The sequence below is a fragment of the Thermobia domestica genome, chromosome 14 (assembly GCF_964235325.1).
Source record: "Thermobia domestica chromosome 14, izTheDome1.hap1.1, whole genome shotgun sequence".
Lineage (NCBI taxonomy): Eukaryota > Metazoa > Arthropoda > Insecta > Zygentoma > Lepismatidae > Thermobia > Thermobia domestica.
Window position 1 is genome coordinate 6060893 of NC_137467.1, and position 144179 is coordinate 6205071.

Consider the following 144179-nt stretch of genomic DNA (forward strand, 5'->3'; position numbering starts at 1 on the left):
TGTATATAATGAGTCAGGGAGAAACACTGAAATGGTTAGTCACTAACTGAAATGTTCTCAGCAAAAGCAATGTTTTAAATATATATATGAGATAACGACGAAAGACTTCTTTGTCCAATTGTGTGGGAAAGAAGCAATTCCCACCAAATAAAGAACTTATATGCGTTGCAGAATAAAGTATAAATCGAAAATAATAATCACTGTCTTCACGAAATATACAGAGTGTCCACAAAAAATCCTTCTATAACCTGGTAGCGGTTATAAGTTTTTCATTAATGTAGGTCCTACAAGTAAAAAAATCTTTGGAACCCTTCATGAACTTGGCGCCCCACTTCAACCAATAACAGGGGCGTAGCTAGGGATGGGCACGGGGGGCACGGGCCCCCCAAATTTAGGTTTGGCTCCCTCAAATATTTATTTAAAATTATGTGACAAATTGTTTTTATCCGACAATAAATGAAAAAAATATCCATAGTAAACTGAAATTATTCGTACTTCCAAGAAAAGGTCATTTTAAAACCCATTTATAGGCTATTTCTTAAATATTAACTGAACGGTAATAAGAGTATAAGATCAGTAACTTTGGGGTTGGGAGTCGTATTTTTAACATTGCTAGGTTCTTCAGTCCATAGTGATTCCAGCCTTATAGTCGCCTTGAAGTACCAAGGGCTAAAAATCTATGCGAATGCACTTTTTATAACCAACTAACAAGTAAAGGGTCCAGATGGATGAGTTGAGATGCAGGATGAGATATAGTGTTTGAAAATATTTTTATGTGCAAAATTATAGCGGCTGAACGACATAAGGAACGGAGGGGGTCAAATTTGGTGGGAGAAGGGCTATATGTTATGTTATTGAAATATATCAAATAAACTTGAATCGTAAAAATAGTGAAAGATAGACAATTCAAACAGTGGTAGTTTCACATATTTACAAGAGAAAAATGGGCAAATTAGATTAGGAACCTCCGCCGGTATTTTGCTATCCGTCATTTTGAAATATGTGATATTTTTTGAAATGGAAAGGTGAACTTTAGTGATCGTTATCTCTACTTATTTGGAAAATTTAGGACCATCTTTATAGTTATTTACGAAAAGTTAGGAGAATGATGACAACATTGTGAACGAGTTTGTCAGAAAATTCTGCAAGGAAAATATATCTGTAATTGGTGGCATTCAAGCATGTCATCCTAAAACAAAACTGTTCTTGATGAAGGAGGTAATGGAAGAGTTTGCTACGCAATTCGAAATAGATTTTCCTGAATATGAATTCGTTATTGTAAAAATTACGTAGAATCTCTTATAGAGCAAGAAATTACAAATATCTCGTACCTGCGAGCTGTTCTGCCCAAGGCAATTTTCCCCCAACTTACGAATTTGTTGGAAATAGTCTTGACCCTACCTATGTTATCAGCTTCTTGTGAGTGTTCTTTCAGCGTGCATAAGACTCTCAAATCCAGCGGCGTATTTACGATTTTGTTTCGGGGACTTTGCTAACTTTAGTCCTGGAAATATGAAAATTCTGCAAGATATGTCATTCACTTTAATATAGTAAATACATTTACTACGGGGGGAAGGCCTTAAGCCTGGAGCTCCCCTAAATACGCCACTGATCAAATTATATCTTCGTTGTAAGTCTGGTCAGGACAGAACATCAGCATTAGCCGCACTTGAAATAGAACAAGAGATAGCCTCTAAGCTTGAAGAAGATAAAATTATTGACATAGGCCTATTCAGAAAGTCATCGCAGATGCGCTACAGTTTGTGTCCAGCAAGTAATTTGTAAATGTAATGTAGCAGAACCTTGTCAGATGGATGCAAGAACAGCATAAAAAGTGGTGGTATATTTTTTATGCTTACGGACGTTCAAGTATTGTAGGCTTCTTTAATATTCATATGTTTGAGACGCACGGAAGCCGTTAACGATTTTGTGAACAATAAAAATGTATATGAAGGTACTCAAGATCTTTAATAAATGCTAAAGTTTGTTAATGCTTATTAAATTTACACGATAGTCAGTTGAAATTATATTGAAGTTTATTAGTTTAGTATAGGATATAATGTTTCTTTAACTATGTAGAATATTACATTTTAACGCAAAAATATGTCTTGAGAGCTTGTGTGTTCAGTTTAGGTAACCTTTTTAGGGTAGTTAATGTATTACCTGTTACCTTTTACTTACTATATTATTTATAACTATTTCTCAAGCTACAAAGTATATAAAGAAGTATATAAAGGTACAAGGCAAAAATGTACAGTATATACAGGGTGTTTCAAAACAACACCGACAACGTTTAGGAGGTGATTCCTGACATCAAGATAAGACAAAAAGTATAAACCAATCTGGGTAGACAAATGCTTCCTTTCGGAGTTATGGGCTGCCGAAAATAAATTTTGAAGGTCCATAGCTCAAAACCTATGCGACCTACCGTAGTCGGTTCAAGACTTCACTTAGGAACTAGTATACACCCTAACCAAATATCCAAGTTTCAGAATCCTCCGATACTTCCACAACAATTTTTATAGAGGGAGTTTGGCTGCGTGCATATAATCTGAAGTACTCACGAACTACATCTATAAAAATTGTTGTGGAAGTACCACAGAGTTCTAAAACTTGGGCATATAGTAATTCCTAAGTGAAGTCTTGACCCAACTACGGTAGTTCCCATAGTATTGGAGCTATGGACCTTCAAAGTTCTTTTTTTTTTCATGTTTTCGGCAGCCTATAACTCCGAAAGAAAGCATTTGTGCACCCAGGTTGGTCTATACTCTTTCTTATCTTGGTGTCAGGAATCACCTCCCAAACGTTGTCGGTGCTATTTTGAAACACCCTGTATAAATGTATCAAAAAGTATTTATAGAATTTGATATTTCTGAATTTTCCCCCTCACCAAAAATCTTGAATAAATCCTAAAGTATGGTAGCACTAACGTTAGTGCTTAGTGCTTTTAAGTGCACTAACGATGCACTAACGATTGCCGGTAACTCCATGTTTCTACCTCTATTTGTGTAGAATTTGATATTTCTGAAGTTGGCTCCCCACTGAAAATCTTGAATAAATCCCAAAATATGGTAGCACTAACGGTAGTGCTTAGTGTGTTTAAGTGCACTAACGATACGCTAAGTTTTGTGAAAATCTGTCGGCATAAAGATGGGTGGGGGGCTAACTTCATATGAAGTTGGCCCCACCACCAAAAATCTTCAATGTCTCGTAAACGCTGATAGCACTAACGTTAGTTCTGAGTGCACTAACGTGCACTAACGATGTGCAACGTTTGGCGTAATTTGGAAGAGGTGGGGAGGCCAACTTCAGGCACGTTTTTTTAGCTTATAGTCAGTGAAGCTCTGAAAGTGCAATGCCAGGTAAAGCTTTGTAGATATCTATGCAGTATAAATCTTATTCCACTTAAATATTTCTGAAAAATTAAAGTGTTCAAAGTTCTTTTGAAAAACTATATAATTAGCAGATGAGAAAGAATTCTTGATATGACTGAACAGGCAGGAATTAATTGTGAAATAAAAAATGTCTAATCAGGAAACATAGTTCGACTCTAGCCATGAGGTTACATGTTTTATTATTTGGAAATATTTAACACGTTGTAGTGGCCGACGGCGGGATGTCAAAATTGCTTACGTCACCTATGGAACCATCCCACCGTAGTTACGCACACAACTGGCTGTTAGCGACCCGTATCTCGTTTGTAGATCACCCAAAATTAGGCTGAAGGCATAATTTGGAAAAATGATAAAGAGATTGATTGCTTGATTGCGATTTATTTAAAAGAATCGCCTGACGGTTAAAATTAATTTATAGGAAATATCTCACAGCTCGACACCCATTTCATAAGGTGGGAAGGTGGTTTACTCCGTTCTAACAACTGCCGACAACCAAGGTCCCCCAAAACTTATGTGGACCCCCGCATTTTATTTATGAATATACAATATTTGGCATAATTTGAGTGCAATTTGTCTTTAAATCCTCACATGTGCCTTCTGCATCTGAATAGGCCTCCCAAATTTACAGAGAAATCGGTGCCCTTGCCGACAATGCAAGGAGAGGCAGTGGTACACAGTAATAAACAGGTGACCTACGGGAGTCTAATTACACTAGTTAACAAATTTAAACTTTTTGTTTGTTACATGAGAAAAATCACCTGATCTTAAAGGAACTTTTTGCGCTGAATTCGAATATGCACTCGGTTTCTCTCCATCACGTACAGTTTTCCCGTAACAGAGGGATTTTCGGGAAATTCCCTCAAAAATTTCCCTTTTTCAGATATTTTATTCCCCTAGCTCCTGTCCCCTTACATATAGTAACATAGAAATTATACCTAAGTATACCTTGATTTATATTTAATAAACCCTAAAAGTTTCGTAAAAATCGCTTTGTTCTTTCTAGAGAAATAAATATATTTGTATGTATACTGTGTGCACTGTTTATTGCACCTGATAGTAATGCTTTCAGATCTCCTGAGTTGAGGTAAAAACGATTTGCTTTATTACTACAAACACAGACATAAAAATGAATATTTACAATAGTCAACAACACACTTGTATTGCTCTCTGTAAATTAGAAACGTGTATAAAAATAGAATGTACTTCCAACGTATATTTTTTTTTAAACGTACAGTATATGTATATCTTAATACATATATATACAATTCTCCAAGTTTTTTCGTTTTGTTCATGAAATGGTTATCAATATTTGTTATCAAATGTAACAGAATGCAAAAGAAAGAAAGAATGGAATACAGACTCATTGTTGACAACAATGAACTAATGCAGTCTGAATTTTCCACTACGGTATCGTTTCTCCCCTCCCCCCGCGCATTTCTTTCTTTCTTGTGTTCTTGACACCTGGTGAGGGAGTTTTGTACATTTTTATATTGACGTGTGGTTTAACACTACTTCACTTTCAAAGTTGTCTTTGCTGCTAAGAGTGCTTTCATGTTTGATCTTAACGGAATTATACCCAACTAAGACCAGAAGTTTAGTTTGTGATCAGTACAATGGCGTCAAGAGGACGGCGTTCGTGTGTTAACTCACCAAATAGTTTTTGTTATGTGTGTGGCCAGTTTGTAGTTAAAGGACAGTGTAGATCCATTACGCCATCGGTGAAACTAGCATATTATATATATTTCGGATGTCGTGTGGGAGATCAGGACAAAACTTGGGCACCCAACATAATTTGTGCGTCGTGCTACGTCACTTTACTTGCATGGGCCAAAGGGAAACGGAGGTTCATAAAATTTGCTGTACCAATGGTGTGGAGAGAACCCACCAACCATCTGGATGATTGTTATTTTTGTCTCACAGTAGTTAAGGGACATTCTAAAAAAGCAAATACACAATAAGTTATCCCAACGTTAAATCCGCAATTCGACCTATTCCGCACGGGGATGAACTTCCACTTCCCGAGCCCCCTACCAACTGGGAAGAGATATGGCCAAAAGACTCTGATGATGATCATGACCTTGATGAACCATCGACATCAACATGTACATCCAAGGATCCAACGTTCATCCCTGACTGTGTTCGCGAGCCACATTTCATCCGGCAATGTGAACTTAATGAGCTAGTCCGTGATTTGCACCTGACAAAACAAGAGGCGGAACTTCTGGGATCAAGGCTCCAGCAGTGGAACTTATTGGATGCAGAAACGAACATATCAGTGTACAGGAAAAGGCATGTTCAATTTTCAAGCTATTTCTCAATGCAAGATAATGTGTGCGTATGTACGGATATAAATGGGTTGATGGCGGAGCTAGGAATTCCTTACGTTCCAGAAGAATGGAGGTTATTTATCGACGCGTCAAAGGTCAGCCTTAAAGCTGTCCTTTTACATAATGGAAATAAAAAACCTTCTATACCACTTGCGCACTCAGTGAAGATTAAGGAATCCTATGACACCATGTCAACTTTGCTAAATCTTATAAATTACAAGGATCATTGTTGGCAAATATGTTGTGATCTCAAGGTAGTTGGTATTTTATTAGGACTGCAGTGCGGTTACACGAAGTACCAATGTTTTTTATGTTTATGGGATAGCCGAGCTGATGACAAACATTATGAAGTGAAGGAATGGGAACCTAGAGTGAATTACGTACCTGGAGAATGCAACGTCAAATACGCTCCTTTGGTAGATCCTAATAAGATATTACTACCGCCACTTCATATCAAGTTAGGACTTATGAAAAACTTTGTCAAAGCCATGGACACATGTGGTGAAGGTTTCAAGTATTTGCGAGATAAGTTCCCTAACCTGAGTGATGCTAAGATTTCAGCGGGAGTGTTTATTGGTCCCCAAATTAGGAAATTAATGCTTGATGATAGCTTTGACAGCAAGTTAAACAGTGCTGAGCTAGCTGCCTGGACAGCATTTAAGTGTGTTGTGCGCAACTTTCTGGGCAATAACAAAGCTGAGAGTTACACAGAAATCGTACAGGACATGATACAGAAATACAAAGAGTTGGGTTGTAGGATGTATTTAAAAATCCACTTTTTGCACTCCCACCTCAGCTTCTTTCCTGCTAACCTAGGTGCTCTCAGCGACGAACAGGGGGAAAGATTCCACCAAGATATAATGGCAATGGAGAAAAGGTACCAGGGACGATGGGATCCTTCAATGATGGGGGACTATTGTTGGGGTCTTGTTAGAGAATGCAACATTTCTTACAAAAGAAGGAAGTAGTGTACGTTTTTGTAACCCAATGGAAGTTTCGTATATTGTGATAGTTTTGATTGTCTTTTCATGACCTTTTGGTACATTTGTATTATTGTTTATTGTAAATTGTCACATTTGTAAATTATATTGTATTATATTTTATATATGTGTTTGTGGTAATAAAGCAAAACGTTTTACCTCAACTTAAGAGATCTGAAAGCATTACTATAAGGTGCAATAAACAGTACACACAGTATACATACAAACATATTTATTTCTCTAGAAAGAATAAAGCGATTATTACGAAACTTGGAGGGTTTGTTAAATATGAATCAAAGTATACTCAGGTATAATTTCTATGCAAGGGGACAAGATCTTGGGGTGTAAAATAAACGAAAAGGGAAATTTTTAAGGGATTTTCCAGAAAATCACTCTGTTACGGGAAAATCGTACGTGATGGAGAAAAACCGAGTGCATATTCGAATTCAGCGCAAAAAGTTCCTTTAAGAACAGGTATTTCCTTTTATGTAACAAAACTTTTGTTAACTAGTGTTATAGCAATATCAATACACAATTAATTGCTAAAACAATAGCAATAATTTAATGAGAATTCGAAATATCATTAACTTATGGGTATCCCACAAATGTACATCACTTGATAAGAATAAAGTAGTGGTTGCAGACGTTTGTCACCAGAATGAAGTGGTACGCGCGTTAGATAAGAGACTACGGAAATAAGGTTAATTTGAGCACTAAGGCGAAAGAACACTAAACTTTAGTAAAAAGTAATTATTTGTAGTGGGACGACCACCTGATTTAATATCATATGTCCAACGATCTATACACAAAATATTAATTAGACTAGATTAAGACAATGAACAGCAATTTGATTTCACAAAACAATAGGTCAGACCATAAAATATGATTGAATGAGACGGTCAGGCTATGACTATTTTTAGTCACTCATTAGCAGCATTTAACTAATCAACAACATAATAAAATGAGTTAGTTTTGTAATAAGCTTGAGTAAATCATACAAAAGAACGGACGAGATATTTGTCACTAGCAACCAGATTTAAGAGGATCACTTTACGTACAAAATCAGAGATTTAATATAGACATTGGGCGCACAAAATGGCACGTGATCCTGTAATTGAATACACAAAAATTAAGACACAATTCAAATAACAAATATATACATTACTCACCCTACAAATACTGAAAAGAGCGTGAAGTACAATATATGATGGCGTCGTAGCGTCGTCTCGAAGATGGCGCTGATGACGGTGAACGGTGAGATAATGGTAGTCTGGAATAGAGTCAAGGGCGAAGATTTCTCTGTAAATTGGAGGGGGGGACATTCAGATGCAGAAGGTATATATATGAGGATTTTTAAGACAAATTGCATTCAAATTATGCCAAATATTGTATATTCATAAATACAAGAGATGGAGCCACATGAGCACCCGCCCCCTAGGATCGGCGCAATTGAACAGAATCGTCAACTCCGTAGGCGGGGCCAACAAGTGATCCTAACGGTTGATCTCCAGTGGCGTCCCGATTTCCTTCAGAGGTAGAAATGCTCACTGTTACAGGAATCGCACGGACAAAGTCGGGACGGAACTGGACTCCCAGGACACTGGATGATGGTCCGTAGAGCTTCTCGGACAAGGAGATTTCAGCAAGTGTGAACGATATTTAAGTCCACAAGAAGTCAATAATAATAATGCAGTATTGAGGGATGATAGGCGGTCCGCAGACTTCGGAGGTAATTTAGAGAGAATTCCCTAAGGAATGAGGTAATAGCTTAAAAGGCGTTAAATGACTGCGAACGCCAAGTTAAATGTACAGGGTGTCCGAGAAGTCCTTCCCTGATTACAGAAATTGATAACTCAGGCTAGAAATAATATAGAAATATGAAACTGGTGTTGAATTGTTTACAAACTATAAAAGTTTTGGTCACATCAGTACACTTCCACATGAGCACCCTTGGTAGCACGTAGCACATCTAGGCGATATTCAATTTCCATCCACACATTAGCCAACATCACTGGAGGGATCGATGCAACGACTGTGGTTATTCGTTGCTGCAGGGTTTCAAGATCTGGTACACGTGTTCGGTAGACCTCATCCTCCCAAATGTTGTCTGGAACTGTCTCTGCACCGTGGTTGATGATCGTATCTCATGGTACCACAGGACACACTGTGCCTTCTCCTGGTTGGTTGGCATGGCTTCTTGGGCTTCTTACTTACGTACTACAAACCTAAAACAAAAAAAAATTGAGACTTGGTAAAACAGAACAAACCTAACACAGACAAAAACTTTTATAGTTTGTAAACAATTCAACGCCAGTTTCATATTTCTATCTTATTTCTAGCCTGAGTTATCAATTTCTGTAATCAGGGAAGGACTTCTCGGACACCCTGTAGAATGAGTTTTATTGAAGGTTGCCAAGGTACAGCACAGAGGAATTTCAGAGATCTAGTATTGACTACAGTAAACTCAGATATTAGCATGACGTCAAAGTTTAACAGTGGCGTATACTCGGGCCCTGAATGGTTAAGAATGTAATGAGATTTAAAAGAAAGTAAGAGCAGCTGACACTGAAGTATTAAAACTTATCTGCCTGTTAGAATAAGTTCGTGACGTTGTATCAAGATTTCAAGAAATGGTTAGCGTCCAGCACACGATCAGAGTTCGTAAATTACGCACACACTCTGAATGTCGAAAAGTTCACTAAAGGAGAACGGGGATGAGCACAGTTCTCCACTGAAGCGGTGCAGTTATACACACCGAGAAACTAATAAGTTCTTTCTCCCTATGACTATTAACAAAATCAGAGAAAGAAAACGCAGAGATCAGAAGGGCGAAGGACAGAGTCCTGGCCTAGAGAAAGAGTGGCAGGAGCCCCTCCAAGAGGGCTACGAACTTAGAATTCCCCCACGAAACAGGCCTGCATAGCTGTTTTGTATTCAGGGAGAATGAGCATTGGTGTGTATTAAAAAGTACCTTTCTTAGATAACGAACATTAGTGTGCAATTAGTTTATTCATCTATTTCGGATTGGGTGCGAATTAACTAGTATAAAACTTCGGCGTCATCTATAACGAAATATTCAAATTAGGAGTGAAGAGTCAACTTGATAATACATACAAAATTATGTCTAAGTCGAAAATTACAAGTTACACGGTAATCTCACAAGTGCAGCTGTGAGCCAGTCATATAAATATATAGCGTCTAAAATTGACAAGCATATGACTTGTAAGCATGGGCGGCCGAATAAAATTTTCTAAGGGGGGCCCATCCCATGGTTGCTATATTACGTCTGGTATTTAATATACGTGGTTTGCTATATTACGTATAAATTTCCGTGAGCCAATGGGGGGCACCCTGTTCTTTCCTTTGGGCGCCCATGCTTGTAAGTGTCATCAATGGCGACAAACTTTAGGTAATGTCTACAAAATTTGGCTAGAACATCATAGGTTTAAACAGAAAACAATAGTTGCATTCAGAAGTTATACACGTAACACATTGCTAAATAAACTGCTGGATATATTCTGCGTGTGTACCAAGGATCTTATAAAATAGAGGATTTGCACTTACAACAAAATCTTGAAGCCATACGTCACAGTTTCGCCACCCCTACTCTGCGCACTCCCCCCAATAGGATCGCAATGTTTTGAGCCAACAATCATGGGGGAAACGAAAGTAGCCAATTAGACGATGGCAGAAACGAGAGTAGCCAATCAGACGTGCCGATGCTCTGTTGCTTTTTGGCTTCACCGATTTAATAGGATGAAGATACGTATGGGCAGATCCTCTATTTATAACATACTTGATGTGTACAGTGATTCACCACAAGTCAACAGGCCAAAGATGACTTCCTCTTTCTTTCGGTTACATCGAGATGGGGAAAGAGAGAGATAATATAAGACGGCTTTTCAATGTTACAAAACAAGCAGACATTTTTGGATTTTTAGTCATCAACTGAATTCGTAGAAAAATAAAAAAGCAAAATCAAATAGTGAACAAGTACCTGAATTAATTATCTACTAATAGAATAATTAGGTGATATTAAACTCTAAGTATGATAGTGAAACCACAGAAAAAAGCAAAAAGTAACCTCAAAAAATATAATTCTGTTCGGACCACTAAAACGTGTTACCAACAAAGAGATTGAATGAAGCTTTAATATTGAGCTAACTTTGAATTCAATGAGATATCATATAAATAGTTAATTTAAAGTCTGTTTGGAAACTTTCATTTTGTTTACTTCAGAGTTTCATGACTACATAATACATACTCCCAAATATTTTCCTGCAATTATGCGATATTAAGATTGAGCTCAGCACATTCACCTTGCCTCTCATTCGCCTAGTCCCCTTGTACATCTGTAATATACGTCATAACCACTGTCGTACCAGTGACATTCATGTGGGTGTCATATAAATGTATCCTTTATTACAGATCGTATTAATCCTGGAGATGCTGAAATTTGTTAGTGCTGCAAGGCAAGAATTAGGTCTACTATTTATCCGTAGGTGACAGCACCTTACTGACACAAAAGACAAAAAATGTGTTGTCTCAGTAGATGGCAGGTCTAAGAGAGTATTCAATTACAACACACATGTGTTTGTTTTGAGGATAAACAATTAGCAACTTCAAGATTGGAAAAGGAAAACCTTTGTCTTTGATCTCCGGTCAGTGTTGCCAACCTGAAGCAGCATAAAATCCCTTCAGAACATAAAAATTATCCTTTTTGAGTCAAAATGTTCCACAATGCAAATAATTGTTTTTCTTAACAATGCGAATACTCTCCTCACGCGCCCACAATAACTGTCCCTATATAACGGTCTATACAGTCTTTTAACAGTAACTAAAAACAGTATTACATCACGCATATAGGAAAATGACACCTGGAACGCAAAGGGTTAAGAAGAACATTTTGTCTTTCGTTTATATGAAGTGATACTTCAATCAGCAATAGTTCACATCTTACTCAACAATAATATCCAAGGAAAGTACCTAACACCAATACACTCCTGGCTTTAGGCAAGTCGTGTACCGGTTTAATATTCAAGTAATATAGCAATTAATCATTATTATAATTATAAATTGTTCAAGGACATTAGTAGCACACACATTTTAGTCTAGTGACGAATTTGTTAATATTATTATGGTTACATATATTATTTTCTACTTACAGCTGGCGGGTGCGGTGACAACTTACCTAGTTATTTTAGTCCAGTTTCAACTATCTGAATTCGTGACTGAGGCAAATTGCCTCGATGCTGACGTCCCCATTCAACTCAATCAATCAATAAATCAAGTATCTGAAGTGTGAAATCAATCAGATGCCAATTCCAAATTATGGATTTTATAAATAATTAAGATGTATGGCTAATTAAATCACATCATACTTCAGGATTTCTGAAGGAATATAAATCTTTTATTTTGGTCTTTATAATATACAACAGCAAACATAATAAGTATATGTTGTGGTACTACGAAAACTTGAAGTTAATGGCGACAACGTAGAAAGAGTACATTCATTTAATTAAAAGAAAAGAATAGAATAGTTGTTCAGGATGATCGAAGATGGCGGCATTATAAGGAGAATTTTTTAAACAATTTTATTATGACATTTACAAGTAGCATCTTGGTGATATGAATATATATGTCCCTTGTTGGTGGCCCTGTGCTATAGCCTGGAAGTGAGTCCGAAGGGAATAGGTGCGTCAGCGATGGTGGGCATGCACGTTAAGAAAAGTTGTGACAATACATGTGTTTTCGCAGTGATATGAGTCCTATACCACTTGTAATGCTTTCATACTAGTAACACTACACGTGTGAACATAAAATACAGTTTTTTTTACACTGTATAGAACTATTTGGCCAGTGGAATATTATATCTAATCATCTTTCATATGCACTCACTTATTTTAACCACTGCAAAGCGCTTGTAATGATTTTATATGAGTAACCCTAAACTTGTAAACATGGAACTGTATTGCGTAGATTTTAAATATGCTGTCTGTAGTAGTTTGTTTCTTACAAACATGTCTGTCTATGCAGAGTATTGAATTTTAGCTGTAAATTTTGCAAAATGTGGTGTGACTAAACTTGACCAGCACCATTACTAATATATCTTGAGTTATAATCAGGGGTAATATTGGATCTAAAAACGGCATGATGTCATGCCGTTCCCTTTGCCTATCATTGCCTATTGTAATATTTTTAGGAAGGGGGGGACGCCATTGATATTTTATGGAAGTGGAGAAACGACCTCCCTCCGCGTTCCCCTTCACTTTTATCCCTGGTTATAATATTAAATAGTTACACAACTCTTGCTTATTGTATACAAAACTAAAAATGAACATAAATATTAAAATAGAATATGATATCTAGGTGTATCGTAAGTGACATGATGAAATATGATATAGGTCTACCAAATAAACAAAAGTACTTTGTAATTAATTATTATACAACGCAAAGATATGACACTTGCAATATAAATAAATAATGTACATTAAAGATCTGCATATATGTAGAGTATTATTAACGTCCAACAACTACTAAAAACAAATACCAGTGATAATTGTCACATGGACTTATGTTTGCACCATGTAACATAATTGTGCAAGTTCATGAATTTTGCATAGCTACATTAAATTATTTACAGTGGTACAATAATGTAATATAATATGAGATATTAAAAGATGGAAAGTGAAAGATGGCTGTCAAGAATAAATTGTGTGTGTGTGTCAACTGAGTTTTACACTACCCTGTATATACAGCGTGGTCCGGAAGTGGGAGTACCCCTAATTGGTGTTTTCTGGAGGTTTTAGGTTTTATCCACATTTGTTTGGTAACATTGCGTGGCATTGTCTGACAATATTGCTATTCATATTCATTTTTTTTTTCTGCTTGGAAACAGTTATTTGCAGTGAAGTTGGAGTATTACTAGGGATAAGAGATGGCGCTGTAAACTATAGGTATTGCTCTCAGTGTTTATTCAATTTTTATCATTTACTTTACAATATTTTGGACAATTTTGTTATTTATTACAACTTTAATAAACTGCGATTCAAGTTATATTAATTCATGCGCCACTTATTCTTCCATATTACATTTACATAGTGAAAACAATTATATTTAAAACCGGCTACTTCGACCATATTGGCACGAGCCATTTTAATACATAATTGTATTTCAAACAATTGTCATTTAAAACAAGTTTAGTAAAACTGTCCACAGGGCTCTAAGGCCGGGACTTCCTTTATATAAATCTCCCTGTAAGGGAGGTAACTGGAACCGGAGTATTACTGTATGTAACAGGCAATACGACTAGAAAGTCGACCAAATAAATGCAAATGGCGGCTTCGGCCATTTGTAAAATTATTCACGATGTCAGTACAAGTAATTCAATTTAAACACATTTTTAGCATACTTGGCTTAAAGCTGATGCTCCATTAAATAGCACCGATAACGGTGAAGAAGACAAGACAAGAAGTTGGAGTAATCAACAATGTGTGTAATTTGTGTAATCTGCGACAACTTGGCGCAGAATTCAACTGTGTTACGACATGGATGGTGATCATATCGATGTTTATGGCTCTTAAGACTTCAAGGTAACTGTGTACAGACATACTACCATAACTAAGAGTGTAGGAGAGAGGGGGGGACATAGGTACACGGGGCACATAGGTACGAGGTAGATATTTTTCCACTGTGAAGAGGTAAATGGACAACAGTTTAGTGTTGGCAACATTGGTGACAAACGAACATCGTGTGGCACGGTTGATGGATGGATGTAGTGTTATTTTCTCTGTGTAAAAAAAAAAACTTGATTTCTTAGAGCAAAAGTAAGTTTTCACTTATGTCTTTGTAAGCTTATATTTCTAATAAGGACTGGATTATGGAAAACTTATGTATGTTGCATGAAAGTGTAATTCTTTACAAATAATTTCATTTATGTTCAACTGCCCTACGTGGAGTAATTTTTCAGTTATAGGAATTAATGTTCCTGACGTTCAGTTGGGGCACATTAGTACACATGCATGTGGGGTAGATTGCTACGAATCAATGTGCCCCCACTGTTCTGTACCAATCTACCCCTTCCATTTGTAATTATAAGGGTAGACTACTCTTTGTGCATTTTCCATGTATCACAGTTTTCGTTGTGATTAACATCAAGTAGAAAAAGTTACTAATAATATAGGATATCTCATGTGTGATCGCTTAATTTCCGTAATCAAAGGATAAAAATAAATTAACCAAAATAATATGAAAAACTTTCCTATTATTATTTTTCCGACTTTCCGGAAATATAGGTATAGTCGATAAGTACACAAACTTTCGAATGGAAAATTGTTTAACCATTTAGAAGCCTTGACAGCAAAAATGTGAAGATTCTTTCCTCCACATGATAACATGCGAGAATTTTAATAGGCACATGTCTAACAAAATCAACCTCAAATATATATTTGTACATGGGCGCCGCTGTAACAAACGAAAAGATATGCCAGACCTTTGTGAAAGTGTCGTGACTACGCGGACAGTGCAACGGCGGTTTAACAAGCTTAAAAACGGTGGCGAAACACTGGAAGACGCACCACGTGCCGGATGATCAACACATGTACAAAATGAAGATCTTCAGGGAGCAATTAAGGCGAACAGTGGCCAGACATGTGAGGAATTGAGACTACAAATCAGTGTGAGTGAAGAAACCGTTCGGCAGCAACTCCATCAACTTGGGAAGCACTACAAGTTGTGTCGATGGGTTCCACTGATTGCATCCGAACCAGAATGCAACGCGAGCTGATACCTGTGTTTCTTTGCTGTCTTGTCTAAGGAAGGAGAAATTTCTGGAAGGGTGTTAAATATGATGAGAAGTAGGTCCTGTATGAAGCTCCACGGCGCCGACATCATTGGTTAGCATCTCATGAACCGGTTCAAAACAGCCAAAACCAGCACTGCAACAGAAGAAGGTCCTCCTGTGTCTTTGGTGGACTGTTCGCGGCATAGCGCATCGGAAACTGCTACCACCTTGCCAGAGCATCAATGTAACTGTGTACTGTGAACAGTTGGTTTGTATTCAAGAACAACTTAAAACTCTACCTAGGTAGAGCCAGCACATCTGAATCGCAAAGGGGTCCTGCTGTTACAGGACAACACTAAGCCCCACGTGGCTAGGATGACCCGGAGCACCATTCTATGCCTTTTATGGGAAATACTACTGCATCCGCCATGCCCCCCGGACATTGCACCTTCCAATTACCAGCTGTTCTACCGCGATGGAATCCATGGCCTTCCAGAGCATTGGCAGAAGGTCGTCAATGCTGATGGGACTATTTTTGATTTTCCAGGTACATCTTAGGTGACATATCGATGTTCGAAGGTTCTGGGTGAAAAAGCAACAGAACTTTCTTGGTTACTTTTATAATAACAAAGCTCTGCCTCCTTTGGAGACAAGGGAACGCTCGAACCAAAATTATAACATCTTTTCCAGTTAGTAGTTGAGGTATGAAAGATTTCAAAATTTTGAAAACTGTAGGTAGCTTTGCATTATTTACTTCTATTTTTCCTTATAGAGACAGAACCTAATTTATAGTACTTTTTATCTTTGGAAATAGCTTGCGGAAGTTTTAAATTTTGATGAGAACACAAGCAAGCATTGGACTTTTTATTTATTTATTTATTTATTTATTTATTTTGTAACAGGTTGAATTAGATCTATTGAATTACTAAAGATTCACAATCTTTTTATGAAACATCTTTTTATTTTGCATTTTTGCTGCTATAGGTCCTTAAAGCTATTGTTAAAATACTTGAGTTTGTGGAAGTTTAATTGAATACTATATCTCCAAATATTTCATGGAAAAATAAAACAAAACGATTACGTTATCTCTATTATAAAAAGGTCTGTATAATATTTTACCTTGCTCGTACCAATCTACCTCAAACCAGCACCAATCTGCCCCCACATGGGGAAGATTGGTACAGATTGCAGACCTTTCGTAAAATGTAATTTACTCCAGGTAGGACATTAGTAGAAACAATATTGTACATTGTAAATGTAACTAAAGAATCACAGTTTAAGTACGAAAAAAAAATCATGTTTCTCAAGCTGACGATATGTTCTAAAATCTCGGATAAGTAAAAATCGTACCAAAGTCCCTCTCTCTCCTACTGTTGAAACTAAAGGGCACACGCCCACTTCCGGACAACCTTGTATTTGTTAGACATATTAGCACGCCACTGGACTCTCCAATACTTAGATCAATAATAATTTTATGAACACTTTAAGCATTAAGGCTAATTTAAAGTGTCTGTCAAAACTAAGCCGAAGTTTCATCGAAGTTTCAAAACTAAGCCCAAGAAAAATATAGAATCAGAATATTTTGTAAAAGACATAATAACACATAATATAAGACACATTTATCTCTATTTCTGAAAACAGATAACCTTTTTTGAAACCATAAAACTATATTTAACACGAACTGTATTCTTACTCTTCAAAAATAAAGAAGGTTGTTTCATGCTTACGAAAACGAATTTCGTGCTGTTGCCAGCTTAAGAAATACTTCGATGCACCAGCGAGATTGTGCTCGATGTAGATACAATCCCTATCTCTTAACTATCACTCTGCATCTCAGGTTCCACTAAAGAAGACAGCATTCAAGCACGGTTTGATCAAGTATATTCCATTTCGTTTAATAGATTTTCTAAAAATTTTCGAGTGTGAGTATAACCGTTACTGAGTTATATAAGTAATTTTTGGGACGCTGTGTATATTTTTGAAGAAGAGAAACCATTCTTTAATTTATATTTTATTCTTGCAACGAAATTCATTTCTTTTCTTTAATGGGAATAGCGAACAACTCGACCTCTCTATCACGAGCAAGAACAATAGAAACCTTTCAGTGCTCACAACACATATGTGCGAAACGTTGTTTCACAGTGAAAAGATTTTAGTGAGAAACGAAGTCAACATTCATTTCGTGAACTACGTGCTTGAGAACTGTGCTTCGTCTATTTAGATACTTCACTGTTATTTCCTTCCTCATGAATATGCATAGACTACGTTAAATATTTATTTGGAACTGAATTAAGTGTTTTCTTCAATTATTTATGGAAATAATCTCGTCCCAGGTATATCGAGCGCTTCTCTGGCTTCAATCGATATTGTCCAACACCAGTGGCGTATTTGGGGGGGGGCTTCCGGGTTTAAGCCCCCTCGAAATCTTACTTACTATAGTAAAGTATATGAAATATCTTGCAGAATTTTCACATTTTCAGGCAAAGCCCCACCCCCCGAAAGTTAGCAAAGCCCTCCCCGAAACAAAATCGTAAATACGCCACTGTCCAACACGTTCTTATCTCAAAGTTCTCACGTTTGAACTAATCACCTCTTCTTCTACATTGTGATCAGTGAACTGTGAATTAACGCAAATTCTCTTAACGTTTGATTTACATATCCGTACAGGTTGTTTAAACCAGATTACATTTTAAAGGGAACTACCAACCTTGACAAGTTGGTCAGTCCAGATCTTACCCCGAGTATCTCAACTCAGGAAGTCTTTCTCCAGATACAACCGGAGAAACTGTTCGTCATATAATTAAGCGAAGGAGCATAAGTTATTATATAGTCGCCCAAGGACTTCATTAGCGACTAGCCTCATTTAGTTAATTCCCTGGTCCTTTGACCAAGTTCGCATAAGAGTTATCTGTTCCAGAGATGGAGTGGGTCAGTGGGTCGGTTGGTCACTGGGTCAAGTTTTCTGAGTGGGTCAGTGGGTCGTGGGTCGACAGCATGTGACCCACTGTGACCAACCACTCACCGTGACCCACCACCCACCATGACCTACTGTGACCCACCACCCACCGTGACCCACTGCGACCCACCACCCGCCATGATCCACCGTGACCCACTGCGACCCACCACCCACCATGACCCACCGCGACCCACCACCCACCGCGACCCACCGACTCAGTATGGTCTATCGACCCTCTCTGCTCACTGCATTGTAGAGAGTATCTTCTGAAGACTGGTAAATTTGTCTCCGTTTTACTTTCAAGACCTTCATTTCCCTTTCTTTTCCACTTGTTTCTGTCTACTTACCTGAGGTGAATATATCTAACCAAGTGAAAAAAGAACTTCGGACACTTTTGGATATTCATATTTTTAATAGTAATAATAGCAATAGCATTTACACTACAATTTGGATTTCGAGACCTGTGAGTTTTTAGAGGATCTAACTACTGGAAAAAATACATTTTTGAATCACTGTAATATATAAATTATTTATAAAAAAAATTGAATGTAACTATGTGTGCCTGATCATCACGGTCAAATTGCAAAGTCAAATGAAATTACTTTGGTATATAGTTAGGACTCAATCCAAACTGGGATGTTATATTGCTTTTATTATAATGCATAATATCCTAAGGAGGTAGTGAGTATCCGAATTTTTGCGGGAAAAAAATTAGTATCTCGCAAGCCGTTAAACTTACGGAGTTGAAATTCAATGTATTAACTCTTTATTTAAAATAAACAGAATCTGTCCTAGCATTTTTTTAAATTCTCCTTTATGTGGGGGGGAAGGCACTTTCTATATATGGAAAATTGGTAGGGAATTGGTTTGTAAAATTGATCGAAAACGATCAATGTTATTTCAGAAAAAAATCAGAACAAAAAATACAGTGCTTGACTTCATATAACCATTGCTTTCTGCTATAATAATTGCTGAAGCTTATTTTATTATATGGAGCGCTCACAGCACAGGGCAATCAACCCATAAAGTTGTGAGAAAAATAGGCATAAAATTTGTACTGTAAGCTTAGTTACACGGAAATTTGAAGTTTGGATTGTACGCATAATTGTATGGAAAATTTTACACTTTTTTCCCTTTACGTTGGTCTACTTACTTTGATTTGGAACTTTGAAATTTCATCCTTTTTTCCATTGAAAATATTGATAATTCAACAAGGAAATAATTATACTATGATAATTTAATTGAAATTCATCGTAATTTGGCACATGGCAAACAGCAGTGTGGTAATTGAAGTTGAAGAAGGAGGGAAATTCCCATTCACCTCTGAATACTTTCCAGAAGCCTCGTTCCCTTTCGCTTTCTAGACGGGGGAAGGAACTTGGTAATGGTATCAAACCCTCATGTGTAATTACAAAAATTAAATTTATAAACAAATAAGAAATCGTCAGTTTATCAGGCTTTAATTGATAATTTATTCACAAGATTCCCTATCAAAGGCGTGCTAGATGAAGTTTCTGTTCTACATGGGTCAACATTACCAACTGACATGGTCGATATGGAAAAGATGTTGTATGGTGATAGAGATATGATACTTCTTGCTGAGTATTTCAAAACTGACCGAGAAAAATCGTTATCAGACTTAAGTCTAACAAGTAGATTGTCGATGAGAAGTTGCAGAAATCGGGTAGAAGTATTATCAATATCCACGACAGAGTGCGAACGGGGATTTCCCCTTATGAATTTACAGATGACTGATATTAGAAATAGATTAAGTGCTCAAAAATTGTCTAACTTGTTGCTCATCAATGTTAATGGCCCACCGCTAGACAAGCTCAAAGTAGACAAGCTAGTTATTTCTTGGCTGAAGGATGGACATCATTCCACTGCGGATGATTTCCCGCCCAAAAGTTACCAACAGGAAATAAATCCGATTTCAGATTTGTTTTAAGGTGGAAAATTACGAGTTACGGAAAATGTATACTTGTATTACTAATGGCTTATTTTTGTTATTCAATTTTTTACCTACTTTTTAGTAACTCTCTTCTTTGTTTAGGTAAACTACTTTTGAATAAATATTCATAATTGCAATTTTGCATACTTGTAACTTAAATTTAACGTGGTGTTTTAGTGATTACACATTACAATTATGAGCATACTTTATGGAGATGCTCGCATATAGGGTACCCGAGCACCTTTATACCCTATGAACAACTGATTTTTCAAGTGTTTTGTGAGAAAAATACAGTGAACTGAGAAACCATAACCTTTTCCATATTGTACAGGGGTATTTTCCTGCGAATAGAAGTTTCTTGTGGAATGCGTTCAGAAATTAACACTTGCAAGAATACTCTCTTAGCACAAGTATATTTTAGACACACACTAATTTTCCCACACCTCGAACTGTTTTAATTTCCTCACTGACAAACACTTTACCATTTTATATCGTAAAGGTCAGATCCACCGTTATTGCAACAGAGTGGTGCTTGAGCGATTGACTAGAAATTCAAACTCCGATTAGTGATAATTTCACAGTCTTATTTTATTACAATAAACTCTTTAGTCAGTTCAGAAGAGGCCGTGGATCGTGTTCAGAGTTGATGACGATGGATTTTGGTGAGTCAGAGTAGATCAAAGTGGATTACAGTGGTTCATGGTGGGTCACAGTAGGTCACGGTGGGTGGTGGGTCATCATCGGTCATCGTGGGTGGTGGGTCAGAGTGGGTCACGGTGGGTGGTGGGTCACAGTGGGTCATGGTGGGTGGTGGGTCGCGGTGGGTCGTGGGTCATGGTGGGTCGTGGGACATGGTGGATGGTGGGTCAGTGGGTCGTGGGTCATTGTGGGTGGTGGGTCGTGGGTCAAGTTTTCATTGACCCACACCAACTCTGATCTGTTCCTATCAACCATTTGGATTATATATTGTGAGTGCAGGCATTTATTCCCGTCAATTGCCACTGCGAATTTTTGTTGGATTTTCATCGCAGCAGTCTGGAATCTACTTCGGGGGACTACTCTCAATGCTACCCCACAGTGTTAACCCCAATATGAATCATTTAGTGGTGTGAGAAAAGTTTTTTTAGCAATCTTCGAAATATAAAATTTTACTCATGCTTATATCTTGTAAAGGTTTACAAGGACTATTATGTGATTTTGAGAAAGGAAGTGTATTTTTTTCGTGTTTATCAAAGTATTTAATTATCGATATCCTCCATACATAATAATCTTGTTGTGATTGTTTTCATCTGCATAATTATATATAACTGCTATAATGAAAATTTAAAATGAAACAGTAAATCTCTATGCTTCGGTACTTTGTTCCCATAATGGGGTTTCGGTAGGTAATACTAAATCTTCTGCTTTCAAAGGCTCCAACCAGTCATGTTATATGTTATGTCACTGTCTTGACGCACGGTACAGCATCCATGCCGTAATTTTTCATATAAACTTATGGACTGTGAGCTGTCTCTCCATACTCCTTGCTCGATTGCTACATAAATTGATGCACCAATGATGTCTGTTTTTACTCCTAACCTCCTTCTCCGCAATTACAGAAGAAAGACTTCTTCTAGCTCTTAACTAGTGGGTAACGTTCCCATTATAGCCGACACGTTCCCACGTTGAATGGCTATGCTTATGCGTTGAATCAGGAAACGTTTTGCTCGATTATCTCTTCATTTAATTGATAGACGGTGGCCGATTTCTTTTATAAATTTGGGGCCTCCTTCTTCCCAAGAACCGCTAGACTCAATTGCTATTGCGAGAAAGCAATAGTTATCGAATAGATTGCTATATTTATTCCTTTTTTCTTTCGCTCTTCGAGCAGCTACAAGTTCAGCTTGTACGGAGGCATATTGTAGGTTGGAGGGGGGCATAGGTGTCTGAACATGTGAAGTCCCAAAACAATGCCTTTCCTTTCTTCCAAGGTACTAATGTCATACCGTCGGGTCTTTTTCCGTCAAATCGGCTGATTTCAATCGGTTCCTTCACTGCTGGGACTAATGCTCTTAATATTATGGCATTTACACTTGAATGACGTGGGTGTCTGCCTGCGCTGCTTTTGCACGACAAACCGTGTAATCCTTTTTTATCTACAAAAGTGTTACAAATGGGGCAGTGGTGTGGTTCACATATATCTGCTCTCAACCGTAGTGCAACTGATACTCGGAAGCTCTCATTGGATAGGTGTAGGCCCAGAGATGGTGATGGTAGAGCTTGAAGCCATGCTCCGTTTTCTGGGGACATGACCGCTAAAAGTCTGGCTTTATCTTCAATGTTATTTGTAGTCTGCAATAAAGAAGCTGCTTGGCAATTAACGATGGGCTCGTCCCAAGCTGACTGATTGTTACGATTTTCGAGAGCCGGAGGGTCAAACCCAACTAAATTTGTCCATTTAGCTATGCAGTCCATCACATCTGGATTGGTGATTTCGTCGTTATCCCATTGAAGAAGAGAACTAACTATTTGACTTGCACCGTAGAAACACGCTAAAAAAAGACGATATAACCATATCTGTGGCGCGACGGATTCCAAGGCCTCCATTTTTGACTGGTAAAGAAGCTTGTATCCAAGAGTTGTTATTAAGAAAACAATTGAGGGTGGATTCCAGACCAGTTTTAAGAGTATCGTCATACTTTTCCAATAGGGCATCTTCCTTCCAAGATGGAGAGCATCGGAGGAAATAAAATAATCTCGGCATTCCAAATGAAGCCCTTAACAGATAAAAAGCAGAATGGGCTGAAAGCTTGGAAAGTCGTGACAAAAAAATTCTAGTTTTGAGGTTTTATCTAGTAACATTTTGCTCCTGCCTCTGTTGAGATAGCTGAACCTAAAAGCTCTGCATTACTTTGTGTAAGGAGCTGAATACCAGGTGCCGATTTATTAAAAATATCATAGAGGTTCTTAATTTGTTCTTCTGTAGCACCGAGGAATCCTACTTCGCATTTGGAGCAATTTAGCGATAAGCCAATTGATGATGCATGTGTACGAATGCTGTCTCTTGTTTGTAGTATTACGTCTGTATTTCCAGCTATTGTTCCATCATCCAAATACCAGACATTCAGCTCTGCGTTTATATTATTAACAATTGATTGGAGAGTCATAGCAAACAGTGCTGAACCTAACGGATCACCTTGTTGAACACCTCGCTGTGATAGAATAGTGTTATCTCCTATATATAGGTTGCTTGGTTGAGAATAGCATTGAGAGATGTACGAAAAATATGATGGAAAATTCTTTTTAACAGATAGCAACATGGAATCTCGATTTAATTCATTGAACTCATTTCTGAAATCGGTTTTTAAAATGCTTTCACTTGGGTGTGCGGAGTAGAATAATATGTGCGGGCTGCATGTACTGCTGCTTTCCCCCCAAATGGTACACAGACTCCTAGTTGGTGTGGATATAGTATGTTGATTAGTGATCTATCTATATCTATATAAATTCATCTATTTCATCTAATATCTATATATATTCATGGATATAGTATAGTTCATCTAATAAACAAATATATTATTATCTTATTTAATGTGTATTCGTCTCATGTGTGAATAGTATTTCTGTGTTTTGCTGTTTGAGCGATCCTCTGGATGTCCACGAGGATTTTGAGACCAGACGTCCGAACCTCTGGGTGCTTCATGCTCATTTCATTGTTAAAATCTTAGAACGACCAGAGAAGAGTTCTGTAATTCCTTTCTGGATATATTCTTCGATGTCTTAACCAGGTAAGCTAAGCTGTTTCGAAAGTATCCCATGGTTGGACGGCTGGAGCAGATGTGGGAAGCGATTACATGAGCGGCTGTCTACGTCAGAGCAGTCGTTTCAACAACTGAAACCCACAAAAATTTATGGAAGATGCATCTAGTTAAGCGAATGACTATCAAATGCATCAACTTCCGACTCACGTGTAATCACCATTGGTTTCACTATGTGACAGGGCACCTTTTCGTGGAGAGTGACAATGTGACATTGAGATGACACTGCAGGGACGTATGCATAGGATGGGTCCTGGGGATCAGGACTCTCTCTCTGAAATCTTTAATTTTCTGTAAATTAAGTCTAATGTTAAATTTTAGTATAATTTATATTCATATTTAATTTGGACTCCTCCCGAAATAAATTCCTGCGTACGTGTATGTAGTACTGCCATCTAGGAGTTGAATATCTCAGCAATATAGTTACTCCAAAATGTTCGTTTGGTATTGTGATAAGCTGCATTAATTTTGGCCTATTTGTCCATTCTGCACAGCGTAAGTTTGGCATTACATTATTAACTAGCAACAAACATAAAGCCAGGTGGAAAACTTTCCCAGATTCACGTATCAAGTCAGAACGATCTCTGGGATCACGAACACAATGGCGCTTTTTAACGAATTCTGATGGATACACCCTTGTCTCTTCCAAACTTACTACAAGCATTCATCTGTTCCCTGTAAGATGGCGCTCGTACAACTTTCAATCTTCGCCCTTCTCTGTATGATATCTGATGAACAAAGCATCTGAATCAAGGTTTTTCTTTTTTATCAAATGTAAATGTTAGTACATTAGGGCAATTGTGGGACTTCAGATTGTCTGTTTAACGTCCCTTTCAGCAGTGAGGCTATATGAGACTTGGGCCAACGAGAATCAAACAAAGATCTCCTACGTCAAAGACGTGTACGCTATCCAAACAGTCACAAGGGAGCTAAATATTTGTTTGGAATTAGTTTATTAAAAGTGATCTACTGAAAATAATTTTAAAACAAACCAGTCATGGAAAACGAAAACAATGAAAAGTGAATGTTATTGTGATGTGATAACGTTGTTTATATTTATACAAAATGGAGACGAAATATTAGCCTAATAAGCTTGATAAGAATGACGTTGGAAGTTTTATGAATAAATCTCGTAATTAAGAATAACTTTGTTTTTATTGAAATCAATCTTGCAGATAACTATTTTATCTTTGGTCAAGCATTTAAATATTACATACAACAATGGTAAGTCTACAAGTGAAAAGCATTCTCTTTTTCCACTTAATAACCTTTCAATTGCCGGATGTATACTACCTTTGAACAGTGTAATCGAGTCTATACAAGTTCTCTTGCACTGAACTTCTGAAGTGCATTAGAACTTACTTTAATTATTTGTTTATTTTTAACACTAGTGTCAAGGACAAGCAATATGTATTGAAATATACAGTATTAGATCAATGTAATTTAAAATTAAAGTTAACCAGCCAATAATTTGATGTTGATTATCAAGCAGTTTCCAGCTAGCATTTCAAATATATATATTTTACTACTTTTGTAAAGATTACGTTGGCAAATGCTCCGCAAACCGTCCAATTGAAATGTAGGGCCAACGTGGTACTTGGACAGCCAACCATTTTACACTGTTGGGCCTACTGCATGTACTACTACACTTCTTACTAAATACGATCTCGTCCATACAAATGGGTCAGCCATCTATATATTAAAATGCTAGGTTTATAGGTTTTGTGGTCAAGAAAAATGTATATACTTGTGGATGTTTATATATTTGAACGTTTATATATTTGTAGCCAATTCTTTTGACAAAGATGTCTCGGAAACCACAAGCTCTAGAAAGATACCGTTTTCACTGATCGACTGCAAATTGTCCGTAAATTGTTCAATTCTAATTGATGTTTTTAAAACGCGTTATTTTATTAGGGGTACACTGGAAATATTCAAATTTTAAAAAGTAAAGTATCATATCGTACGAGTTATAGGCTATATTCCAACACACCTTTTTATATAGGGTTAGTATATATGTCTCTCGGATGTTTGTTCCATGGCCAATTGATAATGAAAAACGATGGATAACCATTTCTCCAATCTAAGATGAATCTTTATTGTTTGGAGTGTTTTCCCCAACGAACACCATATATCACTGACATTAAAATTGATTGCGTGTGTAATGTACTTGCTTATTATATACTGCATGCAAGAAGAAAGAAAACACTGGTCATACATGAGTTAGAAACTCCAGCCGGAAGTAGGCTCAAATCTTGGAAACGTGCGAGATATTGAAAAAAATATCGAAAAATCTCTTTACGATACCCCATGCAGATTTTTATCAAGACATATTTCACTTTTGTCTGTAGAGGGACATGTACAGATGTGAGGAATGGCAACTAGATTCAAGCCCATATGTGAATGATGTGCTGTGTAGAGAGTCAGATTCACCTACTATATTTAAATTAGTCACCAGGATCCTCATTCCTTAGTGGTTTGCCTCAAGGCGACGCAAGATTAGAGTTCTAGTTTGCGATAAATCGGCATAGCAATTATTGCTTCATTAGAGTTCAGTTAACGATATTCAAATTTTGCTCATTCCGTTACGGAATGAGTTAGAAGAAAGGAAAAAAAATAGTAACACTCGGTAAACGCATAATCTGACAGTCCACCAGCCGTAACCTTCGATTATTCACCGACAGATGTTTACCCAATATCAAAACATGAAGTTTATAACGGAACTATCTGTTCGGAAAGTATCAAATTAATTTATAAAATTTCCCAAGCAAAGACTCGACTATGTGGTTTACGAACACGTAAAAATTATATTTCATATCTACAAGACGAAAAAGGGTATTTTAGAAAAAGACGCTTTGAAATCTGTTTGCATTTTCCTTGAAACACAAGAAGACTTTCTGGAAATAGAGAGATTCTGTCAAAATCGGGACGTTTGTTCAGCCTGTGAAATTGTTATATTCTCACAAACATACATGTTGAACATTTGTTGCGTTAGGTGGAAATAAAGGACAAAGTAGCCTTCGGCTTGTGCTGTAGAGGAAAGTGAAAGATGGCTAGGCGAAAATTACAAGAGAGAAATTGCGCACATTTTTCCTGTTTTATCAGTTTTATCTGATAAGCCGTTGACAAACTGTTATAATGTACAGGATTACGCACAAACAATTAAGCAATGTAGTCGATGGAAAATACTCTGTCTTCAGTTATGTTCGTATATGTGTGTTACATTATCAAGAAATGTTTACAAGAACTAACTACTGTGATTAATTAGACAATGAATGGCCTCCTCTGATTGATGGAATGGAAAATGAACTTTTCAGGAGCCAAAAATAATTATTTTAATTAGAGCATGATTCTGATTGATTGACTGGGATGTAATGGTAAAAGAATCTCCTTATTTATAGCAAAGGTGATTAACTTTGCCTTGGTTTCAGACTTTGATACTTCACCCTATTCTCCACTGAAAAGTATCTGTAATTCAACAAGGAAATAATTATATATGATAATTAAAATGAAGTTAATCGTAATATGGGCCATGACAAATACTATACCATTTTATATCGTAAAGATCAGATCCACCGGTATTTTAACAGAGCGGTGCTTGAGTGATAAACCGTAGAAATTCAAACTCCGATTACTGATAATTTCATAGCCTTGTTTTATTACAAGTGTTAGATCTTTGTCAGTGCAGAGGAGGGTGTGAATCAAGGGTCAGAGTTCATAACGACGGGTTTTGGTGGATCGGAGTGGATCATGGTGGGTGGTGTGGTGGGTTATGATGGGTCATGGGTCACAGTGGGCCAGTAGGTCATGGGTCAAGTTTTCATTGATCCACGCCATCTCTAGTCTGAAGGACATACTTTATTTGTGCATAGATTTTAAAGCTACCATTGTGGTAACGTTGAACAAATATCTGTGTTCAAAAAGGCCAACAGAGATTTGTGTGCAATTTGGAATCTAGAGTGTGCGCAATCCAGTTGCTCCCGAGACAGTTCGAAGTTAAGTTTATCCAGTATTTAAATCGGAAATGCTTCACCATATGTCTACCCACTGTTACACCGGAAATGGTCACTGTTGCTCCGCAGGTATTTCCTAAACTGTTTCTTTGTATATTCTGTTTTTTAATTAATTGCATGGCGAGGAACTCTATAATGGCTAGTTTCACGCTACTTGCCACACTTGCAACGTCAGCATGCAAGAAATTGTGTCTTTTGAGGACGATAGTGTCCCTTTCAAAGTGTTTGACCACTTAGGCTGTATGACCTTGCTTAGCTAGATTCCTTCCTGTTGACATGCTGAAAGGAAAGGTCTATCACGATAAGCCACTGACTATGAGAGAATTGCAAGCATTTGGTGGGACATTGATGCTGTGACTCCTGGTGTAGTAACGCAATATCAACCTACTGTATCACGGAAAGTGGCGTGTGCAGATATGTATTGAATCTAATTAAGTCGAACACTTCCTGTGGCGGCATCGTACTTTTCGTACTCTACGACAGTGGTTCTGAATGTTTTCGAGCCCAGTGCTCCCTTGGGTGAATGTGATTATCCTCAGCGCCCCCGTCATTTTAACCCAGTCCACGCATGCATAAGGCTGAACAAGACTTGAGCGAAGTAGTATAAGAACCAGAGAAAGGCTTCAATTCATAAAATCAGACAAAGAATATATACAGGATGGTAAGAAATTATTTAAACAAACTTCGGGAGCCGATTTCCGACACTGAAACCAGCAAAAAAGGAACTTTGTTCAGTGAGGGATAGTTTCGGCGATATAAGGTGCCGAAAGTGTGGGAAAATGAACTTCAGAAGGCTGTAATTCAGAAACAACTCAACGTAGAGTCTGCGGTTTAAAATATGACACTCGAAGTCATACCTGCTCGATTGAAAAATGTATATTTCAAACCTCCGCAAAATGTGTGTGAGGGATTCCCCAAAAGAACATAGGGATTACTTGCCAGATTATGGGGAGTCCCTACGTCATATTTTAAACCGCACACTCTACGTGCTTTGTTTTTGAATTACAGCCTTCTGAAGTTCATTTTCCCACACTTTCGACAACTTATATCGCCGAAACTATCCTTCGCTGACCAAAGTTCTACAGGATATATATGTAAGTCACTGTGAGTTTTAAAAATTATCAAAAGTCTAGACTTTTTTTCAGAAATAATTATAATTATCGTCATTGTTATAAAAACGAAATTTCCTTTATCTATATATCTATCTAGATGCCTGTATATCATTTATATATGCCTATATAACATTATATATCAATTTCATTTCCTCAACAATTTTCAATAAAGAATAATAAGGCTGTTACATGATGGGTCAGCATAAGAGTGCAATATGTAGAGATACTGTGAATAGGTCTACGTTAGAGCTTTCTACAACCACCACCAGTAAATCAACAACAAATCAAAACATTTCAACTAACAAACTAAATATAATATTTTTACTTTTATTACTAATAAAGATAATCACGAAATATTCACATGACCTTTTATTTTAAAGTATTGTTGATATACTGTTTTTCTGGTCAATTCAAGTAAAACTGAAACTATCTAGATATTGTATTCTTTGTGTGTTTAAAAAATCAGTAAACAACTCAAGATTCTTTTATCGGTAGAACTTCTTTTCATATCAAATAATCTTTGAAATCATCTTGAACAATAAGAGGATGATTGTTTTTTAACTATAAAAGGTATGGTACTAGAAGAGATTCTTACAGTTTGCAGAACTGGGACAATCAGTTCACAAGGTAAATAGAAAATCACTTAAAAATCTTATTTAAAGCCTGTGACAAACATCTTGGCATTTCAGCTAAACGAATAAAACGCAAGCTCTGGCGCGACGTTACCAAGTGGTAAAGGGGTGTGGCTATGGTTAAGCAGACAAACTACAGCGCTATCAGGTGACAGGGGATAAACGTGGATGTGTACAAAATAAACGTGGCAATACCGCTGGCCTCGCATTTGCTAGCAGCATTTAAAGGGAACTTGGAGCGCCGCTTTCAAATGCCAAGATGTTTGTCACGCCGTTTAGTTTCCATTAAGAAACCTTAAATGTATGGGATATTTCGTGCATGTAAGAAGTGATCATATTGTGAGTAGACTTTTAGTAGGAAAGTTTTTGTGAGCAGTAAATTTTAGGTGCGCTAAGATTTAATTGATTCAAATTGAACGTTCTTTCACAGCTAGGCAGCGAAACGAGATGATAACAACTGGCTAACCCTGCTGACTGTTATAGCATTTCTCACAAGTTCTGGCTACATTGTTGCCTACTACTATCGTTCTCCACGATATATTCACAAAATGAAAGAACTAAATCAAAAGCCAAGGTGTCTCACTGGTAAAGCGCTTACTTCTGGTGGGTGGGGTTCCTAGTTCAATTCCCGGTCAAATAAGTTTGTGGTGAACAACATTGTGTCTGTTGGGTTTTTCAGGATACTTCCGTTTCCTCCTACATTCTCATTATACCAATTCTGCCTTCATCATTCACTTTCCTCAATCATCCTTCTCCCTTAGCTAGATCGATAGCTAAAAATTCCCACAAAGTGAATGATTTATATGAAGAATTGCTCCAAATGCCTACTAAATGAATGATCTAGATCTGGGACAGCTTTAAATGCCCACAAGGTGAATAAACTAAATTGGTTGTTCTAAATGGTCAGTAAGTGAATTCTCTAGATCGAAGGACAGTAGTACATAGCTGTTTTGACACCTTTATGTGGCGCCTCTAGTGGAAAAGTTAGGAACCAATGTTTTCCACAAAAATAATATAATAAATAAATAAAATAAAATAAAATAAAACGTGTAATACGTATTTGCAAGTTAATGAAGTTATGTGTAAAGATAAAGAATTGATTGTAGGATATTTAAGAAAGACTGAAAAGTAAATATTAATTTAAAAAAAGAAATCTTAAAAGCAATGCTTTTATAAAATACACTAGAAACAATGTTTTTTTTTTTATGAGGAAATGCAGAAACGTGACCAAGAGTAAAAGCATTTGGGTGGATTTAATACTTACATAAACTACTTAACTAATAATTCTATCAAACATTACCTACTAATTATAATGATAATTGTCAAGTGAAATTTTGTGGTGAAGAAACACTGTGTGTGAGGGTTTCCTCGGAGTTGTCCCGTTTCCTCCCATTTTCTTCATTCCACCATTTCAAACATTTCTCTTCATCACCGTCTCCTTTAGCCTAGCCAGCATAACTTAGAGATTTCATTTTATATATTTTCCATAAGTAGTAGCTTTGTTTTGTATATACTTAAACACAAACTATTTGCTGAGCAAAACAATATATTCACATTAAAAAACTATGATACATAAGTGTTACGGTTTCGTCAACTAACACTTGGGCTTCCTCAGACACTATGAGATACAGGAGAAATGTACAGTCTTATATACAAACAAACATTTTATATGATCGATAATAACTAATGCTTTGATGGTTTTAACCTTAATTAATTACATTTCTTCATTTCAGTTTATGTTTTGGTTTATTATTATTATTATTATTATTATTATTATTATTATTATTATTATTATTATTATTATTATTATTATTATTATTATTGCGTGATTTCAAATTAAACCTTTCTAAAAACTAAATTTTCCTATTTGTATATTGTTTAAGTCCTAATCTTAAGCTCATTTCATATTTAGAGTCTTCTGTCCCTGACTACCCAATTGTCTAGCCCGATGGAGAGTGTTGTGAAAGCAGCTCTGTGGCTACTGATCGTCAACCAAGCGTTCGGCTTCCCCAGGACAAAGGATGAAATTCCTGACGAAGAGAAAACAACGGTAAGAAATATACTAATACGGAAATTTTAATTTTGAATTTCCATTGAAAATTTTACCATTGGCTGATTGATTTGTTTTTACTCTACTTTGAAATCTTGCGATGGAGTACCATTTAAGATTTTCATTTACCGTATAACTCTGTGAATCAACCTGCACTCACCCTGCCGACTTCACCCAACAACTGGACTACAACTAATTGTCAAGCAGAACACTCTGTTAACTTAAGTTTGTTGTTATTTACAAAGTTAAGACATTTTCTCTTTTCTTACAGCCAACTATACATACGTGTATATGGTTCTTAAAGTGTGCATTGAAAGGATAAAATGAAAATTAAAATCAGAGGTATAACATATTCAAGATCTCAGTAATTATGATATCACTACATAGACATTCCTTGCATACGTTGATTTATATTCATCTAGGGATAAATTAAGCATTATTAGGCATACCACTTTTACAAAAAGTAAGTACTTATGGCTTCATTACACAGATATTCAGCTGCACAATTAATATTCTTCCAGACATTCTAACATGGATAGATTAAAAATTGGTATTAGGGATATCACGTACACAAGAACTTAGTAATTATGGCGTCATTACATAAATATTCATTTACACACGCCAACTAATATTCGGACACGGATAAATTAAAAACTAGGAATATGTATACCACATATACAAGAACTAAATAATTATGCCTTCATTACACAAATATTCAGTGCACACTTGAACAGGTATTACTTCAATAAATAGGATTTTAATTTTCCATACTATCAAGAAATCAAATTCTTGGTGGACTCTACAACAACAAAGAAATTAATGGTATGTAAAAACCGTATGAGCTCTCGAAATGTTTGTATTTGCAAATTAATGCATTCTTGTATTCTGCATTCTGCAGCCTCAGTTGATTGCGAAAGAAGGATATCCAGCTGAGATTCATCACATAACAACAGAAGATGGCTACATATTGGAAATGCATCGAATCCCCTACAGTCCCAAGTCCCCCTCAACTGAAGGAAGACCAGCTGTCTTAATAGTACATGGTTTACTGTCCAGTTCTGCAGATTGGGTAGTGGAGGGACCAGGAAAATCTTTAGGTAAGAATTTGTATTTGACCGCGTTAAAATATCTTAGGATCACATCAAAAAGTTTTTAATTGTTTTGCTTATATAGAGTGAAATGCTTATTTTTAGCACCGACTTTATTTTCGGCTTACTTTAGACTAACAGTTTTACGTAAGGTCAATAATATAAGTACACACACTGTGGAAAGAATATGAATCTTCCGCACATAGACAATGATATTAGTCTAATATGTAGACCGTAATCCTCATTATCAAACCGAAAGTTTATCGCCGCAGAAACAAAAATGTATACTTGGATCATTTTCTTTGCCAAGCTAATTCAGATCCGATTATAGTTAGTGTAAAACTTGTCTTATCTTACCACCTCCTCCTTCATGTTCCCGAAGTTAAATTTCCGACTGGACTTCCAACTGAAAATCTTCACATCCTTCGCTGATTTCTCGTGTGAGAGATGTATTTTTTCTGCCCACCTTAAGGCGTTATATTGTTGAAATTGCCCATGGCGTCGATTCACAGTACATATTTTTCATCATAATAGTGCTTTACAACGTATTGATGTTATTTATTGGTTTATATGTGGTATGGAACCCTTGTTAAACGGTTTTAGATCTATGTTTCATATAGTGCCACTGTCGAAAAAGACTAAACTGCGATCACTAAAAAGAAATAATGTAGATATACTGTAAAATACTATTGGATAATACGCTTTTCAGTCAGCAGGTAATTGTTTCCTGCTACCATTTACTATATAAAAGAAAAAGTCATCTTAGATTGTAGTTAACTAAACGCTATATGTTTATTGTCGTTATATATTTACGTGTATAATATCTTTATATATATATATATATATATATATATATATATATATATATATATATATATATATATATATATATATTCCCATGTGACATTTCTAATTGCACTTTTGTTAGGTTAGGTGGTAGAGTAGCCTACGGTTGAACCTCGCCTCATAAATAAAGGCATTTTCAATTCAATTCAATTCAATCTTTGTGTGTGATAGAATCACAGGAAAACAGCTCAACCGGTTGACCATAATTCTTCGCTGAAACCCGCTCTGCCTCGAATTGGATTTTTATCCTGTTTCTGTGATTAAAATGTGTATCCTAATGGAAGTGCAAGTCCCTTAATGGATGTAGAAAATTCTCGTCTGTAAAATTAGGAAGATGAAACTCGGTATATAAGTTTTCATTTAAAATACGAGGAAACTTGAATCAGTAGTTGGGAAACTTCCATTTTAACAGGAGCGAAGGGGGCGTTTTTCTACATAAATACAAATGAAATGTAAGAATGATTGACGACCATCTTCTAGACTCCTTTGCCAATTTTCATGATTTTTGGTGCATTAGTGCACCATGGCCTTACTTAGGTTTTTATTACATTATTGGCATGAGAGGTGAGAAGGAAGTGACGTAGAAATAATTGGAAAGGATCGATATTAGAAAAATGAAATGAAATCTTTAAGTTTTATGCCGGCTAAGTTAAAGGAGACGGTGATGATGAGAAATAAGTAAAATGGTGGAATGAAGAAAGTCTGAGAAAACGGAAGAACCTTGAGTAATCCCACACATATGGTGTGTGTCCACCACAAAGTTCATTTGGCGCGAGCTAGAATCGAACCAAGAAACCCATGCACCAAAGATAAACGAAAGATAGACGACCGATATTAGAGTGAGAGCCGTAGTTTTCGGGGTCGCTTAGATGAAGAGTGACACTCTCGATGCAATTTATGATAAATCCAAGTTTAGGCCCCTCGACATGAAAGTGAAAATGGATGGCAATGGAACATGTTACGAAATGTTATTATTACAGCTTCATTGACATCCGTATTCTAAAAGAGTCCAAATAACTTTCACAAATCTGTTCTCTCCGTGCGAAGAACAGCCATTTTAACTAATAATAAATACAGGTATTTAACCCATACGGGTAGTACGTTAGACATCACCGTCCGAGAATTTCATCTTTGTAAAATATGATGTTATCACCAGAAAGCATGTCATCCAAGAAGAATTTCCCGCAAAATTGGAATTCTTTTTGTATGCGGTGATTTATGGATATCGGAAAATTCCGCATTGTATTATTATTATTATTATTATTATTATTATTATTATTATTATTATTATTATTATTATTATAAATGTTATTATCATTACGATATACATAGCAATAGACAACATCATAATAGATAATAGTAATGGTATATACCTATGAATGAATAATAATAAGCTATGATTAACTTAGAACTATAGTTCATACAAAATAAATAAAAATATTAGAAAATATCAAGTTGAGATAGTAATTTGTATGTTATAAATTCAGCTCGAATGAACTGGATCTGAAAGACACCAGTCACCGTGTTCAGCCTAAATTTAAAATATCGTGTAAAACATAGAACTTTTTGCACTCTTAGATTCTAATGCCAATTCTTAATTTTCAGCTTATATCCTTGCCGATCATGGCTATGATGTTTGGTTAGCGAATGACAGGGGAAACTTTTATTCCAGAAACCACACAACATTGGATCCCAACAAGAGTGAATATTGGCACTTCAGGTAAAAAAAATCATTCACGTTAAAATTATCAGTAGAATTCAATGAAATTTCTAGTTTTATTACATTCACTATTATGATCTTTGTGCTAAAGGAGACGAATTGAAGAATGATTAAATAATTGGTGAAATGGGAATGTGGTAGAAAACAGAAAAGTTCCGAAGAAAGTTACGGATACGATCTTGTTTCCCATAAACTCAGAAGGTCTGAGATTGAAGCAAGGATGATTGTTCTAGCACTGAGCCTACGCACGCTGGTTATATACAGAGTATAGCCAAACAAGACCGACAACGTTTGGGAGGTGATTCCTGACACCAAGATAAGACAAAAAGTACAGACCATCCTGGGTGCACAAATGCATCCTTTCGAAGTTACAGGTTGCCGAAAACATGAAAAAATCAATTTTAAAAGTCCATAATTTCCAAAACTTTGGGACCTACCGTAGTCGGGAAAAGACTTATCTTATTAACTAACATGTGCACTATCCAGAAATACATGCTTCAGGTGCACTAAGGTACACAAGCAACAATTTTTATAGAGGCAGTTTGACTATGGGCATATAACTTGAAGTACTCACCATCTACCTCTGTAAAAATTGTCGCAGAAGTACCGCAAGATTCTGAAACATGTATTTTTGGATAGCGCACATATTAGCGCACAAGTGAAGTCTTGACCTGACTATGGTAGGTACTACAGTATTTGAGCTATGAATCTTCAAAGTTCATTTTCTCATGTTTTCGGCAGCCTATAACTCCGAAAGGAAGCATTTGTGCACTCAGGTTGGTCTATACTTCTTGTCTTATATTGATGTCAGAAATCATCTCCCAAACATTGTCTGTGTTGCTTTTAAACGCCCTGTATATCTTTAGTCGGGCATAACTGCTCCTTTCAAGTCCAAATGGCATACTTGTTCCACTTCTTTAAGCTTTCCTAAATTTGTCTGCAAAATTTAAACTGTTTCAATTTTCGATTTTTTGGGTATTAAAACTGCCAAAATCACCTAAATAAGATTGAATATGAATGGATGTAACTATAAATTGCTCCAGAAGAGTTTGAAAATCAACCTATGGTTTTGTAAATATGATATTTTACCAGATACTCATGGGTTTATGAAGTATACAGAAAACACTACTATTAGCAAACTCAAATTTGTAAAACAAAAGAAATTCTCTATCGAACATAGGGACATATTTGTCCCAGGCCATAACTAGGTAACTGTTGAAGAGATAATGCTTCCATGACCATTTTTGAAATCTACATGTTAGATAAGCCTAAATAACTCAAAAAATTTACATTTTTTATGAGCCTGAATGTGTTAACCAGGAAGTTTAGTTTAAATTAATGAAACTAATTTTGCATATGTGTAAAAAGAATGCATGAGCACGTTCATTTTATTATTTCAGTTGGCATGAAATTGGAATCTATGACCTTCCAGCCGAAATTGATTATATACTGTCGCTGACTGGACAACAGAAGTTGCACTACATTGGTCATTCCATGGGGACAACTGTGAATCTTGTTCTGTTATCTGAGAGGCCTGAATATAATGATAAAATAAAAGCATCGATATTGCTGGCACCGGTTGGCGAGTTGACGCACACTACCAGCGCTGTAAGACTTCTCATTCCATTCCTGGACGAACTCTCGGTAGGTATATATATATTTGTTTTAAAGTTTCGCTTTTGTAGTGATATTTCACAAAATAAATTAAAACTATCTAACAATCAACTGATAGTGCTTGAGACGCGCTGCTGAGGTCGCCTATTTTATTTTATTTTTATTTTTAAATTTTATGTCTTGCGATTGTGCTCCTTTTTTAGGCAAAGCAGGCCATAAGAAATCTATTTTATGGTAATGAACAGTGATACGATACTACACAATCCCCATGCCATAAATAACCACCAAAAAGTAGGTCCCGCAGTCGTCAACTTAATACCGCAGACCGCTACGGCAGCTGTCCGGCTAGTAGGTGTGAGTGGTATTTTGATATATCGATCGATCGACTTGCATTTCTCGATATTTTAATATTCGATGTTTCAATATTTTTCGATATTTGATAATTTTCTATATTTTTCAATATCGGTAATTTTGTGACTCGATATTTTTGATATTTCGACATGTCAATATTTTCCGATATTAAAGCACTTCTATATTTTTGATGTTCTGATATATTGATTAAGTTCTATATTTTATTTGTATCGATTTTTGATATTCAAATCTAAATATGTTTTAATTACGCATGGCCATCCCTGCTAGTCGCTTACACAAAATTAAACAAATTTTGCTTAAAAGCTGTTTTCTCCTGTTAACTCAGGAGTTTACCATAACTACTTTCTCATAGCTAAATCATGAACATTTCACGTTTGGCGCGTAGACCAGCTTTTGATTCCCGGTGACCAAAATTTCAGGTTAAGTTGTTCATGAGTCACATAACATAGAGATAATGAACTTCAAAAACGACAGATGAATAACAACTATATTGTAAACTTAAGTCAAATGAAATGTTCGTTATACATAAAACAAATAGTATTGCAGGTTCTTGCCCAGCTGATTGGTCTCGATGAATTTATGGACACTCCTCGACTGAGTCAATTGCTAGGGGAAACTGTGTGCAGAAATAATGCGCCAATCCAAGAACTGTGTGCAGATGTATATTTCCTTCTCAGTGGCTGGGACACGCAAGAATTAAACAGGGTAAGTTTACCTTTCATTATATACTCGGTTTATTGTTCAATGTTTATCTTTACTCATTTAGATTATAATTGCTTTTCTCATTAGCCTTAAGCGTAGTGTTAGTGTTAGTATAATTAGAGTTACCACAGGAGCAGCTTGTGGAAGTTATGATCTGAAACATGTAAATACGATACATCAAAGAGATTCATTTCTCTTGTTGGTCATAGAAAATGCTACATATTTAAAACAAGAATATTTGTCGGCTCACTAAAGAATCATAAGCAGTAGGAAAACAAAACAGAACGATATTATGTAACCCATTTCCTTTTCTTTTACCATATGTCCAATGTTTACCATATGACAATGTTAAACTTATACTTTTAATCATCATCATTAACGCCATCATCATTATCATAGGTATTCTGTAATTATTGACTGAACACTTGCTTCAACTGAGAAGCTTCCATGCTCCACGGTCTTCCGCTAACTTCTTCGTCTTCACGTACGATTTTTCTGCTTTGATATCGTCCTCCAATAATTGTAGTCTCCTTCGTCTCCTCTCCCTTTTTCCTGCTACCATACCCTCTAGCACGTCCCTCATGATATAGTTCCTTCTTAACCAATGTCCCAACCAGTTTCTTTTCATCTTCTTAATAATATCTAAAAATTATTCTTCCTTCTCCCACCATTCTAAGACCATCTCATTCGTTTTCTGCTCAACCCAGCCAACTTTCTTCGTTCTTCTTCACAGCAACATTTTGAAAGCTTCGGGTTCTTTTTTATCATTTTTGCGTAATGTAGATGTTTCTGACCCATACAGCACAATACTCCACACGAAGAATTTTATGAGTCTGTTTCTCAACTCTTTATTCAAAGGTCCCTACAAAATAGACTTTTCTCCCTCCTAAAGGCTTCTTTTCCATTCATACCCTTGCTTTTATTTCATGTTCACACTTCATATCATCATTAATAATACTACCAGGAATCGAAAACTAGTCATCTGTTCTATTTTCTCCCTTCCTACTTCTATATTTGACTGCTTCGTTCCAATCACCATGGCTTTTGTCTATCTCACGTTGATTTTCTGTGAATTATTAGAGAGCGTTCAAAATTGAACATTTTAAAACGTAATGGATGCCAATCCATAAAATATTAAATTGGTGTTTTCTAAGAGGTGGTACGTACATTAATTTAAATGTAGGCTATTTCAGAATCAATAACAACCGAAATAACAAAAGAAGTCTTTCATTTTATTGTCCGACGTTTTAGACCAAGTTAAGGGAGGCGGACACTATCACTGCAACTGAATGATAATGGAAAAATTGGTGGAATGAGAATGTTGGAGGAAACGGGAGTACCGCGAGAAAAGCGATGGACACGATGTTGTCCGCCACGAACTTACTTTTGGGGGGATCGAACTAGGGACCCCATCAGAGGTAAGCGCTTTACTACTGAGTAACCGTATTCAAAGAATACAAAAGACTTTTACCATCCCCCAATTTTTATTAAAGATAAAAAACTACATTGAATCTGAAGCAGATAAAAATGGAACTAGGTCATGAATCAAACTCGAGTCTGAGACTCTCCGTGGTCAGCCATGATGCTATGCCATAGATGATACAGCCCTACACCCTACGCTCAACTAGGGATGGCCAGAACTGGTTCCTGGTGGATCTGGTTCTCGGCTCTGATCGTATCCGGTTCCGAAACCGGTTTTCGAATCCAGGTCTGGAACCGGTTCCTAAGATCCAGTTCTGGAACCGGGTTTACGGATCCAGATCTGGAACTGGTTCCTAAGATCCGGTTCTGGAACCGGGCTTTCGGATCCAGGTTTGGAACCGGTTCTGGAAAGCGGATCTCCAAGAACCGGTTTCTGGCGGAACCGGAACTTTGTGGTCATCTCTACTCTCAACAAAGGGTGTGTGCCACTATTGGTAGCATAGTGGTATATGCACTTGTATGGTAAGCCAGAGACTTGAGTTTGATTCTTTTCCTTGTCTCACATTTTTCCATCATTCAAATAAAATGCAACAATTTCAACCCCTTATTCTAAATTAATTGACAATTCTGTACATGATAAAATTCAGCAGCACCGAATGAAAAAAATCTGCATATGAACGGAGCAATGAGGTTGAAGATTTTCATTAAATTAAATGTGTTTACCATTTTCGGTGAAGATAAGAAGTTTAGCTGTGCTTTTGAGTTTGAGGGAAAAGTTGCAGAGACGACATTAGGCCAGGAAGTTTGGAACTTCACTGATTTCGAACTCGCGTCATTGAGTTTCTTTAACCAAACGCTAGAAGCTTGTATTTTTTAAATATGTTCCTAATAACCCTGTCTGATATGAAAAGTAGAAACACTTCAGATGTAGATCCCAAGTTTTAACTAAGTTAATGTAAAAGAAACGTACTTCAGATAAAATTTTAGTTGAGACTCTTACATAATAACTCTTGTGAAAATTATTGCATAATTTTCTAATGAATCCAGCGTTATTATGCCATTTCCATATTGATGTTAAATTCTAATGTCATTCCTTTTCTAATTGCAGACTCTGCTACCAGTTCTTATTTCTCACGTCCCGGCTGGAGCATCAACAAGAGATTTAATCCATTACGGACAAGTAATCAGAGACAGTAAGTGAATAGGGAATACTAACATTTGTCAGAATCTAGCATTTTCTTAAGATTTGTAACATATGAACATGTGAAATGCATATTACTGGAAAATTTATTTTAAAATAACCAAATGGAAAGATTGGGAAAGTTAAGAAAAAATGACTGGAAATATTCAGAATGTAAATGTATAGGGACGAGTTGAAAACATTAGCTGCGCTTAGCGAAAACTCAGTCCTTATTATAAAAAATCCAGAGATATATAAAGGAGTTTGTGTTGTACACAAATAATACGAAAAAAACTTACATTAAATGAAACCATATTTAAACGAAGAAAATAGACCAACGTAGGTGCATCATTTCGGAATGGTACCACACCGAAATGTGGTCGGAATTGCATAAAAAGGGTCATAAATCTTCGGTCGAGTAAATGAACATTGTCGTTATTGTAAAAATATTTAGCATACCTTTCGTGCGTTTAATATTAGCTGGCATTTGTAGTCTACCTAAGTTACAGTTGCTTATTAAAATGTTTCATTGTTGGTAAAATCGACTGAAAGCTTCGTTTAATTGTTTTGTAGTCGTAACCACAGAAGTCTCTTTGTTGCTCAGTAAAACGTACCTATATTCCTAAGCGTTAAGATGTCATCATTTACTAATTTTGAGCCATTTGATGTGACCACAGGAAGAACTCAAATATACGTTGAGAGATTCCAGCAAGTGGGATCATCATCAGCTCTCTCAGAAGTCCAGATGATTCCAGCCTTTTATACCAGTAATGGATTTATCGGTGTGTGAAGAACTTAAGAATTTGTGTGTTTCAGAGCTGAGAGTCTTGATGTTGAGTCATTACGCACAGAAAGCCCATAAGATCGCAGCAAGGTACAAATTCCACAATATAAAACCGATTCAATACCAAACTATCACACAATTGGTGACGTTGCTAAGAAATCGGGCGTCTTACTGGAATTTTGGTTCACGTTTTGAATACTTATTTTAAGCCTATTTTCCATTAATATATCAGTGAACATGGAGTTGTATCAGTTGTAAGTTCCTGATCTATCGTTTTTCATTTCTAGACATCCAAATGAATCTCCTTGTATTCTTCGAGCTAAATCTGTTGACGTCCCTGTTCCACATATAGGCTATTGGTACATTAATCAAATTTAAGCTCGAAATAAGCATTATGTTTTCTTACGCAAACCTATACAACGTACGTCATAATCTCCTTCTCTGATAATACTAATGTATACATTTCTTAACTCTGCCTAATTCATCTTACAAACTTCTAGAAAATCTTAAATATAAGTATTTGCTACATAATAACTCACTATAAATATACCACATTGACTTGATCCCTAGTCTTCCGTTGCAAGCGCTGCTATCGGTTGAAGGAATTCCACTCGCTTTCTCTCGCTTACTAACAGCTGAACCCTTATTGGCTCAACGCGTGGGTGTGTGAGGGTGTGGATCGAATTTTTGCCACGGCTCAAGACATTTTGGCAGCACAATAGTTTCTATGTATGTGACTAAACATTAAAGCTCTTTCTTCCCTAATCCTATTTCCGACATCAATACGGAAGTATTAGGAAAAATTACGGAGAGAAGGCAATAGTGATACAGTTAGAAGATGAAACAAAATCATTTATGGCATCATTTCAGATGCTATGCTTGTGATGATGAAAATTAAATTATTTGCAACTTGAGATGAATTTAGTTTAATCAAAACTGAGGAGTAAATGACTCATAATCAGATATAAGAAATTGTTAACTTTTACAACATTGATTCGGATTACGACATATTTAAAAATTGTTCAATTCATAATGCATGTTAGTATGATTGATAAATATTACCTGATTCGTTAAAAATAGTTAATATTAGTTTCAAATAGTAAAAAATAATTAAATAAAAACGTTGTTGAATGGTAAAGTAGATAAACCTATGAATAAAATTGTTTACATTATATTTAGTTCTCAATGTTTTTACGTTGTATTATTTGAACGAAAGAAAAGACATATCAAAATTTTAATGACCAACAAAAGTTTACGATAAGGCCAGCTAACCCTAGTTACTCTTGGATGCGAGCGTGTTTTCCAATCAAATGGAGGCAGATTATTAATGTAGGCCTACAGTGAAAGTGTATATTCAAAGTTTTCAACTCGACATCACTGAAAAGGCCAAACTTTACAGCTTGGCTCCGAAATAGTTAACGAAGAAATAACCCAGCAAATCAATGTCCTAGAGCAATGAGTTGCACAACTCATTATCTCGAACTTATATTGATTATAATTCTATAAGAATTTATCTTTAAGACATTACCAAGAAATATTTTTAAAATCTAATATCACGTTTCCTTTCCAGAGAGATTCCAGAAGTATGACTTTGGTGCATTGCAGAACTTGAGAAAATATGGACAGTTGACGCCTCCAACTTATGATCTTAGCAAGATAACATCCCCAATCTCAATTCACTACAGCGACAAAGACGAATTTGCTGATCCTGAGGTATTTAGTTACCGTACTTACATACTTTAAACATGTGTTAAAAATAATCTTAATTCATAAGATAGATCAGATTAATAAACTTCCATAGGGTTAGTTTGTAAAGGAATACGCATACGATCGATGTACAACAGAATTGAACAATGGTAACTCTATTCTCTCTACCTTTGGGCTTCCAGATCAAATGTGTGTTTTCTTGTTGGAACCAGCGTAGCTTTGGTGCTTTTCTTCTTATAGCATTGTTCGTCCTTTTCGCATTGAGAACCATGTCCGGGTTGACCAGAGTTATTATGCTTTTGCCAGTGCAAAATCTCTAGCACTGAGTCGCGATGAATCAGACCGATGCATGCCGAGTCTATTATGTTGGGTCGTGATTTATGTGCTAATCAGTACCGTAAGTACTGTTGCAATGCACAGTTTAATTTTGTCAGCGTGCGATATTCAAGAATTAATTTGCTGTTGCTGCAATGGTTTGCTTTCGTGAGTGGTTTTCATTCATTATACGAATAAAATGCACAATAAAGTTGTTCGCTAAATAACAATTATATCATAGTATATCAATGGAATGATACCGAAATGAAAGCTTTAATAGGAGTTCGGAGGATGAAACCAGTTGAGAATGCTCCAAGAGCATGTAACGAAAAACACCCTTAACCCCCTTTCTTTTTCAGAATGACCATCCCGGGCCAAAATCCGTACTTGAAAAGAATAAAAAGAACAGCACACCCCTATCCTTCAAAATACAGACCCGCCCACCGGAGGAATAATCCTAAAAAAAAGCGAGGAGAGCTTTCGCCGGTACTGTATTAAAAGGCCGCGTAGCGCACCCAGAATATGTATATGTATAACTCTCACCTTTAATTTATGAAATTGCAAGCAAAATTTCTCAGTTGTTTTAAGGAAGTTACTTATCAATGACAAGCCTACTATTTCAATTTTGAAACAAGGATAAACAATTTATTATAATAAAGAAAAAAATAATAAAAAATAAAAAAACAAATAGTACACAAAATATTAACAATTGGATATTAATAGTAATAATAATAATAAACAACCTTACTGTTTCTGATGGAAAAACAGCCTAGCATACATAAAAATAAAATCGCCATTCCAACATGGCCTACACCAACCTCTAATTTTTGTCTTTCAGTTATCTAATTTTTCAATCAGCAATATTTTACACTTGCTCGTGACTAAATATGACAATCCATAAGTATTTATCATTTTTCAAATACATTTTTGCATACTCACGAAATTTCCAATGATAAATTTCTCACCATTTTTCACAAAAAAAAACAATAATTTAATTTAACAAATTATAAAGATCAAACACTACGTACCTCGAATAGTGACCAACTGACGATCTACGTCAGTTGATCCATGGCTTCCATTCCGGGTTCAAAACCAACCAATCACAATCCGGATTTTACATCACGAGGACCTCGTCATTTTACCTTACCAGCTGGTACCAGATCTTCATATATATTTTCTTACTACACACAAACCTGATTTTGAGAGCAAAAAGGTAGGATGGAAAAGGGCAAAAGGAGATTAAGGTCATATGTCTCCATAAAAATAAAAGATGGCGCCATCTATTTCTAAATAAATCCATAATAATAAGTGACCCACATATCCGTGACGATCCACGTCGTCACACATCCCCCTCCTTAGATGAAAAATTTTACCCAAAGAAATTTTTCATTACTGACCAATTTTTCAATTAAATAAAACAAATTAAACTATCTTAACCAAATTTGAGGAGTACCTTACACATTTTTCAATGAAGATGAAATGAAATGATGATGAAAAAAAAAGTGTTAGTAGATGATTGATTGATTATGAAGGTGAACAATAACAACAAAATATACACACAAAACCGGTACCCTCACTTCTCATTATGCTTTTCAATTATCACTGATGTTATTAACATTTCTTTGTTCTCTATATAATTTTGCTAAACTTGTATGGGTAACAACCATTTTACCATCTTCAGTCTTACATTGAAGTGTATTGGCAGTAGGTTTAGATACGACTGTCATTGGCCCCCACCATTGTGGCATCAATGACTTTGTTACGTTATCTTTCAAGGAAGATTTTAACTGAGACTTAACCAACACCCTGTCTCCGACAGCAAACGTGACTGGAAGCATCCGCTTATTATACAACCGACGCCTTGCTTCCCATGCTTTATCCATATTAACGAAAGCTTGCTCCCATATTTGGGCATTATTAGGACCCTCTAAATCCTCAGGTGTAATACTCCACTTTACCATCAACGTATCCACCGGTTCTCTCCCAAAAAACAGACGAAATGGACTAAACTTAAGCTCCGCATGTTCCGCAGCATTAAGACAAAATTGGAGCTCATTCAAGAAACGCACCCATTTCTCCTGCTTACCATCCAGATATGCCCGAAGGCTCATTTTAACCAGTCTCACATATTTTTCAACTGCGTTCCCTCCTGGAAAATACGGAGAACAGCGTATGTGCTTTATCCCATTACCAAACAAAAATTGTTTGAAGTAGGCCGATGAAAAACAAGGGCCCCGATCCGTGGAAATAGCTCTAATAAATCCATATTTACAGAAAATATATAACGCCTTAACTACTAACTTACTAGTAGCATTGCGTAACGGAACTAAATGTAGATAACGACTCGCATTATCTAAGCACAGAAGGACATACTGATACCCGTAACTAGAAGGCAACAGCCCCGCTAAATCTGCGTAATAGTGGGCGTTAACTTCTTTACAATATTCCGAAATTAGTTGTCCTTGCGGAAGAGTATTTCGTGCCTTTACTAATTGACACTCATGGCACGAGCGAACGAAGTCCCGCACTTCGTTGAATATATTTGGCCAAGAAAAATATCTACAAATCTTTTTGTATACCTTCAACAAACCCAAGTGCCCGCCATTAGGCAATAAAGTATGATAATAACTTAGTAGTAGAGGTCTCAAAATACGTGGGACAAGTATTTTATAAGGCGACACCTTGGCCTTGGTTTTTATGTATAAAGTATCTCTCATTAACTTATATTGTTCATGCTCTCCTCCATGGTTCTTTACCATCTCATAAATATCCTTAGTATCTGCCTCTGATTGCTGATACTGTTTAATGTCCTCATGTGCTAGCGGTAAATTCCACAGACTATACATATATCCCTCTGAGTCATTAAAAGGACAAGGATCAACATCAATATCATTCGGATTAATCTCATAAATCCTTGAAAGAAAATCTACCTGATAGTTCTTATAAGACGAGACATGCACTATTTTAAATCTGAACTCAAATAAGTTCTGCACAATATTGGCATATCTTCTTAAGTTCTTAGGGTTTCGAAGCATATTAACCAAGGCACTATTATCCGTGAAAATAGTAAACTCCGAACACAAAAACGGGCGAAATCTCATTACCGCATTATATATAGCAAGAAGTTCAAGTTGAAAAATAGTGCGATTAAAATCAGCTGGTTTCAAACTTTTACTGTAGAACCAAACAGGACGCAATAAACCATGCTCATCCTTTTGTGACAAAATAGCCGATTGGCAACGTAAAGTTGCATCGGAATGCAAGTAAAAGCGCTTACTCATGTCTGGAATTCGCAAAATAATTTTTTCAGCAAAAGCCTCTTTTATTTGTGCAAGACTAGCATCCTGTAACGGACCCCACTCAAACTTCACCTTCGGAGATCTTAATCGATTCATCGGTTCTACGATACCTGCATAATTATCGCAGAATTTAGCGTAGAAATTTAAAAATCCTAACATTTTACACAACCCCCGGCGATTCATAGGCGGACGGAGATCCTGTATGGCTTGCAACCTATCTGGCAACATAGATATCTCACCATCTTTAATAAGAAACCCCAAAAATTCAATACTACTTCTCAAAAGTAAACATTTATCTGGTGAGATGGTTAAGCCCCTTTTCGCAAAACGCGATAAGACTTCTTCTAACAACTGATTATGTTCTTGGATTGTAGAACCAAAGATCACAATGTCATCTGCATAGTATTCTACCCCGCGCCCACGTAAGTCTCCCAGGATCTCATCCAAGGCCCTCATAAGTGCTTGTACTCCGACACAGATACCCATGGGGATTCGCAAATATTCATATAATTTATCCTGTACGGCGAATGCTGTGAGCTTACGGCTATCGGGAGTCAACTGTAACTGGAAAAAAGCTTTTTTTCCATCGATCTTGCTTACATATTTAGCTTTAGCGAGCGAACTAATGCATTCCTCTATATTAGGACATGGCAAGCCGTCCCCACAAATGAGCCTATTCAGTTTAGAGTAGTTGACTACTAATCGAGGTGACCCATCTTTATTACGCACTAGGAAGCACGGAGATCTATATTCAGACTTAGAAGGTTGTATCACACCATTTTCTAATAATTGTTCAATTAAGTTCGATAACTGTTGTTGCTGACTCTTCGAAAAAGGATATTGGCGCTCCCGAACTACTTCATCAGACTTTAATTGAATAGTGTATTCAAAGTCACTGATAGTACCAATTCGGTGGGTAATGACATTCGCATATTTATCTAATAAATATTCTATATACTGAACCAAAGTAGGATCTTGTTTCACCATATCCTCATCAATACCATTCAAAATCTTAACCTTTTCATCTGTACTAATTTCCCACTTATCGCTTTTACAATTATTAAATGCTAATAGTAACGGATCCCCTTCCTGACCCAAAACATCAGAAAAATTATAATCTTCATTACTATAACAAGACGTTACATCATTATTAACACACTGTTTTTCTCCCTCTATTGGCATAGAACTAACAGAGCCACCTACATCCGCGACACTTTTTCGATTAGAATTAAAGCTGGAATTCTCTTTTAGTTCCGCAACCGAATGTTTATTGTTTCTCAGACCGTTTACTGTTTTATGTTGTTTCTTCCGGAATGAATGCTTTTTGTCAAACCTGTTATTGTCCTCTCCATTACCAAACATCCTTGGACCACCAGACGCAGTTCCAATGTCGCTCTCCCTATCAGCAGTAGTTTCAGGAAAACTCGAGCGAGCGAAGACCAATTGCCTATTTACTCCAGGTTTGTTCTTTCTTTTGCTCCAGGGCGTACCATTGGGACTAGAGAGATCTCCCAAAAATAGCCTAGCGGATGACCCTCCGTCGCCAGGACCCCTGGAATGACAAGAAGCCGCAGAAGAATTCGTTTGGAAAGATGAGGGGGAGGGGAAGTCAACAAGAAGGGTTGTAACATTTCCTTTGCTAAAAACAACCTTAGATTCATTGAAATCCACTAAAACTCCTTCCTGACGAAAACAGTCTAGTCCCATCAAAATGGGAAATTCCAAATCTTTAAACAAAAACAGTTTGCATTTAAAGGTGTAATTATTCACCGTAAACGGAACCAAAACTGAAGGTCTCAACATCATAGATTCGTTATTTATAGTCTTTCCTTTAAAACACTCTTTATAATTTACTTGCACATCACTAGAATTTTTTAATTTTATTGAAGAGCTCCAAATTCAAAAGATTAGTCACACACCCACTATCTAAACAACTATTCACTGCAATTCCACATACTTTAACTTCTATACACGCCGCATCATCTTTTTTATTTAAACGATTTAAGTTCCTATTAGTCTTATTTGAAAAAGAAGAAAATGTTTTCGAATTTTTGTTTTCTGGGCATAGCCTCACTGGATGTGGACCCTGACATTTGTAACAGCTTATAGTTTTACGAGAATTCTTAAAGTCACTCCCTACCGGAGCATCCGGCAACCCTGTTTGGGACCTCGTTTTATAACTAAACTGCTTCATATAAAGTTCATGATACCTGTATTCACTAACTAGTTTATTAAGTTCATCTATTGTCTGGGGTTTTCTTTGGTAAAACAACCGCTCCCTTATGTTCGGAAGAACGCCACTGGTAATAAAACTAATCAGCTTTTCGTCCCCACAACGCAACTTCAAAAGTTTATCAACAGTGGTTACACGCTTTACAAAAGTTTTTAAATCCTCGTTATTCTCTTGATGGCGATACATGTATTCTACTATTATTCTCTGAATAGCACATTCTGATAATAAATTATGAAAAACAAAATCACGTGCAAAATCCCAGCTTTTACATGTATGTGGCAGCTCGTTCAGAATTTCCTGCAGTGGACCCGTAACTTTCCCACGCAATGAATACAAAACCGCAGAAAAAGGAAAACGCTCAATATTACAAAATTCATCAATCTTTTGAATAAATTGATACAATTTTAAGGGATCCGTACCATCACAATTCTCTAATGATTCCATGAATGAACGTAAAACCAAAAATGCTGATGATTGTTCCATCTTATTAAAACAACTATTTTGTGTCAATTCAGATAGAGGTTCAACTCTAGCTTTATCGTTCACCGAGCTAAAAGGTAAATGACCTGGCTGACTGCCAGCTGTTTGCACACACACACTTCCACCCGGCTGTGTGGTTGTGTTATCAGTGCCTCTACCTTGACCTACTACAACACCCGAACGAACAGGTGCACTCTTGCTGTTAGCAGTTGTTATGGACAACAGCAGTTTCTTAGCGTCACTTTCATTCATAGAAAATACTTTTGATTGCTTTTCTTCTATAGTCATATTCAAAAACTCATTAACATCCACAGGAATTTCGTCTATAAACTCTTCATCAAGAAAGAAACTAGAATCACCACCTACAGCCATTGTTTTTATTTTTGGATACGATTCTATACTTATATACCAGATAGTATGGGTTCGATCCCCGGAACCAATTCCTTGAACTGCCGTACAAAGACTTCCTACAAGGTACCCAATTAATATATACGAGCAAGTAATTATATGCACAGAACTGACTTTATATGCCATTAACATGAAAGTAAATTACTGAATTTAAATTTAAATTTAATAAGTGAGAGTATTTTAACCGAGTTGGTCACTGTTCTGTAACGAAAAACACCCTTAATCCCCTTTCTTTTTCAGAATGACCATCCCGGGCCAAAATCCGTACTTGAAAAGAATGAAAAGAACAGCACACCCCTATCCTTCAAAATACAGACCCGCCCACCGGGGGAATAATCCTAAAAAAAAGCGAGGAGAGCTTTTGCCGGTACTGTATTAAAAGGCCGCGTAGCGCACCCAGAATATGTATATGTATAACTCTCACCTTTAATTTATGAAATTGCAAGCAAAATTTCTCAGTTGTTTTAAGGAAGTTACTTATCAATGACAAGCCTACTATTTCAATTTTGAAACAAGGATAAACAATTTATTATAATAAAGAAAAAAATAATAAAAAATAAAAAAACAAATAGTACACAAAATATTAACAATTGGATATTAATAGTAATAATAATAATAAACAACCTTACTGTTTCTGATGGAAAAACAGCCTAGCATACATAAAAATAAAATCGCCATTCCAACATGGCCTACACCAACCTCTAATTTTTGTCTTTCAGTTATCTAATTTTTCAATCAGCAATATTTTACACTTGCTCGTGACTAAATATGACAATCCATAAGTATTTATCATTTTTCAAATACATTTTTGCATACTCACGAAATTTCCAATGATAAATTTCTCACCATTTTTCACAAAAAAAAACAATAATTTAATTTAACAAATTATAAAGATCAAACACTACGTACCTCGAATAGTGACCAACTGACGATCTACGTCAGTTGATCCATGGCTTCCATTCCGGGTTCAAAACCAACCAATCACAATCCGGATTTTACATCACGAGGACCTCGTCATTTTACCTTACCAGCTGGTACCAGATCTTCATATATATTTTCTTACTACACACAAACCTGATTTTGAGAGCAAAAAGGTAGGATGGAAAAGGGCAAAAGGAGATTAAGGTCATATGTCTCCATAAAAATAAAAGATGGCGCCATCTATTTCTAAATAAATCCATAATAATAAGTGACCCACATATCCGTGACGATCCACGTCGTCACAAGCATTGTAAGAACGAACTTAAAAAGAATGGAGAGATGGAGTGGAAAGGATAGGTGTGATTTCCCCACATGTAAAAGTAAATATTTTTATCCGCATCTTTTCTGTTTTCCGCAAAAATTCGCAAAATATCCTGTCTCTATGACTTACGTTTCCCGAGATATGACTCCTTAAATATCCCGAAATCGGAACTACTTTTTGGCCAATTTTTCGGGAACGGTAACTCATAGAGAGATGATACTGGTATTAATCAATACCTAAGATAGTTGGTAACATTTAGATACCGATATTAATTGGTGGCCACTGGCCAATTAAACAAGGACCACTAGTTACAATTTGTTACCAAAATATTCACCATCTTCTTAAGTATTGATTAACACTACTATCATCTGTCTATGGCTTATGGTTCACGAGATATGGCTCCTTAAATCTCCGAAAATCGGCCTTTTTTGGCTAATATCTCGGGAACGAGAAGAGTGACGTAAAAAAAATCCATCACTTCCTCAGATAGTTTTTGATGCTCTATCGAATGGGGGCACAAAATTTTAAAAAAATTGCAAATAACAGACACATAAACATAATGGATTCAGTAACGAAGTTCTTAAGTTCGTTGAAAGGTCATGATATACTGAACAATTGCGTCCGAAACTAGAAAATAGTTAGTGCTATATCTGACAGATCGTGGGTACACAACATTCAACGGGTGAGGGCAATCACGGGGCAATATAATGAAGTTGAATTAGGGATGAAGAGCGGAGGGCCCCAACCGGAAATTCAGAAAAATAAATTCTTCACATTTTATTTAGAGATAGATTACATTTTGGTGGATATATCTTGAACCTGAAAAGCTCGTACAAAAGATTTTATTGTGCTGTGCTGTGATGTGCTGGACCAATGAGACTCAACCTAACCATGCTATTCAGTGCTAAAAGACCTACTAGCACGCTTTGGTTTTGATAGAAAAACGGTTCAAATACAAAATTTTGTTTGCTAATACAAATATCATTTCGAGAATTGACGGAGAGACATAAAAAGGATCTCCGAAACTCTGATAGTTTAAAACATCAGGTAGGAGCAAGCTCTTACCAACGATGTGATGGGAAATATATTGAAAACAAGAAACCGCTGTTTGAAATTACCGTAAATACGCGCGTAATTTTCGCCCTCGCATAATTTTCGCATCCCAATTTTGAAGGGCATTTTCTGTATATTTTATTTTCCTCGCGTAATTTGCGCACGCGGAAACTTTTTGTGAAACAGCATTTCTCCAGGAATCAATTAAGGTAACTAATGAACAATTGGCAACGCAGCAAAGCCATTGTTGTAAGGTAAGAAACCACACGTTGTTTGTTGTCAATTCTTGCTACAAAGAAAATGTGTACCGGTGTTTTCGTGTTATTTTGAGTGGGGAAAAAATAGATGATGTTCACTGATGTGGCTAATTTTTCCCCCCGCATAATTTACGCACTCTTGTTTCAAAACAACTTTTTTCGTCTAAAAGAGTGCGAAAATTACGCGAGTAAATACGGTATTACGTATACACTGGATACGTTCACTTCTTCCATTGCTGGTGTTTAACGAAGAATTCTATCAATTTAAGTAACTCCTTCCACCCCTTCCCTCAGAACACATACTCAAATTCCCATATAACCTTGAGTGGAAGTTAAAGCATCAGAATCACATATTGACTTGTCTTGGTTGCTTATTGGGTAACTAATTTAGCACAGAATTTCGTTCGCGTTAACGTATAACTAGATATCAAATAAAAAGTATTATAATTTAATTTCTATCGGTGTCAATTGCAATAGAACAAATACTTAGTCTTAATGCATACATGTTAAAGGAGATTCATAAGTTAAAAGTTTCAAGCTGTAACCTCCATGTTGTAAGGAAGTATCGTATCAGTGGCGAAGTCTGCTTTCAAACATAGTGCAAGCACGGTGCGTAAAGACCAATGATATATTTTCACAAATTAACTTCGAAGAATTATTTCTAATTGTAGTTAGGTAAAGTAGTTGTGGCAAATGCTTCAAACTATGATACTGTTCATGTGACATTAATTATAGTGTAGAATATATTCTGTGTTAGTTTTAAGAGTAACAAAACAATTTTCAATGGATATCGGTAGATATATTTTAATGGTGTAATTATTGAGTAGAAACAGATCTTGTGCTCAATATCCCCTCCCTCCTACAGAAGGGTTTGTAACGTAGAACTGATAAGGCATCTAATTAGACGTTGTTTACTTCGCAGTCGAAATCGCCTTTACTATAAAGTTTAAATCTAGGGCATAGCTATTACATCCTGTATTGTTACATAAGAACAATTATAGATACCACTTCTAATTAAATTATAGCACAAATGAAGTTATTTTATTATGTTATTTTAAAAATTATTTTCTAACGTTTTAGAGCCACTCCTGCAATTAGGAGAGTCAGATATTATAAATATGCTTTTAAGTACAGTAGATTTATGATTGTCCGAGGTAATTTGTATCGAGACTACGTCGGATACATAAAAACTCGCATAATACAGAGATCAATTGTGCTTACGGATAATATAGAAGTACGTCCTGTAAAAGATGTACTTTTTATACATAAATTCTTTGTTACAGTGTACATAAACTTACAACAAAAACAATATTTTTACATACATACATACATACGTACAGTACCATGTAAAACTTTAAAAAAAAAGTCTCTGATTATTTTCTGGGACATCTTTAGGTCTCTCTTTCATGCTGCGATGTTGTGCCAATGCTGTAGGTTGAGGTCACCTGGCGTGAAGTGCCTTTTTTTCTGGTTTTTAGATTGACTCGGTTAATCCAGAAGCAAGGAGGTTATCCGGGAGCTGGATAATCATTAGTCTATTGTAAGTGTATTTTGGATTTGAAACCTCAGAATTTTATTTGTATACCACGAATTACACCATAGAAATTTACTTTGTTTTAAAACGTATTTATTTTTACAATTTTTTACAAATATCTAACAACAATATGGAATATTAAAAGCGAGTGTATATCTATATCATTTTCAGGATGTTTATTGGCTAGCTAACCAACTGCCTAATCTAATAGGAAAATTTAGAGTTCCACTGGATGCCTTTACACACGTGGACTTCATTTGGGCCAAGGATGCCGATACTTTAGTCTATAACAGAGTTCTAAGTGTTATGGACCAATACTCATGAATCTTCTCTGTGATGTAATAAACACGTAAATGTTTTTATAGTAAAATATAAACTTGTGTACATTTATACTAACAATAAACTTTTTATACATATAATTTAATTTCTTTAATTTCTAAACTTCAATATGGTATACAGATTTAATCATATCGCTCGTTTTAGTCATTTCCTACCACCTATTAAATATCATTTCAAAACCTAAAATACAGAGTGTTTCAAAATGAACATATGGGCTTTAAGGCTTTGTAGTACTTATTACAATTATAAACAATACATCAAATGAAAGAGCAACTCAAACAGTTTTGTACACACGCATGCGCATGCAATGTTACCCATGTCTGCCGTTAGAAGGCGCCAATAGGAAAGATTTTCGTGTTTTACATTTTGAAAAAACCGAACCTGTAGTTTCAGTGCAACCGTCTGTGTGGAGAATTTTAAGGAGATGCTTACAACAACGTTCTTATCGTTTGCAGTGTCTATAAGCTGTAAAGCCTAGGGTTTATGCGCCAACTTTGATATGAAATATTGCTGTATGACGAAGATTTTCTGGAACGTGTCGTCTTCAGTGATACATCGACATTTCACATAAGTGGTGATGTGAACACTCAAAATGTTCGCATCTAGAGGTCAACAAATCCCCATGAGATGGTACAGTTGCAACGAGATTCCCCTAAATTGAATGTGTATTGTGACATATCCTGGCGGAAAATTTATGAGCCTTTCTCGCCTATCGACTCGCTCTGTGCTGTGTGACAAATGGTGTTCACATTGAACACTTTTAGCAAAACCTGTTTGAGCTGCTCTTTTATTTGATGTAATATTTATAATTGTACGTTAAATGTAATAAATACTTCAAAGCCTTAAACCGCGATATACATTTTGAAACACCCTGTATAGTTAATTCTTGCTATAAAAGCACAATACCTTACTCTGTCAGTCACGCTTCTAATAGTTCATAACCAGGCTAATAGTTATTCGCTAGCTAGCGTTATGCCCAGTACGTAGTGATTAGGGATGGCCACAAAGTTCCGGTTCCGGCGGAACCGGTTCCGCGAGGAACCGGTTCTCGGAGATCCGGTTTTCAGAACCGGTTCCAGACCTGGATCCGAAAACCCGGTTCCAGAACCGGATCTTAGGAACCGGTTCCAGACCTGGATCCGAAAACCCGGTTCCAGAACCGGATCTTAAGAACCGGTTCCAGATCTGGATCTGAAAACCCGGTTCCAGAACAGGATCTTAGGAACCGGTTCCACATCTGGTTCTGAAAACCCGGTTCCAGAACCGGATCTTAGGAACCGGTTCCAGACCTGGATCCGAAAGCCCCCAAAGACCCGTAAAGGAGGCATAAAGTTCACCTTCAAAAATAATGCAAAGAGGACCATGCGCTTGTGCCTTCCCCGCCCAGACCCGTTTGTGCCCCCAGAAAAACAATTTTGGTCCACCAGTGGGTGTTTAGCCAAATGAGTTGGCCAGTTTGCCTGTTTAACCAATGAGTTTGCCAGTTACCCAGTTTATTTAGCCAAATGAGACAAGCTGCCGCCGTCTGGGCGCCTGCCTGTTGCTTCCACCATTTCATCTAGTATACTGTTCACAGCTTGCCAGCAGCTCGGGTCTAGCGTAGGGATAGTCACAAAGTTTCGGTTCCAGCGGAACCGGTTCCAGACCTGGATCCGAAGAACCGGTTCCAGACCTGGATCCGAAGAACCGGTTCCAGACCTAGATCCGAAGAACCGGTTCTAGACCTGGATCCGAAGAACCGGTTCCAGACCTGGATCCGAAAAACCGGTTCCGGAACCGGATCTTCTAGAACCGGATCCGTTCAGACCCGAAAACCGGTTCCACCAGGAACCGGTTCTGGCCATCCCTAGTAGTGATATGTGGCTAGCATGTTGGCAATTTGGAGATGAACCGAAGACTTGTCAGAACAACTAGTTTTATTTAATAAAAATCCATTAATATTGACAAAATGTATAAAGCATTTTTAATAGCGCTCATTTTGTTTGTATATTTGTTTGCTGAATTGTAGCGTCACTTTTCAGCACTAAGGGGACATAAAATGTGGATCTACAGCTTAAGATGCAACTCAAACCACCGTAATGAGTCCATTTTTTTTCTTTTTTTTTAACCGGGAATCAAATCTGGCTATGTGCACCAAAAGCGCATATGCTAGCCACTAGACAAACAGGTAAAGTTAATACATTTCGTTATACTGTGTTAATTACAATGATAGTAATAATCTTGAGCAAATGTTAGTACTTTTACCTGTAATTTCCCATACTTTAGAAAATGTAATGATAAAAATGAATACAGGGTGTTTCAAAATGAATGTTGGGGTTTTAAGGCTTTTTAGCATTTATTACATTTAACGTACAATTATAAATAAAACAGCAAATGAAAGAGAAACTTTTTTTTCCCCTTCGTTACAAGTGTTCAATGTGAGTACTATTTATCACACAGAGTATCAAGTCGATTCCGACAAAGGTCCAGAAAAACTTTCCACCGGCATATGGCACAAAACATATTCAATTTAGGGGAATCTCGTTGCAACTGCACCATCTCGTGGGGATTTGCTGATTCCCAGATGTGAACATATACGATTGTTCGCATCGCCACAAATGCCCATTGATCACTGAAGACGACACGATGCAGAAAATCTTCATCGTCATGCAGTAACATTTCATATGCAAAGTTGGCACGTAAACCGTAGTCTGTAGGCTTTAGAGCTTGTGGCAACTGCAAACGATAAGAACGTGGTTGTAAGCGTCTCTTTAAAATTCTCCACACAGACAATTGCACTGTAACTGCAGATTCAGTTTTTGCAAAATGTGAAACACAAAAAGCTTTTTGCTGACTAGTGGCCATCTTTGCTACTAGCGCTACTAGCAGACAGAGGAAACAATACATGCACATGCGTGCGTACAAAACTGTTTGAGTTGCTCTTTCATTTGATGCATTATTTTATAATTGTAAGTTAATTGTAATTAATACTACAAAACCTTAAAACTTTGATGCTCATTATGAAACACCTTGTACATTTTCTTTTTATGTATTTTACTCTAGAATCAGAAGATAGTGATTCAGGTCCTGAGTCATCAATCGAAAGCCCCTAGTAAATTATCGATCACCAATCGAAGCAAGTGTCCATTTTGATTTTTCTTGCCTTCTGCTGACAACAGCATTCTTCACCTGGGTGTGATAAGGCAGTGAGTGACAACCAGAGGAAGGAAACGAACTTGAGAACATTGACTGGACTAACCGTTCATCCTACTTTATTTTACGTCACAACAACGAATTTCCAGTTGAATTTGTGAACAAAACCCCTCCTAGAACACTTTGATCCCATTCTGCTCAAAAACACAAAACGCGCTTTCTTGTGTGTTATGGTATACTAAAGGAGTAACTATTCCCAAAATTTCAGACTTTTTTTTATCCAGGCCCATTGGAGATATTGGACAGTATAATATGCCAAATTGGCATAATTCCCCAAATTTACGATTTGTTTTCAGGCCTTTGGGAGCAACTAGAGGTCTGCAAATTTTTGTGCATTAACTTATGACCTCGGACTACATGCACACACAAATTCTGGCCTCTACGTCAGTTGCTTCCTCTTTCCAAAGATGTCTACAATGTCCAAAAATATTGCTACTGTAGATCCTGGTTTCACCCCTTTCAAGTAGTTCTACGTAAAAATGTTAATAGATTAAAGTTTTAGCTCTGCACAAGTTGGGAGACCTCCAGCAATTTTCAGTTTGGTAGGATAAATACACTCTGTGATATTCAAAACAACATAAACGCCTGAAATCGAGAAAAAAAATGGCAGTAGCCGCTGTGTCACCATGTGATGTTAAAAATAATTAATTGTGGTTTTGAAGAACTCTTGTATAGACCCAACATTTCTGAACAAATTAGCTTTTTTTTAAAAAGGTTGAGCGGTAATTTTCCTTTTTTCTCGATCACTTAGCATGGATTGACCCTTCTTGAGGTACGGTGGCTCAGTGGTAGAGCGTTTACTTCTGGTGCGTGAGGTCCCTGTTTCTATCCCTGGCCAAGTAGGTTTGTGATGGACAACATCGTATTCGTAGGTTCTCTCGGGGCTCTTCCATTTCCTTCCACTTTCTCATTCCACCAATTCTTCCATTATCATTCACTTGCGTTATTATCTTCTCCCTTAGCTTAAAGGGCATAATGGTAGGAATGGTAGGACGTTAAACTGAAAGATTCAATTACAGCCTCCACACTCTCGGGTGTTCTTACACTTCTTGCAGTACTAAACGGCGTGACAAACATCTTGGCATTTGAAGGCGGCGCTCCAAGTTCCCTTTAAATGCTGCTAGCAAATGAGAGGTCAGCGATATTGCCACGTTTATTTTGTACACATCCAAGTCTATCCTTTGCCACCTGATCGCGCTGTAGTTCGTCTGCTTAGCTGTAACCACACCCCTTAGCATTTGGCTACGAGCTTGCGTTTTATTCGTTTAGCTGAAGTGCCAAGATGTTTGTCACAGGCTTTAGATCTTCAGGATGTTGTTTGACCTGTCGTTTCAAAGTAATGAACCTACCTAACCAGCAATGAGTGGGTGGGTTTCTGCAACAGAAACACGAGGTGGCAGACGAAAATGTCGAAGCAAATACGCGTTGTGCACGTACATAGCTTTCAACATTTAACAAAGAAACCGACCTGTTCACCAGTCCAACGTTGCATTCTTATTAAACTTCCAGGATGTAGAACATCAAGGTCATATTGTACTCATCCACCCCACACCTCCAGAACATAAGGGCCTTAGAAAAGAGGGAGCTTATTGCCCCACACTGCATAACAATATTTTCGTAAACGTTTGCCCAACATAACAAGTTAATTATATCACCCAATTATACAACTGTTAAAGATTACATCACATACATAAATTCATCCGATAACTTTGGTTGCATCAAGTATCCAATCACCTTACCAATAATTGCATTTTTATGAAAATGTTCATTCTCTGTTCACTTCATTTGATATGAAAACTATAAAGTGATCTGACGGCACTGACAGGATACGTCAAATATACAAGGAAGTTTTTTTATCTGTGACAAATATATCTGTTGTTTCTTTATCTGTAACATTCATTAGAAAAATAGCGCAAGTTAAGACTTCGAAACTAAATAACAATCTGATAAAAGTAACTGCATGTTATGACTAATAACTTCATACTTACGTCATTCTGGAGTTATTTCCTGATCAAATGAATGAAATTTGGAGTACCCAGTTTATCTTTATGTATTGATGTTAGATTATTTGATAATTATTATTTCTTTTATCAAATAAATATATTGAATCATAACATGTTTGTTAGTCAAACGCATTGCAATAAAAGGAACAGCTTACATCATTTTTATCCCTATTTCTGACAGTCTGCAGAACTGAGTTCATCACGTGAACAGGTAGGTAATTATAGAAAATACTTAAACAGTTTGATAATTCAATTCAATTTAGGAGAAATAGTAAGGAAGATTTTTCAAGGCGAAGGCAAAATTTCTGTAAACGTAAATAGAAGGATTAAATACATACCCTTTGCAACAGTGAAATTTAAAATGATAATTATCAGAATGTTAGACAATTTGGAACAAAGCTGTGAATAATATGAAATTAAAACAAATATTAAAACGACAGCATTTTTGCCGATCCCAAACGTTTCAGTATTCGCGAGCTACCCTAACCAGGTGTTTGAAGTTGGTCATGTAAAGTGTACAGAAAAATTTGAACAAGTCTTTAATTTGCCTATTTGATGTCCGGAACAGAACCCAACCAACCCCTGCTGGGATCCTAACCCGTTCCTACTACACTATTATTATTATTATTATTATTATTATTATTATTATTATTATTATTATTATTATTATTATTATTATTATTACTATCACTACTACTCTACTATTATTACTACTACTATTACTTTTACTATGGATCTGTATAGTAAAACTGCAAGCTTATTTAAAGGAAAAAAGTGTTATAAAAATTAATTTTAAAAAATAATCGGTAAATCACTTTTTTGAGTATTATTTTCAATCTTATTTTAATGAAAAAAGTGTTACGAAAATTTTAAAAAATAAGAACTGACTTTGGCCGGGTTTGAACCCACGCACGAAAGAACTTACCTGAGTAGCATGTTGTGCTAGGACGCTCGGCTACGACAGCCGACAGCGTCTGGTATTTACTTTCTACTATATGTATGATATGACTCTTCTTTTGCTATCTGAATCGGCCAATAAGATCAGAGGATAGCTGAAACGTTTGGGATCCGCAACTATGCCAAAAACGACAAACACAATTGATGAGTGGTTCGAAGAAAACTGTGTTAAGTACAGACATTAGAGAGGAGAAAATAAAGCAAATGTCTTGTTTTAGAAACCAAAAATTATTTTAAAGTTAGATGGGAAGTTTACATTTGACTTATTGTTTGGTTTGTCGATGGCGCAGTGAAAAATAATTGTAAAAAAGATAAAACAACGGATTGGTTGGTTGGTGGTATTTAAGTTTAGTATCCCTTTTCGGCATCGAGACTATCAGACATGAACCTCCAGCTTAACGTGGAATTCAAATGACATGGGCTTTCACCGAAAATCGAACCTGGCTCTTTCGCGGCAAAGGTGCGTAGATTTAACATATAATCGCGAGAGAGCTCTTTAGGTCAAAAGAGGAATGAGTAGTTATGAGCTGCCTATATACGTATATATAGAGAGGGAAATTCGAAGAGTTCTAGAAGCAGTGTTCCTTGGCTCTCTTGAGATGATTCCTTGACTCAGTAGTTTTATTCTTATATGTCTAGGATGAATTTAAGACAAATGCCATATAACTTTTACGTCAGCTGTAATATAAGCTATAATATATGTCTGCTGTTTAAGTGGAGAATGCTGGAAGGACACTCTCACACGCGTGACATTTTCCGGCGTGTAACGGTCCGTGGCCGGTCAGGGGAGTTGTTTCTCAGTGCAGAAGCTGTCGCTCTACAGTTTGATATCCAAACTTGAATAGCTTTTTCTATCCAGAACAGAATAATGTCGACCAAGTCCGAGTTGAGTTCAGTTGATTTTGAAAAAAAAAAAAATCAAATGAAATTTTTGAGCTTTACGCCCACGGTTATGCCGGTTAGGCTAAAGGAGACGGTGATTATGAGAAATGAATAAAATGGTGGAATGAAGAAAGTGGAAGGAAACGGGAGAACCCCGAGAAAATGCACGAGCACGGTGTTTGTCCAGCACAAAGTCCACACGGCGCGTGCTGGGATCGAACCAGGGACCCCAAACACCGGAGGTGAACGCTCTACCACTGAGCCACCGCGTCAAGTCAAGTGCAAATTGAGGTCAAGTGCAAATTTTGTCGATCGCACCAAAGGACGTAAAAACACATCAATCCATTAGTTCAGCTGTTATTCTTGCTAATTCTGATATCTAGTATCTATTTGGCAAATATTCCATATGCCATTCTTCAATGCGTATGATTTGAAATGCTCATTTCTTTCCAACAAATTTTATTCTATTTCTTTAATCTTGATTCTACTTTTATTTCAGGTGTAAACTGTTCTGTCAGTTCAATCTCCACATCAGTATGAAGAGTCGTCTAAAAACAGTTATCTGGTTACTATTAGTCAACCAAGCACTTGGGTTCGTATCCAAACTGAGAGATGAAATTCCTGACGAGGAAAAAACAACGGTGATTATAATTATTAATACAAAAATAAATTAGTACAATTTTAGTTAATTGAAAAATAATTAGAGAGTCAACTAGAATGTGTGGATTTAAAGATCTGGGAGGGAACGGAAAAAGTCCTGAAGAAACTCATGGAAACGATGTTCTCAACTACGGACTTACTTATACTGGGATCGAATCAGGGACTCCTAGGACCAGAGGTGAGCGGATGAGCCATCGTTTTACATCTCACAGTAAATCTTGTTTCATATAACTTCAGAACTAAAATGGAAGAACATTTTTAATTTACGCGCTCTAATATTACCCTAGCAGGAAAAAGTAAAAGTGAACATGCAATATTAATACTAACAAACATTTGGACGAATTTTGAAATGTATAAAGTAAATAGTTTTCACAATATTTTGGAAAGAAATGCGCCATGTTATTATATAGGGAAATCCCAACGCATTCTGAGAGCTGGACACAGCCTTAAACTCTATTAAATATAATTGAGAGGGGTGAACTAAATGTTGATATATCAATAACAAAATCAATGATATCATTTTATACGCAGCCTCAGTTGATAGCAAAGTATGGCTACCCAGCTGAGATTCATCACATAACAACAGAAGATGGCTACATATTGGAAATGCATCGAATCCCATACAGTCCTTCATCTCCCTCAACTGAAGGAAGACCAGCTGTCTTAATAGTTCATGGTTTACTATCCAGTTCTTCAGACTGGGTCGTACAAGGGCCAGGAAAGTCATTAGGTAACATCAAATTTTCATATTGTTCTATTTGTATGATATTGTGTATTTCCTTTTTTGATTGTTTAGAGTCTAACATTTATTTTTCAACAGCAAGACTCTGTCCGTCGTAGACCTGGAGTTTAATGTAGGGTTCGAATCACAAGTATTCAAATGAAAAATCTCGTCTCATTTCGGAAATAAAATGATAGTTGAGACGAGAAATACTGCTTTGAATTCGAGGAGAGACAAGAAACCGTTTTCAAGATTATAAAACAAAACAAGACGAGACATTAACAACTCTCGTGACCAATACTAGTTCACCCAACTTTTAAATTTCAAACACTGTCACAATGTTACATGATCCATAGTATAAAAACTATAAAGTGATTGTACGAACACAATTAAGAGCGTTTATCAATGTTAAAAGATACACAAGACATTACGCAATATATTTCGATAATAAATACAGTTTTCATGTTATATTACACCCTTCGTGGACTTCTCGTGACGTGGAAGGATTCCGATAAGGTGGCCAGAAGGCACATTGACTTAGAAAGCCGGACTCTATGAATTTGTAAATCTCTTCCGCACATACAGGTATGACAATTCATTAATTGCGTTTAAGCATCTTTGGCTCAAGTAAGCTGGGAAAGCTACATTTACATGTTAAAATTCTTACTTCGTTTATATTTCTCTGCTCCTCGAGCGGCTTTCAATAGAACCTTCTTTCGCAAAAAAGTCTTTAAATATGTCACTGCACGTTTCATTCTTACTTTTTCCTTAAAGTTGAAAGAAACGAAGTTCGGACTCAGTGTGGAGATATGTCGATTACGTTCTTTTGTCCAAGCAGCATTCATTAACGAAAATACCCGTTCGCACTAAGCACCACTAATTTGTATGGAAATAATAAATGAACCGACTTTCTTCAAATTCACAAAACCTTTTTCGCTTGGTGTTTTCGTACGTTCGAAAAGTGTTAAATACACTTCTTCAATAGTTGTACAGTTCTTGACCATATATGAGGCTGCTACTTCTTGAAACACCTTCAAGTCTTCCTAAAGTCCATCTTTGCCAATGGGTTTAATATTACACGCCTCAACAAAACTAACAAAATCTTCAAAAGAAAAATCGGAATTTCCAAGCGAAAGCAACGAGAGTCTCATATGTAAACTTGTTTCACTGAAATCACACTTCCGTTTTTCTACCAAATTTTGGAACTCCAAATTTTTCTTACTTCACAACTTTAAAAAAAAATGTACTGGAATAATTTGAAAATTCTGAAATGTCTGAGACTGGAGCCATCGGACAAGGGAAAGTTAAACATATATAATGAGACAACTTAAAAGCAGAACAAATGGGTTTCCTGCTCGGCCGCTAAGCCGGACACAGGATAGGACCTCCAAAAGCCGGACTGTCCGGCCAAAAGCAGGACATCTGGCCACCCTAGATTCCGAGCGACAGTGCCCAAAGTAACGACAGCCTACAAAACTCAGAGAAAAACCAAGTAATTATACGAATAGGAGCAGTGGTCGGAAGAAAACTCAGAGTGACTGGTTCTGTCGACCATTAAAGCGTGTTATTACTTAAAACTATCATATGACTGTGAAGCAAGTGATGCAGGAACTCAAGCCGCACCTCCAACAAGGTGTGGCGACAATCACAGTCAGCACATGGTTTGGATACACAGGGTTGGGCTGCATGGGCCAAACAGCTGATAAGGGACTTTAACGCTTAAGAACGATTGGAATAATGCTGTGAACATGCAATATGGACCGCTGAGGACTACAAACATGCGGTACAGTTGGACGAGTCTTCGTTCACTATATTTGAAACCACGGAACCCTTTACGTATATCGGATGCCCGAAGTTGCTTATGATCTGCAGTGTCACCACCCAACTGTAAAACATGGAGGCCTCTCTGTGATGCTGTGGCCAAAAATATTCTCATTTTCAGTGAGTTCTGTGCTGACACCGGTCATGTCACGTTTTCCCCTCGTCATATCGCCATGCATCGTACGGTACAGATATTATTTTACAATCAATGACGCCTATTTCGAGGATCAGAATGTACTCATTCATCCAGTTCTAGCGTCTGAGATTTTAAGAGGCCTTATCACTGCGAAATTAAAATACCGCTAATTTTACAGTAATTATGTGATATCTACAAATAGATAAAAATAATCTAAAAGTGGAACAAGAGCTAACTAGACAATATTATTTTACATGAGATACCGTTATCACGAGTCATCGAGTAGCTTTCCGTTTGGAGCCACTTAAAAACGCGTAAATAAATGCCGATTTTCAAAATGGCTGGAAATCGAAAGCAGATAAGTGAGTCGTGATAATAGTATCTCATGTAAAATAATATTGTCTAAGAGCTCTTGTTCCACTTTTCGATTATCTTTTATCTATTTGAAGATATCACATAATTACTGTAAAATTAGCGGTATTTTAATTTTGCAATGATTAGACCTCTTAAGGAACATAGGTACGAAGCTGATTACCTCATTTGATCCGCCCAATCCCATTTGAAAACACGAATTAGGGGCAGATTTTTGCTCTCATTTTCTCTCTAACGGAACTGAGTGGCACTATACGCGGAAGGATAGTGATATTCCATCTGATATCATTCCATGCTACGTAGCAGCTGTTTTGAGGGCGAAAAATTGTCCTAAGTCATATTATCTGGTAAGTTGTATTTATCTGGTGTTTCTATCTTTCTGATAACCATCTTTTTAATTATAATAACATTTAGCTAAACTCAAAAATATCCGTTATCCAGACAGCGAAATATTGTACAAATATATGGAACCCTTATGTTTACTCTGGAAGTCAGTACGGAGCATATGTTATGCATATGCAACATACTTTCCCCGCTTAGATCATGCATCATTCCGTTTCAGGATGTCTGACATCTAACAGTCTTCCGCATATTACATACTGTACGTATACATACAGTTACATACTTCAGCTATATGTTACATACGTCCATCTGTATGTGAGATCCTGACCGCCTATATACAGTTATTTCGTTCGTACGGAAAGTACATTTATTTGGAACACTTATGCGGAAAGTACGTATAAAATATACGTTTTCAGTTATACATTTGCTGTGCGTAAAGTTCAAAAACTACAGGATTTACACATGTAACCTACGGAGCTCCTCCGTAGCTAAGCGGTAAGCGTACGCGCCTTTGGCGTGGGAGGTTCGGGTTCGATTCCCGGCGGGAGCTCATGTGGTTTGGATTCCACGTTAATCAGTAGGTCCACGTCTCATATATCGTCGCTGCTGAATGGGAAGTTTAACTCAAAATCAAGTCAACATGTAACCTACGGTTTTACGTACGCCACAACCGTTTTTTTTTTCAGTGTGGAAAGATACTTCGCTGGCTCTTAGAGTGCACAGTTTCGAATTGCAAATCTGCTTTCAAATATAAAACATAAAATACTTTTCATGTGTTAAAAAAATCACTTGTTATTTCACTAATATTATTTTCCTACTTTGCAGTCTTTATTCTCGCCGATCACGGTTATGATGTCTGGCTAGCTAACGACAGGGGAAATACTTACTCAAAAAATCATACAACACTTGATCCCAAGGATAGCGAGTTTTGGAGCTTCAGGTGAGATCAAGCATTAAATTATAAAATTCTACAACTCGCAAGTGAAATAATTGTAAAAAGTTTTTAGGATTACTAATAGTATATAACAAGCAAATTATGAATTATTAATAATTTCGTAAATAAACTAATGAAATAATAATAATATTAATAATAATAATAATAATAATAATAATAATAATAATAATAATAATAATAATAATAATAATAATAATAATAATAATAATAATAGAATTTAAAAGTTATAACATTGTCAAGTAAGAGCAACGTTTAAAAATGACCAATAGTGAAGTAAGAGTGTCCTTTTATAAATGAATAAACTGTAAAGTATTAGCAACTTCTACAAATGAACAAACTGTGAAGTATTAGCAACTCCTACAAGTGAACAAACTGTGAAGTATTAGCAACTCCTACAAATGAACAAACTGTGAAGTATTAGCAGCTTCTACAAATGAACAAACTGTGAAGTATTAGCAACTCCTACAAATGAACAAACTGTGAAGTATTAGCAACTTCTACAAATGAACAAACTGTGAAGTATTAGCAACTTCTACAAATGAACAAACTGTGAAGTATTAGTGAACAAACTGTGATATTTATTGTATAATAAAATGTGACTTTTATTCAATAAAACAAAAAACTTCTTTGAACTCTAGCTTAATATTTATTGATCAATGTGTTTTTTGCCAATAATACAAATTTAAGAAACATGCTATTTTTTATGAATATAATATTGTTAGAATGATATTATTAAATGTATTATATACAATGTCAGTTTATTATATAGTAATGGTAAATATCATTCTAATTCCTAGATAGTTATTATTCTTAGATAGTTTGTTCAAGCGCATGACCTAACTGAACTACACTAACCTAATCTACACACATCTAAACTTGCAGTCTTACACAGAACAAAGTTCAGTCACTCATCTACAAGGAGAAGGGTCATACAAAAACATTGTTCACAAATAAAAGTGTGACGTATTATACAAAAAAATATTTTACTAATATGATTGTAATACGCATCTATGCATTTCTATAACTTTCCTCTCCCTATTTAAAATTTGTGGAAACCCATAATCTGACATAACCTAAAATAGCATACAAAGTCGTACAGTTGCAGTAGTTCAAACCAGATAAAGTCTGTATGCAGTGATTGTTTTCTAAACAAGATATGATAGGTTCTAATCATGAAAGCTCTGACATAAAAAAGAATGGTAAACTACCTATTCTTTCGAACAACTCCTTTAGAGTTTCTACTTCTTTAGTTGAAATATAATTTATCCAAACATACGAGAAAGTAAGTTGTCTCCCATTTAGACCTCTAAACTTTTTGCTTTCAGTAGCTTTGAAATTTCTGGTTACGCCACAGGTTAGTAGTCTAAGAATTATTGGCAGCGCCGGAAATCGAACTCGGGATCCCTCATTCCGTAGGCAGTCACGTTCACCACTAGACCAGCGGGTCGGGCATATAGTGGCGATTACAGTGAGAGCTTCGGCTTTTCTCTCCCAACCCGTCTGGTCATCGTGGGAGCAGTAGACCAAGTCCTCTGTCCGGGGAGAGTCCTCATTCAATAGTGGATCGAATATGGCTGTGGTTTATTTATTATTATTTATTTGTGCTATAAACGTCTTCTCACGAAACATTTCAACATACTGATATCAACAAAAAAGAAAACACACACACACACACACACTAGCTATATATTTTCACAATAGCATGCAAATTGTTTGCAATTTTTTGTTAAAATGATTGAAATTATTATGAATATTTTGTTACGATGTATGACATATAATTTGTGTTTAATAATAATAATAATAATAATAATAATAATAATAATAATAATAATAATAATAATAATAATAATAATAATAATAACAATGCTGTTACCTATTGTACTACGCTTATTTTCAGAAATATGGTTTTCGGTGCTTATCTCTTTCTCTTCCGATATTTCATTTGAATCATCATGTTGCTCGGCAGGTACTCTTCATCTGAAGAAATATCAACGCATTCAGCGTCAGACTCGGCCTCACTTATGTCATTTCATTTTGCAAGTATTTCATCCGGTGTCATCCGTTTCTTGGTCATAATGAGTGTTTGAAGTAGCACATCAGTCCGAAAATAATGAGATTCTCCTAATCAACAGACTCTCTAAAGTATTACAAACTCCAACTAAACTGACAAAATTGCAGAGAAGTTGGTCTTGAACACCAGATGGAATGGGAGAGTATTATGAGAAAGAACGGTCGCAAGATAAAGACGCTAGCCAGTAGTGTTATTACAATGCAACAAAATATCACTAACAAAAGAGTTGGGTCAAAATTGACCCAAGCCGCCGTTCTAGTATAATTGTTTGGTATTTCAAAAGGCAAAGTGTGGATAAGAGTGATACTTCGTACAAATATTCCTTCAAGAGAACTAGTAAAAGTCACAATAATTCGATCCGATTCGTAAGAAAATAGAAAAGTTTTTAAAACGTAAAGTTCGAAATGGGTCAAAAATGACCCAGCCGCCGTTCTAGTGTTAAGTAATCAAAGTGCCGAAGCTGGGAAGATTATGTTTCGTACCTGAGTAGTCGATCACCTGTGATTAGTGTGTGATTTCTGGTTTACTCAATCATTAGCTACAGTACTACTCCTAGTGTATCAGCTTTAAAATTAAATGAAGTTTTCAAGACAACCCTCACAGAGATAGCCCATATTTTGAACGGCATTTTCTTCTACTTTTAAATCCAGTGGCGGTTTTAGCGGGTAGGCCGGGTAGATACGAGCCTATCCAAAAATTTTTGAAAAATATGGAAATGCTAAAAGATACAATAAAGACTAAACATATTTTTAACTATTTATATTAATGGTAGGTACTTATTTATATTAATGGTAGGTATCAACAACTACTCTAAAAGTAATTTCCTCTTGTCATTAATAAAAAAATCTGTATAGGTATCCATAAGCTAGGGAGAAGGCCTACCCAAAATTATAATCCAGTGTAAATCTGCATTTTAGAACTCATTAAATTTCCTTACCTCTAATACTTAGTATTATAATGTTCCATTCATAGCTACCAAATGGAAATTATATCATTACTATTCTTACAATCTTTTAAGTCTTTGGAACACATTATAAATGGGCGGGCCGTAGTCTTATGCCGTATCTAAAGTTGCTTGATGTTAGAATTAAATTTCTGAAGAAAACAAATCAATTCTTTAAATTTTCAGTTGGCATGAAATTGGAATCTACGATCTTCCAGCCGAAATCGATTATATATTGTCGCTGACTGGACAACAGAAGATACATTACATCGGTCACTCCATGGGAACAACTGTGAATCTAGTGTTGTTATCTGAGAGGCCCGAATATAATGATAAGATAAAAGCATCGATATTGTTGGCACCTGTTGGCGAATTGACCCACACTACCAGCGCTGTAAGACTTCTTATTCCATTCTTGGATGATTTCACGGTGAGCATAAATTTTATTATATATCAAATGATAGTATCACGTGTACATCATCTGAAGGAGTTTGGTTATTATAGTGTAATAATTTCTCAATTAATATTGAAATCGGAAGTTGTCCGGAATTTTCTACCACTTCCACTTTAATGAGAGACTAGTACACAGTGGCGTATTTACGATTTTGTTTCGGGAGGGGCTTTGCTAACTTTTGGGGGAGGCTTTGCCTGGAAATGTGAAAATTCTGCAATATTTCATTTACTTTACTATACTAAGTAAGATTTCGGGGGGGGGATTAAGCCCGGAAGCCACCCCCCTAAATACGCCACTGCTAGTACATATGAAGTATACTCCTGGGACGTTTGATCGATTCCAGAAAACCGTTTCTCGGGGTCTGTTATAGTTTTTACTCGCTACGGTTCAACTGGTAGTAGTTGATTTCTGTCACTTCCGATATAATAGAAGGTTAGGAGAGAATAGGTGTATACACTTAGAACTTTAAATGGATTTCAGGAATTCCCTTTTAAATTTCAATAGAATATGTCTGTCATAGTAGAAATTTTAAGCATAATGAAAATATAAAATGTGATGTGACTGTGAAATATATGGTAATGGAACTTTATGATAATGAAAATATGCTCCAGATTGTCGATGCATTTGAATGGAACGTATCTGTTCCTGTAATTATCCAGCAGAAATTGTTTCCGAACCATAAATGAACATAAGAATTTCCTCTGGATGTTCACTGGGAAAACATGAGACTTGCTGTTGACATTCTAGTTTCCCAAGACTAACGTGCTTTGGGTGTAGCTGTGTTATATAGAAGATTACGCACAGATACTTTTCGATATACGTGCATATCAAATGGAAGCAAAAATCATATTTAAAAAACAATTGTGTATTGTAAGACCAGAACTCTCATCCTTAAACCGTATTGTAAATAGCATGTTCAAAGACAATATTTATTGTTTATAGCAAGTATAATCTCTTTGCAGCTTCTCTTCGAATTAATTGGCATCGACGAGTTTCTACCGAACAGCCGTCTCAGCGAGTTATTAGGTGAGACAGTGTGCAGGAATAACGCAACATTTCAAAATCTGTGTGCAAATATTTACTTCCTCATGCATGGCTGGGACACGCAAGAACTAAACAGAGTAAGTAGATTCAGTAACTCAGGATGGACCATAACTCTCTTGACACCAGCGGTTATTCAGTTCTCAATTGACTAGAGTAGTAATAGCTGATTGATGAAAACTATAGTTACGGTATGGTTCGTGGATCATATTTTGTAAGAAGTGATTTTACAAAGGATTTAAACCTTGTTACGTTTGTAGCTAAGTAAGGTTACACTAAATAGAAAGTTATTGAAGGATCAACGTGAATTTGTACTTCAAATTTGGTGATTACATGACCACAAAGTGATTACAAAAAAGTGACAGGATTATTTTTGTGAATACTATACCTCCATCTTGACCAAGCAATCCACAATGTGAATTTAACAGACCAGATCTTCACCGCATATTCCGAGAACAGATAGGCATCCAACAACATTAGTAATGTAATATATTCTTCTGTGCTTAAATGATGTAGTTTGTATATTGAAAATTATGAAAGACACTTTGAGCACTTGATTTAGATAACGTAATATCCTAATTTAACTTGACGTTGTGACACAATTTCAGTTTTGTCGTTGATAAATAGTTCATTTCAAATGCATTTTTGTCAAGCGACTCATGCCTACTCTAAACATTCAAATTTGTTCTAAGCTTTAAAGTTATAAAGATTTCCTAGTTTAGAAACATTAATTTTATAGCATTTCATATTTATTACTTCCATTACACTGAAAAAATGAAAAAAGAAGAAATTTATTTTCACTTTTATTACTTCAGACTGAGAAAATCCTAAATAGAATAAATTCATTTACATTTTTGTTACTTTAGTCAGACTGAAACGAGCCAAAACGGAATAAATTCATTTACATTTTATGACCAGCTTGACTGAGAAAATTCAAACTATGATAAATTCATTTACAATTTTATTACTTCAGTCAGACTGAGGCAATCCAAAATAGAATAAATTCATTTACATTTTTATTACTTCAGTCAGACTGAGACAATCCAAAATAGAATAAATTGATTTACATTTTATGACCAGTTAGAGTGAGAAAATTCAAACTATAATAAATTCATTTACATTTTTATTACTTCAGTCAGACTGAGACAATCCAATATAGAATAAATTCATTTACTTTTTAATTACTTCAGTTAGACTGAGGCAATTCAAAATAGAATAAATTCATTTACATTTTTATTACTTCATTGGGAAAGTCCAAAATACAACTAGAACTATACGGGTCATTGAGATTATGAGGTTAGCTCAAACCGCCTTTGTGCTTGGTTAGTTCAATGTACAAAACCAACTTGGGCTTCACAACCAAGACAGGTCCAAAGTTGTATGCGTATTGTAAATTTGTATCTTTTCCTACGGATGGGGGGAGGTCGACGTTATGAAATGAGACATTGTTTACCTTGTCTCACTTTCGAGAGAAAAAAAATCTTATAGCTGTGAAAAAGTTTAAACTTCAGATTTCAATAGATTTGCATTCCTCAAGAACCTTATCTTCCTGTTTCGGCAAACGCCTTGAAATAACCCATTATCAGACACTTGGGTAATCGGTCATTTTCATCAAAATGGTATTTACTGTTCCATTTGCATTCCAGACCCTTTTGCCAGCGATTATTTCCCATGTTCCTGCTGGAGCATCCACAAGGGATCTCATACACTATGGACAGCTCATAAGAGACAGTAAGTAAATTTGAATTTATTATTATTATATTCATAGTTTAAGATTTTTGTTACTTTAAGTGAGAATTTTCTACTGAGAAATACACCATTCTGAAATATACGACATCACCCTCATTTTACTACATAAGATGTAAAGATTCCTTCCGTTAAGACTACAATTCTGGGAATCTTCCTCGCTAGCCCAGTGGTTACTTTCCAAGCAAATTATTTTTAAAACAATTCTATTTATACGTAATAATTGAATAATTTATAAATTTATTGTACATGATGTCACTCTCTACTGTAATATACGGGGTGTTTCAAAACAACACCGACAACGTTTGGGAGGTGATTCCTGACATCAAGATAAAACAAAAAGTATAGACCAACTTGGGTGCACAAATGCTTTCTTTCAGAGTTATTGGCTGCCGAAAACTTGAAAAATATTAAAGGTCCATAGGTCCAAAACAATGGAACCATTCATAATCGGGTCAAAATTTCATTTAGGAACTAATATGTGTCCTACTCAAATATCCAAGTTTCACAGTTCTGTGGTAGTTCCGCAACAATTTTTATAGAGGTACTGAGTGAGTACTTCAAATTATATGACCGTAGCCACACTACCTCTATAAAGATTGTTGCGTGAGTACCTTAGGATTCTGAAACATGTATTTTTGGATAGCGCACATATTAATTCCTAAGTGAAGTCTTGACCCGACTACGGTAGCTCCCACAACTTTGGAGCTATGGACATTTAAATTTCAATTTTTCATGTTTTCGGCAGCCTATAACTCCGAAAGAAAGCATTTGTGCACTCAGGTTGGTCTGTACTTTTTGTCTTATCTTAATGTCAGGAATCACCTCCCAAACGTTGTCGGTGTTATTTTGAAACACCCTGTATATCTTGCACGTGGTCTGCATTTGTAAACACAAACAACTTCTTTTATTTTGTAAACAACACCAGGTGTTCTTGTACTATAGTTACTGCAAAAAACAGACGACAGGCATTATCGTCATCGTGAGGTCACGTGACAGAGGAGGAACACCAACGCCACTACTGTTTAGAGGAAGGTATAAAACTCCATGTAACGTATCAATCGACGTCAGTTTTGGCTAGTCAAACCATCTCTCTTAACTTGCCTGGACTCTGAGAGATCGAACCTGACCAAACCTCCTAGTTTCCCTGGAATTCTGAGCATCCTGCCCATCGAACTTGCCTGAAGCTCTGTGATTTTCTTGCCCGCGTAGCTTGCGTGAAGCTCTTCGGGAAGCCAACGTCTCTTTGCTTGCCTGGAGCTTTATGGAAATCCTTCCTTTGGGTACCTGGGCCTAGGAACACCTATCTTATCCAAACTGCTTATAGAAATTTGTATCGGTCTTAGGACCACACTTGTAGTCATTTTGTTTTATATTGTATACTAGCTGAAATACCCATTTTTCGCATGGGTCAGATAAGGTATCTATGTAAACGAACTGAAGAAACAAAAAAGAAATCAGTAATTTTGTACTACCTTTACATATCCTGGTAAATGCCCCTGAGACGCCTTGGTTCGAATTTTAGAAAAACGCCTCTGGCCAAAAGCCGATGGGGGTTGTATTTGGAAGTCATCGCTATTGGAAGTATGTCCATTGTTCTCAGTGACAGCGAAAACTATGAATTCGACACTAATATTGGTGATTTTCTACTACTTTTACATGTCCCGGTAAACGCCCCTCTTGAGAACCCTCTGGTTCGAATTTAAAAAAAAAAAAGCTTCATCTTGGTCTGTGGCCTGGAACAAGGTATTCGTGACCAAAATTTGGTAACTCTTGGTCCACTCGTCTGGTTTCCAGGCTGCACACAGACACACAGGCAGACAGACGAACAAACTCTTTACTTTATTTATATTAGATAGGAATTTTAAAATAAAAAGATTGTGGGAGGAAACCGAATCCCGTGTGTTAAATTGCTCTATCTACTACCTTATAAAAGTAATATTACACTATGCTTCTTTTCAATCATGCATTAATAGATTTTTTAAAAAAGTAATTTTCTTGAAAACAGAATTATTTATTTACTTTACAATTTGTTTTATTTTGATTGTTGATTTTTAACTTTTTTTTAAAAAAAAAAATAATGTTGTTTCGTTCGATCACCCTATCGTGCCTCTAGGGTCAGATACAAGCATGAGAGATAACTCGAAAAATTAGAAGAGTTTCGAAGCAAGGACAAAGTTTCTTGTGGGTAACACCGCTTGTGAGAAAGAGGCGGAGTGTGATAGAGAGTTTTGGTATGATGTGATGACGGTAGTTTTCATGTGAACTTTATGAGTAAAGCGAGTGGAGAAATGATTACTTGTGATGTACATAGGTAAATACATAGAAATAGGCCTACCACTTTGATGACAATACCTGACCAAAAATCAGACGCTAATCACATTCAAGGATTGTATTAGGGTCGTTCCGAAAGTAGTGCCTCCTATTTTGTTCATGGAGATACATAAATAACAAAACACAGCTAAACAGAGCAATATTTCAGCTACAGACTGTCATTTTTCCACATAGTTCCCACCATTAGTTATGCACTTTTGCCAACGATGAACCAAAGCCTTGTAAAAATCGGAACCAGCTGAGGCTAACCACTTCCTTACAGCTTTGACAACAGCTTCCGTGTCTTGAAAATATTCGCCACGTAGTCCCTTTCAGAGGCACGTGGTCCAGCACGTCACAACAAATTTCCATTCGCCGAGTTTTGTGATTTTCTGTAAGCATCCGCTACACACACCCTTGCACAAACTTTGTGATAACCAAGATGTTCCAGCATTTTTTCCAAGGCATTACAGCGGAACAACGGGACCAACTGCAAATAAAAGAAGGTGGTTCAAACATCAGCACCACACCAGCGACATCTGGCATGGACATACAAAGTCAACACAAAAAATAGGGGGCATTAATTTCGGAACAACCCTCCGAAGAGTCTAAAAGAGTTAAAGCATTATCTTGTTCTGTTCTGTCGCCTAGTCTCAGTACTTTTAGTACATATTACATATCTCGAACAAAGTTAGGGAACAGAGCAGCAATAGGAACATTGCAAAAAATGTTTTTCAGTTGTAAAATGAAATATATCATCTTTTATTCTAGAGAGGTTCCAGCAGTATGACTTTGGTGCTTTGCAAAATTTGCGAAGATATGGACAATTAACTCCTCCAACTTACGACCTAAGTAAAATAACATCACCAGTCTCAATTCATTACAGCGACAAAGATAGCTTCGCTGATCCTGAGGTAAGTGTAGCTACTTTGTTGTATTTCTTTACCACTACTGTACCAAATATTTGGCTTCTATACAAATATAAAATATGTGTGTGTGGTTCAGGTAATCTTTTAAGCTTGCATATATCTAAACATAAATATTACAGTTGAGATTTTAAAGTAGGGTTGTGTGACAGCTGAATTTGGATATTGGAAATTGCTATAAATAAAATATCGAAACTTGATCGAAATTTGAAAATGTCAAATACGAATGTCAAAATAAATCGTAATATCAACGAAATTAAATTTCAAATTATTGAGTAAAAAACTTGGAAAAATCTTATGGAATACAAAAACATAAAAAAGGAACTGCAAATATTCAACATAATTTTGCGAAAAAAATATCAGAATATTGAAATATCGAAATACTAATTTATATCAAAGAATCAAAATATAGAAAATCGAAAAATATTGGGATATCAAAATATTGAAATATCTAAAATATTGAAAAAGTAAAACTAGAAATGTCAAATATCAAAATGTTAAAACTATTGAAATATCGAATATCAAAATATCGCAATACCGACATATCAAAATTTTGATATATCGATCAGTAATTCTTAAACACAAACTAAATACAACTTTCTTACAAGGCTGTTTATAATCTTTATTATAAATTAACTAGAAATGTTACAGTTTCGGAAGTATATCACTTCCTTTTTCAGACTACTAATCCAACTGAAATCATAAATAACATTACATCATTTGTTATCTCTACCAATCAGAAATCACTTTTCTTCACCTTGTAGTACGGTGCATGAGTACGTTGTATGCACGAGGGGTAGAAAGAGACAGAATCGTATCCTGGAAACATCAAGGAGAATGTTTGCAACGTGTAACGCAATGAGAAATAGTTCCACTGGATGAATGCTGGCGTGGCACTTTGCACAAAGACACCTGTCCCATTAAGTTTTCTGATATATTAATTACCTTCTCCAACAAAACGTGCCAGTTGTAACACTGGTGATTCTTCTCAGAACCAAGTTACATACAATTGGCAGTTAGAACACTGTTCACATTACACCTATTCAGTGGAGCTCTACATGCATTCTTCATATCCAACATTTGACTTCAATCACTCTACTCTTTTCAAAATTAACATGGCATTTGTAGATGTTCTCCACGTTCTATCTTCGTACTTTACCCTCATTTATCTCTCATCCTGTATACGGTCTGCCACTAAACACCCTCTGTTTCTTTTGGTGCTGAAACCAGTGCTAGCAATCATTTTCAACAATTGAATTGAACAAATCGGAATGGTCCCTTGTGAGAATTTTAAGGTGGATTTAAAGGCTCGACTTGTCTTCAATAGATGGTAGCGCGTTTCCCCTATCTTTCCAATGTATTTTGTATGGAGCAATAATGTATTAAATAACACTGGTATACAAATTTTGATCAAGGTCGTGCTTATGTTAGTTTTTCGTCGTTTTCTTAATGATTTGCACCCGCTGAACACGAGTATGGCAGTTATTTTCCCGTAATGTCAAAATTTGTGATGATATAAGCATATCTGATTTTATTGAAACAGTAACATATGGTATCTTGTATCTTATGAGTACATTGAACTACAAGCGTAACACAAACACTATAGTCGTGCTTCTGTTGATTTTTCATTGGTTTCTTAATGATTTGCACCCGCTGAACACGAATATAGCAGTTATTTTCCCGTAATGTCAAAATTTGTAATAATATAAGCATATTAGATTTTACTGAAACAGTAACATATTATACAATTGTATCTAATAGGAACATTGAACTACACACATAACACACACATTTTGGACATTAATTTTCTGGGTAACAAAAATCTACATAACAATACATAAATACCAAAATATGTGAATATTACATTTCTTATTAAAAATATACAAAAGTACTTGAGATTGGACTAGAGTGTTCATCAAGTACTGGAATTCCGTAATTAAAAGTCAAGGTTAGTGGTTCTTTTTCTTTTGTGGAAAACGTTTACTTCATCACGAAATAGCCTCCAAATATAATCACCCATCATTGCACAGTCCCACATTCCTTGGTATCTGCTTTCCATTACCTCAGTGTCCTTATGGAAACGTTCCCCGTGCTCTTCGCTAACATTTTCTAAATTCTTCCTAAAGAAATCCGAGTGTGAATGAAGCATATGTAATTTTAAAAACAATCTACATCCGAGTACTCGATATTGATCAATGAGTGTCTTAACGTGGTGATCTAACGCTTGACTTCGGTTATGCACAAGAAATCCCGCCAACAACTTATGAAAAGCCTCCCAAGTGTCTCTATCCAACTCTGTCATTTTTTGTTTAAGTGTAGCACTATTAAGCACAACACGAATCTGAGGCCTTGTAAAAATGCCTCTTTGCCTCTGATAAAGCTGGCAACATTTGTTTGATACATTGTGGGGCAGATGAATTGTGATCCAGAGCTTTCACAAATTCTTTTGCCAATCCCAGCTTAATATGTAATGTTGACAAGAGAATCTTCTCCATGGGCACTAATGCTTCATTTATCACATTATGTGTTCCTGGAATAAGCTCCGTTCTTTCAGGCCACACGGTTTGATCATAATGCTGGTTAGTTGCCCGATTGTCCCACAGACATAGAAAGCAGGAATATTTAATATAACCACTTTGCAACCCAAGAAGAAAACCAATAATTTTGAAATCCCCACACACGTCGCATTGATGTTCGTCATATTTAATTTTCTCCGGCATCAGCTTCACATTTGAATAACTTTCCTTCATGTGGATGGACTGTGCAACAGGGATTGAAGGGTACTGGTTTCCGTTGTGCAAAACAATAGCCTTCAGACTAGTACTCGAACTGTCTATGAACAGTCGCCATTCCTTTGGTTCATATTGAAAGCCAATAAACTTAAAAAGACCACCGATATCTGTACAGTAGCACAATGAATCCTCAACAGCAAAATAAACGGGAAAACGTTGGTGTCTGCTTCTGTACTTAAATATTTTGCAGGAAGGAAGTAGGAAATTCCACTCTGAGTCATGATACTAGCAATTCGGACTTATTTTTCGGTAATTGTAGATCTCTAATCAGATCATTTAGTTCTTTTTGGTTCAGTAAATTAGGTTTCCCACTATCTTCCAAAACGAACGAACTGTCTGAACTGTCGGAATGAGCTGCTTCTTCACTGAAAACCGTTTGGGACGGAGGTGAGAGAATAGGGAGTTCTACACTATGCGGAACAGGTGCTCGGGGGATGGTATGTTTGGGTATTGTAGACGACGTCTGTTCTTGCCTTTCTTCTAGTGTGTCAAGTCGATCATGCAAAAATAACAATCATCATGATGGTTGGTAGATTCTCTCCACACTCGCGGAATGGCAAACGGTATGCTTTTCCTATTCCCACGCAACCAATGTTCCAACGTCGACCTGCAATTACCACAAGACACATGTGGGGTCCATGGCTTGTCAAGATCCCCAACCGCCATTCCGAAGTAAGCTTTATATTCTGCACAAAATTTTGTTCTAGGCACTATCCCATGCTTCACCTGCTTCGAACCAATATAGTATCCAGATACATAACGAAAGGAATCCGCACGTAGCTTGCACTTCCGACCCGACAACATGTTGCTCAAATACATTAACTACACACTGACACTTACCCACTGACATTTAACTACACGCACATACAATCAGATAGACTTATACGATCATATAAAATAACTGTGGAAAATGTGCAAGCAGCACTTTTCGACCATTTCATTACTACCAGAATTGGCTACAGCTTAATTATTGCTTAGACTCTATTTAATTAATTTACAATTCTGCTATGAATCTTTAGAATCTATATTCTCTGTTTGCTACTCCAAACAATTTATCTTTAATAACAAATTCACTACCACCTAGCGAGCATCGAAATAAATGCACGAAAATTGCTCTGCATAAACCAGTATAGGTAGAAAAATAAAACATGCTTATATCACTGAAAATATTGACACTACATAAAAATAAGTGCCGGATTCGTGTTTAGGGGGTCAAAGTACATAAAGATTCATCAAGAAATAATAATAAGCAAAATTTTGTTTACCAGTGTAATTTAATCAAATTCGAAAATTAATATTCAAAATTTTCTCATAAAATTGAATCATTAATCAAGGAAGAATCTCTACAGTTTTAATTGTTGTGTTTAATTCACAGTTGAGAGCTTTTAATTTTACTTCCCAAAGACATGCTTCCAATAATAAAAATCTCTGAAGAAGGAAAAGGACAAGTTTCTGAGACGAAACAACCTCAACTCTTGTTCAACCGTAACAACCCTGGACGGAATATTACTGAAAGCTTTTTGGATAAGTTAATGTCAATGAATTATGTTTACACAAAGTACTGAAGTTTACTTTTAGAATGACTAGCGAAAATCAACGAGAAAATCATGTACTATTTTCCTGAGAGTTTTTTTTTTTTTTTCAAATAAATCGTTTTATCTATTCCAGGATGTGTACTGGTTATCTCAACAACTCCCGAACCTGGTTGGAAAATTCAGAGTTCCTCTGGATGCTTTTACTCACGCCGACTTTCTTTACGCCAAAGACGCCGACACTTTAGTCTACAGCAGAGTCCTAAGTATTTTGCACCAATACTCTTGAAACATTAATGTAATATACATGTTAATAACTGTATAGTGTAAACAAAATGTACTTTAATAATAATGATAATAATAATAAATAATTCTTAAATAAATATACACACTCGTATTCTTACTCTATTGGCTTGTGCTAAGACTGTTCTGATGAAATGCAGAAGTGGATATATAGGTGGATCTAGGATATGATCAAGGGAGGGGCTAAACCATACTTTGCAGCTTTATCTATTGTAAAGCAGGATTGAAACCAATTTAATCCAGTGTATACCTCAGCATCAAGGGGGGCTATAGCCCCTATAGCCCCCTTTGGATCCGCATCTACAGAGTACAATTTTGTGATCTCCACACACTAAAAAGTGGCTATTAATTCAGCACAATGGCCCTGTACTACTCGAGTTGTAAGTGTCTAGTGCTACTTCAACTGCATCGTATTTTGGAATAAATTATTATTAAAGAGGTAGCAGATAAATCAATTTTTTGATATGTTGATGGGACTCATACTCATGTACTCATACCCCTAAGTGCTTGAGCGGAATCCTCTTAAATACCCGAAATACCTACCTATTCCATCTTGCCCGTCCTAGGTTGGCAATTATACAGAGATCTCTTTTTTACAGAATACCAAACTGTTATAGTCAAGTAACAACTGACGCAGACATTTTTTTCGAGCTACCCGGTGTTTGAAAGATCAATTAAATGAGTTTTGATGGAATAATATTACTTTCACACTCTTTTTTGATACTATTTATGCTGTTTTTGTTATTGTTGCCTATTTTTTTCTTTCTCTTGTTATTTCCCTGTGAAAAATGGCAAAGTTATGCTGTATCTGGGAATTTGTTCAATAAATAAAATAAATTTGCCACTCTTCTAACTCCCAAAATAGAAGACAGAAGTTGCTTGTGATAAAAGAAAGATAACTTGCTTTGGAAACTGGATTTTATTCAATTTTGTAACTTCTTTCCATTATTAAAAGCACCAGTTTCATATAATTCATAGAATCGTCATTACTGAAATCATAGAATTCGTTGTAGAATTGAGGAATACCACCTAATTCACTTTTTTTTTTTTTTTTTTTTCAATTTTCGGTTTCTGCGCTTTACTTGTGTATTAGGAGTAGATACAAATATCTGACTATATAATCTCTGAAAACTCACGTAAATCGTCTTGAAATTAAATGTAAAAGATCACTTTAAAAAAAAAAAAAAAAAGCGCCTAAGTCATTAAAAATATTAATTCTAAACTCCACTTAAGTAACGTCGGTATTATTTATCTGCTTTGAAAGTTTGATATTATTGTTACCATTTCTCTTATTTTCTTTCTTTTTTTTTACTTTAAAACATTTGTTTTATTTTTTAAAAAACTTTTGATTAAAATCTTAATTCTGAACTCAGTATTATAATTATGATTTACAGCCTAAGGTGGGCGCGCAAAATTATTCTTTGATGCAATCTGATTGGCTGATTACTTTCAAATTTATGTATAAAATTTAAAAACATTTCAAATCAGTGTAGAAGCTGCAAATATACAATATTTTAACGTGAATCAAAATTTTTATTTTTTATTTTTTTATTTTATTTTATTTTTATTTTTTATTTTTATTTATTTATTTATTTATTTATTTTTGTTCTTTGACAAGGATAAAATGAACAATTAACTACATAATTACCAAAATTTACAATTTTGTACACATTTCAATTTCTCTGATTGGTATTTATTTTTAGATTTGGAGCGAAAATTAATCTATTGTTTAGAATTTGCTTAAAAACAGGTTGTTATTGTAAGGGTTAATAACCAGTAAGAAGGTATTTAAAGAAAAGTATATACCCTGTATACAAGAGACTACTACGTTGTTATTAGGACTGGCTGAAAACAATACACCTGCACTGCAAAATGGAAATTGGATTACTAGAGCCTGTGAAGGAAGAGAAGGAAAGGAAGCGATCAAGATATTCCGGAAACTTGGCAAAGAAATAATAAAATATAATCAATATAAAAGTATACTTAAAAATGGAAGTTTAAAAAGATAAATCTTAGAATTAAAATAAATAAAATTTCATTAATAACACACAAATCATGTTAATCTTACGTGTTAGTGTAAATTAGCACATAGTATTGGCAAATACAAATTTTATTATTATTATTATTATTATTATTATTATTATTATTATTATTATTATTATTATTATTATTATTATATTATTTTATGTTTTACAAGATATAATGATAGTAGAGTGTAATCATTGAGCAGTAGCCGACTTTTTTCTGAAGAAAACATATGACTTAAGTGGTTTTTGGACGGACATGACACATTTTCCCGTCATTTAGGCCTAAACCTAAAATCAGACATTTGTTAAAATTTAGCATGTTGTTATGTACCATTATACATAAAAGATATCGTTCAAATATTTTTCATTAAATGTAGAACCAGAGCGATACTCGTTTTTCGCTTCTCCTGTAAAATTACAAAAAATGACTTAGGTGGAGTTTGGAAACAAGCTCCTCAATTCAATATCAAAATGCTGTTAAATGACATTATTACAAATTGTACAGATATGGTAGTCCGCATTGGCCATGAAAATGAGAGGATGGTCGTGTTGTTCATTTCTCTTGGAAGTGATTTATTGCAGTGGGGAAGAATCTATACTAGGAGAGTTGATCTTTCATGATGATCTGTGCGTCCGGCAATTGCAACAGATTTAGCTCTGGTCGTAGTTACGAGCATCCAAGTCCCGTGCTTTGTGACCATTGCATTGCATAAGGACTCAAAACTAAAAGAAAAATTGCAATGCAAAGGATTCTTGGCGATTCCGAGACGTAAAACGAAAATGAGTATGCGTGGTTTCAAGAATTATCGAAAGAAAATATTTACTCTCTGGAAAGTTCGCATTGTAATACTCCACACGTGATTTGAATTTATAAAAACCAACACATGCTCTTATTTACTAAAGAACGTCTACTAGAACTGCTACAACAAACAAAACAACAACAATCCTCATTAACACTTGCTTATGTAATAGAGGAAAACACCAGTACCACTGCTGCTCAAGAAAGGTATACAACTCCACGCATTGCCTCAATCAACATCAGTTTCAGCTGGTTAACTCTTCTCTCTTGGCTTGCCTGGAGCTTTAAAAGATTTAGCGCAAGCCTCCTAGTTTGCCTAGAGCTCTGAGGCCTCTTTCCTATCCAGCTTTGACTGGAGCTTTGTGCAAACTTAACAACTTTTTCAGTTTCCGTAAAGCTTTGAGAGAATCCTAACAGCAACCACCTAGCTTGCTTGAAGCTTTGTAGTTCTCTTTCTCGCCTGGTTTACCTGGAGCTTTGTGGGAATTCAACCGCTTTCTCAGCTGCCATAGAGCTTTCAGATAATCCTAACAGCAACCACTTAGCTTGCGTGGAGCTTTGTAGTTCTCATTCTCGCCTGGTTTACCTGGAGCTTTGTGGGAATTCAACCGCTTTCTCAGCTGATATAGAGCTTTGAGAGAATCCTAACAGCAACCACCTAGCTTGCTTGAAGCTTTGTAATTCTTCTTCTCGCCTAGCTCGTCTGCAACTTTGCAGAACTCCAGTGTCTCTCTGCTTGCCTGAAGTACTAAAAATCCTAAGACACTTCCACTCATCATGCTTGAAGCTTTGTGAAAACGCTTCCCTTGGCTACCTGAACCTTAGAACCTATTTACCCTAACTAGTTAGTAAATTTTAGTGGTGTTAGGATCACACTTATAATAAATTTATGTTATATTGTTTTATAACAGAAACTTTTTATAATAAAAAGCTTGTTTGAGGAAGCTAAATCTCGTGTAATTTGCTTTAATTTTTACCTTGTTTACACTATTTTAAATGCTTTATTGACCAGGATACTATAAGGAAAACATTGTATGTGCTTGTGAACCTCCGAGGATAATGTTTTGCTAATGCTAAGAAAAGTTGTGTTTATGTGCAATACACAATTTCAAAGTAACATTGTTCTGTCAAATAATGACGATTCATTGTTTAAATAAAGCGTGTAGAGTATATATTATGTGAATAACAGGAAGAATATAATAATGTAGATTAACAAACGAGAGCAAGGAAATATAGGAGCTCAACGCCGTGTTTGGAAGAACTGAACACTTACGAGTATGTACGAGAACGCTCGTATGTTGTGGGTTTACACGTATTCCAATCTGTTCTTAACTAGTCGTGAACTTCGTTTCGCTGCCTCTCCAACACTGAAAGGTACTTTTTTTTTTTTTTTTTTTTTTTACAAAGATAAATTACGTCAGTGACTTTGTTCTGTGATTGATTAGATTAGAGTGTACATACAGTCTTTCCAGTATCGAGACTATTTCAGATGTAGACCTACAGCTTAAGGTGAGTTTCGAACAAGATGAGTTCCCTCCGGTCGGAATCGAATCTCGTTGTCCTGCGCCGAAGATCCTTAACCACTTGCCTTAATAACCCGAGCGTACTCGGAATCCTGTTATGCATAATAATATATAGGATGGCCCAAAAGTAGGTATACACCCCTGCATTGATCAAGTATAATATTCTAGCTTATAGGTTTATTTGCATCGGGTGTTCCGAGCTTAAGTGATAAGTAAAAAAGACATTAAGAACAAATGATAAAGAAAGTAAGTCTACCTGATGGATAAACATAAGAAATGATATAGAAAGTAATGACTTGATCAGTACGGGACTGTATACCTACTTTTGGGCTACCCTGTATTATTAACCCAAGTTTATTCATATGATCCATTACAAAAGTTTGCACTTTTCTGCTAACCCGAGGATGTTTATTACTTGGAATTAATATTGTAGCTAACAGATAACATCAGTGGCGGCACTAGGCTCGTAATATTAGGGGGACAAGAGAAGAGGCAAGAAACAGTATGGGGAGGAGAGGCAACCGCACCTGTTTTGCTTTTATGATTATTATTATTATTATTATTATTATTATTATTATTATTATTATTATTATTATTATTATTATTATTATTATTATTATTATCGTTCGTACATATCATTATTATTCGGGGACGAAGGACGAGGCGAGAAAATATATTGGGGTGGCGTTCGCCCCTCCTCGCCCCCCTGTAGTGCCACCACTAGATAACATGGCTGATACAGTTGAATTGCGTTGGATGTGCTGTCATCAGCGGAAAAGATGCACATTATGAAATCATAAATTTGCGCCAAAACTTCAACGCCAAAAGAGTGTGAATGTATCATCTTGCAACAGAGTGAAAGGCAAAATATAACTAAACAGTGTGCCATGTGCAGCAAAGTACAGTTCATGGAAAGAAGGTTCGTCGTGAATCCAGTATTACTGCCCAGAGTGTAATATAACTCTTCGTGAAACACCATGCTTTCGAGTATACCACACAGTGAGTGACAGAAAGAATGCTGTTTGCGGGCGTGGCTTTCCTGTTACTCCAGAATTTTTGATTTCTTACTCAGTGACCAGTCTCGGACTGGGGGTATAGGGCCCCGGCAGGAACCAGAGATGGCGTGGGTCAATGAAAACTTGACCCACGACCCACCATGACCCACTACCCACCGTGACCCACTCTGACCCACCACCCACCATGAACCACTACCCACCGTGACCCACTCTGACCCACCACCCACCATGACCCACTCTGACCCACCATGACCCACCACCCACGATGACCGACGATGACCCACCACAAACCGTAACCTACTGTGACTCACCATGAACCGCTGTAATCCACTTTGACCTACTCTGACTCACCAAAATCCATCGTCATCAACTCTGAACATGATCCACGGCCTCTTCTGTACTGACTAAAGAGTTTACACTTGTAATAAAACAAGACTGTGAAATTGCCACTAATCGGAGTTAGAATTTCTAGTCAATCGCTCAAGCACCACTCTGTTACAATAACGGTGGATCTGACCTTTACGACATAAAATGGTAAAGCGTTTGTCAGTGAGGAAATCGAAACAGTTCGAGGTGCGGGGAAATTAGTGTGTGCCTAAAATATACTTGTACTAAGAGAGTATTCTTGCAAGTGTTAATTTCTGAACGCATTCCACAAGAAACTTCTATTCGCAGGAAAACATCGATGGAAAAGGTTATGGTTTCTCAGTTTACAGTATTTTTCTCACAAAAGACTTAAAAAATCAGTTGTTCATAGGGTATAAAGGTGCTCGGGTACTCTATGTGAGAGCATCTCCATAAAGTATGCTCATAATTGTAATTTGTGTAATCACTAAAACATCATGTTAAATTTAAGTTACGAATATGCACAATTGCAATTATGAATATTTATTCAAAAGTAGTTTACCTTCTAGTTTATAAAAAGCAAAGAAGAAACTTACTAAAAAATAGGTACAAAGTTGAATAACACAAATAAGCCATTAGTAATACAAGTATACATTTTCCGTAACTCGTAATTTTCCACCTTAAAACAAATCTGAAATCGGATTTATTTCCTGTTGGTAACTTTTTGGTGGTAAGTCATCCGCAGTGGAATGATGTCCATCCTTCAGCCAAGAAATAACTAGCTCGTCTACTTTGAGCTTGTCTAACGGTGGGCCATGAACATTGATGAACAACAAGTTAGGCAATGTTTGAGCACTTAATCTATTTCTAATATCACTCATCTGTAAATTCATAAGGGGAAATCCCCGTTCGCACTCTGTCGTGGAAATTGATAATACTTCTACCCGATTTCTGCAACTTCTCATCAATAATTTACTTGTTAGACTTAAGTCTGATAACGATTTTTCTTGGTCAGGTTTGAAATACTCAGCAAGAAGTATCATCTCTCTATCACCATACAACATCTTTTCCATATCGACCATGTCAGTTGGCAATGTCGTTCCATGTAGAACAGAAACTTCATCTACCACGCCTTTGATAGGGAATCTTGTGAATAAATTATCAATTAAAGCCTGATAAACTGATGATTTCTTATTTGTTTATAAATTTAATTTAAAACAATTACACATGAAGCTTTGATACCATTACCAAGTTTCCTCCCCCGTCTAGAAAGCGAAAGGAAACGAGGTTCCTGGAAAGTGTTCAGAGGTGATCGGGAATTCCCCTCCTTCTTCAACTTCAATTATCACACTGCTGTTTGCCATGTGCCAAATTACGATGAATTTCAATTAAATTATCATAGTATAATTATTTCCTTGTTGAATTATCAATACTTTTCAGTGGAGAAAAGGATGAAATTTCAAAGTTCCAAATCAAAGTAAGTAGACCAACGTAAAGGGGAAAAAAGTGTAAAATTTTCCATACAATTATGCGTACAATCAAAACTTCAAATTTCCGTGTAATTAAGCTTACAGTACAAATTTTATGCCTATTTTTCTCACAACTTTATGGGTTGATTGCCCTGTGCTGAAAGCACTCCATATAATAAACATAAGCTTCAGCAATTATTATAGTAAACAACAATGGATATATGAAGCCAAGCACTGTATTTTTTGTTTCTGATTTTTCTTCTTAAATAACATCGATCGTTTTCGATCATTTTTACAAACCAACTCATTACCAATTTTCCATATATAGAAGGTGCCCCCCCCCCCCCTCATAAAGGAGAATTTATAAAAATGCTAGGACACATTCTGTTTATTTTCAATAAAGAGTTAATACACAGAATTTCAGCTCCGTAAGGTTAACGGCTTGCGAGATACTCATTTTTTTTTTCTCAAAAATTTGGATCCTCACTACCTCCTTAGGATATTATGCATTATAATAAAAGCAATATAACATCCCAATTTGGATTAAGGCATAACTATACACCAAAAGTAATTTCATTTGACTTTGCAATTTGACCGTGATGATCAGGCACAAATAGTTACATTCATTTTTTTATAAATAATTTATGTATTACAGTGATTCAAAAATGTATTTTTTCTAGTAGTTAGCTCCTCTAAAAACTCACAGGTCTCTCAAGCCAAACTGTAGTGTAAATCCTATTGCTATTATTACTATTAAAAATATCGATATCCAAAAGTGCCTGAAGTTCTTTTTTCACTTGGTTAGATATACTCACCTCAGGTAAGTAGACAGAAACAAGTGAAAAAGGAAGGGAAATGAAGGTCTTGAAAGTAAAACGGAGACAAATTTACCAGTCTTCAGAAGATACTGCCAACAATGCAGTGAGCAGAGAGGATCGGTAGATCATACTGAATCGGTGGGTCGCAGTGGGTGGTGGGTCGCAGTGGGTCACGGTGGGTGGTGGGTCACAGTGGGTCACATGATGTTGACCCACGACCAACTGACCCACTCAGAAAACTTGACCCACTTGACCCACCGATCCACTGACCCACTCCATCTGTGGCAGGAACCTCACTTAAAGGGCCCCTCTTCCTTCTGGTAAAAGGCTGACTTTTCTTCATAAAGCTGTCAGCTTCATTTACAGGGTAATGGAGTCCCAGACTGGGGACCTATTCTGTTTTTTAATGGCGTTGCAAAAACTTGTCAAATGACTAACAGAGGGCTCCGGCAGTACTTTATAAAAGTCAATCACATTTCAGCATTCACGGGGCCCCAGTACACATTTAGACAATACGATGCTGGACCCTCATTCTTCATATTGTTGATATATATTCTTACTAGGTCACAAATAAAGGGCCTCAAAGAGGATTTTATAATACTGTTAGCTTCATTCCAATAACTACATTCAATGCTGGGGCTACCGAACTCTAGGAATGGAACAAATTACAACGAGTAGCTATGCTCCACCATAGCAGACATGTTTTATATTACTTTCCATGCTAATCAATATTCTTCATTTAAATACATATAGAGCGGGGCCCAGCAGGGATCACTGCCCTTCTGACCTGGCCAGTCCGAGACTGTCAGTGACCAATTTAACTCATGGAAGTATGGTGCAAAATAAATATTCAAATTGCAACAATGGGGGAGCGGTGGCTCAGTGGTAGAGCGTTCACCTCCGGTGCTTGGGGTCCCTGAGCTTGCACCGTGTGGACTTTGTGGTGGACAAACACCGTGCTTGTGGGTTTTCTCGGGGTTCTCCCACTTTATTCATTCCACCATTTTACTCATGTCTCATCATCACCGTCTCCTTTAGCCTAACCGGCATAAGCGTGGGACGTAAAACTTAAAGATTTCATTTTCATTTCAAATTGTAACAGCACCTACTATAGCAGTTTTTTTTTTCAAGTTTTACTAAGAGAGCTGATTTTGTTCAATATCCTTAGAAAAACGAGTTAACTCGGGATAATTATTTTGAGAGTTTGATAGAGAATTTTATTTAATTTGAACCAAGAATATTAACCTGGTTCGAGTTCTATTTTTCTTTGTGTCTGTATGTTTGAGAGCAACATACAGACAATCTAAAACTATGCAAAATATAATGAGACTTATTATGTATATTGTTTCTAGATAAACGAGTTAACTCGGGTTAATAATAATTTTAGATTTTTTCTTCAAACAGTTGTGACGTCATAGGACCAACAATTATAGATTTTATTCCAAGCACTCTTATTGCCAATATATTACAAAAAATAAATAAAAACTCTGCAAAATAGGTAACACTTTTGTACTGTAAGCAGGGGTAAAAGTGCGGGGGAGCGGGGGGACGTCGTCCCCCCACTTCCAGAAAATACTTGTGGCGCCTCCCACTTTCTAAAAAATTACACTGGGGAAAGATAGGCATGGGGGACTGAGTGACGTCAAGCGTTCCCCTACCTTTTCAGATCCACTTTTACCCCTGACTGTAAGTGTATTATGTAAGGCAAGTAGTTAACCTAATCTTATAGTTGTGAGAAACCTCTTTCTATGCCAATGGCGTATACAAAATTTTATTACGGGGTAAGTCATATCGCTTCAGGAAACATGCATATCTTTGAATGCATATCTTTAATACCGGTATAGTAAATGATGTATTTTTCCATAATATTTTGTTGAAAAAATAAAACTGAAACCAATTCCTTGTGTATGCCATTGGTCTACATAAACATAATTGAGAAAGAGAACATCTCCCTCTTCTACAACTGAAAATTATAGAAGTAGAAAGGCTCCAAGGCTCCAATACCAGAAATGTAGAAATAGAAAGGCTCCAATACCAGGAATGTAGAAATAGAAAGGCTCCAATACCAGGAATGTAGAAGTAGAAAGGCTCCAATACCAGGAATGTAGAAATAGAAAGGCTCCAATACCAGAAATGTAGAAGTAGAAAGGCTCCAATACCAGGACTGTAGAAATAGAAAGGCTCCAATACCAGGAATGTAGAAATAGAAAAGCTCCAATACCTGGAATGTAGAAATAGAAAGGCTCCAATACCAGGAATGTAGAAGTAGAAAGGCTCCAATACCAGGAATGTAGAAATAGAAAGGCTTCAATACCAGGAATGTAGAAATAGAAAGGCTCCAATACAGGAAATGTAGAAATAGAAAGGCTCCAATACCAGAAATGTAGAAGTAGAAAGGCTCCAATACCAGGAATGTAGGAATAGAAAGGCTCCAATACCAGGAATGTAGAAATAGAAAGGCTCCAATACCAGAAATGTAGAAGTAGAAAGGCTCCAATACCAGGAATGTAGAAATAGAAAGGCTCCAATACCAGGAATGTAGGAATAGAAAGGCTCCAATACCAGGAATGTAGAAATAGAAAGGCTCCAATACCAGAAATGTAGAAGTAGAAAGGCTCCAATACCAGAAATGTAGAAATAGAAAGGCTCCAATACCAGGAATGTAGAAATAGAAAGGCTCCAATACCAGAAATGTAGAAGTAGAAAGGCTCCAATACCAGAAATGTAGAAGTAGAAAGGCTCCAATACCAGGAATGTAGAAATAGAAAGGCTTCAATACCAGAAATGTAGAAGTAGAAAGGCTCCAATACCAGAAATGTAGAAATAGAAAGGCTCCAATACCAGGAATGTAGAAGTAGAAAGGCTCCAATACCAGGAATGTAGAAGTAGAAAGGCTCCAATACCAGGAATGTAGAAATAGAAAGGCTCCAATACCAGAAATGTAGAAGTAGAAAGGCTCCAATACCAGGAATGTAGAAATAGAAAGGCCCCAATACCAGAAATGTAGAAGTAGAAAGGCTCCAATACCAGGAATGTAGAAATAGAAAGGCTCCAATACCAGGAATGTAGAAATAGAAAGGCTCCAATACCAGGAATGTAGAAATAGAAAGGCTCCAATACCAGAAATGTAGAAGTAGAAAGGCTCCAACACCAGAAATGTAGAAATAGAAAGGCTCCAATACCAGGAATGTAGAAGTAGAAATTCTCCAATACCAGGAATGTAGAAATAGAAAGGCTCCAATACCAGGAATGTAGAAATAGAAAGGCTCCAACACCAGAAATGTAGAAGTAGAAAGGCTCCAATACCAGGAATGTAGAAGTAGAAAGGCTCCAATACCAGGAATATAGAAGTAGAAAGGCTCCAATACCAGAAATGTAGAAGTAGAAAGGCTCCAATACCAGAAATGTAGAAGTAGAAAGGCTCCAATACCAGGAATGTAGAAATAGAAAGGCTCTAATACCAGGAATGTAGAAATAGAAAGGCTCCAATACCAGGAATGTAGAAATAGAAATGCTCCAATACCAGGAATGTAGAGATAGAAAGAATCTAATACCAGTCTTGATTCGACTACGGTAAGTCCCATAGTTTTGGAGTTATGGAGCTTTAAACTTCATTTTTTCATGTTTTCAGCAGCCTGTAACTCCGAAAGGAAGCATTTGTGTGCCAATATCGGTATAATACTTTTTGTCTTATCTTGGAGATACGAATCACCTCCCAAACGTTGTCGGTGTCGTTTTGAAACACTTTGTATAAAATGAATTTTTACAACTATAGGAGACGGTTTATGAGGAACTTCCTTCGCCCAATGCAGCCCTTGGGTGTGAGTTGTAATAAGGAATCTCCTTCACTCAATGCAGCTACCAGAGATTAGGTAAGGTGGGAACTCCTTTGTTTAAGGCGACTTCAGTAGCACGTGTTCAAGGTTTAGTGACCAGTAATTAACTGATAATTTGGTTTTCTTCTAATTTTGTTTTATAGTTTTTTTTTTTTTTTGAGCTGATTGTTTTAGGGTTCCAGCGACTCGCCTTCATGTCTTCCTTTTTTTTTTGTATCGTTTGCTTTATGGCAAGCGTTTTATAGTTATAATTAGGCCCGTATTTAGAGGAAGTTCGTTTATTATGGAATAGTCGGATAATATGGAATACCTCATTATCTTGTCTGTGATGTGTTGCTTCCAAGCGAAGAGCAAAGGAACTAGTACCTAACGTTCCTATGATGCTCTACAGTCAGTCTCCTTGTGATTGTGACATTCGTTGTGTTGGTAGACGTGAAAATCTGATTTTTCATTCCTGAATACTTTTATAGTTAAGTGTTTTACAACCTGTATTTTCCTACTGAAATATAATAGAACAACAATTCTTTGTTTCCTATGACGTTGGATATACTAAGTGATAGTTTGATAAGCGCCATTATCCTATACGACTTCGAATGCGTTTAACAGCTCTTTCGTTTCCAAGATGGCGTGGAGGGCAATACAGAATACCCGCAAGGAAAGCGTAGTATTCCGTATTCCGTATGGTATTCCGAAAATATCTATCGGTATTGGGCAATTAAACATACATTTATGATGACAACAATGCTAAGTATATTTTTTGTTACAGCAAATTTTCTGCTGATACGAGAGGTGAATTTTGGATCCAGTGTTCATCATGTTTAATATGAGCACACAATGACTGTGCCGATCCTGAAGCAGAGTGATATTTGTGACTTTTGCAAGTAATCACATTTAGTTGTGGCTTGGCATTCATAATTTTCATGTATTGTCACTGTACTCATTGTTTTCAACAGAAAACTCATTTCTTTCCTATATAGCATTCGTATTCCATATTACCCTCCAAAGTGGTTTCTTTACAAATTATAAATTTCGTCAACCCCTGTAACAAACCTTCTTTATGAAGATGTCCATAAATATAGCCAAATATGTAAGGCGTATACTTGTTTTCCTTTTTGTTTCAATGTGCAATTTTGGCTGAGTTACAAACGAAACAAGAATGGTATTCCATAATACCCGAACTTCCTCTACATATTGTGCGTTCTTGTGCTCTAAATAATTTGGCGCTCCCCCCCCCCCTTCCGCAGAGAACGACCAATATTAGAGTTGAATTCATAAATTTTGGGGTCGTTGAGATGAACAGTGACAGTTTTAATTAATTCAAGGTAATACTCCACTCCGCAGCGAAGGGGCAAGATTTTTAAAAGTAATCGAAAACGACAGATATTAGTGTTGAACTCATAGTTTTCGAGGACTCTGTGTTTAACTGTATCAGTTTTTATGATGTTCAAATTCATCCTCACCCCTTGGGGTGGGAGTGGGAGAAGATGAATTTTTTAAAATAATCACATAAGCTAGTTAATTAGTAGCTACTGTAATTTGAGTGAATTAAACACATATTTTCTCGCGCTTGAGTGGGACTATGTGGGTTGCTGGTTTTAAATATTACTGTACTTTATTGTGAATCTTAAGGGGGCAGACTACTAAATATTTTTGAAAAACTAATATTTTTTCTTTTGCCCGTTTTTCGTAAGTGGAAAGAGGTAATAAAATGTAACTTACCACAATAATAGATAATGTTATTCTACACCCGAAAATACGAATCGGAAGAATTTTCAGTGTTGCCATCCATAGAAATTACAGTGTGACCAGAATTTGATTTACTCAAAAATCTAAGCAAAAGCATCGACTAGAAAAATGACCTCAATAGTAATTGATGACTTATTATGCTGTCTATGTATCTTGTTTACTACTTTTTAAATAATGTTTCTATTTATTTTGTAATAATTTATGTAAGTTTTATAAAATAAATACAAATATTATTTAAAAAGTAGTAACAAGGAACATAGACAGCGTGGTAACTCATCAATTACCGTTGAGTTCATTTTTCTAGTCGGTACCTAAACCTAGATTTTTGAGTAACTCAAATTCTGGTCACACTGTAATTTCTATGGATGGCAACACTGAAAAATTCTTCCGATTCCTATTTTCGGATGTAGAATATCATTATCTATTATTGTGCTAAATTACATTTTATTACCTGTTTCCACTTACGAAAAACGGCAAAAGAAAAAATATTAGTTTTTCAAAAATATTTAGTAGTCTGCCCCCTTAAAAAGAAATCCAAAATTTTGCCGCCCCCTAAATTCTGCTGCCCTGTGCTCGAGCACAGAATAGGACTTACCTAAGTACGGGCCTGATTATAACATGTGCTCAAAGAAATAATACACACGGAAATATTGGGATCCTTACAATATTATATTTATTAATGCTTTCATCTAGATTTTGGTTAGGTTTTAGTATATTAAAATACCTTGAAAATTCACGTCTCCCTAGCCCCAGAAAATGTTACTAACCACACCTCTGGTTAATGATACCTATATTGTTCAAGGTAAATTACCAAAAATATTATGGATATTATTAACTTCTTGCCAAAGGGGCAACGCCTTGTACTTAAAAGATCAGTGTTTTTTTTTTTTTTTTAAATTTATTTGTTATCTATAAGTGGCACTTCAAACCCACAATAACATTGCAAATTTACTTTAACAACATTCAAAGGATGACAAAGTAAATTATGCTTATTATTTACATGGAGTTATCTCATTATTTTTTGCTGATTTTTTGTCTACAAGTATCATTGTTATATTTTAGATGACTTAATTAAAATAGAATCAATTGATCAGAGAGTGGGGTGCTTTGATTGTTTATAAAATCCGTAAACAACTCAAAATATTCGCTTCTCATTTTTTTAAAGCATATGTCTTTGATCTTATCACATGAATATTTTATTCCCTTTCATTCAAGGGCAAGTAGATTAGATACCAAGTTCACTTATATTATATAAAAAGGCATTTTCCTAGAAATATCTCACACTCTGAAGAACTGAGTTGATCAGTTCTGAAGGTAGGTTTTCAGTGTTATAAAGTCACTAATTTCTTTAGTTAAGTAGCTTAGCTTAAAATGTTTTAATTTCATTCAAAAGATTGCAGCCTTGTGTAGTAGCTAATGAAAAAAAAAATCATATTTATATCATTTCTATAAGTTTTGGATTTTTATTAATATGCCTCATCTATAGCCGTATCGCTCGCTATATGAACCGCCTTCCAATCACGTGACACCATCGTATGAAGCAGAAGACAGCGCTCTTGTCGTTGGCTGCTGATAACTTCATGTTCTTGAAAGCACTCGGCTGTTGCCTCGTCACGCCAATAAGCGAAGTCCGTACAACCGTAATTGATTGAAAAAATCCAGGAGTGTTCACCAAATTGTTACACAGCATTAACTCCATGTGCTACCAAGACAGCAAGAGTAAAGAAGTATGTTAAGCCAGACCAGGAGTAACAGCGGGGAAAGTATAAAACGTAACATTTATCTTCCTTGAAGCTTTCCGAACGGAAAATATTCCTTATACAAGATGTGATCAAAAAGTACGGTGAATGTGGATGCACAGTGCCATCTATCGATGTCGAATCCATTTTATCTACTAAGCCCAGTAGCCTAAATATTTGGTACAGTCAATGTCGAGTTTGAACGAGTTGTGACATGTTAGTTGGCTTTCAGAGGCAGAAGACTGAGGACGTGTTAACATTGTCTATCGCTCGCCAACATTAAGTTTTGTTCTAAGCTGCAAAAAAGCGCCTAAGAAACTCGTGAAATGTCACAATCAGTGTATAGCGATGGAGCGGTGGCATTGAAGACTGTTTACAAGTGGTATGAATGATTCAAAAGCGGTGAGTTTATCCAAACGCACGAAAATGACGTCCTTGGAGAACTAAGGGTTATTGCTACTCATTGGAATTGATATCGCCAGGGTTAAAGAAGTGGAAATCCCCAACTGAAGAAACAAGTGAGTGTCAAATAGCGAAACTACAGTTGACTCAGAGTTCAAACTTAAAACCGAGAGAAAAGTAAACTGACCAAATATTTCACATTTCTTAAAATGGCTATAATTAACACATTGAAGGCCATGTGAGCCATATATGGCTCACTAAAACTGACCGTGGCTCACATGTTGACTTTAGTTTGGCACTTATATGAGGTCCTACGAAAATTATTATATTTTCTTTTTCAATACGATATTTTGAGTTAAGTGTGTGACTATATTGCATGCACTTTAACTTTTCGAATTAGGCATCCATATCCAGGGAAAATATGTGAAAATGTTAACTTGCTGAAAATGAGAAAATGCAACTTGTTTGGGCTTTTATTCAGCTGTGGTACTTCGCATTTTAGAATTTAGCATATTCAAATAATACATACCTAGAGACCTCAATGTTGAATATTCCAAGTTTTTGAACCAGATCTGGCTCCTGGCGGGAAAAAATGCGTGAGCCACATATGGCTCACGGGGCCCCAGAGGAACAATTTTACGTCTAGGCTCTGTGAGCGATATGTGATTGAGATGAAAAACATGGAAATTGACACTTTTTAGTTAATAATACACTATTACATATCATTAAAATTGTAAATATATATATATATATATATATATATATATATATATATATATATATATATATATATATATATATATATATATATATATATTAATTTTATGCAACAATGTATTATTTATTTTAAAAAGTGTCAATTTTCTTGTTTTTCATGTGAACCAGATAGGCTCACAGGGCCTAGACGTAAATTTGTTCCTTTGAGAACCCGTGAGCCATGTGTGGCTCACACTTTTTTTCCCGCCAGGAGCCAGATCTGGTTTAAAAGAAAACTTGGAATATTGAATATTTAGGTGTCTACGTACGTATTATTTGAATATCACTTCGTGGCCTGGTGGTGACCATAAGGCAAACACGTTGGTGCCACGGTCCAGCCTCAAAAATGACCATGGACATTCAAGGTGTTAACATACTGAAAAGTATCCGAATTGTGTGATTATTGGCAATGTTAATGGTTAATTAGTTATCGTTTATGTGATGCGATATTAAACTTTTGTTGTGTAGCACTTTTTGTCTTTAAGCAAAATAAACAAAAATTGATGAATCATATGAGTTTTTTAAAAAAAATCGACCTAATATCGGATAGTAGACATACGTAATAATACCAGATCGGAATTGAGATGGGGAATGGGAATGTCAATAAAATTAGATGTATTACAAAACGGCTATTTATTATTACAAACTGGTAAACTTACTATTGAAGTTGTGTATTACTATCGTTACGCAATGTTACAAAATGGCTACTTGGTTTTACATATAGCTACCATTAGCGTAATTTACTCTTTAGAAGTATCACACACGTATGTCTTCCAGTTACCATTGTCGGTACCTAATTCATGTGCCCATCAGAGACAATGGGTGCATCATTACCACATCACAAAATTATACAAAAAGGTTATAAATCCTGCCAAAATTCGTATATCCAGATGATTTATAATCCAAACATTTGATACTTGGCAGGGCTAATTATTCAATGAAGGTATCACACAGAGAAGAGTAACCATACTATCAAAACAAAACTTTATTTAGAGCAACCATAATATCGTGTTATAGAACACTCAACTATCTTATATTTTTATAATAAATTAGTATGTTGTACTTACTCGGTGGCTAAGATATGAAAAGAAAAGGATAATTTGGCTGCTCTACTAAAAACTTCTGTTCTTGAAACTGATAAATGTCATCTTACTTATCAATAAACGCATAGTATCTTCGACATTACAATTTACCATGGAACTCAGGCAAAATAACACAGTTCTAATTTAGTGGCAGGTGACAGGAAGCAGCACTTATATTGGGAGGTTCGCGAGTATCTGATATTAGACTGGTATCCAATATTCGGTCGGCTTATCATAGTAGACCCTTCCTATCGCTTTTGGTTACAACAAAGGGGTACGTTTTGAAGTGAAACCTGTTCTTCGGAAGTTGAATCCATTTCAAAATCAGTTTCTCGCTATCTCTGACAATTTTACCTCTATAGAAATTATTGAAACCGGAAGCTGTACTCGTTTTCGTTACCTCGGTTTGGATAGAAGAATAAGAGCTAAGATGGCATCTATTCTTAGAATCCATATCAAAATGCAGTTAGTCGTCTTTCATCAGTGCTGAAACCAGAAATGGCAAATTTTAATCATTTTCAGGATAAATAGAGGAATAAATGTTGAGATCATAAATCTATATCACAAAACTATTTCTCATTTCTCACTAGTTCTTATTGCTCTTGCTCTACTGAGATTGACATTAAAACCGGAAATGGTAGTAGATTTTAGTAGCCAATAGAATGAAGAGATAGTGGTGGAGAGATGAAATCCGTTCTCGAGACGCGGAATCTATTTCAAAAAATCACTTCTCCGCTATCGATGACATTTTTTGTTCAACGACGATTAACGTTAAAATAGGAAATGGTTGACTTTTGCCACTTTCGGTTTAAGTAGTGAGTTAATAGAGGGTATGGAATATATCCTTGGTACACTGAATCCATAAAAATCTTGCTATCATGTACCGTTTTCGATCTGGTATCTTTTGACACAGAGATTGCCAGACAAACAAAGCCATACTATAAGATTTCCCATATTTATGGAAGTTCGGAAGTATAAAAACAAAATTACTTCATCTTTGGCAATATGGCATATATTTAACGCATATGTACAATCTGGTTCCATCTTTATTTTAGAATTGTTTCCTCTGGACTGCAGCCCGTCTAACCGATCATCATGAGGGGTCTTCTAAAGGTAGTTTCCTGCTTGCTGCTGCTCAACCAAGCATTGGGATTCCCAAAGGCAAAGGATGAAATTCCTGATGAAGAAAAGACAGTGGTAAGTGTTTTAACTGAAGAACAAATTGGTACAAGTAATCTACAAACTTATTTCAGAAAAATTCAAAACTATCGGTTATTGGCAACGAATTATATAGTTTTTAGCATTATTAAGAAATCTATTAGTTTGCAACTCATTTACATATCAAAATATCATACTTTTTATACCAGTAGAACTTCAAAATAATAAATAAAAGGAAAGTTAATTCAGTTTTTATTGTAAGTAAAACACAATAGTACTGGAAGTGGAGAAGATAGAGATTATTTCGAACCATTTTTCCTGGCAAAATGGGGCATATTTGAGTTGCTAGGGAAAACAATAGATCCACGTGCCAGGAGAGAAATCAAGATAAAGTGGCGGTGATAACGATTACTGACAGTCACAAATCGAGAACGTGTAATAAAAAGACAGCCAGATACCAGGGCGTTACTAAGTATGTGGTTAATAGAAAGAATCACGTACGTCATTAATGAGAAAAGAAATTTTGAAGAAATCATGGAACGAAACGTTCACTGTTGCGAAGTAACCCATTTTATGCCTAATTATAGGTATTTTCACAGTGCTAAGCCAATAAAAATGTAGTATAGCTATTACATCTAATTATGGCTAATTCTCCATTGAAAATTCCTAATTTCTAGCCATTTGTGTTTCGTAGTTATTGAACTCTTTTTCAGTTAAAACTTCTCTAAAATTGGTATTCTGATAATCCTTCTCCTCGTTGTAGTATTTATACATAATGACTGGTAATTCGATGCATTCCTTGTAACGGGATATTATAGCACTTCTTTAAAATATTTTCACCTATATGAACCTGGGGTCGCAAATCAATAGTTTTTGAGTAATTTGCACATGTGTGATTTCTTTGAAATTTGACAGCTAACGAGAGGTGGGCGAGAAAGTTTTAACCCGACCCAAATCCACATATCGTAGAGCGATGGAATTTTATGTGTAATCCAGCATATCTATGCAGGTCATGTGGTAATGAACAGCTTGTACCTCTGCACTATTGCTGTGTTATAGGTCCAAACGTGAAGTAAGGTGTAGTGGTCCAAAATGCATTACTGCACCTCAGAAGGCAGTTCGACAACATCACAGAAGTACTCTCCCCCTAGGAAATGACTGCATGTTTGGGAAGAGGTGGAATAAAGATATGTGCGGTCAAGAGAAAATGCGAACTATGACGCATTTCGTACCTAGGGTCGTGCATCTGTCTGGCTAACATTCGAGCAGTGGACGCGTGCGTTCTTTTCACAAGAAGAACCCCCCTTCTTCTGGATAAACTTTTCAATGAAAGTACAGCAATAGTGTTACTCCGATTGTTTTCTTGCCAGCTTCAGTTTCAGCCATATAAGTTTATTTCTATCTTCTTGTATTTCTATACTTTACTTCGGCTTCGTTACAATGATGGTACTTATACATGTCAATTCTATTCCTCCGATACGATGGCACTCTCCCTGATTTTCCTTACTTTAAACAATTCAAATTCTTCACAGACATTTCATGAACGTAGAAACTAGGAGTAAATCATTCTCTTGCTTCTTTATTTACAAAATAGCCTCAATTGATTGAGAAGTTTGGCTACCCTGCTGAGATTCATCACGTCACGACAGAAGATGGCTACATACTAGAAATGCATCGAATCCCTTACAGTCCAAAGTCCCCTGCAGCGGAGGGAAAACCTGTTGTATTGATGGTCCACGGATTACTGTCTAGCTCTGCAGATTGGATAATTGAAGGTCCAGGAAAAGCATTGGGTAAGTTAACAAGCATTTTGCCAAGACTTCGAACCATTGGATGCTTTCAAAATTATTTTTGTACTTAATTCCCGAGTCACTTCTAATAAGGAATGTTGTTATTCAGGAATGATCAATCATAACATTTGGTTGCTGAGTCATTACTTAATAACAAGGTTAGAATACTGAACTGATCAGTAATTTTGGTGGCTACAGAGTTACTACTTAATAACAAAGTTAGAATATACCCAGGATCGTCTCTACCGTATGTGTAACACGCGCATTTGTAAGGGACGGCAAAATCTGTCATAACTATATTATTTAAAATATTTCCTGTTGGAAACAGACTTCATGTTGGTTGTAGTTAAATTTATTAAGCTGACCTTCTATTTGAATACTACTTTCATAAATCATGTTTTGGTCGCATTAGTTTAAGGTCACATGAACAGTACTAAAGCAAAGGATCAAACGAATCACAGCATAAATTGCTTGATTGCTGTCAACTACAAGAATTCAGTTCTCGAACAGAAGCGAACACCTATTCCATTTAGTTAGTTATCATAGTTTTAATATGAAAACTAGTCTTGTCTTTGTCACAAACAAGTTCCTTATCGTTGTGGTGGAAACAAGTTTATATATACATAAATTTCTTAACAGAAAAGAAAAATCAAGAAATAAAGATAAAAGAACTCGTTGCACTGGAATTACAAACTGATATATTGAGATTGAAGCTCGATATTGAATTCTATAAAAAGAATTACCGTCTTTCCTCTGTAAGTGTGTTTGCTTTATCTGATACTAACATAATAGATTATTATTTGAAAAACAGACACAACGAAATTTTATTTGTAGTGTTTAGATCTTTCTGAGTGGGAGTGCTCTTTCCCTTCCCTTTGTTCTTCATGATGGGATACCATACTTAAAATCATGGCTTTTAAGATTTGTTCTTTCTGGAGGAAAGGGTGGGGGAGGAAAATTATGCCATTGCATGGGTCGGCAAGTTGCCTATCGCCAGCCCGGAATATGAGACTAATTAATAATAGCATTCCTGATTGCTGAATTACTAATTAATAATAAGATTGGAAAGCTGAACCGATCAAAATAAGATTCGTGGTTGTTTACAGATTCGTTACTTGAGTAACAAGATTAGAATACTGAAATGATCAGTCGTAACAGCCATAATTCATTAATTACAACAACAGTGTTACTCAGCGAAGATCAAAACGTAATTTGGGACAAGGTATAGATACCACCGAAGTCTCTCCCATATGTTGTAATTGCAATGTTTGCCTGTCACTGTCTGTAAAAAGACTTAGCCACAAAGAAAATTACGGTAATGCAATCGGATTGCCGAATAAGATGGCCAAGCATGCTTCTTCTTCTTTTTCCTACTATCTTGGCCTGTCGTCCTTTATTAGTTTCCTTTAGTAAATCTTTATTTCTTTTCTTTTCGGTCTGTACTGTGTATACTCATGTCCAAAATTATTGTCGCATGTCTATAAATGTGTTGTTGTAGGAATATAATTTGATAACAAATTCGCCCGTTATTTCTTATAATGTTAGTATATGTATAATCAGCAAAGACATGTATGTGGCAAATTTCATATCAAAAGAGAAGTAAATAAGAACAATAAAACGAAAATAAAACTTTCTTGTCCATTTAGCAACATTTTGTTTTACTCATTCTAATTTTCGTATTTAAAATTCTTTTCCGATGAAATTTACCACAAACATACATTTCTCTATTATACACATAGTACCAGTATTAAAAGTACCCTGCAAAATCATTATCAAATTTTATTTTTACAAGAAGGCAATTATAGATATGCGACAATCATTTTGGACATGAGTATACATTATTCTGCGCAAACACCACATTTCATAGACACGATATTAGAAAAAAAATATTTGATTCTTACATTATTAAATACTGTCATAAACTTAAGGAAGTTTATGGTAGGTTATATATCTTTGTATTTTTCGCAACGTGTGAAGAATTTCGTTTTATTTATTTGTTTATTTCTTTTAGCCTTCCTCCTTTCTGACCTTGGTTATGATGTGTGGATGGGTAATGACAGAGGAAACTTCTATTCCAAAAATCACACAACACTGAATCCTAGCCAAGACAAATTCTGGCATTTCAGGTAAAAAAATACTCTATTCTTAACTATGTTTATATAGTTTGATTTTTCTTTTGAGTTTCTTTTAAGTAGTTAATATAGAACATTTATGTGACATGTAGTTTTTTGGAAGATTGTATTATTTCTTTAAAACCAAGTTACCAATTCATATATTAAAATGATAGATTGATATGTTTGTTGTCAAGTAAACTTTATATGTTTATGGACGTTTATATGTTTGTGACCAATTCTTTTGACAATGATATCTTGGAAACCACAAGCTCTAGAAAGATGCCGTTTACACTGATCGATTGCAAATTTTGTGTAGATTGTTCAGCTCTAATTGAATATTTAAAAAATGGTAGTTATTTCTTTATTACATTTTTAGGGGTACACTAGAAGTATTCGGATTTTAAAAAGCAGCATATCCTATGAATTCTACACTCCAACACAACATAGTAGTATACAGTGATTGTATATCTCTCAGGTGTTCGTTTCATGGGCAAATGATAATGAAAAACGAAGGATAACCATTTCTCCACTCTAAGTTGGATCCTTATTGTTTGGAGCGTTATGTCCAATGAACACCATATGTCACTGACATTATAATTAATTCTGTTTGTAATATATTCGCTTATAACATACTGCATGCAAGAAGAAAGAAAACACTGGTCATACATGAATTAGAAACTCCAACCGGAAGAGGCTCAAATCTTGCAAACAGTGTGAGATATTAAAAATAATCGGAAAATCTCCACTTTATGGTACCCCTTGCCGACTTTAATCAACACGTCTTTCACTTGTGTCTGTAAAGGAACATGTACAGATGTTTTGAGGAATGACAAGGAGATTCATGCTCATATGTGAATGATGCTCTGTGTAGAGAGCGCAGATTCAGCTAGTGTTCCTTTAAAATAATGTAATTAGGTATAATTGGTGCACCTTACGAGTGTGAAAGTAGGGCTTAAATGACAAACAACTCAAAGATTAAGAGTTGGTACAGTAATGAATCTTCGTAAAGAGTCAGTTACCAGGTTACTGATGCGAACCGATAAATGAGCGGCAACTTCGTCATTGGGCGCCATAACGCATCAGAAGCTTAATCCTGTTAAAAGAAAAAAAAGAAACAGTTATTAATTTATTTAAATCTTTTCAAATCATTCAAAGGGGAGTACGACAAGAATGTTGTCTCTGGCCAACAATATTGAGTATCTATCTAGAAGAGATAATGAAAAAAAGAGCTGCATAATAAAGACGGCATTTCGGTAGGAGGTAGAATGATTAGATGTACACGGTTTCCAGACACTTGTGCCGGATTCTGAAGAGAAAATCAATAAGATGTTAGGGAATGGATGGATATGTTGGATAAATGGATGAATAGATGTTAGGAATGTTAGGATGAATGGTTGTGAAGAATATGGGATGAAAATAGGTGTTAGGAACACACACACACAAAAAAAAACATGATGATTGGAACGAAGCAGTAAAAGTCAAATACAGAAATAGGAGGGGAGAAAATAGAATAAGTGACTAGTTTTCGATCTGGGTAGTAGTACGCGTATTAGTGATGATATGAAATGGGAGTGTGAAATAACAATAAGGATAGGAATGGCGAAAGAAGCCTTTAGGAGGAAGAAAAGTGTATTTTTTGGGACCTTGAATAAAAAGTTGAGAAAAAAGACTCATAAAATGCTTCGTGTGCGATATTGTACTGTATGGGGCAGAAATATTGACTTTAAGCAAAAATGATGAAAAATAACTGGAAAGTTTCGAAGTATGAGTGTTTGGAAAAATGGAGAGAATTAGATAGGTCGAGTGGAAAACGAATGAGAGGGTGTTAGAAATTTTGCAGAAGGAAAGAACAATTTTAAGTATTATTAAGAAGTGGAAGAGAAACTGGTTGGGACATTGGCTAAGAAGGAGCTGTATGATGAGGGAGGTGCTAGAGGGTATGGTGGCAGGAAAGGGAGGGAGGTAACAAAGAAGGCTACAATTAATGAACGATATCGAAACAGAAGAATCATAGGTTAACATGAAGAGCTTAGCAGAAGACCGTGGAACGTAGAAGCATCTCAGTTGCTGCAAGCGACCTGCCAATACTGGCAGAATACTTATGATGATGATGATGATGACGATTTCCAATCAATAATGATCAAATTTATTAATGACTAGCTTATAGAGGATTTAATTACTTTGAAAGTACTTTCTCTGTCACTCGTTTTACTCATAAGGATACCTATTATCACTTACATATCAAAACACATTTTTCCTTACTCTCACATTTTACATATAGTCTCCTATACATACTTCTTGCTCTTCCTCCAATCATATTAGCTACAACAACTAATGTCCTAGATTCGGAAAATCTTCTTATTTTCATACCTACTAACTATACGCCAACGAAACTAATGGCAAATGTATAGCGTAAAACAGGTACTATTTCTCGACAACCAACCTATTGTGTAGGTTACTGAATTGCAGTTCCGATATAAGTGTCAAATATTTTTAAAGCATTTTTCGGGAAATTTTTGGGGACATTTTTCCCAATTTCCCCTGAGTATAGGAGCCTCGAAGGTTCAGTGGTAGAGTACTCATGTCTGGGGTATTGAGTCTTTGGTTTGATCCCACCTCGCTCCAAATGAACCGATTACTCAGCAAAAAACAAACATATCCCCATTTCATAATATTTGCAGGAGAGGCAAAAAAAACTGAAGAAAATTAACTTTACGATATTTCCACCGTAACATGAAAAATTGAAGGCATCGCGATGCCCACTGTTATTGAGTGAACAAGTGTCATTTCGGTGCTAAACGATGCATTGGTTGATCTATTACAAACCATTATCGTCAAAAGAAAGGAAATGTGTAAATGTTGAACATCTTTTGCTATCTGCAGTAAGCGATTCAAATGGCTTTGTGGTGAACAAATAATGTATGCATGGGTTTTCTTGGGTTCTCTTACTTTCTTCATTCGACCATTTAATTCATCAGCGGCTCTCTTAGCCTCGGTGCATAATTATAGGATTAAAACAGAAATTTCATTTGATTTCACGAATTTATGGATACATGACACACACATATGATGTCGTTCAAAAGCCTGATATAGTGTAAATACAATTATGTACATACTATGACTCTAAGATAATTACAGTAAGAGCATCAGCCTCCTAAGTAAAGTCTAAAATATTCTTTAAAATTTGTAAGTTTTAATACTTTATGGATACGATAGTACGTAGTGTACTATTATTTGGTTTCTGATATTATTTGTTGTCTTCCAAACAAAGTGGTGAAAGATATAGGAAAGACATAACAGCCCTTAAAGATTCTTAGGTTTAAAGACAATACTTAAAAAATGATTCTTTAATATACATTTTAGTTGGCACGAAATTGGAATCTACGATATTGCATCTGAAATCGACTATGCTTTGGCTCAAACTGGACAACAGAAACTGCACTACATCGGACACTCAATGGGAACCACGGCCAGCTTTGTGTTGTTGTCTGAGAAGCCAGAGTATAACGATAAAATCAAGGCATCACTTCATCTTGCACCAGTCGCCACATTGACTCACACTACTAGCCCAGTTCGACTTCTAGTTCCGTTCTTAAGCGAACTCTCAGTAAGTATGACCCGGTTATTATATTTTTAATATTCAAATATTGTCTAAACATACTAGGAACAATATTAAAATACTCGTCACTTTGGTAGTAAGAGGCAGGTCCAGAAATTGAGGATATAAAGGTTAGTGCTAATTCAAAAACTATATTTGCCAAAATATCTACTACAACGTACATTTAGTGATACAAAGGTTACTTTTCGACGTAATTGCCGGCATTACCCAAGTCATAGCACTAGGTCCTGTATCCCACAGTCACATGATTCTAGACTATATTTCTAGAATCGTATTTCTACTTCGTTCTTGATCTCTTCATTGTCGTGGAAATCCGACATAAGATGTTTTCATAAACGAGAACAAGTGCTTTGTGAATATTCGCTGGGCGCTTACCTTGTGCTTAGAGGAAACATATGACGGAGTGCATTTCACATTTGACAGGATTCTGTAATGGAGCAAACATTGTAAACACGTGTTACTCTCACTAGATTTCAGGTAGGAATGAGAAACAGCCGCTCCAGAGGGAAGTGGAAGACTGACAGTGAAAGCCAGTATAACTACTGAGGCACGAAAATTTTACTTGTCTGCCTACATGTGTTGTAAACTTATTTTTCATAACGCCTCGCAACATATAATACATTAATAAATAACGCAATTTACTTGCACATGATACTACTAAGAAGAATACTGACAATATTCTATGCTGTTGTTTTGACTAAATTAACGACTGGCATAGCCATGTGGTCTGAAACTTAAGCTGAAATTTACTTATGTCCAGCGTAAATTCGAGTCCCGACTAGTGTTTGGGTATTTTTGTTTGCTATCCAGTGGTGACTTAGGAGCGACATGTGTATCAAAAAGAAAGAATAAACGTTGAAAAAATAATGTAAATTTAAAGTTTATTTTAAAAATAACTATCACGTGTGCCTTTAATAGTACTGTTCAGGCTTGATTCCACACCAGGGGATGTTCGAGAACGTTACAGAATACGTTCCGCAAAAACCAAGGATCTTATAAAATAGAGGATCTGCCCTTACAACAAAATCTTGAAGTCACACGTCACAGTTTTGCCACCCGTACTCTGCCCAGTCCGCCCAATAAGATCGCAATGTTTTGAGCCAACAATCATGGTGGAAACGAAAGTAACCAATCAGACGATGGCGAAAACGAAAATAGCCAATCACACTTGCTGATGCTCGGTTGTTTTTTGCCTTCATTAATTTAGTACGATGAAGATACATATAGGTACATCCTCTATTTTATAATATTCTTGGAGAAAACGACCTGCTTTCCAAAGAAATCACTTTTCGCACCACTTCAATATTCCACCATTTATAAATAGCAAAGTTTTCTCAATGATATTGTATCAATCCCGGGCAGTGTTGCTAATCCTAGATTTAAAATTTTCGTTCTTCCAGCGACACCTTACTGCCTAGTAAATGCTCAGACGTGTTGTTTAGAATATTCACTTTGTTACAGTCTTATTTTTTTTGTTAGATATTCTTCCTATTATAAATTGTTTCTTGTCTGTGTATTACCAACATAATTAATGCATTATTAATTAAATTTTCCGTTTGTAATTTGTAGGCTCTAGCGCAACTGATAGGTTTGAATGAGTTTTTCCCCAATGGTCGCCTCAATCAATTCATGGGTGAGAGGCTCTGCAGAAATGGTGCTGCTTTCCAAGAAATTTGTGCAGACATTGTCTTCCTTTTGTTTGGATGGGATTCACAGGAACTGGACAGAGTAAGTAACATCTTATACAAGTTCATAATTATAGTCCAGAAGGTATAACGTCGTTGGCTTCCCGCGCTTGGACCTACTCGTCGCTGGGGGTGTGATAAGAGGGTAGCCAATCACCACCAATTGTCTACTGTGCTCAGCGAGCCACGAGTAACCAAGCTGGCCACTCCCCATAGACATCACTACAACTTTTCGCGGGAAGCCAACGACGTTATACCTTCCGTACTATACTTCAGGAAGTACATCGTTTAATGCTAATTCCTTCACCACATTTCGTGTGTCATTCGTTTCCCAACAGCACTTCGAAGCCTTTTGTCGGTATTGACATGCGACAAGTGAGTTTTGTTTCACCGTGCGAAACTACCATAATCTTCGAAACTATGCAAATTCAATACTCTAACGTGAAGTAATACATTTATAACTTCTGTTTGCAATAGAGGGACAAAATCAATGGTAGAAATGGGGGGTGATTCGAGAGGATGGGGTCTTTTTGGTAACTTGAAGTGTTTCCCTAAACGAAGGAAGAATATCAGTGGTTAGTAGTGAAAAAATGGGAAAACTTGCTTGCTAATTTTGTTTAGTTGTTTCTTCTGCATCAAACGATATCGTTTTAGTCGGTCACACATGAAAGTTTGCTTATGACCTCTCCCGATATGACCCTGTCTATTAATGCACTGAGAAAACAAAACGTATGTGGTGCACGTAGAAACATAGGTTAAATACGTATATCCTGTAGTTTTTGAACTTAACGCACCATCCTATGTAATATTCTGGAGCAAACGTGTAACTGAAAACATATGTTTTATACGCGCTTTCCGTAAAAGTGTTCTGAATAAACGTACTTTCCGTTGGAAAGAAAGAATTGTATATAGGCAGTCAGGACCTTACATACGAATGGACGTATATAACATATAGCTGACGTGTGTAACATACGTATACATATGTAATATACGGAAGACTGTTAGATGTCAGACATCCTGCAGGGGCATGATGTAACATCTAAGCGAAAAAGGAACAGGACGCATGTAGCATATGGATAATGTATGTTCCTTACAGATTTCAGTAGTACATATAAGGATTCCGTATATTTGAACACTATACCGCTGTCTAGATAACGGATTTTTTCTCAGTGTGACACTCCCTTAGTTGTGGAATTCATTTCCACCCCTGAGTAAAATCAAGCCTAGAACTTGTGCCTCGAACGCTAAATCTATAAGAACAAGCCATCACTCCCTATCTCTTACTCTTCTTGCACTAACTAGATTAATATTAAAACTTAAAGTGATCACTAATGTTTATCTCTCTCGGTTGCAATAAGGGAATAAGGAGAGAGAGAAAACATAATCCTTGGTAGTTCATACATACAAAAAAAAAATGCCTGTCTCTATCAGTTATCGTTTTTCACTTTGATGATGAGTGCTGAAACTGGAAATTGTTATTTTTTTACCACTTCCAGACTAAATAAAGGGTTAACAGAGGGAATGAATCCTATTCTTAGCACTCTGAATCGACTCCACTTGACGAAATCTCTTACTTTTTTGGTCTCATACCAAGGGCGCTCATATTGTGGTTTCCAAGGGGGGACAGGTATAAGCGACATTTCAAATGTAGTCTCAAATGTTGCGGTAACTATTCTAAAATATCTATTGGGTTTTCGATCTTCCGAAGCACAATTTCCTCTAAACGGGGGTGAGCGCCCCACCTTGCCCCCCTGATGGGCGCCCTTGTCTCATACCTGTCGGCAGATGGACATGGTCATTCTATAAGATTTCCGATTTTTAAGCACAGCAAACTTTGGAACTCTAAGTAATCCATCAAAGGCCATAACATTGAAGAAAAATATAACAGGTATTCTTTGTGTGCATAAAGCCAGGCACAAATCATAACAATATTATCATTACTTTTTATGCAGCCGTTATAACCATTTCATTGCTGTATGCTCTTCCACTCTTTTAACATGTTGAATCATTCTTTTTCAGTCTATGCTTCCTCTTATATTGTCCCATGCACCAGCGGGCGCTGCTACAAGAGATTTCATTCACTATGGACAAGTGATAAGAGACAGTAAGTTTCGTTAACTTATATTACATTATATTACGAATGCCAAACTATCGATTATTCACCAATGGTTCCATGAGTTTGTTGAGGTTCATATTGTGAAAAACAAATCGGATTCTCTAATTAACAACTTCCATGTGGCATATGTATTAACTAATTAGATTTTTTAGACAGATTTAAGGAAAGCATTTGACTCGTTTAACAGATTGATGGACACAATCTGAGAGTGTTAGAAAGCAAAATGCTGAAGTAAAGAGAAGCACAAAGGAGAAAATAGTTAAAATTACAAAAGCACTGGAAATGTTAAGAGGCCTAATCACTGCGAAATTAAAGTACCGCTAATTTTACACTAATTATGTGATATATTCAAATAGATAAAAGATAATCGAAATGTGAAGCAAGAGCTCGCTAGACAATGTTATTTTGTATGATTTACCGTTATTACGAGTCACCTAGTAGCTTTCCGTTTGCAGCTATTTAAAAACGCGAAAATAAATGCCGATTTTCTAAATGGCTGGAAATTGAAAGCAGATAAGTGAGTCGTGATAACGGTATCTCATGTAAAATAATATTGTCTAGCGAGCTCTTGTTCCACTTTTCGATTATCTTTTATCTATTTGAAGATATCACATAATTACTGTAAAATTAGAGGTATTTTAATTTCGCTGTGATGGGGCCCCTTAACATCATTCTTTTACATTATAAGAGTTGCACGCATTTAAGGTTCCTGTAGTTGAATATTTTAAGCCTTGAAAAGAGCTGCTGATAAAGATTCTAAAATTGAAATTCATGTCCAAAATGTTCGACAAGGGACTTGATTCCCTTGTGTACTGGTGCCACGAGATATTATCCCCGTTATTAGATCAGGAAGCCTAAGATGGTGAAGGACACATAGCTCATTGGAGAAACTCGCATAGGGTATATAGAGTTCTTGTTGGAAAGCCTCTTTTTTAAGAGACCTATTTAGGCTTGAAGATCAGGTACATAAGATGGGATACAAAGTTTTGAGTAAAAGGATGTACCAGCCCTGAATGGTTTCATTTCTCACAAGATATGGTCTAATGGGGCTATTCTCTACAATTCTCTATCTATCTATCTATCAATCTTCAGAAATAAGGGTTACAATCTTTTTACATCCTATTTTCAGAGCGATTCCAGAAGTATGATTACGGTCCCTTAAGGAATCTGAAGAAGTATGGACAGTTGAGACCTCCAAAGTATGACCTAAGCAAAATTACGTCACCTGTATCTCTTCACTACAGCGATAGTGATCAGTTGGCTGATCCTGAGGTAAGTTTACCATTAGCATATTTTACGTTATCAAAGGAGACAAAAATATCGTTATCACGTAAATGCCATTACAATTCGTACAATGTTCTGTCAACCAAAGATTTCAATTCCTTCTGTTGTCATCCTTTATCAGGACCGAAGGTATGTAGGACGAGGCCTGCCGTGTAAAGTGGGATCTAAAATCAATATAGTCAATTCAATGGTCTCCCATCTGGAAGCGAAGTTGGAGCCTCGCGCGCCCAGCAGAAGTACATGTTCCAGCCACTTTATTTGCAAGCTACCTGATTTAGTGAATGGCTTCAGCAATTTAACAATAACGATTAATTTTCCTGGGTCGACTTCGTTAACCTGCAGTTTTTCCTCAGCCATATCTGACAGGGTCACTAAATTTATTTTCGCTAAGCTTTGCAGTATTTGTAATTAAACAATGCAATATGCAACGTTCAAGTGTTGCTATCTTAAAAACGTTCAAGTGTTGCCATTATATATAAACATAATCTTGTGATAATAAATGAAGAAACATACTAGAGATGGTAAACAAGGAGAAATGAAATGACATTGCTTGTGACAGCAGAATCAGGAGTCATTTTGTATCTCCTGGATCTTTGAATTTGTATATAAACGTAGATATTCATCAGCAAGTAGAAAGTAAGAGCTATACATTAACTTTATTTTCCCATTGTAAGTTACACCAAATCGTGATCGCCCATAATCTCCTCTGTATATCAGACAGTTCATGTTAATGGTCCAAAAACTATAGTTTGCCACAACTAAACCTTATAAACCCTACTTCTAACATTTCTGCTAGCTGCGAACCAACATATTTTAAAATATTGGAATTAGAGTCATCCTCACCTGTGCTATGTTGTCTTACTGGCCCCAGTAGCAGATGTATACATGGATGAATGGATTTGAGCAGTGCTCTATTAACCCGTCTGGAGGCCCGGAGCTAGAAAAAATTTGTGGTCTCTGCTGACTTCACCTAATACATTACTGTGAAAGTACAGTAGGATAAGGGGGCGCGCTGGCTCAGTGGCAGAGCGTTCACCTCCGGTGCTTGAGGTCCGTAGTTCGGTCCCAGCTCGCGCCGTGTGGACTCTGTGGTCGACAAACATCGTGCTCGTGGGTTTTCTCGGGGTTCTCCCGTTTCCTCCCACTTTCTTCATTTCACTCATTTCTCATTATCACCGTCTCCTTTAGCCTAACCGGCATAACCGTGTGACGTCAAACTTAAATATTTCATTTTTACAGTAGGATAGTTAAGGGAATTCATTCTTTCGGTCATATTTTATTTTATGATCATTGTATCTCCATGATTCTTTTTTAGACAGCCAGTTGAGATTTTGATCAGAGTGGAGGCCCCTCTCTCTAAATGGAGGCCCCTCTCTACCTGGAGGCTCGAGACTGTAGCCCTCTAACCTCCTCCCTTAATCCGGCCCTGGATTTGAGTTTAGCAACTCTTTCAGCAGCGAGTCTCTATGAGGGCAATTAAAAATTCCCAGACTCGTAAACTCATGTTGTAATTCGTCTCACAATCATCATGTGAGAGCCTCAGAGACCGTTTGACCACAAATATTTATCATTCCACGTTGATTTATCAATGGTGAATATGTTCCTACTTCTGAGCGGTTATAGCAGCCTTGAGCTACATTGAATCATTAAGAGCTGTATGTGCTACACAAAAATATTAACTTCTCTTCTGAAGTATACTGAAGTAATAAGAGAAACACTTAATTAGAATTCTTATAAGAAAAGACTGTTCATGGACAGAGTTGTCAATTTAGTGGCTTTCCTACCAGTTTGTGCTGTCTCCATCTAGTGCAGTTATTTTCAAACGTAGAAGAGGGCTTTTATGATAAGAGCTAGAAATATTGAGCAGAAAAAGGGAGGGAGCGAGATAAGTGAAACGAAATAAAATAAATGTTGGCACTAAACGATGTAATAACTCTTCGAGTAATATACCTACAAAACCATCGACTGCGACTTCTTTGCCTGTCAGCACTGTCTTTTACAAATGCTTGATTTGCTGTCTCCTGTTTGCTCTCTCTGTGTGATTTACTGACAATACTTGCGGCAACTATACCTCACAGAGCATCTATTTGGAAGTGACCGTTCTAGTAGCTAGTTGACATTTACGTTCACCAGTAGATTACATTGTCTGGAATTGAATTAACTACCTTTCACGTAAGAGGTAACTTTCACTACTAGATCACCGTTTCTCACTTAAAATTATGTATAATTAAGGTAATTGTTATAACAGAGTCCGCCAGAAAAAATGTATACACTCTTTGTCATCCTGTATGAGGATACAGGCATTGAAGAATACTAGCACTGACATTGTTCTAATATTTAAGTATGTTGTAGTATGGTTTTCCGCTCAACAGATGTCGTCATTGTCAGTTGTTTTCAGTTAAAATTATGTTGTAGTACGGGTTTTCGCTCAACAGATGTCGGTACTGTCAGCACGGTAAGTGAGAGAAAATTACAGGAGCACGCTTGACGTTCAAGCAGCGTAAGTACATATTGAAGTGTTTTATCAGATTTGGGAATGCCATCGAAGTGCAGCATCAATGGAGACAGGAGTTTGATACTTAACCACCAACCCACCTAACAATGAAACGCATTGTTGACAAGTTTGAGGTGCATGGAACGACGAGTGGTCGCTGCAGGTACAACGGTCACTGTATCAATGGAGACAGATGCACATGCCTTTGTAATATTCTGGCGAAGGTTCAAGAGCATCCCAAACAACGGCCAACATTTTGAACTTCTAATGTAAACATATGCTTAGTTGAAGGTTTGTAGCACATGTTTGAACAATGATTAAATGTGATTAAGAAATATGGTATATAGTTAAACAGTGTATACATTTTTGTGACGGACTTATTACATTGTATTATAAAATATAATTATAAAAGATAATTTGAAAATAAATACAGGTGTTTACTTTTTATTAGCAGAAATTTTGTAGGTTTTAGAATTTGCCTAGTGAAGTTGAAATGAGTTTATAGCCCTGTTCAGGTAGAAAATATTCATGTTCTTGTGGCCAGCACTATTTGTGAATGTGGGACAGAAAATCCGCAAGATTACAATATAATGACGTATCTTTCTCCATATTTCAGGATGTCTACTGGCTGTCGAACCAATTACCAAATCTCATCGGAAAATTCAGAGTCCCGCTTCCTGCATTTAACCACGTGGACTTCATTTGGGCAAAGGACGCTGATACTTTGCTTTACAACAGAGTTATTAGTATTATGGACCAGTACAAATAAGTAACTTCGGTACAAAACACAATAAAAAACTGTATATTTGTCATATATGTAAATACATATTGTACAATTTTTAAAAAATATATATATATTTTTATACATATTATAATCTGTATTTGATTACTATTTACATCTTTAACTGTGTAATGTTCAGAAGCTTTAGATGAAAGATTATTAGGCACTATAACTACTTCTGATGTTGTGTTATATCCTAAAGTGTTGAGGAAGAGGAAGATGTGCTATACGTAAGGATAGGAAATCATGGAAAAGTTGGTGTTGAGCTGCAGTGTGAGTGTAATTGATATCTCTTAGAATAATGTAAGTGTGGAAATTTAAATCGAGATACGTGAGGAAGCGGTCGGGTAGAACGTACTTGGACAGTGGCCATTGCTAAAGTAAAAGGAGGAAAATATCCTGCCAAAATGACATACTTAGGATACTGTTGATATTGAGATAGTGGAAGAGAACCTTTAGGTATTACAACAGCACCTCTGTGAGCAATATTTTGTAGCAGGTTTGTTCGAATGTGATGATAGGAAGGGAAATACTAGACTTGTATCGTAAAGCATGATACAATCTACGTTCTGAGCTATTTTCATAATTTCCAAAAGTACTCGATTAGTATAATAGTAAGCGATGCTTAATGGGTCTTCTTCTTTGAGTGCACTTAATGTTGAGTTATATGAAAAAAATAAAAAGAAAACGTAGATAGATCAGAAACTTAGCAGTCGTACACAGGTGAAAGATACAGTATGAGCCTTATAGCGTGAGTGTGAGAAGTTTCCTGTTGATAAACGAACGTATTCTAAATGTGAAGAATAATAAACTGAAGTACGATCTCGGCTGTTGGTGGTGGTAACTGTGAAGTTCGTTTAGTAGTTGATCCATGAAAATCACTTTGAATACACAGAGGCACAACTGTTTAAGGTTTGTGTGGAGTTGTTTACGGTTTTGTATGCGTTAAGAGGAGTATATAGGATGCAGGCCACCACATGTGTTACATGTAGGAAGATGAATGAGGTTAGACCAATTCTTAGTTTTATGTGCACCAGTGCAATTTGGGTACATCGTTGGTAAAATTCACTTGTTGATCGGATGGGCGTTGTAAGAAAAACAGTTTTGCAATGCAATGAAAGAGGTCGTGGTGGTCGTGTATTTATGGCAACAATGGATATAAATACTAATCTGAAGAAGATCGTTGATTATATGCTTGCTGGTCATCTGTGAGGAGGCGTGCCAAGTAAGTAAGTCCAATAACGTTGTTGATGCTGAGTGATTTAGTAGAATGGAGGTCTTCCGCTTTTAGTTCGCCTAAAATCTTCTCGGTCAAGTTTGGATCAACACCACGAATGACAGCAGAGAGTAATAGGGTGCGATGTGCTGATGATGTTTTCTAGGTAGATTATTGTGAAAGTTGAATTTTAGCGTTGAGATGTTGTAAAGGCTGTGGATTTTGTGATTTCAAATTAATGCCGTTCTGGATTTTGACAAGCTGTTTAAGATCAACGTGGTTACAATAGAGATAGAATTGCTTGATGTTGAAGTAGTTCGGTTTTAAGCGAAAACCATGTTGTAAGCAGGGGCACAGAGTGGGCATAGATTCATGGTATCTCTACTAACTTGGAACTAAATGGTTCAGACCAACGTTTGGGCAGAGTCAGTGGGGCTTTTGTGTATTTAAGTTTCTTAGTCAGGGAACGAAAGCATTCTCCAACAGGAGAAGCGTTAAATGGGAAAGAATTCTGAAAGATACCCTTGATGGACCCGTAACAGTAGTCGGAAGTTAATGTCGTCCAGAAGAATGATCCAGAGGTCAGAGACCCGGTAAGTGATCACAATGAGAGATTAGTTCTTTTTGCATTTAATACGTTGGTTACTGTTCATTAAGCACCAAAATACTGCTGCTTTTCGCCAGTTAGAGTAGACTGACAGCCCTGGTTAAGAGCACAAAGGAAAACCAACTTATTGTGGAGATGAGGCTAGCTTGCTGAACACCTAGATACTACCACATATGGATGGATTTCAAAATAGTTTAGTGCAAAATAGCGAACCGATGTAGTTGGAAAAGAATTCAGAAACCATTTTTTATCAAACAAAATTAATTAAGTCTGTCTGTCAAAAGATTATTTTTTCAATCCCTTAAATAGTATATCTCTCAAGTGCGTATTCCAATACTCGATCATCATAGCGTGTAATAACATTACAAGAAGGGTTAGAAGAAGTTTCTGGAAAATATATTAATGTAGCCTTTAATAAGATATAATATAGCAGAAATATTAACATACATACCATCAGAATTTGCCCACTTTTCTGGTTGGACCAACCTGAAAAAAAAATTCCTGGGTTTTTGACTTTTTTGTTAGTATATTATTGGTACAACTAAGGTGATCACATTGAAAGTTATTTTTATCATCAAATGTTGAACTTTCTTTGGGCGAATTATATTCTTTCACGTTAAGGTAGACAACAATACTGTTTTTGGTAATTTTTCTTTCATTTTTGCCATTTTACAGTGATTTTCTGTGTTGCCATCCAACAAAAATTATTGTAAAACATTTTTGTTAATACTCTAAGCCTCTAAGAAACTACTTCCTTCCCTTTCTTGTCCTTCCCTGAAGTAGTGAAGAATAGCTGAATGAGCTTGAGGGGATACCAAGAGAGGTTTACGTTAACCTTAAATAGAACTGGATTTTGTATTTAAAAAACCAATTAGAAATGGTTACAGGAAGGAGACACATGTGGTGAAAGAATGTTGGGCCCTAAGGTCAGCTAGCCAGTGGGGAAAAAGGAGCAGGAAGAGGGGGAGGGAGTAGTTATGCCAAAATATTTTGACTCTAGCCTCCTGATTGGTGGATCCCTTTCCTTTGTGTTGCGCCATATGGACATACCATTGTATTGTTTAGTGAGTTATGACGACAGAGGTGAGTACGTGTACAGTGTTGTTTGACGGCATGTAAACAAAGGAATAGTGCCAGATGTATAAGAAGTTGGTGGTCCAGATGGTTGGGGCTGTGAGAACACGTATACAATCCTTTGTTGGGTAGAAGAAGAAAGAATGTGATTACATGATTGTTTGGCGCCGACGGTTTTAATGAATACGAATGCTAGGTGGAGGCCACGACTCATTCCGTCAAACAACACTGTACATGTGCTCACCACTGCCATCATATGTCACTAAACAATACAATGGTATGTCCATATGGCGCAACACAAAGAAAAGGGATTCACCAATCAGGAGGCTAGAATCAATATATTTCGGCATAACTACTCCCTCCCCTTCTACCTGCTCCTTTCCCCCACTGGCTACCTGACCTTAAGACCCAACATTCTTTCACCACATGTGTCCCCTTCCTGCAACCACTCCCAATTAGTTTCTTGAATACAAAAATCAGTCCTAATTAAGGTTAACCTAAACCTTTCTTGGTATCCCCTCAAGTTCATTCAGCTATTCTTCACTACTTCAGGGAAGGACAAGAAAGGGAAGGAAGTAGTTTCTTAGAGGCTTAAAAAGAACGGTAAGTAACATTTGTATTTTCAACACTCTTATATATCAAAGTATATTAACAAAAATGTTTTACAATAATTTTTGTTGGATGGCAACACTGAACATCACTATAGAAATGGCAAAAATGTAAGAAAAGCACCAAAAATAGTATAAAATTATCATTAAATCATCATAACTTGTATAAAATCACCATAAATTGTACCAAAAGATAGGATAAAATTTGTAAAAGTTTAATAAAACTGTATAAAAAACAGATAATTTAATTTTAGGGGGTTGGCAACTAATTTTGGGGAGAAATACGGTCTATACTACTCACCTTAGCTTGAGATAATTCCAGAACAAATTACTGTGTAGGTTATGTTTATAGCTTATTTGAAGTAAAATATGCAACTTTATGTTTTAGAAAATACTTTACGTGAATAGTGTGCTCGGCGACGCCGTGGGACGTTATCCCTCATACGTTTGACTGGTTTAAGGCCATAGGTGCCGGTACTAACAGTAAATATGTAAATACATTAGTATTATTTCTTACTATTGATGATAACCTAAGTAGTCTTCAGTAATACTGGTTTTCCAACAACAGTTTAGTTCAGTCAGTTTTGCTACCTTGAAATAAGCATTCTGTAGAATCAACACTAGCAATAGCGTAAAAATTCTTGTCAAAATTAAGAAGCTTAATGCTCGGAGCTCCCAACACTACGTAACGCTTACTATTTAAAGTACTGAATTCAAACTTCAATATTAATGGAAGTTTCGATGTTCAGTAAAGCAAGTTGCGTTTTCAGGGAAAACTAGTCGTGAAAGAAGTGTTCGGGAAATTCTCGCAATTGAACGCACAAACCATCGTAAGTGAATAATTCAACAATAAAACTATTTATTTTACGCTGGAAGATATTTAATTTCATTTATGACATTTTGAAACATTTACTTTATAAAATATGAATTATAATCCTATCTTTGTTAATTGTTTTAAATTAATTTTCAGACAAGAACCGTCTTGCAACAAGTGCCCGGGAAATTCCCGTAATTGAACGCACAAAGCAACGAAAGTGAATTTCAACAATAAGATAATATAGACTTTGCAGGAATATCAACGTAAATTTACAAAATGGCGCCTTTTTTTCTTTTTTTCAAAATAGTGGATATCCACGCCACAGGGTGCAATTTTGAGGCTTTTTAAGTTGAAGTTTTGAGGGTAGAGGCACAAGACATTCTAAATTTGCTAATACATTTTTTTCGGCTATCCAACATAAAATTTCAAAATGGCGTCCATTTTTCCAAAACTGCAGTGAATAGAAAATTGTTGCAAGTTGTGACAATGACAATCTTGAAATATAAATCATATTTTAACACTTTTACCCGAAAGACATTGAAATATTTCGAAAAAAAAACAATTAAACCTGAAAAAACCAATTAAACCCGAAAATACCCGAAAAACCCAAATGGGCCCAGGTGAGTTAGTTTTTTTTTTTTCATAAATACTCGCGTTCTTTCAAACCCTGCATACCGTGAGCTTCGAACCATGTATGTTCGTGAAAATCTAAAACGACGAATTGTGTTAACTTTCCGTAATTACTTAAGAAACAAAATGGAATATTTCAATCGAATATTAAGATGATTATTTTCTTAATTAGAACAGTATCTACAAGAAACAGGGAGGAAATTGTGTTTCCCTTATAACCATATTTCACAAATACATTTATACTTGCTACTCTTTAAATTTAAATGAATTAAAGAAATTACATCCGTTTAATGAAACAATATAATTAAATTGAGAATAGAAAGTTAAATTTTCACTCATTTCTATAGCGTTTCCCTCGAATTCCAGAAGGTTATTAATTGAAATCCTTGGGTATATAAGACCGTTTCAGACTGGCTTCTTTATCAGTTAGTAATCCTTACTTTACTATAGACTAGCAATGGCTTTTCCAAAATCTGTAAGTAAAACCGATTAATTTTTACTAGATTTCGTAACATATTTACAATTTTTTGCAACGTTTTATGAGTAACTAAACTAATATGTTCTCTATAAATATATTATGGATCAATGGTTAACATTCTAATTATTGATTTGGGAGCTTTGGGTTCGATTTCCGGTGTGAGCATATGTGATACGGTTACCACGTTTTAATGATGGCACAGATCCCGAGTCACCGGGTCAATTGGATCATTTGAGTCGCTCCCCAGTACAGGGACAACTTGCAAATCACTTGTTGTAAGCTTGCGTTGAAAGTCGGCAAGTTGGCATTCGGCTTGATTGGCAAGCGTGCAAGGTTGCCACAAGCTGTATTCCAGTAACGAAGTTACATGGGGGTAACCTTGCATTCAGTGTTCCATTCAAGCTCAATGCAAGCGTTTTACGTTGGCGACAAGTCAGAAGCCAATGAACGGCCAGTGATGCTATGACACTTTGCGAAGTATCTAAAGTATCGCTTGCAAGTACAACAAAAGGAAGATTGCATAAACGCATGCGTTGAAAGGGCAATCGTAGAAAGCCAGAAGCCAATCAAGCGCCAACTGTCCGAAAGCTTTCATGCTACTTGGGTACTGTTGTCAGGGTCACCTGGGTTTGGGTCTTGCTTCTCAGCACTAGCTTAACCCGGACTGAACTGCACAAATTCAATGACCCAGAAACAAACTAAACATGAGCTCTACATCATTATTGCAGAATTTTATAGGGAAATAATGATACTCACGTTGTATAAACATGTTCTATTTCCAATGTGATTTTTCTCAACAAAGGCATATATATATCCGTCTTCCCATACTGAAAATAATGCAGTGAGTTTGAAGAGAGCCTTTACTAAAAGATTTAACATAAACCGTGTTTGGGTTCAACGTCGTCTTATATCCAGCACAAGTACGTCCACGGATGTCCGAGACTGAGCCCGCAAAGGACGACGGGACATCCCGGGATATCCGAATGTGCTCCCGGGACATTCACAGGATTTTTGCAGGAGATCTAGATGTCCGCTAATATCCCGGGATACGAGATATTCAACGGGACCACGAAGAGATGTCTATTGGTTTTCTCTCGGACCTCCTGTCACATGTGGGACGTCCCGTGGACATCATACATGGGAATCCTTCAGGACGTCCCATGCATGACGTCCATGAGATGTCTTCTCATTGTCCTGATAATCCCGGGAACCGAATGGGATGATTGGGATCAAAATGGGACATCCTAGGGGCATAGTGTGCTATGTGGGATGTTCTATATGTAAAATTTTAAGAATTGACAGTTCTTAATTCTGCTGGAATAGATTAATCATTAGGATCAAGGAAATAGGATTTATAAGAGTACATTCTTAGTACGTCCGTCCGTTATTCCATACAACATGATAACTCTGGAAGATACTTTTTGAATTCTGTTTTTGTAGTAGATAGCCTGATTGATTATATTGGAGGAATTAGTTAATAGGGGTAATCCGTTAACATCTTTATGGGTAACGTGACTTTCACGGTTACAACCCATAAATTATTTTATAGATATTGAAACAGTGAAACATACCTATTTTAGTTTAACGTCCCACGTTTATGCCCTTTAGGCTAAAGGAGACGGTGGAATGAGAACGTGGAAGGAATGGGAGTACCCTGAGAATACATATAGATATGATATTGGCTACCACAATTTACTTGGCCGGGTATCGAGCCAGGAACCCAACACACCACAGGTAAGCGCTCTACCACTGAGCTAACATTGAAACAAAAGCAGTAGATATAACACATACAACGACTTATCAAAATGATAGTCGTAAACCTGGTTCGTTTGCTAAAATAAAAATCCGAAGTGGTAGTATTTCATCCTCATGTAAAAATTAGCTTCGATATTTAACTATCGTTAATCTCACCTTTTAATAAATATGACCACGTCTATAAATGGTGTTAAACTGATTTTATTATTTTGATATAACTTAAATATCCTTTTCTTTAAACTGTTAAGTACACAAAATCACTGACTAGGTAACCATAAAACATGTCCATATCAACAACTATCCCATAATAATCATTTACATATATTAAAAACATTCTTCTTTTGTTAATATGAAATGAACATTCTACTAAGCACAGTGCATATGTATGAGTACTTTCTGCCCTAGGTACAGGTAAATATTACTCAAGCCAAAGTATTTTGTTGTATAAAATGTCGCTCGACAAAGGGACTGAATATAAAAGTCATGAGTAGGCTTGGCTTTTATCTTCAAGAACCACTGGTCCGTTAACATTAGTGTTCTTATATTGTATATGTCCATCATATTTTGATCGCACCTTGTATATCTATTCATTACACTTTACATATACATTAAATAAATCTTACATTTCATCAATATTTATCTTTAATTACATTAATTATATTTATTTTATTATTATCCACTATATTATTAATATATTTCCTTATTAAAATATCGTCGCTTATTTAATTAATCGTCGACGGGTGCGATATCGAAAAAATGTAAAGGACAAACGTGGGTTACAAATAATATTAATCCTTACGGGCGCATTAAATAACAAATAAGTCGGATGTTGCATTTAAAGGTATACATAGTAGCACTAAGATGTTATAATAAAGAAGAATTTCTTTCAAGGTAGTCGTTGGATAATTGATTTTATAGAATAGAGCTTCTTTTTAACATAATCTTTGATAATTAAGTTTTCAACACAAATCAATCTAATATAATTAATCTTTGCTTTTAATTAATTATAAATCGAATTATAATTCCTCATATTAACAAGAAAGAAAGAAAAAAAAGAATTTGAAAATTAATTTTCCAGTCTACCTAAAACTCTATTTAAGCATTTCAAGTAATTTTAAGAATCGTTTTCATTATTGATATTAACACATAAACTTAAAATGAAAATTTACAGGAATCTACAACTAACATGAATTTAACCTAATTTCAGTAACGGTAATCAGGTTACATTCGAACTTGCATACGGTTCTAATAAAGTACACTGTACAGCACAATCGTGATTATGTCTCGTATTATTGTTCTGTACAGAACTTATTTCACTGCCTGGATCTTGATGTGAAGTGCCATCTCTTGTCCTTCCATTACGTCTATCCACGTAGTTCGCTGCATTTCTGGAATTTCGCCATTCATTACGTCGATTCTTAAATCTATTTTGACTATATGGTCTAACATACGAATGATTACTATTAATTAGGTTAGGCGGATTCTCTTCATAACCTTGCCTATTGTGCGCATTTTGATTGCTAGAGTATACTCGGCTTAGGTTAGGTCCGGTATTATTCACACTCCGAATATTTAAATTCCGAACAGGCACCAAATGATCTGAATTATTCTTATTTTTACCCATTCCTGATTGTGAATTCATGGCATGATATTGAGTTTCGTAGCATTGGACAAGCATCAATAAATGGCTGAAACTCATACACTGTGTGGAAAATAAGATCTGTTGCAGTTTAAATGGAAGCAAATTTCGAATCGATGCTATTATTCTCGATTCCGATTGTAATGGATTAACGACCTTTAATTCGTTGTAGACATTTACAACAAACTCTACAAGAGATTTATGCAATCGAGGATTGAAATGTTGATTTCTAAGGGTGGCATCTCTATTTGCCAGCAAAAAGTCATTTTCATAATTTGCGATCAATGCCGCTTTGAATTCCTCATATGTACTAATGTGATCACGTATTGCTTTAAACCATAAGGAACAAGGTGGGAGTAATACATGGGGTATTAATTTCATATATTGTGATTTATCTATACACATTATATTGCATTCGTCTTGGAATTTCTCTAAGAAAGAAGTGGCATTTTCATTACACTTACCACTGAATTTACTCATAGCTCGGATTTCACTCATCTTAACACTTAATTTTCCCTTCCTTTTCTCATTCCTGGTTTTTGTTGAGTGATAGTTCCTATCCTTGACGTGCTGTGTCGTGACACCATCTAAGTTTCGCTCATCAGTACTCTTCGGATAACTTTCTTCTAGGATAATATCCTCATCAGATCCGGGCGAAGGCGAGATCATCTCTGGTGAATGGGGCAACTCAAAGCGATCACTACCCAAGTTATTACGGAAGATGTTGTCTTTAGCCTGTAACGTTCTAATCTCTTCCTGAATAGTAGCTAATAACTGTGTATTTACACGTATGTTATTAGAATTGTTGCTAACCTGGATCTTTTGCTGTTTAATGGAAGATTCTATTACTTCTAAATCTTTTTTTACAGCACAGATTTCTTGATTTTGGTGATTGTGCTTTTCCTGACACTCGTCGGATATTCTTTTTAACTTTTCCTCGAACTGTGAAGATAGGTCGTTCACCACCTGGACAATTGTTTGTTTCGTTTCATCTGATTTCTGTTCTATCCGTTCTATCCGTCTACTTAATTCTTCATATTGCTTGTTAGCTTCGTCAAACTTCAGTTCTATCTTCTGTTCCATGGTCTTGTTAGATTCGTTGAACTTATGTTCCATGATCTGGTTAGCTTCGTCAAACTTCTGTTCCATTCGTCTACTTAATTCTTCATTTCGCTTGTTAGCTTCGTCAGACTTTTGATCTATGGTCTGCTTTAATTCTTCGTATCGCTTGTTAGCTTCGTCAGACTTCTGCTCTATGGTCTGCTTTATCTCGGTAGACATTTGCATCATTTGTCGCTGTAAAGCTAACAAGATATCTTCCGATGTCAATCCTGGTGTTACACTAGTCTCTTCGCTGTCACTAGTATTTGATTCCTGCAGCATTGTTTCGTTGTCCATTTTTCTTATGATTACTTTACCACTTCGTAATACGGTTAAGTTCGTATTCATTAAATGTAGTATAAAAGTAAATTCAATCTTACTCTTCTTCGGGAACTGAATTTACAAAGTCCCGGGTGAGGTAAACCAAATTTTTACAACGACTTATCAAAATGATAGTCGTAAACCTGGTTCGTTTGCTAAAATAAAAATCCGAAGTGGTAGTATTTCATCCTCATATAAAAATTAGCTTCGATATTTAACTATCGTTAATCTCACCTTTTAATAAATATGACCACGTCTATAAATGGTGTTAAACTGATTTTATTATTTTGATATAACTTAAATATCCTTTTCTTTAAACTGTTAAGTACACAAAATCACTGACTAGGTAACCATAAAACATGTCCATATCAACAACTATCCCATAATAATCATTTACATATATTAAAAACATTCTTCTTTTGTTAATATGAAATGAACATTCTACTAAGCACAGTGCATATGTATGAGTACTTTCTGCCCTAGGTACAGGTAAATATTACTCAAGCCAAAGTATTTTGTTGTACACATTGCGTCGAAGCAAACTTCTCCAGCAGTTAAAACCGCGTGATCCTTTTTACTGTCTACACAGCTTATATCAGTTGTTAAGCAGCAAATTTTATATATTGCTTGATATCTCTTAACAGTAACACAATCACTCATAACAGTGACATATTTATTCGTAACAGTAACAACAAGTGGCGTATTTACAATTTTGTTTCGGGGTCTTTGCTAACTTTGTTTGTGGAAATGTGAAAATTCTGCAAGATATTTCATTTACTTTAATATAGTAAATACAATTTCCGGGGGCTTAAGCTCTGAAGCCACCTAAATACGCCACTGGTAACAAAATAGTCCTAACACTGACACAAATTTTGGTAACAGTGACAGTATACTCCTAACAGTGACACAAATACTCATAACAGTGGCAACATAGCTCTAACAGTGACACAAATGCTTGTAACAGTGACAACATAGTTCTAACAGTGACACAAATTTTGTACTTGTAACAATGACAATATAATTCTAACAGTGACAAAAATGCTCATAACTGAGACAACATCGTCCTAACAGTGACACAAATACTCATAACTGTGACAACATAGTCCTAACAGTGACACAAATAATCGTAACAGTGACAACATAGTCCTAACAGTGACACAAATACTCGTAACAGTGACAACATAGTCCTAACAGTGACACAAATACTCGTAACAGTGACAACATAGTCCTAACAGTGACACAAATACTCGTAACAGTGATAACAGTGAGACACAAATTCCTTGTAAGTAATGTTTCGCTCTAATCTAAGTTACTAAAGGTAATAAAGTAACATAATGTACCTATTATAAGAACGCCATCTGTCAAGGTAACTCCGCACTACGTGATTGATACTATTTGGTCTAGGAATTAATTCGTGCGGTTGGTACTCACACATTGAAGCTATAGTACAAACACAAAATACATAAATACCTTAAGAAAAATATTGTCCATCGCTAGCCACCACTTTCGCCCATCTGTCAGGCAATGTACGGATTCCATGGCGAAAGAAGTCCTCATCCTTGGAAGCGATCCAGTCAGAGACCCATGTTTCGATATCTTCTGAAGAAGTAAACCGCTGTCCAATCAAATCGTTGTTCATACAATCGAACAAGTAGTAGTCCGAAGGAGCAACGTCTGGTGAATACGGCGGGTGGGGTAAAACTTCCCATCCGACATTTTCTAAATAGGTTTTGACCGGTTTTGCGACATGTGGGCGAGCGTTATCATGTTGAACAATAAGTTTATCATGTCTGTTCTCCCATTCTGGGCGTGTTCTGGCCAGAGCTTGCTTCAAACGCATTAATTGTCGTCGAAACGTTCTCCATTCATAGTTTCACCCGGTTGCAGCAGCTCATAGTACACCACACCTTTCATATCCCACCATATGCACAGCGTAACCTTTGCACAGTGAATATCTCGTTTTGGTTGTGATGGACCTGGTTCACCTGGTTTCACCCAGGCCTTTTTTTCGTTTAGGGTTCTCGTAATGGATCCACTTCTCATCACCCGTAATAATTCGATGCAGAAACCCCTTTCTGCTCTGTCGTTGAAGCAGCAATTCGCAAATGGTTTTTCGTCTTTCAACGTCTCTGTCTTTCAATTCATGTGGAACCCAATGTGACATCTTTTGAATCATTCCCATGGCTTTCAAGCGTTTGGAGACTGTTGTTTGATCAACGCCTAATGCTGCTGCAAGTTGTTCCTGCGTTTGACACGAATCCTGCTCGAGCAATGCTGTCAATTCTTCGTCTTGAAATTTTTTTGGCTGTCCAGCTCGCTCTTGGTCTGCCAAGCCGAAATCACCACTTCTAAACCGTGCAAATCACTTCTGACACGTTCGCTCAGCTAGAGCATGGTCACCATACACTTCCACCAAAATACGATGACTTTCAGTCGCACTTTTCTGCATGTTAAAGTAATGCAGCAGGACACCCCGCAAAAACACTTTATCAGGCACAAATTGCGCCATGTTCACTTAACTACAAACTGGTGTTGTTGACGCTTTAATCCACTGCCCTATACTACGAACGATACGCGATGACAGGGGTTTGCAACACATGTGTGGATACACGGAACTGTGGGACGCTCCGTTCGTTGCGCCATCTCTTGTCCAACCGCACGAATTAATTCCTAGACCAAATAGTATTTAGCAATCAAATGCTATGCTTACAATGTTTAATGAATATTTCTGATGGCAGAATTGACCATAATTACCAAATATGTTCGTTAGAGATCTTTTATTTGTTAATATTTGCAACATTTATACAACTTAACTCAAAATATAATAATATTATGGTTTATAATAATTCAGTTGCTTTTATACTTTCCAGATGGCTCTCTTCGCTGTCCTGGCTTTTGTTGCCAGCGCCCAAGCTATTGGACTCATTGGTGAGTTATTTATTATTATTATTATTATTATTATTATTATTATTATTATTATTATTATTATTATTATTATTTACTACTTTTAAAGCTTAATTACACTATAACTCCTATTTAACAAATTGTTTGGAGATTTTCCCCCGCATTAACAACCTTTAAACGGCAAAGGACACAACTGCTGCGTCAAGGATTTAAACCTTAAATAGCTCAGTCCCTAATTAAGCTAGAAAGATAATATTGGTATCAATGTATTTCTGATGGATGACGTTCGATGCCGATATGTATTTTATGTGTGTAGGATACCTTGGTAGAAACGGGCGAGAGTAAAGTTCATGTTTTTCTTTTTTTTTTTTTGCGTCTTTTTGCATCAGATTTTTGGGGTTCTTTGCCCCCCTTGGGAATATAGTCATAAAAATGGGTATGTGAAGCAATGAAGTAGTCCACTGCTTTTATATAGAAATTTGGTTCTGAACTTTTATCTCGCTTTATATTGTAACAATGTTTACCATTTTTTATACATTGTCACAGGTGTATTGCCTATACCAAGGGTGTTATAAATAGAGGATCTGCCTATATGTATCTTCATCCTATTAAATCGATGAAGGCAAAAAACAACCTAGCATCGGCACGTCTCATTGGCTACTCTCGTTTCTGCCATCGTCTGATTGACTACTTTCGTTTCCGCCATGATTGTTGGCTCAAAACATTGCGATCCTATTGGGCGGAGTTGGCAGAGTAGGGGTGGCGAAACTGTGACGTATGGCTTCAAGGTTTTGCTCTAAGGGCAGATCCTCTATTTTATAAGATCCTTGGCCTATACATTAACTTCATTTTCTCTGCGTAGAGTGACTGTAAGGGTTGCCAGGGCCCCCAAATTCTATTTTTTAAAGGATTTTTTTGTTTCTTCTTGTTCTACGAATAGGGCGGGCACCAGTGTTACTTCGTTGGGTTTAAATGTTCCTTATGCTTTTCAACGAGGTATCAATCATTACCCTGTGATAATTAGGAGGTTACAAGAACTCCCAAAGAAAGTCTACGATTTCGTTCAAATCTCTTCCCGATGTATAAAGGTTAATCGGTATATTTTCACTAAAAGAGATTTTGATCTAAAAGAAGTGCGCATTACAAGAAAGGATGTGACTATAATAAATGAAATTATACTAGTTTAACACATTGTGTTTTTAAGACAGTATCTCTGAATGGTTTTGATTTACACTTTTAAGGATTCTTCATTTTAAAATATTACAGAATCAACATATTTAATTAAACATAAAAATCCCGTTTATACTTGATGATGCCAGCTTAATTTTTCTGCCCACTTTCGTAAATACCACATTATTATCTTTTTCAGGTGCATGAATGATGTTCTTTCCTTGCATTGTAAGTTTTTTCGTTTCCTCAAGAATGACTATCACAAATACACTGCCTTGAGTTTAATAATAAAAACAATTTGCACAAGAACAAGCCCCGAAATATCACGGCTTGGATTCACGATTTACATGCGGACTGTTTCTGAAATCGATCGATTGCATTTTCTGACACTCGATGGAAATATCAATTAATTTTGGTAAATATTATGCGCGTGAGCAATGTATATCAATACATTATATTTACTAATTATGTTTCACTATCTTTTCTTTATTTTGATAAATAAAATTTACTCATACAGTTTTCTTTAGATGCGAATTTAAAAATAGTTTGTAAATATAGGTTGTAAAGGTTGCATTAGACTCCTACAGGGCCGGATTAAGGGAGGGACTTAGGGGGCAATAGCCCCAGGCCTCCAAATGGATAAGTGCCTCCACTCTGATCAAAATATCAACTGACTATCTAAAAAGAATCATGAAGCTACAGTCATCATTATAAAGTAAAATATGACCAAAAATATGAAACATATTCCTTTAACTTTCCTACAGTACTTTCACAGAAATGTATTAAGTATAGTCAGCAGGGGCCACATATTTTTTTGTAGCTGCGGGCCTCCAAATAGGTTAATCCAGACCTGGACTCCTATATGTACAATGTTATTTTTCGGGGGCAAATTAATCTTTCGTTAAATGAGGTAAACCGTTAAAAATGGTGCTATACTGTATTTGCGAATTTGCATTCCCTTAATGAGAACAAAGCAAGGAAACATTTTAATGTGCATAATACAGAGTGTCCCAAAAGAAATGGAACCAATTTTGATCGAGTATATTTTTTTGAATTAAGAATTATAGATACATGATTTTTATTATAAAAGTCGTCGTTGTCTATGGAGATATTTTGAGACAAATTGTAACGCTGAATTTCTGTAAATATTTAATGACCAGAAGTGTAATTTAAAAAAAAAAAAAGATGCAAATTGCTTATAATCAATTGTGAGAATAGAAAAAAAGAATTAATCGCGGTAATTGTTAATGAAGTATTCCTAGAACAGTATTCCTAGTACAGTAGCAATAAACTAGAAGAAGTATTCCTACTGTAAGAATATATTTATTCAATTATGTTTTTATTTAATGTTACAATTTTATGTTCATTCAAATATTTTCCATTTCTTTGTTTTTCATTTTGTTTTTCTGCTTTCATCTGGGTAAAAGTTTTAGGATTTGCTAGATTTACTTATAGTGTTGTTAAGCTTAGACTAAAAATATTGTGGGCACAAAATATTTGTGAAATTTCCTATTATGAAAAGTTTTACTACAATATGCAAGAATAACGATAAAAAAAATAATCTGAATAAAATTGTTAATATAAATGTTTAGTACGTATCGATATTTATCGCATGGAACAGTAACTGCATGTAGTTTTCCAGCGTTGAGAGTTGTAAAGGTTACATTTTACGTATACAGAAATAACACATTTAAAAAAAATTAAAAAAAGATGCAGTCTAGCAATACTTTTCCAGCAAAAATAATACCACAGATGTAACTCATCCTTGCACATGTTGGACAATGTAATTTCTCAATAAAATAATAAATTGATTTATTTTTGCAAAAAAAAAAAGAAAAAAAGAAAAACGATAAAATAATTACTCACTTGTAATAGTACTCTCGGTGCCAAATTGTCTTTCACAGACTTCTATGTGGAAATTAAATTCCTGCGGGAGTAACCAATTCATGAACATGCTGCAAATGGTAGTCACCTTACATGTGTAAAAGAAACTCTTGCAAGGCTAATATTGTTATTTTTTAAATCTAACTTTAGGTGGTACCACTGGTGTGAGCCAAGTTCAACGCACCAACGTCCATTATCCTGTCCTTGGTTATGGTCTTGGCGGATACGGTCTTGGCGGATATGGTCTTAGAGGTTATGGACTTGGTGGATATGGTCTTGGAGGTTATGGACTTGGTGGATATGGCCTTAGCGGATACGGTCTTGGTGGATACGGACTTGGATATGGATATCTGGGTTAAAAAGTAACATTCACCAATCCTATACATAGTTTTACATAGAATGTAAAATTTTGTATATTTCCCGAACTGCTCAAAATAAATTACTTCAACTATTGCAGTTGTATTTCATTCTTTTTAAATTATATTAGCTGAACCTGCGCAGTTTACACACTGCAACGCTCTCCAACTATACCCGATATTGACATCACACATAATTCTACTATTCCATTCTTTCTTCAACTGAGGGCCGCGGTGGCTCAGCGGTAGAGCTGCTTTGGGTCCCGGGTTCGATCCCAGACCCCGCCAAGTAAACTTTGTGGTGGACAAACACCGTGTGCGTGGGTTTCCTCGGGGTTCTCCCGTTTCCTCCCACTTTCTTCATTTCACCATTTCATTCATTACTCGTCATCGCGGTCTCCTTTAGCCTACCCGGCATAACCAGCTTGATTTCAAAATTGCAGTCCACAATTTAATTTTTAGTTTGGGATAAAACACGAAACTAATTAATATTTGATTGCCAAATAATTTGAGAGTGGCATTCTTGACATATTCCTACAGCCTTACCATAATAACTGCAAATCACAATGTTTTGGGAATTATATCGGGATGTGCATATGTGTAGAATGAATCAATAGTCTGTTGCTTTAGAATAGAATATTTAATTATGACAAACAGTCAAACTTTTGGCTACACAGGTTTTTACAATGTCCACAAAAGATAGCTTTGAAGTTAACTTATGGGTCAAATATAAACGTAAGCAATACGATGTACCACGTGATTGACCTTGATGAGATAGTGTACAGGAATTCATTTTCTTCTCAAAATTCGTGGAAGTTATCAAATAACAGATTTCTAGACAACAGTTGGTTCTGCTAAGATAAACAATTGACCTAATTGAGACCTAACTACAGCATAATAATGGTATATATTAAAAACCTATATTAATATACCAAACTGGACAATTTCCTAACTTTAAGGGGGAGCCAATGTACCTCTACCAAATTTTAAGATGAAAGCATCGATGTACTCATGCCTTATAAAAGAAAATAGGCCCCTGAACACATTCATATAAGGTAATAAAACAGCATCAAAGGGGTCAATAACCTCGGAAATTTCGATTTTTAACAATTTTTATCCATAAAAAAAACAAAATGGACCACCCAAATTTATACTAATACATATTAGGGTCCTATAGTACTATATTAAATGTTTAAATTTGAGAATAGAATAAACCATTATACATGCCCATATAATCATATAAGGTAATAAGATCTCATCAAATTGGATCAATAACCTCCAAAATTTGATTTTTTAGCATTTTTATACCCATGAAAGGGAACGTGATGTATCATCCAAATTTATAGTAATACATATTGGGGTCCTATACTATGATATCGATTTTAAATTAAACAAATTCCAAAATTTAAGGGGTGGGCGAAGGTACCCCTCCCAAACTTTAAGAAGGTTGCACTAATATACCTATGTCATATGTAAGATAATTGACCCCTATACATACCCATATAATCATATAAGATAATAGGACCACATAAAAGGGGATAACTTAGGTCAAAACCAAACACGTGATACAACGTATTGCTTACGTTTATATTTTGGCAATTTTTTACCTATAAAAGGGAACAAGATTGATCACCCAAATTTATAGTGATACATATTAGGGTAAAGTATTATTATACCAAATGCTTAAATTAAACAATTTCCAGAAATGAAGGGGTGGGCCAAGGTACCCCTCCCAAAAATTTAAAGGGGTACATCAATGTACCCATGTCTTATAAAAGGGAATGGACACCTACACATTCCCATATAACTATATAGGATAATAGAACCTAAACAAAAGGGATAAATTAGGTAAAAAAAACGCAGTACAACGTATCGCTCACGTTTATATTTTGGCATTTTTTTTTTACCCATGAAAGGGAACGAGGTGGACCACCCAAATTTATAATGATACATACTAGGGTCCTATACTATTATACCAAATGTTTAAAGTTGACAATTTCCAAAATTGGAGGGGTGGGCCAAGGTACCCCTCACAAAAATTTAAAGGGGTTCATCAATGTACCCGTGTCTTATGAAACGGAATGAACCCCTGTATACGGCCATATAACTATATAAGGTAATAAGACCTCATCAAAGGGGATAAATTAGGTCAAAATTCTCCGAAATTTAAATTTTTGGCAATTTTTTACCCATGAAAGGGAACGAGGTGGACCCCCAATACTAATAGAGATACATACTATCGTCCTAGGCTACCATACTCAATTTTTAGATTTGGCAATTTCCAAAATTTAAGGGGAATGGTTCTACGTACCCCTGCCAAAATTTAGGGTGTTGGCCAAGGTTCCCCTGCCAAAATCTAGAGGGGATGGTTGTAAGTACCCCTAGGTCATTGACCCCGGACCAAGGTCATTGACCTTTGACCTATGACGTCACAAATATCGGGGTCAAAGTACAAATTGTCCTCAAGTGGGACAATTACTGCTATAACTCTGCTTGTAATTTACTCAATGCACAAATCCTGTGAAGGATGGGTTGTTTGTTAGAAACTTAAACTAGCTTCTTTAATATGATATTTTAATTGTTTTAAACATGTTCAAAAACCCTTAAAAAACGCATTTAAAACAATGTTTTTAAAACGTTTAAAACAAAGTGAATTAAAGAACAGCCCTCGTTTTAAACATCTTTTAAACACTTGTTTTATACATTTTGTTTTAAACATATTAGTCCTGCTACTATGCAATAAACATTAAGTATCCCACTCGTTTGTGTTTGGGTTTCCACACATCCTTTTTTTATGCTATCGTAATTTGATGAGTATTCGTATTGATGGGTAACGAGCAGGATCATACGCAAGAATTTATTTCGGATGAGGTTCAAAAGTTTGGGCTCTACAAATTCAATATGAGTATAAATTGTTTTAAGATTTGTAAATTTATCCCTAAAATGATATTTTATTAAATTTACAGAAATGTCATGAATTTGGAGGGGTCTGAAACCCCAAGACTTACCCCTTACGTCCGTCCCTGTTGACAAAAACTGAAATTTTAATGATGAGCATAAGCCCTGATACTTTACGCAAACTTTTTATTTTCAATTGTAGAAGCAATACTATTAAATTTCAAATTATTTTTGTTCCTGACAATAAAACAAATAATGAAATGTTACTTGGATAGTAATTTATTTATTTCGTAAGAAAAACATAATATCTTGAAGCCCAGTTAAATGATGTGTACGTAATTAAACACACAGTATTAAATACAGTATTGAATATACACAAATATACATCGTTTAATCATGCAGAAGATATTGCCTGGCAATTGTTTTGAACTTGTTTTCGGATATACTAAATACATCTATTACATGAAATCTAATCATTTCGTTATATGAAGCACACACTTCACAGAGGAGACTTACGTAATATGTTAGTTCTTGCTTTTCTACAATAGAATGTCCCAGTGTTTGCTGTTCTAGTCGTACCTATTGGGACACGTAATAACACTGCTGAAACTAATTCTGGAAAGTCATTTTTACCGTTTAAAAATTTATGTAAGAACAACAAATCAAAAACCCATAATCTTTTTTCTAATGTTTGAAAACTAAAATTCGTTGCTAAGTCTTTATAGGGGACATACTTAGGGTAGAAACCGATTTTCTTATATGGAAGTATTTTTAAAAATTCAAACTGAATATTTTCTATCGTATCATAGTATTTAGTGACATCTGGTGTATAAACAGTAGAACAGTATTATAATTTCGACTTCACATACGAAAAATATAGTCCTATAAATGTTGATTTTTTTTTTTTTTTTTTTTTTTTTTAGAAATACCGTCCTATCCTGTAAATTAAACCTAGGTTTCTGTATACAGTGCTCATTGTTGCGTCAATGTGTTAAGCAAAGGTTAGTTTGCTATCAGATATACCTCCTAGATCTTTGATAGTATTTGGGGTAAACAAGGAAGTTCTATTTATTTTATAGGTATTGTTAATTGGATTTTCTTTCCTCGTGAAAGATACAGATTTACATTTGGACACTTTCAGTACCAACTTATTTCTATCACGCCATATTTGAACCCTCTGTAGATCCTATCGAAGTTTTACGTAGTCATCAATTGAACTTACTTTGGAGTAGTTAGAGACTGTTGGCAAAGAGAATAACTTGAGAAGTTTTCATTACACAGAGGAATATCATTAATAACAAGAGTAAAAAACAGGTGACATAGATTAGATCTCTGAGGGACTCCCAATAGAGTATTGAGCTTTCCAGTAACAAGTCATTTGATGAAACATATTCCTTTCGGTCATGCAACTATGATACAAGATACTCCATTGCTTGTTTCGAAAAAAATTCGTAGATGCTACTTTAAGTAGCAATATATCACGATCAACGACATCAAATGCCTTGCTATAATCAGTATAAACGACATTTACTTGACCGCCTATATCTGATTGTATTGTTATAATTATTATTTTTTTAATATAAGTTTGTTAATCAATTTAAGTAATCAGTAATCTTACACAAATGAGTATGAAGTAACTATGGAAAAGTAAATACGGCATCAAAAATAAAGACTTCTGGCTCATTTACCCTACTTTGCACTATCAATGTTGAACATTTGAATCATTGCTCCATTCAATAGCTAACGAATGTTCAACGAATCATTGAATAAAACATATTTTTTTCGTGTAGCGTACTCGATTTTTTTTTTTTTTTTTTTTTTTTTTTTTTTGAAAATTGCTGATTTCCTAGATTGACAAACAAAAATGTTCAATCTAGATTTTATATTCTCTACTAGGGGCATTTTGTGTATGAAAATATGTAATTCAGTTGAAAAAAAAGTTAAGTTTGATCCTACAATTTTCATATTTGAAATTCAGTAAGAATATGCTCAATTATTTTAAATTTTTTGTCATTAGGTTCATCTTAAATTAATTTAATAGTAACCAATCAAATATTCATTTCGTCGGGGCATAAAAATTGGAGCGGTCATGATATACATGTGATGCTGTGTTGTGCAATGACATTATACTATTCCCCTGTATTCCAACTTTATTGCACACAGCCAAACCGCTCCGATTCATATAAGCATTCATTGTTCTTTTTAATCATCGGCTTATTGTCGCATTCATGGAATTACTGAACATGATTTAACTATTGTTAACTTCAAGTAGTTACATGCATTCTTACCAGATGGCAGTTAGACGTTAATACTAGCTCCATCTATTAGCGTCGATACAAGTTACGTAATAGAGGCACTTGCTAAGATAGGAGCAAACAAATGCATATTGTAATGTTTACGGGTAGAGTCAATGATGGACCGAGATTTATTCCTTCACCAATTTTATAAAATTGAGTCTTTTGTGTCTATAAAGTTCTAAAAACAAAGTTTCTCTATAATGACCAAAGTGTGTGGGTTATAATGTTCTGTATGAGTAACCCCTTAGCTTCATAGAAGCCTCCAGGGTTCTCAAGGATTTGTTAAGGTGATCAGATGTCCCGTTTTAGCCGGGACGTCCCTTTTCTTCAACCGTTGTCCCGTTTTTTTTTCCTGATTCGCGAACGGAACGCCTAAACCGTTGTCCCGTTTTTAAGTAAAAATGACCTAGGTGTCCCGTAATTATTATTCAAAATATAAATCGTCAATGCAAATTCTACTCTCTTCCGTACCAACACTCGTTGCCAAGGTTCAGCCGTGTCTAGAACTTCTGAGTTTTCAAATGGGAATTCAGTGTTCGTGGTTCAAGTGGGAATTAAGTGGGAATTCTGAGTGCTCAACTAGTTAAAAGAATTGTTGGGTAGAACTTGCAATCGAGAACCATTATTTGTAGTGTGTTACACGTAAAGTTAGAAACGGTGTGTTATCACTCTTACTTGTGTATTTTGTAAATTGGGAACACTGCTGAGTCCCAAAATGCAATCTGGAAGTCTGATATCCCCCCTCCCCCCCGTAGCCGATTCGTATGCGTCCCGTTTTCGCAAGTGGAAATTCTAGTCACCTTGGATTTGGTTCAGCTCATAGCAACCTTCACGAGGTATGGTGCTGTTTAAGGTTGCTATGAGCTAAGCTCCTTCCCTTAGCTTCAAAGCACCCTCTAGGGATTAGTTCTGGTTAGGGTAACCCCTTAGCTTCATAGCAGCCTCCAGGGTTTAGGATAGGTTGCGATCAGTTGGTCGATTGATGCCAGGTTCCTCGGTGGTCCCTCTTTTATTTGACCTCTTGGGGTCCTTTCGTGAGGTCCGTCTCCTTTCGGCTTCCTCCGGTGTCTTCCGTGTTGACTTCTCGTCTGCTTCATTGTTTATAATCAATAACACGTGTTGTATTAACATGTGCTTTTGTTGTGATGTGGGGATCCTTACAATATACACAAATTGCTAATGATGTAATGATGTGATTTTCCTTGGAGAATGCTACAAGTTGCATCATCAGAAGAGGCATTTTATTGTGTATTTTTTTCATTTTAGGTTTATTTTTATTTATTTTTGTAGTGTTGAATTTAAATAATTTCATAGATTATGTATGACAATTTAAGAAGAAATCATTTCAAAACTAAAAAGAATCAGCATCACATGAGCTCATATATATACCTAGATATATATACAACGATATTGTATATTTATTTTGTAGTTTCTTCTATTTTTATACCTTGGTTTTGGGCAACGGTGCATAAAAATACACAATCTGTCATGTAGAAGAAGAAGAAAAGAATATATATATATTGTTCATTCTAAACAGAAAGAAATTAATTGATTTAATCCAAGGATGCTATAAATAGAGGATCTGCCCATATGTATCGTCATCCTATTAAATCCATGAAGCCAAAAAACAACCGAGCATAGGTACGTCTGATTGGCTACTCTTGTTTCCGCCATGATTGTTGGCTCAAAACATTGCGATCCTATTGGGCGGAGTGGGCAGAGTAAGGGTGGCGAAACTGTGACGTATGGCTTCAAGATTTTGTTGTAAGAGCAGATCCTCTATTTTATAACATCCTTGATTTAATCTCAATGGTTGAAATATATGTTGGTTTTATAGGTGTAATCTGCATTTATAGTTATCATAACAGCAGATAGTCGTTTAATGTGATTTGATCATTTTGTCATTCCGGTATTTTAAAAATTACACGGACTGTGGGCTGGAATGTAACGTAAAACATACGTATAATATAAATTAATAGTTTAAATGGTTAGAATTTTAAATGGTTGTTCCTATATACGTTACATATATAAAATAGATCCATATATATAAGTAACTATATTAGATATTTATAAATTTCGTGAGTCATAGTTGAAAGTTTTGGAGTCGGACTCCATATTTCGTCACCTGTGACGGAATCCATATGTTTACTACGGAAATCCGTACGGATCATACGTTATTCATATGTCACATATGTAGTGCCTTTTTCCCGTTTGGATGTTACATCATGCTGCAGCAGGATGTCTGACATCTTACAGTCGTTCATTCATTACATACGTATACGTATGTTACATACGCCCATCTGTATGTGAGATCCTGAAAGCCTATATATTTTTCTTTGTTTCATACGGAAAGTACATATAGATGTACGTTAAGTTCAGAAACTAGAAGATTTACGCATGTAACCTTCGTTTTTACGTACGCCACATACTTTATTCTTAGTGATGAGCGCAAAAGTTTTTGCATGAATCTTGCATGGAAGACCCAGACCAGAAATCCCAATTCAAAACGAAGACCAAGACCAAGACCAATACTCTTGCCCAAGAGTCTTGCACAAATAGCGGTGCTACTTGATTTTTTATAGAATTTAAAAAGGAAGGGGAAAAATAATCTTTTATTTGAACTTCTTGGCTTCAGTAAAAATGCCGCTGGAGTGAATATGTTCCCAGTAGTTTATGCAAACCGTGTGAGTCGATCTGAGCCTGTAGCATATAGCTACACTATGTCGTTTCCTGAATCGGTTCGCGTTTCCTGTAGTTATTACTCGTTTTAAAGCCATACACAAGTATCATCCTGCTCCATGTGAGCTTTTTTGGTGGACAGACATCGTGTGTGTTTGTTTTCTCGGGGTTTTCCCGTTTCCTCCTACTTTCTTCATTCCACTATTTCATTCATTTCTTATCATCACTGTCTCCCTTAGCCTCGGTGCATACACGTGGGACGTTAAACTACATATTTCATTTCATTTCAAAACATATTAGTTGTGTTTTTCTTCCAAAACTTAAGAGAAATGTAGTATTATTGAACATCGGTATCTCCGTACATTACAGATGCCGACTACATGGGTATGGCTTTGGCTCCGAGGCTCAAGCATCCGTTGAAAATTCTTACTGTGTACTCTTAAAATTAATATCGAAATAACATTTTCATGACATTGACAAAAACTTAGTGCACGTGACCGCAAGTTTGATTTCATGGGCGGATGCTTATACATTAAATAATTGTTTATTAATGTAACTTTTAGCCTTCTTATGTAGCCCTATACGACACATCGAGGATTGAGAAATAAAACATTATACAACAATAAATAATCAATATTCGCAAATGAGACTGATTTTGTACTTATTTCAAATAACTTGGAGTTTGATGTCGTTATTTCGTATTTCTAATATAGGTCAAAAGTATTTATAAAAATTGAGTTTACATAAAAGACATAGACAGTTGAGCCGTTTTCAGTTTTCACTCAAATCTTTCTTAAATATCAAGAGGTTTTATTATAGTCATTATTATTTTAATTTTTCTTCGTCTTTTTTGGCCAATATTGCTAAACGATCATCAGCAGCATCAACATCATCATCATAGGTTTTCTGCCATTATTGGCATGTCACTTGCTGCAACTGAGAAGCTTCGACATCCTCAACTAGCCTCTTCGTCTTGACGTAGCAATTTCCTGTTTTAATACATTCCTTCGATTACCTTCTCCTCCTCCCTCTCTTTCCTTCCACCATACCCTCTAGCAGCCCTCATAATACAGATCCTCTTCAGCCAATATCCCAACCAGTTCTTCTTCCTCCTTTTAATTACATCTAAAATTCTTCTTTTCTCCCTTCTGCTACTATTTGTAACACCTTCTCATTCGTTTTGCGTTCAACCCAGATAATTCCCTCCTTTTTTCTCCATGCCCACATTTCGATATCCTCCAATTTTTTTTTCATCGCTTTTGCGTAATGTCCATATTTCTGTCCCATAGAATACATATTGGAATCAACAAAACAAAATCTCAATATTTAATTGGAAGTTTGTTCAATACAAAGATTAGCTTATCGTGGTTGAAAAGGAAAAAAAAAATCTGATGCCTTCAGAATGTAAAAATAATTTTGCAATTCATGGTATTTCAGTAATCTGTGCTGTCTTTATTTTCTTTCGTGCGTCTCAAGGGCAGCCCCCCTGTTTGGGAACCAGTGGAATATTGGATCTGTTAGAAATATAAAAAGATTACGAAACGTTGTGATTTATTTTACAAGTAGTCAAGTGTGGGTACCCATTAAAAAAATAAAGGTTATGGCCTATGTTGACACTATTATCATGCTTACACGAAGGTAAACTATATTACATTTAGAAACAAACACTGTATTTCCGTTGCTATTGATGCATTGTAGAATTTATTATCCCTTGTATCCAGAGTAATATTTATCTACAAAAAGCATAAGATTTCTTAAAAGCAAGACTTTTGCAAGCAAGACCAAGACCAAGACCAAGACTGGATGTGCAAGACCAGGACCAAGACCAAGGGTTCCAGTGCAAGGCCAAGACCAAGACTGGATGTGCAAGACCAAGACCAAGACTAAGGGTTCCAGTGCAAGGCCAAGACCAAGACTGGATGTGCAAGACCAAGACCAAAGATTCCAGTGCAAGACCAAGACCAAGACTGGATGTGCAAGACCAAGACCAAGACCAAGGGTTCCAGTGCAAGGCCAAGACCAAGACTGGATGTGCAAGACCAACACCAACACCAAAGATTCCAGTGCAAGACCAAGACAAGACTGGATGTGCAAGACCAAGGGTTCCAGTGCAAGGCCAAGACCAAGACTGGGTGTGCAAGACCAAGACTAAGGGTTCCAGTGCAAGGCCAAGACCAAGACTGGATGTGCAAGACCAAGACCAAGACTGGATGTGCAAGACCAAGGGTTCCAGTGCAAGGCCAAGACCAAGACCAAGACCAAAGATTACAGTTCAAGACCAAGACCAAGACCAAAGGTTCCAGTGCAAGGATAAGACCAAGACTGGAGGTGCAAGACCAAGACCAAGACCAAGGGTTCCAGTGCAAGGCCAAGATCAAGACTGGATGTGCAAGACCAAGACCAAGGGTTCCAGTGCAAGGCCAAGACCAAGACTGGATGTGCAAGACCAAGACCAAGGGTTCCAGTGCAAGGCCAAGACCAAGACTGAATGTGGAAGACCAAGACCAAGACCAAGACTGGATGTGCAAGACCAAGAAAAAAGATTCCAGTGCAAGACCAAGACCAAAACTAGATGTGCGAGACCAAGACCAAGACCAAGAGTTCCAGTGCATGGCCAAGACCAAGACTGGATGTGCAAGACCAAGACCAAGACCAAAGATTCCAGTGCAAGGCCAAGACAAGACTGGATGTGCAAGACCAAGACCAAGACCAAAGATTCCAGTGCAAGACCAAGACCAAGACCAAGGGTTCCAGTGCAAGGCCAAGACCAAGACTGGATGTGCAAGACCAAGACCAAAGATTCCAGTGCAAGACCAAGACCAAGACTGGATGTGCAAGACCAAGACCAAAGATTCCAGTGCAAGACCAAGACCAAGACTGGAGGTGCAAGACCAAGACCAAAGATTCCAGTGCAAGACCAAGACCAAGACTGGAGGTGCAAGACCAAGACCAAAGATTCCAGTGCAAGACCAAGACCAAGACTGGAGGTGCAAGACCAAGACCAAAGATTCCAGTGCAAGGCCAAGACCAAGACTGGATGTGCAAGACCAAGACCAAAGATTCCAGTGCAAGGCCAAGACCAAGACTGGATGTGCAAGACCAAGACCAAAGATTCCAGTGCAAGACCAAGACCAAGACTGGATGTGCAAGGCCAAGACTAAGAGCAAGGGTTCCAGTGGAAGGCCAAGACCAAGACTGGATGTGCAAGACCAAGACCAAGACTAAGGGTTCCAGTGCAAGGCCAAGACCAAGACTGGATGTGCAAGACCAAGACCAAAGATTCCAGTGCAAGACCAAGACCAAGACCAAGGGTTCCAGTGCAAGGCCAAGACCAAGACTGGATGTGCAAGACCAAGACCAAAGATTCCAGTGCAAGACCAAGACCAAGACTGGATGTGCAAGACCAAGACCAAAGATTCCAGTGCAAGACCAAGACCAAGACTGGAGGTGCAAGACCAAGACCAAAGATTCCAGTGCAAGACCAAGACCAAGACTGGAGGTGCAAGACCAAGACCAAAGATTCCAGTGCAAGACCAAGACCAAGACTGGAGGTGCAAGACCAAGACCAAAGATTCCAGTGCAAGACCAAGACCAAGACTGGAGGTGCAAGACCAAGACCAAAGATTCCAGTGCAAGGCCAAGACCAAGACTGGATGTGCAAGACCAAGACCAAAGATTCCAGTGCAAGACCAAGACCAAGACTGGAGGTGCAAGACCAAGACCAAGACCAAGGGTTCCAGTGCAAGGCCAAGACCAAGACTGGATGTGCAAGACCAAGACCAAAGATTCCAGTGCAAGACCAAGACCAAGACTGGATGTGCAAGACCAAGACCAAAGATTCCAGTGCAAGACCAAGACCAAGACTGGAGGTGCAAGACCAAGACCAAAGATTCCAGTGCAAGACCAAGACCAAGACTGGAGGTGCAAGACCAAGACCAAAGATTCCAGTGCAAGACCAAGACCAAGACTGGAGGTGCAAGACCCAGACCAAAGATTCCAGTGCAAGGCCAAGACCAAGACTGGATGTGCAAGACCAAGACCAAAGATTCCAGTGCAAGACCAAGACCAAGACTGGAGGTGCAAGACCAAGACCAAAGATTCCAGTGCAAGACCAAGACCAAGACTGGAGGTGCAAGACCAAGACCAAAGATTCCAGTGCAAGACCAAGACCAAGACTGGAGGTGCAAGACCAAGACCAAAGATTCCAGTGCAAGACCAAGACCAAGACTGGAGGTGCAAGACCAAGACCAAGACTGGAGGTGCAAGACCAAGACCAAAGATTCCAGTGCAAGACCAAGACCAAGACTGGAGGTGCAAGTCCAAGACCAAAGATTCCAGTGCAAGACCAAGACCAAGACTGGATGTCCAAGACCAAGACCAAAGATTCCAGTGC

The 144179-nt window shown here is 36.3% G+C and overlaps 2 protein-coding genes across 2 annotated transcripts; both read left to right on the forward strand.

Annotated features, from left to right (window-relative positions):
• Positions 1-29915: 29915 nt before the first annotated feature.
• On the forward strand, positions 29916-115363 carry LOC145670660 (lipase member K-like). The gene is made up of 16 exons (XM_081739449.1): positions 29916-29940; positions 31858-31995; positions 32894-33092; positions 35535-35649; positions 37050-37293; positions 38182-38340; positions 40868-40952; positions 43294-43436; positions 54424-54570; positions 101064-101262; positions 103271-103385; positions 106737-106980; positions 108562-108720; positions 110697-110781; positions 111923-112065; positions 115188-115363. Exons 2-16 carry the CDS (start codon positions 31894-31896, stop codon positions 115338-115340), a joined length of 2292 nt encoding a protein of 763 aa, XP_081595575.1. The 5' UTR covers positions 29916-29940; positions 31858-31893; the 3' UTR covers positions 115341-115363.
• Positions 59934-80784, forward strand: LOC145669482 (lipase 3-like). The gene is made up of 9 exons (XM_081737657.1): positions 59934-59997; positions 62125-62266; positions 62817-63015; positions 66503-66617; positions 69833-70076; positions 71063-71221; positions 72788-72872; positions 75972-76114; positions 80587-80784. Exons 2-9 carry the CDS (start codon positions 62162-62164, stop codon positions 80737-80739), a joined length of 1203 nt encoding a protein of 400 aa, XP_081593783.1. The 5' UTR covers positions 59934-59997; positions 62125-62161; the 3' UTR covers positions 80740-80784.
• Positions 115364-144179: the final 28816 nt, after the last annotated feature.

Bases quoted from the DNA above. Each gene is read 5' to 3' on its own strand.
- LOC145670660 (XM_081739449.1), top strand. From the start codon at position 31,894: ATGGAGAGTGTTGTGAAAGCAGCTCTGTGGCTACTGATCGTCAACCAA. The intron at 54,571-101,063 runs TCATGAATCTTC...TTTACAAAATAG, and splicing joins TAAGTGTTATGGACCAATAC to CCTCAATTGATTGAGAAGTT. The intron at 112,066-115,187 runs GTAAGTTTACCA...TCCATATTTCAG, and splicing joins ATCAGTTGGCTGATCCTGAG to GATGTCTACTGGCTGTCGAA.
- LOC145669482 (XM_081737657.1), top strand. From the start codon at position 62,162: ATGAAGAGTCGTCTAAAAACAGTTATCTGGTTACTATTAGTCAACCAA. The intron at 62,267-62,816 runs GTGATTATAATT...TTTTATACGCAG, and splicing joins CTGACGAGGAAAAAACAACG to CCTCAGTTGATAGCAAAGTA. The intron at 71,222-72,787 runs GTAAGTAGATTC...TTTGCATTCCAG, and splicing joins ACACGCAAGAACTAAACAGA to ACCCTTTTGCCAGCGATTAT.